A 144179-nucleotide genomic window follows, 5' to 3' on the forward strand; every position below is an offset into this window, starting at 1 on the left:
CAGAAGGGACAATGATTTGAATATTGAACGAGTAGTTTTGAGAATTTCAGTTCTGATAAATGTACCAAAGTGACTGAGGGAAGCTGTAATAACTTATCTTCCTCTAGCTGATGGGACTGAAATGAAAAGAACAACTAAAAGACAAAGTCCCAGTAATATTCTGTCTAATGAAAAATACAAAGCAATGAATCAACATGTGAAAGCATCCAGTTGTGTAGCATAAATATGCAGCTCACAAACACATTTTGTTATATTGGCATCTCACATAAGAGATAAATACGTTAAAAACGTCAATACAAAAATGTAAAAACTATGAGTTTGGTAGGTGCGTCCTGGGTTTGAAAGGTCTCTTAGTACGCTCTTGGATCATTTGTCCAGATGGACTGACGTTCTCTATCCTTGGCAATGGTGATCTAATGATTGCCTATTGTCAATTTTGTTTGACATCAAAATAGACTGAGAGGCTCCTGACTAAGGAAGAAGCTCCTACTTCTATACTGAAGTCTTCAAGCTCAGTTAGAGTTTAGATGGTCACATGGACAAGTCAAATGTCTGCAGAAGATATAGTTTTATGGTCAGGAAAAAGATTCAGCTGTATAATATTGCAAGTGTTGTTGGAAAGGCGGTGGAACAATGAAGATAAAGAATTACCTATGTAGTATTTATTCAATACCCCACCAAAAAATAAGACAACAAAACAGGCACATTATTTTATTTTATTTTTTTGCATGTTTTTAAATTGCTATATGACTGTGCATATTTTACAAATATCTGGATTACATAATGCCAGGTTACCCCCTGGAAGCAAATACAACTGAAGTAAACTATACCTGCTAAATAATAAAAAAGCATGACCAAATATCCATCATGACGTCATAGATAGATACAAAACGTTTGTGGTTCTTTTTGCAACGAACCAAAACACATTTCACCAAATATTAATTTAATATTAATATTAAATATTATATTATCAGTGTATAAATTTGAGCCTGTATCTAAAATGTTTTACTTGGCCAGCCACTCCTCCCCCTCAAAATGAATGATTTTAAGAGCCCCAAATCAATATGGACTTCATGTAAATGATGCATGTTTACATGGCTAAAATTGTAAATAAATAAATGAATAAATAAATATCTTTATTGCGTTCTGATTTATGATGCAATAGCAATTGTTATCCATAGTGTTGTCTCTGTATCTCATCCACTCAATGCGTTACTTTTTAAGTTACCAACAGGCAGAAGCGGATTTACCACATAGTAGGAAACTCCCCGGTGTCCCCAACCAGTAAGGGGCCCTGCTCATTGGAGGTCCCGAACATGGGCCCTCCGTTAATAATGTGTGTTTGAAATTAAGTAGGTATATTTAACAATGAAAACATTAACAAAAACGAAACACAACGCACAAGCCACTTTTAACTAAACCTAAAAAAAAAAAAAAGGCTTCACTTAGACATTTTGGTCTGTGGCTCCCTCTCGTGGCGGAAAGAAAAGGCGAGGAGCAATGAAGCGATGTTCATTGTTCTGCCTGCTGATTAACTTTGTCAGCTTCTGAATTTAGTAGTTTGTCATTTTAATTTTCTAATCTTTATTGATCAGGCTTCTGTACGTCAGTCGTGCAGAAAGATAAACTGAGGTTGTGATGCAAGTACAGAGGCGGTAGTGTGGGGTTTCAGCCGCTGGAAGTTTTTTTTAGAGAGGGGGGGGATGAAAAGTCAAAACGCGTTCAGAGCAGGGAGGGGGAGTACGGTCTGTACGTATCGGAGCAGACACCGGTTAGACAGACACAGACAGAGCTGCAGGGAGGACCGAACTCCGACCTCTTGACCGGACCGGAGCGTTTGTGGAAACCTGGGGCAGCTCCAGCAGGCAGCGGCGGAGACCCTGAAGGCACCATGGCTGTGTCGCTGCGGAGCTGGGTCGCCAACGAGGGAGGGAAGCACTTGGTCCTGGTGGGGGAACCTTTGGGACAAATTTTTAAACAAACCCCCCTTGGTTCATGTCTATGTCTGTTCTTCTGCTTGTCTTTTGATTTACATGGCTGATGTTCACTTTTAGATGCGTTTCATGTTTTTTTAAAGAATGCCCAGCTGGTGGACAAACCATAGAGATTGTTGTTAATCATGTGTCCTTAACTTGTCACATAAATGTAGAGCATCAATAAGGTAAAAAGGAAGGACGAGTCATTTTTAAGAACCTTTGCCATCACAATTTTCTTTCTGAAAGTGAATTTTAGATTACTGTAAATATAAACTCTATGTTAATTGTAATCTATACAGTATGTTTCTGTGTGTGCCCAGATGCTGTGGCTGGGAGCAAACACCTGGTTGTTCCTGAACACTTTCCTGCTGTTCTCAACAGGGCAGCAGTACCACTACCTCTACAAGATGCTGGGGGTGAGAAACGTACTGTTTTATGCTTCTGACATATTGTGGTAGTACATAAGATTTTAAAAGTGATCTTTTTAAAAGTTCATCAAATATTTTAAAAACTAATTCGGCAACTAAAATTATTTTCTTTTTCGCTACAGAAGTATGCATATTTGTGCTTGTGGTGGACCACTGCAACTACCAAGCAATGGAGAGAGCTTTTATTGAATAACAAGATTTTTGAAAGATTTTTGAAACGAGTCATTACAGTTATTTAAACTAAGCCCACCTAGCTGAATTATAGAAGTGTGGACTACAACGGAGAAGATGCAAGCATTTAGACAGAAAGATGTGAGTGTGATGATGTGGAGGCTGCATGAAATGCAAAGGCCTTTTGTGGTTGATTTCCTTTTGACAGACCGAAATGCTCAATGGTGAGGTGACTTCTGATCTCCATGCTTTCTCTGTGTGCCATTTCGGTTTAATATGATAGATGATCTTTGGTTTAGTTTTCATAATAGCAACAAAGAATATAGAAAAATAGACCCTTAAAAAGTTATTTTAAGAGATCCAGATATAAATTTATGTAAAAAAGTTGCTTTTGTCTCCTGGTTCAATTTTGCACATACAGTGACTTGCAAAGATGTTCATCTGCCTTTAACTTGTCCACATTTGGTTATTTTACAATCACAAACTGTAATACATTTTATTAGGACCTTATTTGATGGAAAGAAAATAAATGGTTTTCAGAATTATAAAGCACGATTACAAAATAAAAATATATCCCAAGGTTTCAACATCTTTTGTTGTAGAATGGCACAACTGCCAACCAGCCAAAAATGTGGCTTTCCACCTCAACTGACAAACTGACCAAGGTGAACATTATTCAGAGAAGCAGTCAGGACCTCCGTGATTACTCTGGAGGAGCTGCAGGGATTAAAGCTCTGGGGGGAAAAATCTGTTGACAGGACGACAGTTAGTGGTGCACTGTAAGTCTGTCCTTTGTAAACAACGAGAAACTAAAAAGTTATCAAATGGAGACACGGTAAACATCTGGAAGAAGTTGTTCTGGTCTGATGAGACCAAATTTGGTATACAGGCAAAACTTTACGTTTAGGGAAAAACCAGCACTGTGCATCTCAAAGTGTTGTTAAATCATGCTGTGTGGAAGGGTTTGGAACTACTTACAGATAAATCCTTTATGTACCTAGTGTGACTTTAGTTTGCATCCAATTATTTCTCATAAAATAAGAACTGAATTAACGATTTCATTTTTACATGTATTTTACATACAGTAATATTTGCACTAAGACTGGATCCTATGAAAGGGCAATGTTGCTAAAGAGAAACAGTAAATACACCGTATTTGTAAAAGTCAGTTTTCAAACCATCAGAAAGGCAGCAAAGTTGCAGAAAACCTACACAGGGTAAAATGCGTTTCCTCAGAGCAACAAGAGGCAATGAGAAATGGCAGCAGACAGCATGTGTGAACTATTGCACTGCCTGTACAGTGGGAGGCAAAAGGGGAGAAAAGGGGCAAGTGTGGGCACGCCACTTGTTCCACCGAATGCCTCACCGGAGGGCTTAAGTTTATGTCTATCTTTATGTGCACGAGTGCGAGTGCGATGTGTTTCCAGAGCAATAATACTTCAAATAGCCTCTTATCTTGTTCACCTGCTAGGCAGGACTGTATGGGGTGTCAGAAAGGAGGGTATCAGATCTCCATCTGGTGGTTTTTGACATCAGCTGCCTTTCTTTAAGAGGCTCTGCAGAGAGATCGTGGGTGTGCATCTGTTTGTGTGTGTGCGTATGAAGTTTTTAAGAATTAAAGGATCAAAATAGAGTTTGCTGAGGTTATCCTTAAGTTATATTTAGGTTCAAGCAATGCTCTGTTCTCCGCATCATTCTTACATTTCAACACTGACTTCAGTCAGCTGTGCAGACAATTCTGATTCCTCATGTCTGACATGTCCTTTTCTTTACCATCAAACTTTTTCTCGATAGACTGCAGATTAAAGCTCTGGTTGTGCCTGCTTTTTTTTTTAAGCAAATTTCCTTGACTTTGTTGAATGTCTTAGACCAGAACATCTTCACAGGATGGATTCCAGTCTCGCTTTCTTGTTTTCTTTGATCTTCACAGCTTCATCTTGTTCTCTACACACTCTTCAGTAAAGTCAGAGTTAACCAGAAGTGGCAGCACACGCAGAGCACAAAGCTCCCAACAAATGTGCTGAGTTTATGAGATGCTAGAGTGCGCTCAGCATTTCTGACTTTAATTTGATTATTGAGCTACAGACTGAGACGTATTTAGTTAGATTATCCGTCTTGCTCACACATTACTCCAGCTGTGTTTCCCTGCGTCACGTGTTGGTGTTCTGAGATGTTGCACCTCACTTAACCTCCAAAAAATAGATAAGTTACCGTAAAATCTTCATGCTTGGCCCTGCAAAATTATGTTTACCCCTTGTATTTTATTTGGATTTGTCTTGTGATGCCCAAACACAAAGTAGGGTGTAATTACAAGCTGGAAGAAAAATGTTTTTCTTTGTTCAACATCTTGGCGTGCATTTGCGTTGGCAGATGTATTGAAAATAAAATCAAGTTCACCAGTTGCCTTCAGAGCTCAACCTTCTCTTGTGTGTAGTTTCATATCGTTACAAATGCAGCTGTTCTGTGAAGGACAAACATCATCAGTACACCCAATGCTGTAGTTGTGATGTTTAGAGCAGTTGTACGTTAATAAAATGCCAACCCCGGAGCGTCTCTTAGAGCACTGCTCAATCTATCATCTAAAAATGGGAGGAGTATGGCACAATTGTAAATATACTAAGACGTGTCCTTCCACCTAAACTGACAGGCTGACCAAGGGGGCATTACTCAGAAACAAGTCTGAGTAATGTAATGGTAACTCTGGAGGAGCTGCAGAGATACACAGCTGTGGGAATCTGATGAAATGACAATTATTAGTTGCATACTCTCTAAAGCTGGCCTTCAGGAAAGAGTTGGAAAAAAAGCTTATGCGTCTGCAGGACAACAACCCTAAATGTACAGCTAGAGCAACAGTGGCGTGTCTATTAAGTCAAAGCCTAATTCAGAATATGTCATTGTTTGCCAAAATCTTCATAGAAGCTATTTTTGCAAAGAAAAATAGACAAACAAAACTGATCTTTGTAAAAGATGCTAAGTATTGACTCAGGGAAACCTAATACAAATGCACATTGAGTTTTATTTCTAAAAAAAAAAACGATGTATATTTGCATCACTACATTGTGTTGGTACACAACACACAGTAAAATGTCAGTTTGTGTTTACAATCTGATGGTGGAACAACAAAAAAAATCTAATTTCTGTAATTTCTGTCTTTATGAGACAATCTTGGACTTGCCACTAAACCTCCTGCCTTGTGTATTAGTCCTGGAGTTACTGATTTATACCAGCATGGTCTCAGCTGATTCACAACCTAATTATTAGTGGGCTCAGACCTCCACTTTGTGAAAGACAAAGGTGGTTTGCTGTAAACCTCTGTGTTGCCTCAGGCTCTCAGTTGCCCTTAATTACATAAGCCCTGTTTGTCTGACCGTGATCCCTTGTGTGTGTCTCCCTGAGGTCGGAGTGTGCATCAGTCGAGCATCTGCCTCTGTGCTCAACCTGAACTGCAGTTTGGTGCTGCTGACCATGTGCCGCTCTGTGCTCACCTTCATACGCGGAACGCACGTGGTAAGACTCACGCAGGAGATGAATGATTCCAGTCACAAGGGGATCAAATTCAAAACTAAAATTGCATTTGGTTTCTAAAGCACAACAAATTTCCTGGTAAATATTAGTTCTGGGCCTAATCCTTGCACAGTCCTGTTTTCTTTCCACAGTGATTTTTTGTCTGTATTGCATAATTATGCAGGTATCCAGCAGGAAAACGCGCCGGCTGCTGGACAAGAGCAAGACCTTTCATGTTGCGTGTGGCATCGCTGTCTGCCTCTTCTCAGGTAAAAAGCCCACTCTTTCTCACCCCAGTGAGCTTTCCTTCATTCCTTAATGCATCCCTGCTACACTCTGTGCGTATGTAAAGTGTGGATAAATTGATCCATACTGGTTTTGCATTCCTGGTAAACCATCTGGGAGATTATTTTGCCTGTTTCATCAGCCCATGTTGATATTTTTTCTCTGCACTTATGACATTGTGTGAGCCTCAGACAGCTGTGCATTTACCAGGACGCAGGTTTTTCAGACTTCTTCCTCTGACTCATCCATGTTTTGCTGCAGGGTTTTTCTTTTTTTTTTTTGAGAAGCTGGCTGGCATTAATTTATCTAGATCTTAGACATAAATAGCGACTAAATGGAGCATTCTGTATTTAAAGCTCCCTGCTGTGAGGGTTTTCTCTGCTGTCTTGATTTTGTTTAAACATCTGTTGACTGAAGACTCTTTGATTTTGGTAGATCATTGTTATCAAGGCAGCAGAATTCTTCCTCTGCAAAATATAATGTATATGGCACAACTCTTCATAACTGTAAGAGAATTTATAACTTAAGGATAATTGAGTTAATAAAGGCAAAATTTCTACTCTGGCATTGGATAATAGCTGCTTACATTATTAGATTAAAAACATAAACCTGGCATAAGGAACTAAAAACATGTCAAAAAACATTTTAATAGTGAAATGGACATAATTACTCAGAGGTGAACAAACTTCATTCTCGCCTCCAACATGATGTATTACACTTCCCTGAAAGCGGGTGATTCATGTGAGAAATATTTTAATCAGAATCAGACCTTATTCTCCAACATGTAGCCTCTAGAGTGTTTTGCATATGCACGTCCTTTGCAGATGCAGTCTGATGGGTAAAAAAGGCAGAACTTTTAAACCCATTCACCCACTTTATAGGCTTTATGTTGGAATTGTGAAGTCGAAAAGTTACGTGTGGCTTGTACATTCTTCATGCTTACTCAAGCTTAAATCGATTTCGGCAAGCGGCTGGGTGGAGTGACCCGCCGTCACCAAACTGGAAGTAAACATGGGGAGCTTGATTTATGAAGGAGAGCAGTTTATAGGGTTCAACCCAAAGCTGACACAGTTCTTTGGAGTCATAGTGAAAAGTACAGCAAATTTCTTAAACCTGACTAAATTTAGAAAGATGCTCTTCCTCAAAGATGCAGTATGCAACTGTTATAAAAAATATTTTTAACATATTTGTTAAAATTGTCATCATGTCATGACAGTATGAGACAGATAGTTTGTGAGAAAAAAAATGCTCCTCTGTCCTCTCCAAGTGCTTCCAGTGCTAACAACCAATCAGAGCCAGGAGGAGGGTCTTAGTTCTGTCAAACATTCTCATGTAGGTGCTGCTCCACCTCTCCCCCTCTTGTTCTCTGCTACGCTTTCTGACAGTAGAGCTTGCCATGAATACTCAGACTAGTTAGCATGATGGTAGATAAACAGTTTTGCTGTAATGGTGAGTTGTTTCTGCACCAGTTGCACATTTAGCAGCTGGTACACAAGTTTGATTGACAGCGCTAAGACCTAACTCATAGCTCTGATTGATTGTGATTGGGAGTGGTGCATTCCTTCAGATGGAAATAGTAGCACTTGGAGGAGGTGCAGGAGCTCGATCTTTTCAAAGATTATCTATCTCATAACACGTGATGTAGATGTAGGACACTGAATTGATGCAATCAGTAACTTTTATTTCTCAACATAAGAAAAATGAAAATGAATTTCTAGTTCAGGTGTATAAATTTGAGCAAAGTACCATTACAGGGTCTTTGAATGTTACGACTTATTCTTACGTCATAAGCATACTTGAAAAGGGGAATTTCACTTCAATCACAACATTTAAAAGTGATATTCATAGCAATTTATTTAATTATCAAAAATATTAATACCACAGTGAGAAGCAGAGCTGTACAATATATCAAGTTAACAAAATAGTATATTTAGTCTGTTGGTTGGAGTCCTATTTATTTTTTAGTGGTGGTTGATGCTAAAGCGCACAAAGAGTGGTGAGGACAAGAAAGTAAAGAAAGAAAAGAGCCACAGAAATACTGGTAATTAAGATTTGACGTCATCATGGAAATATTCAGCAAAAGGATCACAATTACATGTTCCCTGCTATCATGCAGCCCAAATTTGAAGTCAGTAAATGACTGACGCGAGTTGTGCAGTACTGAATGTTTCTGTCTGGATAATTGACCTTTGACCTCCAGCTAACAATTGATGCTTCAAAAAAGTTAATTTGTTTTCTCCTTTCTTTTTTTTGTTGCTGTTACATCATCTGTAAGCTTTTCCCTCAATCAAAACCATACACCTCTTCACTTATTATAATAACACACACATTCACATAAGCTCTGTATTCTCAGTTGACAAATGACACTGTGGACAGAGAGTCAGCAGGATGGAGGAGAGACGAACTGTGAGAACAGACAGAAAGAGGGGGTGGAAGGCAGTGGCAGTGGGAGAGGATATATGGGAGAGGAAAAGGGCCCTTGTGTGTCATGACTACAGTCTCTAATTCCATCAGCTGTTCAATGGCTGCGTACTTAGCCTGTGATGTCAGGAAGAAGTGTGTGTTTAAGCTGCTCTGCCTTTTTGCTGAATGGACCTCTAGCAGTTCTTTAATTGAGTTTTGAAGAGGGGAAAAAAATCCTACATGTGCAACTTGGTCCTATCACTAAAATGTGTTTTATTTTTTATACTTTCTCTTCATCTGCAGTTGTGCACGTTTCGGCCCACATGGTAAATGTGGTCAACTTCAGTTCGAGGTACTCAGATGACTTTCCTGCTCTCAACTTGGCTCGCTACAGAGGAGAGGTAGAGTTACTTAAATGTGTAGATGCTGCAATAGGACATTTGTTAAGCAATTAGCAAACACTATTTTTTACATGTTGATATCAATTCCTGGGTGATGTCAATTTCTCTTTTACGGGCTGTAGGTAAAATCAAAATGTATTTTATTCTATCTTCTAGATACTGTATATAGTCCTAACAATAAATCCATTTATCAAAATGTAGTGTGTGGTTTATATCAGAGCACATCAGAGTTTTTTCTACGTCATCATTTGAAAATAGATAACAGCTGTGTCCAACTCGGTCTTTCGGGAAAAAAAAAAATCTCTCTAATTTACTGTGATGTGAGATAGTTAAAGATTTTACTGCCAGTATTTTTCAGAACGACAAAAAAGAACTTCTGGTTCCTGAACATTTTTTCTCTGGAAACGTAACATTTCCAAACTTTTTTATCCACTTACGCTGTTTTTCTGTGTTTCCCTCATGAGGTGAGAAAACTGGGCCCAATCAGGTAGATTACGCTCCTGATACAGATTAGATTCTTTTTGTGCAGGAGTGCTGCTGCGATCTGAAGACACAAAATCTTCTAGCTGCAATTTTTGGGGTAGATTTTTAACCTCCTTTGACAGATTTGGCCCTAGTTCCAGCACTGGAAATATTAGAGGGAAAAAAAATACCCCCCAAAAATTGCTAGTCTAGTGTAAATCATGTGATTTACTCATCATGCATCTCCACTTACATGCGTTGCATCATTAAATCTGAAAACAGATGTGCCTCAGCATGACATTTACATATGTGATCAATGAATCAAGATAATGCTACACAACGTTTTACTCAATTTAAGGGTGGTAAATCTTATGAAAAAATAATATAAAAAATATTATTTCTATTAATTAGGTAATGAATATTTCCAAGTAAATTGAAATTGAAATTGGTGAATTAAAGCTTCACCCTCTATTTAAATCTAATTTACTTACTATATGTTTATCAAAGCCAATTTGATGTTGTCTTTATTGTTTTACTTGAAGTCTACCTAGTTTAACTTGCACACAGAGAAAGAAATTTAACTCTGACATTGATTTCTGGAATAAAGTCTGCAGACTGTTTTCTCCTCAAAGTGCTGATGTTGCTCTGTTGTAATTCAAGGTGGATAGCACAAGCATTAATGTAGATAACAGAATGATGAAGACTACAGACCTTTTTCTTTTTTGTTTTATTCCCAGGACCCCAAGTGGATCATTTTAACAACAAGTAAGAAGAACAACTCTTTCTTTTAAAGTTTACCATCCAGTGTCAAGGTGCTTTTGTCTCTCTCTTCTACTTTCTGTGTTTCTCTTTTATTCTTATGTAGTTTTATTATATGATTTTACCATGTTCTTGGGTAACTTTCTGTGCCCAAACATATCCAAACGACATCCTTGCGAGAAGAAATAAAATACTTCTTCTATAAAATGTCTTATACATTCCTCTTGCTCTGACTTTAGTTGCTCAATAATTGTTAGCTTTGCCAAAACAGACAGAATGGTTTCGTTCGTTCGCTGCCATTGCTAAATTACAACTAAAGGTCAATGTCAACATTACTTCTGGTTAAAATAAATGAGTCTGTAAAATTAAAAGATTAATTTAAGCCTAAAACTGTAAGGGGTATGAATAGTTTTGTACTTGAGAATTTTAATTAAAGAATTAAGGCTGTAGGAGAATCAATGCTAAAAACGTTAGGATTCAAATAAGACTTTGGCTAATAAAACTTAATGTTGTTGAGAGACTTAATGTAAAAGTCTGCGATAGAAATATCAACAGGATATCCTAAATGCAACTGAATAAAACTGTTACGCTACCATCACATTTAGATTCATGTTAGCAATCAGATAATTGTTTGCTTTAGCATATAAAGCTAGCCAAAGCAAACAAGACAATTCTTGTTACAGATGGCAGGATGTTAACGTTGTTTGTTTTGTCTCCTCTGTACAACATGATGGTTCCATTCAGTCCCAGGCGTCACTGGTGTCCTGCTGGTCCTTATCCTCCTTCTGATGCTCATATCCTCCTCCTACTGCGTTCGGTATGCTGAACTAAATAATAATTTCTGTAATTATCAGAGATGATTCTTGTGTTCCAAAAGAAGAGGAATGCAAGTGTTTTGAAAATTCAAAATGCAAACAAGCTATTTAATTATGTCTGGGTCAAATTATTAGGGATACAATGATCAGAGAGTTTTATGAAAGTTTCTGATTTAACTGTAGCCAACATCAGCAGATCAAACCAAGTTAAAGTAAAAATGTTCCTATCAGTCCGACAGAACACTGTGTTACCAACGATGAGGCCAGACAAAAACAAAATGATCTGATTCTGAAGATCTGATGATTTCTCGATGCACCTCTACAAGTGCAAATCAGTTTTATTTTGTCTGAAAGTTAATTATGTCTGCTGGACATGCTGACATGCTAATGGACTCCACTGCCCTGTCATTACTCTGGTCACTGTGGGTCATTCTGTTTGTGTGAGGAGGACACTGTGTGAATGTGTGTTTGTGGTGCTTCCTGCTCATTTCAGTAAGTGCATAGACAATAAGGGACTTTTCCAGACTATCCAAGGCTGTAGATAAGAGTTTGGCAAACTGGTTGGAGTGTTGGGTTGATGACTGCTGCACACTGAAGAGAGTGATGTGATAAGGATTTATTTTTGCATTTTGTAGTATTAAAAACCACATGTGTTTATAAATGGCTTTATATTAAGATGTTCTTCAGTATAAAATCTCAAGATTGTGGGTTAAAACCCCAAGATTTATATTTACCTTTTTAGTCAGATTCTTTTGAACATTTTTGCTTTATACTTTAGACTTTAGGGCAATCTCCTTTTGTGAGACAAAACGATCTGACAAAAAGCTCACTTGGGAAAACTTCTAACTTATTTACAGACATCTGTTTGATTTGAAGAATCTCTTCTTTTTCTTGTGGATAGCATCAAAGTTGATCTGAATCTTTGTAAATTGTTTCAGTAATAGTCAAATTCAACCAGTGTATTTCTTAAACCCTGGTAAAAAAAAGAAATATATAGAAGGATTCACTTATTTTATGTAAAATGTTAATATTTTATGTTAGAACTTGATAATGAGATATGAGATAATGAGGTATCTTTGATTCCTGTACAGGTTTAGTAAAATCTGTATTTTGTTAGTACAACACCGATAAATCAGAGAATGCTCAAGTAAAAATTTTGATTTTTGTTGTTACTTTGCTTTTTCAGGATGTCCAACTATGAGATCTTCTGGTACACACACAACCTCTTCATTATCTTCTACATCATTCTGATGATGCACATGGTCGGGTAAGCAGCACTGAAAGAATGAGAGTTTCCGTTTCTGTTCTCTTATTATTTGAGATTTTTTTCCACAATGTTGGAACAGTTTTATTTCTGCTCTAGAAGACAAAAATGCCAACAAATATTTTTAGACAGCCTGTAACAGCTTAAACCTAACTGACAGTCATGTTGTAGCTTTTGTCTTATTTTATTTGAATTCCGTTATTATTATTATTATTTTTTTTTTCTGAATAAAATACCTGGAGTTTTCATTTGAAGTCATTTTTTAAGGCTGTTTATTTAAAATTTCCATGATATCCAGACTATACCTTTTGAATTTTGTGCCTTGTCTTCTTCATTGTTTTGATAATTTTTTTAACACATTTGAGGAGTCAATATTTGTTCTTAATTTCTCATTCATTGTATCTTGCAAAAGTATTCATACCACTTTCACTTTTGAAATTATTCTATATTATCAACACAAACCTAAAGTATTTACTATAAATATTAATACATGGCATACAGTTGTATTCACTCCCACTTTACTCTGGTAGTCATAAATAAAAACATACACAGTCACAATGCAGAAAAGTTAACTTGTGCTTAATTTAATCTCATTATAAATCCAGCAGTTCTGTGAAGGCCTGTAGAGGATTGTTAGAGAACAAGAGTGAACAAACAACATCATAAAGTTCAAGGAACACAGCAAACAGGTCAGAAGTAATGTTTTGGAGAAATCTAAAGGAGAGATAAAACAATATCCCTTTGAATATTTCACAGAGCACCGTTCAATTCATCACTTGAACAGTGAAATTGCACAACTATAAGCCTACTAAGATACAGCTGTCCAACAGACAAGCTGGGGGAATATGTTGTGTCAGGGAAACACTTCAAATGTGTGAACCACTGATTTAGATAAAGAACATTTTCCAGTTTCAGAATGGCCCAGTTAAAGTTCAAATCTGTCTAGTAGAGACATATCCCATCACGCAACTTTAACTGAAATGGCTCTACAAATTATACAATAGGAGACTGAATATGTAGGCATATTACAATTTTCGTATCAAATATTATTTCTCCACTTCATATTTATGTGCTACTTTTTATTGGTCTCTCACAATTGTAGTTTATAGCAAATTGTGCAAAAGCTGAAGAGCTATGAATCCTTTAGGAGGACGCTGTCTGTGTTTTTTCCCTCTGTTATGTAGTGTCTTTTTTGTCTTAGTGAACCAAATATCATCTATGCTCTTCTCTGCCTGACACCAGCGGAGTACTGAAGTATCAGACCAACATCGAGGCCCACCCACCTGGCTGCCTCAGGCCCAATCAGAGCAGCACAGAGCAATATGTCGATGATCTGGAACAGCTAGAAGATGATGATAGCAGATGTAAAGCGGATGCTCATTTTGAACCTCATTACCCCCAGGTCTGTGCGTGTCTGTGTGTAAATACTTGGGAGCTCTGCATGCTTTCTGAGAGTTGGAGGGTGCTGGTCCCATTTATTAGAGGTGTGAGGGGGCCGGGGAGGAGCTCTGTACATCAACGCCTGTTTGTGTGTGTGATTATGTGTTTGCCTGTGGTTGCTAGGCAGCGTACTGGTGCCATAAAATCCCCTGTAAAGTTGAATGTACTCCCCTGGCTTTACTTAAGCTGTGAGCAATTACTATGTTAGGTAACTCAACAGAGAAGCACTTTGTATGGTACTTAGTTATTTCATGACCATTCACCTTGTTTGAAACTATAATGTCTACCTTTAACAAGGAGAAACTACGTAAAACAACAGGGACAGATATAAAGGAAACAAATAGTTGAAGTTCATTAAATAGGATGCAAACATAGTCGGGATGAAGGTTACGTATCGATATTTTATGCCTGCCATTTAGTTATTTAGTCACATTAGCAATATTTTGAAGTTTAATTTGAATTTTGTGGATAGTCTCAAAACTCTTCTCACTTGGCATTTTATGACCAAAATTCGGCTTAATACAACAACTGGAATCCACCTTTTTAAGTTTTTATAAGTTTGGTTTGGAAATAGCACTGACTGGCTCAACTTTTAGTGGTGAGCTAAAAGCGAGTGTGTAGAGTGCAGGGAAGATACTTATAGCTGCTAGCTACTCTGGAGAATCCTGTTATAGGGAATTCAAAATATCCATCCCCCATCTGTTATTGGGGTTATGTATCATAATAAGTATGTTGCAGACAGTGAGGTAGTAGAAAATCTAAATTTATATCATCGGTTGTAATACAGTGTTATTAAAATGAGAAAGAAAAATGTTTAATACAAGTTTAGTTTCATTTCTTAATAATGTTGTACTTGCCTGCAGTAAAGAGTCATTATATGTGTGTGTTTTTGTGTATAGACTTGGCTCTGGGTGTCTGGTCCCCTCTGTCTCTACTGCGTTGAACGTTTATACCGCTGCATCCGAAGTAGTGCCCCTGTTACTATAGTGACCGTAATCAGGCATCCTTGTGATGTGATAGAATTGCGCATGCTGAAGAAGGACTTCAAAGCTCGACCAGGACAGGTGAGACTAGACGTTTACTTTTATTGCTTCTCAGATATATTTCCATTTGTTTCATTCAATCATTTCTCTTAATTGTTACTGTGTAACAATCTTATGTATTATCTTTGCATCTCCCATCCTGATCTTACATTTCACCAGCTCCCTCTTTGTTATATCTTTATCCTACTCTTTTTTCCAGTACATTGTTCTTAACTGTCCAAGTGTATCTTCATTTGAGAACCACCCCTTCACACTGACAAAGGTAAGACCAACTAACCCTGATGCATTCCTCACTCGTGACAGCAGCCCACAGACATGTCTGCATAGATCTTGTTTTCACAGGTACCTAATCTTTCCGTTTCTTCACAAAGAACAGGCATTTTGGTCTCAGCCATAGTCCCGCCCGCCTTATTGAGCTGTGACTCTCGATTGGGAGCAGGGTTGCTCAGGAATATTATGTTTCACTCTGTTTGTTGATATTTAAGATTTGCTCTGCATTGCAAGAAAAACATAACATAAGTTCAGGATAAAGACATAGCTTCATGCATACGCACACACTGATACAAACTCACTGTTAGACTGATGGTTTCTGTGTTTACACTCAAAGTGCTTAACTTCATTCCCCTTGAACCTTTTCACACTGTGTCACTTTATAACCATAAACCTCCACGTATCTTATTGAGATTTTGATAAAATAGAGCAAATAGACCAGATGGAATACTGTTCAAACCACCATCTCATAATCAAAGTATGGTACAGCTGCAAACCTGCCAAAACAGAGCCAGACAAGGTGGTCAAGAGGTCCAGAGTTCACCTTTCAGTAAGAAACAATAGAGGAAGAGCTGCAACGAAATCAAAGTTTAGATCTAAATCAAATTAAGAATTGGTGACAAAGATTGAAAATGGCTGAGCTGGATCGATTTTGCTAAAAGATTTGACAAAGATTTTGATGTTTAGATGGAACATACCACATAAAATCCCACTAAAATACATAGTAGGTTTTGTAGGTTTTCTAAAATGACAAAATGTGAAAAGGCTCGGTGAATATGAATACCTGGATTGGTGCGGCAGGGTGTTTGGTGTTTGAGCAGGGGGTTAGAGACTCCCTCTGACAGAGAGCAGACAGACCCCTGAGGCTGGTAATGCTGTCTGCCAACAATAGGGCTGTGACTGTGCGCTCATGTGCATTGTTAAATCTAATGAAAAGAGTTGCAGCTCTGCACTGCATACCTTTTTCTGGACTGTGTGCAGATTTAAATCTCACATGGCAGCTGTATATTTTTTTAAGTGTGCTGTCTTGTACTTCACAGAATCTGACCGGGTGTGATTGTCACTGTAACTTCCTCTTTTACTCCTTACAGTGTCCCACAGTGAACAAGGAAACTTTCGGCATCCATCTGCGAGTCGTGGGAGACTGGACTGGTACTATCTAACAGTAACACACACACATACACACACACGCAGACAGGATGGAGCTTAGTTTGTGTTACCCCCACTGATTTCCACTTTTCTCTAGGGAGGATGCATTTCTGAGAAATGGCCTTTTATGTGCGTGCGTGTGCACATGTTGGAACCTTCGTTTGCCTCATCAATGTTTTCTAGCAGGTTTTATTGCCTTGCTAGAAAACTTGATTAGGGACATAGTCACAAAGCCTTACAATTAAATGTTACAGGGATGCTTGAGTTGAAATTTAAAAATGGGTCACTTGCTACTGTTCACACCCAGGCCTACATCCTTCCAGAAGACAGGAAGTGAAGCTGCTTTGTTTGTGTTGGCCCCTTAATATGCCATGACGACGTGCTGTAAAGACAGTGGAGAGCAATAAATCGGGATGTGTTGAAAACACAGCCTCTCCTTTCACCTCCTCAGAGCGCTTCACTCAGCAGCTACTGCCCCAGTCAAGGATGGACTTGGAGATTCTTCCCATGGTCCAACAAAGAACGTACCCCAAGTAGGTTTCTTTGAGTGTCAGTGGCTGTGAGAATGAAATGTGGGTGGCTAGTCATCCTACTGTTTCTAATCGTTTGTTGGGGTCTGGTTAAAGAGTTAGATGAGATCTCAGAAGTATGAGGGGGGGGGAACAGTGATACCCATTCAAAGCTAAGCAACAGCATACAAACTCCTAAATCTTCTCCCAGTATTAAATATAATGCACCACAGTGGCCTTTCAGGAAGAGCTGAATGAAGAGATTAACTCATTAACTTTAACATTTTTGTATTTCATTGCACTAAAATTAAAAAAAATAAGTGTTTTGCTTTGTGTGTTGAAAGTTTATATGTATATACAGTAGAAGTGTGTGTGTGGTGGTGGGGGGGGAGGGGCTTGTATGTGATACATTATGAAAATAATTTTCCTAATAATTTTTCAAAGAATATGCCAATATGTTAACTAGCTAGAAGAGCAACGAAAAGTGCAACCTATCCTGTTGCTGTAGTTGATCACATAAGGCAAAAATCAGCAAAATGTTATGTTTTGTTTTGAAATATAATTTGTGTCAGCATGGAATGATCCATTATTTGTTCCTCAGTCAGTCCAGTCATGACACTTATTGGTATGAACAGCAAATTGACAGACAAATAGAGACACATAGTGGCACACAATGAGATGATTGTATAAATGATTTAATTATACTTGCCTCTAGTGGTGTTTGTTGGTTAAGTTGGGATAGTATGTGCAAGATGTGCAGAGGTTGTAGTCCTTGTCTTTGGTTTGAGGTGTAGGCAATTTACTGGCCTGCCCACTCTGTTTGAATGATGTATTTCTATAAATAAGAGCAATCAACATTGATTACATTGAGTAGTTGCTGCAGTTCTCATTTTAAGCACACAAGACACAACACACTGTCTCTATGAGGTACAAGTGTTAAAAACATTTATGAAAATGTAGCAGAAGTCCAAAGAAACACTTTAAAGATTCTTTAAACATGACACCTTTCAACGATTATGAGAAAGTCTGGCTTCTTAGAAGGTAAATAAAAAAGATGTTAAAACATTTCCTTTGCCATATATTAGTGAATATTCTCGGCTGACTTTGTTTGTATTTCTGTCCATGTTTACGATTAGGCTTTACATTGACGGCCCATTTGGAAGTCCATCTGAGGAGGTCTTCAACTACGATGTCAGCCTTTGTGTTGCTGGTGGAATTGGTGTCACACCATTTGCGTGTGTACTGCATGCTCTGCTGTGAGTTGTTGGGATAAAAAAAAAATCTGATGCAAACATCAAATGTTCACAAGTGTTAATGTGTCCATCTTTGTTGCTCTGGTGGTCCACCCAGTGATGGCTGGAGGGGCTTCAGGTTACAGAGGCTGTACTTTGTGTGGGTCTGCAGGGAGCTTCAGTCATTCTACTGGTTTGCAGAGCTGCTATGTGCCCTTCATCAAAAGGTCAGGGCCATCTCTCTTTTCCTGTTTTTTTTAAATGCAGCTGGATCATAATTTAATTAATTTAACTTCAAGGGTTGTAGAAAGCAGAGGACGATCGGGATTAATATGATTAATAATAATAAAATGTTGTGGTGAGTGTGAATCCCAAGATCTTGTCACAATAAAACCACAATTAATACAACAATATTAAAGCACTGACTCTGATATTTTTCACGCAGCATGTAATAATGAAAATGTACAAGTGAGTATTATGTTTTATTCAGTGTTGTCCGTGTTTGTTTGTTAACCAGCTTTGGGAGGAGAACAGACCAGACTACTTTAATCTGAAACTGTATGTCAGTCAGGTGGACAACATTCAGGTAAGCATGACACACTGTTGCACACTTTATTTTTGAGATAATAACAGAATTTAAGAGTTTTTTTGTTGGACACTTTTATTTATTTTTCTTCTTAAAATTTGCATTTTTGAAATTTCCCACCAGAGGGCAGTGGAGCACAGAGAAACAAGTTGCAGCAAAACTCCAAACTTCTTTCTCTCAAACTATGAGTTTAACTTATTTTCTCTTAATGAAATATAAATGAATTACTGTCAGTTTTTTTATGACTGATAAATAATCAATTTTACTCTTGCTGTTAATGTTTCGGTTTTAAAAGATCACATGTTGTGTTAAATATCCCTGTCAATGAAATTACAAATTGTTAACTAAAGCTAAATTAGCTTTTTCATCAGCTAACTTGAACAGAGTCAACATCGTTCACACGAGTAAAGTTAATGAGTCAAACTGAGGAGACTTAAAATGAATACAAAATATTTAATATAATAATAATAAATTACTAAAATTATTTTCAAAAATTAAACTTATATTTATATTTTCGAAGTTTTACAGTTTTGGTGGAGTTGTAAAAGAATATTGATTGTGTCCACCAGTGCTTCTCATCACGTCTCTTTTTTTCTTCCTGCCACTCGAAATTCTCCGTATATAGAAGCGGGAGAAACAGCGCCCCCGAATTGCTGCTGGTGGCCAAACAGTGCATTACATCCTGTAGGGGATCGGGGTTCGATTCCCCGATGGGAACACTTCAATCATTTTCTTCTTTTCCCCCCACAATGGCCTGTTTCAAAGGTCGAGTGAGCTTAAAAGAAACCCTAACAGTACTTATCAGATACAAATAGTTACTAAATGAAAGGTTAAGTCCTGCTTAGTTTTACTGAATTATTTTCAACAAAAGCATTATTCTAGTCCTCCTGGCTTATATGTGTTGAAGCTTTGAGAAGCAACTTTATGTTTATTTTATTTAATTTTTTTTCTAAGAGATGCCCGTATGAAGACAGAAAATCAGATAATACTTTTGTTTGCAACATTACACCGTGTTGACACAGAGCTCTTGACCTGTAACAGGGGGTATATGTGACCCTTCTCGAGGTCGGGTTGCAAAGGGAAGAAAAAAGGCACTGCAGTGCTACGGACAAAGACATGTGGTCCAAAGCTTTACCTTGTGCAAATGAATCCAAGCTGAGTTACACAGCGGTGGGTTTCAGCTCCTCTAATTGGCCACAGACAATGTACATAACATACAAAGACTTAAGACATACATTGGCAAAGGTTAGGATTCATTCGTTAGTGTAATAGAAACCATCATTTTGACAGATTGGTCTTTTTAGAGCTTAACTTCAAAATGAAACTTTAAAGAATAATTTTTCAAAAAATGGTCCAGGTGTTCGTGCTTTTAAAGACTGTTTGTTCACTATAAATTATAGATTCACCAAATGTTAAAGGTTGAATGAAAATATAGATGTAACACACTTTTGTTAGTGACCACAAGAGGGTGCTGTGACCTTTGGATAACAGTTGTAAAAACTTTAATACAGTGGTGTCCAAACCAATTATGGATGCAATATTTTTCCCAAACAAAGTAGAAAAGAATAATAGGAAGTGTCACAAACGACAAAAACGGTCATATTACAGTTTTTGAACTGCAATTTGATCCTATACAAAATTGTTGGGGTTGCAAATTGGACACCCTTCTGTGATATCTTTACAATATCTTTAAAAGAATGGTACGCAAACAAAACATTTGTTGATACAATCAGGTCACAGGCAAATAAAAATGAGTTAGACCAGTTGGGGTGAAGTATATAAATCTGTGATGTGTGGACTACAAACTAAGAGCCAAAGTCTCTTACCAAAGAATTTAATCCCATTAACTGACCAGTTTCAATCTCAATGATGAAGCTTCTCAAAAGCATGATGTTGCCTTCATAATGTTTTACTGTGTGGGGAATATGTTTAAGGTTAGGAAGAGGGTGTTAGTTTTAGGCCATAAAATAAATGTTTTAAATGTAGATCATTAAGTTCTGGCCTGAGCACTGTCTTCCACATGTTTGTTCTTTGTTTTCTAAATGGATCATTTTAAACTGTAAGTTTAACTACTTGTAGCTTTCTTTCAGTAATATGAACATTTGTTAAGCACCTTGACAAGAAAAATCTGTTCTATTTGTCTTGCTTGACTTTTTTTCAGAGCATTTCTGAAGAACGATTTCGCCCGCTTTCTTCGAGGATGCTGGTTGGTCGACCCAGGTGGAAGCACCTTCTTGATGAAATTGGAAAAAGCAACAGACAGTGAGTATAGAAGCAACTTTAGCAGAAGAGTTGATTTGCTGTCCTAAAAAGTAACATAATTCAACCTTCGAGCCTTTTTCTTTGGCTTCAGCAAGCGAGTTGGGGTTTTCTGTTGTGGACCAAAAGGCATCTCCAGGACTCTCCACAGACTCTGCAACTCAGCCCGATCACGTGGGACAACATTTGAATTCAACAAGGAGTCATTCAGTTGATGGAACATCTTGACTGGTTGGAGAGAATGAATGGATTTTCATTCAATTTTGGACTTAAGCTTTTAATCTGAACTACATTTCTCAATACCTTTGGAATCTGTTCTTGTCAGGAGTCATTTGGCATTAAGGAAACATCTAAAACACTCCCAAGATAAAGATGAGCCTGACCTCCAGCTAAACACTTCATGTCTGCCTCAGCTTCAGCATGTGATCGGTCCAATATGAAGCAAAAGCCTCATTCTAAGATTGTCCGCTTTTAATCTGGTGTTTCTCTCAGCCTGTGACACAACGCTCTGTTGGAGTTCTGGTTTTAGCTGCAGCTAAAAAGTACATTTCTTTTGTAATGAGAATTTCTTTTAGTCTTTCAAAACATTTGCAATTCATGAAATATATGTAAAATATAAAATTAATTTCCACACTGATATAACTTCTATTTTCAAGAGTAATACAAAGTACGGAATGAGAGATTTTTTTTTATTTATTGTAGTTTTAATAAATGTATTAGATATTTTTATGTAACTTGAGACCACAGTTTGAGAAAGTTCCTTTTGCAATAACACCTACTGATGACTGTGAATCTGTCATCTTACATGCAAAACCAAATTAAAAGGAATTGATTATGAAACACATGTGTGTTTGTGAAACTGAGTGACATCAGTTGTAAGAAACTTTAAAAACTCTTAAGGCAGATAATTCTCCTACCAGTAAAGGACATAACAGTACTTAATGACATTACAGTCAGATTCCTACTTTAAAAAAAGTGAAAATCAGACCCTTTTTACTATTTCAAATAATCATCTCTAGAAACACTTTTTAAATCAACTTTGATGCATTTTCACCACATAAAATTAGAACGATCAAGTCTAATGTTACTACCACTCATTCAGACCCATATGTTTGGGTATTAATTTAACACTTTATTTGCTTTTTGCAGAATTATTAAAGCACCATTGTGAACTCACAAAACATGGGTTAATATTTATTCATGAGATGAGTGCAGAGCTGCATAATCACATGACTCGCTGTCTCTGGAAGGCAACAATTTTGACCAGGAGTAACTTGGAGACTCTGAGACTCTTCAAGTTCACGAGTTTAACAGCAGTGGAATTTTACAGTTTTTAAACTCTGCCTAATTCGGTGAACTTAAAGTTTAACACCCTACATGTTCCATGCATTTAGATTTACTCTAAAAGTGTAGTAAAAGGAGAGCTAAATAACAGTTCTGCTCAAGTTACTGGAAATCAAACAGTGCTCACATACTTCAGGTGATGTGAAAATCATGTTTTGTTCTCCTTGATGAGGCTTCACTGGTTGATCTGTAACTGCATTTATTGCCTGATTCATTGTAATTATTTGCTTTGTTTTGAATCCCATTGGCCTTTTGGAATGAAAGTATCCTCAACATAGTTTGAACATTCATCTGCAGCTGTTTCTGCACTGTCTGTTTTTGTTAAAGAGTGGTTTGGTACGACGATGATCCTTCCTCTGAGCTGCTTTGCAGTAGTGGCTGCCTCTCTCCATAACTCGATGCCCTCTTCCTTCTCTGGCTTCTCTTCCACCTCCTTCTTGCGAAGACTAGTAGAATGGCAAAAATCGAAGCAATCAAAGCCCCCAGGATCCCGGCCCCAAGCAGCCACTGCCAGATTTCTCTGGCCTGCTGCAGGTAGGGGGTCACAAACTCCTGCACAAACCTCTGGCCTGTGGAGATGTAGAGAGGACAAGATGTAACTAGAGGACAAATAGCTACAGGAAAACACATTTACTGGACATGTTTGAAATTATGTACTGACCTGGATCTAACAGATAAGCATACTCATATCCTAGCACCTTGTTGGACAGGAAGTAGTCTCCATTTCTGTAGAGTGGAAGCAAAGGTATCATATAGTATTCGTCGTTGTGTCCAATAGGGGCATTTGCTCGTGGGTAGCTGCTCCTGAGAGGCTGGTGGGTCCTGAGCCAGCGCTCAAAGATGCTGTGAAGGATGAAAAGTAAGACACTAAATACATAAAATGTGGTGGATTGTTTAATTAGGTTATTGTGAGCAATTTAACATCTGGTTTGTATGTAAACACCATGGATTACCTGTCAATGAAAGCATGGTGCAACAGGAATATGGGGTCATTGGCTGAACCCTGGACATTGGACATGGAGCCGTTCATAAAGACATGCAGGGAGTTGTGCATGGTGCTCTGGCCTGGTACTGCTTGGCCAGTCTCTGGGCTGGCAAATCCTGCAGGAGACAAACAGATTGGTGGAACACAGAGTCAAATATAGCAAAGGTAAATAATGAGAAAATACCAAGCAGTGTAGGCAAGATAGAGCATAACGGGCCACATTAATAGTATGGAGAGAAAAATTAGAAAACAAATGAGGAGAATTTAAATTATATTTGTACAATTTAGGAAAGTAGATAAATTGATTTTGCATGAAAAAGGTATGCAAAGACACACATTATAGTGACATAGAAGGTTATTCTCTACAGCAGGCAGTTAGCCTGAATACGGAGTGGGATGTCTGAGTTGCAATGGTGGGCTGGGCAAACGTTCGCTAATAGGGTCATTTTTAGCTTAGCGCTTTAGCACTTTTGCTATTTTTGATAATGTTCAGGTATTAGTTTCACCTAAATTATTGTTTCTGGTTGTTTTATAAACTTTCAGTTGAGTAAAGTTCAACATCTGCGTTGATGCTACTGGTTTGTTTTACATGAAATCGGAAGTAGCTCTTTCACTGTATGAAGATAAATATATTGTGGTTGAATCTTAGAAATATGGCTCTACTTTTTCATAATAAGTAATGTAGCAGGCGTTTAGAGTAGGTGTTTATCTCACAGGAGTGTACACGGAAATTTTTTTGTATGTTTACCCTCCAGGACGTTTCTAAAGCTCATGTTGGCAAAACGGTCCATGTTTCCCGTCTCGTACTCAGGTAGGCCTACAGCAAAGTCCACATCAGCTGTTGTAGGAAGTCTCGGCACGCGGTTTCTATCATGGTTGCCAGGATTACGCAACAGTGGACCCTCTCCATTAGCATTGCACAGGACTTCTCGGTTGTTGTACTCCTCTGGCTTCGAGCAGATTACCTTCACCACAAAATATACAAACACAAATGCTTCTTAAAACAATGTTGATGAGTCTTTGAATCCAAAATCAGAGTTGTCAGGTTAAGAATTGCAGGTATCTCTTAAGCAGCAAAGTGTTTAAGATTTTATTAATAACAAAGCAAGCAGAAAGCAAAATTCTTCAAGACAAGAAAAGAGTAATGCTTCGATCCAATGTCAGATGCAGCAACAAATGTTTTGAATTCAGCATTTCTAGGCTTCACTTATTAATTGAGCATAAAACTCCATAAACTATCATTTTAAGAAAATCTAGTTTGTAAAAAAAATATCTGTGTGATATAAAAATGAAAAAGACTTTAAATCTGTAGTTGTTTCAATAGAAATGGAGCCAGAGAAAGACAGATTTTCCTACCTTCCATGAGGAGAAGACAGAAGCAGGGCTGATGAGGTTGGGATTGAGGGAGTTGCGTCCGCCCATGAGAGCGTCAGTGCACACTTCACAAGTCTGGGCATTTCTCCAGTCCCAGTATGGGATGGTAAAGTTAAAATCCCCTGTAATTTTCCTTATCTCATTCTCCCAGTGAAGCAGGAAGACTCTGTGCCAGGGCAGAAACGCTGCAGATTCATGGGCAAAGTCAATGTCTCTCCAGACGTTCCCTGGCCCCCCCAGGAAGGTGTCTCTGGAGACATAGTAGTGTATCCAGACAAACAGATCGTAGGTGTTGATGTCAGAGAACATGGGGTTCTCACCATTTTCTCCCATCTCTGCTCTTGTTGCTGTGGAAATGACATAGTCAGGGTTGATGGTGTTTTTAGCCAGGTTGAGGTAAGAAATGAATTTCTGCTGCTCTGCAGTTGACATGGTCATGATGTTCCTGCGCACTGATTCCCTGTACTGAGCACAGTTTCCACCCCAGTACCCAAACCTGCATTCTCCACAGTTAAACCCTCCGTAGTTTCCTGCACAGCGACACGTACGGTTGAAGAAAGCCAAAGGCCAGCGCTCTCTGTCATCAATCCCAGTATGTGGGTACTGTGGCCCGTTGGGCTCATCTGAGACCAGCACTTCGGTGCAGAACCCACGGCCTGACAGAGCTCCGCAAGCCGAGCCGTCTCCTTCCCAAACTGGACAGCATTCTTTAGTTCGCAGCCCCTCGGAGTTGGCACAGGGGCGAGGAAACTGGGACGAACAAACCCCCATCAGGTGAAAAAGTACAACAGACCCAAAAAGGTTCTTCATGTTGAAAAGTTACTTTGGTCTCCAAACACTGTGGTGAAATTTCACAGAAACAGAACTTGTTACGTTCCAAACCTCTGCTGACAAACACAGAAAAGGAGAACTGTGTAGAAGATTGAGTGGCAAGAAGTCTCTTCTAAATATTGCAATTAAATAAATATTGCAATCTATAAGTCAATAGAATACCTCAGCATTAAGCAGCAAGTGTACAGATGCAGAATATTTTAGAATCATTATGTTAAATTTGGATCTTGTAACCTACCATCTAAGCAGCTTCTAAACCTCCGTCGACTTTCTCTTTCACACACCCAGGCAGCTCTTCCCTGGTCTCTGCCTACTCATTCAGCCGTTTTGGGGGCCGCCCTCAGAAAAAAGTGTGCAATTTCCTGCATTCACTCACACACACAGATTAATACGAGCATCACATGCTCAGGATAATACTCTTGATTCCTTTTTTCACTTTGTCTTGAGACCAGCTGACCTCACCCTTTCCTACCTCAGGCAGAAGAGGGAGGTTTTGTGGTTATGTATGCGCCATTTCAGGCCCCACCCCATCAGCCACCCTCCAAACTCCAACACTCCAAGGCAGAAGTTTACACATGACAAAATCAGTGTCTTGCTCTGAGAGTGAGAGGAAGAACTGAGTAAAGATACAAAAGTGGAAAATTGATGTTTTATACTAATCAGAATTAGAACCCGTGCTGATTTGACCCCAACATCTGCAGGGTTTTATTGGGTTTTGGCCCAAAGTCCAGACCTAAATCCAATTAAGAATGTGTGACAAGACTCAAAAATAATTATATTTCCAAGAACTGATGCAAATTGAATAATATTTGTAAAGGGGAAACAGCATTTCCCATTTGATCCAAATATTAACATTTTTGGGTTTTTTTTTAAACAGTTTTGATTGCAGGCTTTCTGGATAAAACAGTCAAAATGTCTTTTTTATCTCATGCTTTCTCTCCCAGACTCCTCAGAAAAAAAGCTCAGTTTTCATTAATCTTCATCAAAGGCAAATGAAGCAGCAAAATAAAAATGCAAGGCTAAATTTTAGTGTCATTCAAGTCAGCCTATCATCAACGATCCCTTTCTAAATCAAATCTGTTTAAGTACGACTCCATTTTCCTCTGGATGCTTCATCTTCTGTAGTGATTCGATGAACGAGCATTTCTTGCCAAATAAATGAAACAAACAGGTACCGAGGCTTGATATTCCTCTGCACTGTGACAAGTGGTCTTATTGAAAATGACAACAGTAATTCATACAGACATGTTACAGAGTATTAATGCCACTGGTATTTTACAGTGAGGGAAATAAAAACACAAGCTTTGACTGTGGAACAGAAAATGCACTGGAAAGACAAGAACACATTAAGTTTAATACATAAATAAATGCTGTGGCTCTTCAGCATTTCACTTAAGTAAAATAAACATTTCCTGATTTAGGAAAGTAAATTATTGTTTAATGCAGCCACTAATGTTATTCACAACCGTCTTGTTATTTCCATACAATAGTAAAAGCTAAACCAACACTTGCTAAATTTAGTTGTAGTTTCTGAATACATGTTCTTTGTTGCACAGAAATGCAACCTTTATATTGTTCTGCTCTTACAACAGTAATAAGTCCTACAAGTTGATATTAGCTGGCTATCAGCCTTGTAGCCATCCTGCTGCTAGAGGCTTACAAATATTTTATCTGTGGATTTCCAACTGAACAACTACCTTAACAACATATATATATATATATATATATATATATATATATATATATATATATATATATATATATATATATATATATATATATATATATATATATATATATATATATATATATATATATGTGAGGGGGGGGGGGTGTATTTGTAACAGGAAATAGTTCCAAATATTGGGGAATTTGCTCTCTCTATAAGCAAAGGAAACATGTTATAGCCTTGTTTCAGCCATCTGGCAGGCAGTGTGCATTATGATGGCGAGGCAAGGCATGTAAACCCTGAGGAAATTCCACACACTTTTTCTGATATTTAAATTTAAACCACAGCATTTGTCTGATTTTTATTTGTTCTCTACCTTCACACCTTTTTATGTTTTAAAGACTCCACAATATGCTGCCATGGTCAGGTACAAGGACTTGTAAGGAAATGTGTAGAGAAAAACTCTGAAAAATCTGGACAACTATTGATCAAATATTGCTGTATAAAGGCAATAAGTATAGTTATTGCATTTTGTTCTTGTCATGTCAGGATCTTTGGTTGTTTAAGTTGTTTTAGGATTGATTTATTTCTGTTTTCCTTAGTTTCTTATTTTCATTAGATCAGCTTTGTTTCGGTTTTTACTTTAGTTCAGTCCTTTCTTAGTGATTCCAGTTTTTGTTTATTTGTTGTGTCTAGTTATTAATTGTTGCGCTAGTTTAGTTATGTTTGTTAGGTCTAGTTATTCTTTAGTGTTAGATTTATTTTCTCACTCGCTGTACCACTTTCTCTCTCTCTTTTTCTCTCTCTCTCTCTTCCTCCTCACACCTGCAACCTATTTCTAATCAGCCATCTGTTTCTTGTTCAGTAATCATCAGCCTCCCCAGTATATATACAACTCATTCTCAGTTCTTCTGGTTGTCTCCCCGTTACTTCCCTGTAGAGTCCCAGCTGTTCTTTTATGTTGGATTCCTGTTTTTGTTTGGCTCTGGCTCCCTGTGACATTTGTAAGTGTTGGTAATTTTTTTCTTTAAAACATTCATAACCAATCACTGCTTCAGCCGCTTCTGCAATTGGGTCCAACTTTAATCAACAAATTTTGACAAATAGAGGATTTTTTTTTTAAAGTAAAAATTTTCTCTTTAACGTATGTATTAAAATATCAGGGCAATTTTCCAGCGTTACATAAGAAACAGAGTAAGTTGTGTAATTAAAAACTCAGAGACCCTCTCTGCATCTCTTCCACCATATGGTACGTGACGAATCTACACACCATAGGTAGAAACTTCTAGGAGGAGAGAGTCTGAGATATTTCCTCCCCACATGCTCCAACTCCTCAGGTCCCACAGCCCACTACAGACCCCAGAATTATCTGTGCAAACTCCAGTATCACAAGCCGCTCACATGCTGCTGTGGTCAGGCACGGGATGCAGCTTAACTGGCTGCAGGAACGCAGTAGAGCGCACAGGAATGACCGTCACAGGATAAACACCCGCCCTCAGGGAGAGAGACGAGTACAGATACGCTGTGTATTTCTTTGAACGTGCAAGGAATTTCACCTTATGTAAGCCTGTGGAGTTTTACTGCAATCTAGACCAGCGACTCCCGAATATTCCAGACGCCAGATGATGCCAGTAAAGTTAATATTTCTATTCTTCAACCAGACACAAGAGGGCAGTATGAGCTGTTAGTATGGAGGGAATCCTGCGTGAATTATTTGCACTTCTGTGCACGTTGCACTTCTGGTGTAACGTAAGAAATGACAAAAAAAAAAAACTGGACCAAACTATTGATAAAAAGAACAGCACAAGATTCCTTTTGCATATCCCCTTTACCTGCATATGTAGAGTCGACACTGACCAATGTTTGTTCTGCAAGAAGAAAAATGTTGACTATTTGTTCTAGCTGGAAAGCAATAAAATCTCTGAGAAAATACTTTAAAGGGGTGGGATTATGAATTTTACAGGCCATATTATAGCACAAAAATCAAGCGTTATCTTCAGTTATGAAAATGCTGTATATGGAGAAATAACTTGCATTTTTCTTTTACTTTGCTTTTTAATGCCTTGAAAATGGCATCTACAACATTATATTTAAAGTACTGAACTAGTTCCTTACTGTTAACATAAAACACATTCTACAGTCAATAGTGAGGCATATGTTGCTGTTTCATCCACCTTTCATGTATGTGTCGGTTTACTTTTATCAAATGCATAGTTACATTAATGACCTAAGCACTTCGACCACTGAATGGGTTGACGCAGGTTGGGTAAGCGTTTGTGTCCATACACTCTTAAAAGGATTTAAGGGTCATAACCTGCTCACTTTTATGTGCCTCATTTGTATTTAGAAAAATATCCAGTGGTGATTTTTAATCTTTTAACAAACAAAATTTCAAATTAACTCCACACACCACATATTTCTTGATAAGAAATAAAACGATAGCCAATCCTGACAAAAAAAAAAACAAAAACTTTTCCCCAGGTTATCACTTTCTTCCTGCAGGGGAGAATTAATACAAAGCTGCAGCGTCCCCAGTCTGTGTGCTGAGCGTGTTATCGGAGCGTTCAGGTAGTCAGAGACACTGTGACAGCTTGTCAGCCTGTGCTGACAGTTAACACCAAGGCTGCTTTTTGTTTGGATGCACCCAGACTTCACAGCAGCCTGCAGTGATTTTGAGGACAAGCTCTTTTAAACTCTTTAAAAGTTGCCAAAAATGCCAATAGTAATAACAGTCTACATGATATTCTGAATATGTAGCCTGCAGGGAAAAACCTGTCAGTAATTTTATGATAAATTAATTTCCATAAGTTATCTTATTTTTAGCTGTGGTGTGTAAGAAGGCAATCAGATTCTTGTAAAAATGTAACGTTGGATGCGTTTGTTTGACTTCTACCTTAATCTAATCCTATTGGAAACAGGAAATCAATGTGATAGTCTTTATCACAATATCACAAACTTGTCTAGTTACCATGAAACAAATGGGCATCATTAAAACCCAATCTTCATGTGGTCTGTGAGGCAGGAAGCGTTTAAACTAGAGTGAGTCTTTTATAATTGACGTCCTCATTTCTCTGCTGGCGTTAAGCTGATGTTTTTAATTCTCTATTTGTCCCACTTAGAGGGAAAATATCACAGAAAAGTGTCAAACCTGTAGATCAGCTGTGTGTCTATGGCAACCATGGGCATCCACTGTTATTCAGAAATGCCATTGAATAATTGATTTGCTGAATGACACGGAGTCTCTTGTTCTGCGATTTGTGGAGGAGAGTGGGAATAAGAATATTTTATCCGATGGATGTTAGACGTCTGCTGAGTACACTCTGATGTACACACTGATTATGATTTTACAAGCATAAGGAGTGCAGGTGTTGGATTATTTCTTGTAGCGTTTATTCTGTCACTGTAATCTCATTTACCTCCAACCAGGGGGAACTGTTGCTATTTTCTCCTTTCCCACATGCCCCACAAACTCTGCCCAACAGTGTCAGTGTCAGATTACACTCATATTCTGTTATAATAGGATGATTTCCATCAGCTCTATCATTAAATCCAATCCCCACATCATTTGACGTGCTACACTCTATTACATGAGATTGAATTGTCTCAGTTTGATCAATTGTAATTCAATTATTTATACTAATTTGCACTACTGAAGTCTCAAGAGTCCCTTTTTGGGTACTCTGTTTACCATTTTGTTTGTGTGTGTGTGGGCGTGTGTGTGTGTGTGTGTATGTCTGCTTATGAGCACGAGGCAACTTGATTGCTGATTATTTTGCTTTACTAAAACAACAAATGTTTACCATGAAATGTGATCCTAAGGTCATTTGCAATATCAGTGGGATGATGTAATACGGCGGGAGAGTTCTTTAAGGTTTGCATGAACTGTGATGCAAGTGAAAAATATGAGTGAGAATGTTAGTTTTTTTTATTTTTGTTTTGTGAAGGCCTGGTCTTAAAGACCGATATTACTTTATGGTAAAAGGCATAAAAATATACAGCGGGATTAAGTTGCATCCTAAAATTAGAGGATGGAGCCTCCAGAAGCTCACATTTTAAGTCCAAATGTGTTTTAGGAGCAGCTTAGTCTGCAGCTCATATCTGGTATGCAGTGATTTATGATTTGTAGTGATCCTGTAAGCCATTACTGGCAGTCAATTCCTTTTTAAATGGTGCATTCAAGTGATCACTAACCCTGTTGTGGTCTTTTGGTCATCAATTCACCTCTTAATGCATGACATAATTTGGATCAATGGATGAAGGGGGCCGCTGCAAGATGTATCTGCTTGGAGTCAGTGTTTTCCCTTACAACAGGCTTATGATGATAAAATGATAAAAACATAAAAAAGGAAAATCCTGCAATGGACTGGCACCCTGTTCAAGGTATACCCTGCCTCTGGAGGTAGGCATCAGCCCTAAATGTGATCCTACATAGACAAGCGGCTATAGACGATGGATGAAAGGATGGATGGTAACATAACAAGTAGTCTTTTGTTATTACTTAGGACTAAATCATTTAAAAATAGTTATTCAACCATTTTAAAACAAATCCTGATCAAAAGGAGCAAAGCTAAATGATTCATAAACTAAATACTTGACCAGTTATGGGTCCTTTTCTGGGTTGTGAGCCAGGAAAGGACTGGCTCACAACCCATCACGGCGCAGATGATAGAAGCAGCACAAGCACTTAAACATAAAACAGTTTGAATTACAGAAACGGATAAAAATAAATCTTATGTCTGGAGAAGACCTGGAGAAGATTAATGTGTCTCCCGAGACATTTGGTGGTGGTGCTTTAGGTTGCCAGGGAAGCTTTTAAGGTTTATCCAGTCATTGTTTAACCTCATCAAGAGCTGTATTGTCATTATTTTCACAATTCTGAGATTGTCTTTTTGCATTTCCATTTTCTTTTTGAATGGACCTTGCCAAGTGAGGTAGTGACAGTCCTACATCACTGGACTCTTACAGGGGCAAGTTAGCTTCACCGGATGAAGGAGTGATGATTGGTTTGTGTGACCAGCCAGCTGCAGGGTTTAAAAGCACAAAGAAGACTTGGAAATAATTTCTAATTATGAGAATAAGTTAGGTATCGAACTTAAATGTGTTCTTGGTTAACAAGAAACCACTGCCTTGCATGTTTTAAATGTGTCTGTTCCAGAACACCCTGATTCAAAAGAAACCATGACGTCCTCGGCATGCCATCAAATGCTGCAGAAGGCCATTAATCACCCACTTATACAAGTCAGGTGTGTGGCAGAAGGGAAGCACCTAAAACATGCAGGTCAGGGGTCCCTGAGGACCAGAAATGAGAGAATATGCATGTAAAGGACATTCACTACTCTCAATTGTCCTTAGTTCTCAGTGATATGTACCTGGTTGTATGTCTTTGTGTTTATTTTTGACAACCTGTTCAGGTTGTGCCCAAGCTTTCACCCAATGACCGCTGGAGATGAGCACCACCCCTTTATAATCCTGCAAGGATTAAACAGGTGTGGAAATTGATGGCTGATTCTGTTGAGCAAAATCCCTTAACAGTCACTCAGTATGCTTGTATATTGCTTTTCTTCATCTGATCCAAGTTCTGGTATACATTTTACTTAAATTCCAAAAATAATCCGGACAATTTTCACTGGACCTGAACGTCGTTATAGACACTGTCACTCAAAATCATTTAGATCTGTGCTTAGATCTCTGTATCTCCATTGAGATTATGTTTAAATTCATGTATCATAGAAACCTCCTTGAATCCAAAGTTAATTTTCTGATCCTGTTGATGTCAATTTCTATTGAACTATTGATAGTTTGATGACTTTCCTGTTTTAAAACGAGACCATGATTGTAAGAAAACATAGAACAGAGATCAGGTTAAGGTTACCACTACATCCAACCTTCATGTGTTTGCACGACAAGGCAGTGTCTAAAAATGCACAGCTGTGTATGTGTACGCATATATGTCATGCTCTTTTAATGGTTCACTAATCCCAAGTGCATTTGGCAGACAAATTAATCCAAGCCTCGTCATAGCCAAGCTCTAAACCTGCCCCACACATGCATCCCGTAGACCCATCTCCATCTCTCTTTGGATCTCTCCCCAGGCTTTACTGTACCAGTATGCATCTCCAGATGGTATCGTGGAGGTAGGTGTGATGTGAGATAGAGAAAGAGAGACAGACAGCAAACAGAGAGATGGTGGGAGACCTGTGACGGACAAACCTTTCTCATTGGAGCAGAGAGGAAGTGAGACAGAAAGGATAGAGCCTGACAGAGAGAGTTATAGAGAGAGAGAGGAGGGGTGTTCATTTGTTGCCATAGTGAAAAAGTAGATTAACCACAGTGAGCATGATGCCGTGATGCACTAGTGAGGGATGCTGTGTTTCTGTGGGAGTATTCACCCCTGCAAGCTGAGGTATGTGACTCTTAACTTCTTTTATTTGGTACGCACAGTTGAAAACAACATTTTACACATTTAGGTGACCTAGTCCAAGCAACCTGTCATGCATTTCAGAGATAAGTATTTAAAGATAACTCTCTGTTTCTTGGACATCTTTGGGAATATTCCTTTGCAAAAGAAAAACAAACATCTAAGAAAAGAAAAAAACCAACAATTTGAAAATGTTGTTTAGAACCAATACCTGATCCATAATTTTCTGAGCTACATTAAGCTGCAGTTTGTAATTGTATTTTCAGACAAAATTGTTTCTGAAATCTTATTGCCTGCTTATTTAGCCACAGTGGAGGTCAAGCCACACTTCTGGCTTTCTTTCGCACAAAAAGCAAGAAAATATTAAAAAATATTGCAGTAACAGTCATATTTTGCATTCATAGGATCTGCAAAGAATATATTTGAAATAGTAATTTTCTTAGAGTCTTAAGAAGCTTGTTGTGTCTGGCAGCCTCTGTGTTTTCATTGCATAATGGAGACCATAGTGAGATGCTTCCATTAGATTTACATTGACTTCTTATCATTAATGATTTAATCTCTGTGGCTCTGTAGCAGGATACCAAACAAATCCGTATAGGTTAATGGCTCTTTTACTCTGATGCGACCGCATTGAAACTTCAAATGTTAATCGATCTCCTCCTCTGCGTCATCATCTCAGCCCATGGAGTCATCTCTGGTGCCTGTCTGATCTGTGAGGAGAAAGAGATACACTCAGTCAATCTAAACCAAAACATCTGATTAAACGCACATAAACGGGCAATTACAGTATAATAACCTGACATCCACCTTTTTATAGAAGGCATTAAAAAACTGAGAAATCAAGAAATTATAAGCAAAAGAAAAAGAACAATGAAGACTTTGATTTTTGTTCTGCTTGCTGGCATCCTAACATTGACTGATATCTTGTATAACTAAATTTGACACAGCCTATTAAAGAAATCAAATTAGCTGCTCTGATTGGCACAATTAGGCACGTAAATGTGCCATAACTGCAACCAGTTGGCAAGCCAACAGTCTAAACTCCAGATAAATACTGTGATCCAGGTACAAAGATGAGTCCCTGTGTAATCTGCCTCTGGCCCTTGACAAATCACCAACAGAGGAGGCTCAGGCTGAGAGTTTTTGAAAACGAAGAGGAAACGGCAGAACCATAAGTGGCATAGTACAGAGTAACAAGGAGCTCTGTGCATGAAATCAGTGTCTAACATCTCACCTGTATCATTATTTTTTTTTGAACAATACAAAAATTAACTTGACGTAGTGTCCTCATTTTGGAAAACCAAATCTGTTGATATGTGCAGTGGATTCTTCAAAACAACTCGTATGTCGTCACCACATCACACCATCCAGCTCTGAAGATGACTTGCCTTTTGAAACACTCACTATTGCAATGCTGTTGACTGTGCAATGTTGTAGTACAACAATGTTGTAGTGAGCATTGACTTGGTCCTTGCCTAGCACACACATACAAACCTAGTAGATATCCCAGCTCTGAGTGTTCAGTGAAAAGGTCTTACTATTTCAATATTGTTGTTGAATATTGTTGCAAACAAAATTTTCCTCACTAGTCTCTTTTCTAACATCACAGAATCCCCTCCACTTTGTCTGATCTTGACTGCTATGAAAATATATCAGTTGTGGTTATAATGGATGGTGAAAGCTTATTCATTGTGCTATATTCATTAATAGAAAGCAGATTTTTATGCCATAGCTGTTGAAATATTATAGCCTACCAAATATTCAATTGAAGTGATCCATTGGACATATTGATAATGACATGACCATTGCAAATCAATATGTACTCAGGTGTAATTGTAACACTTGAAGAACATATTCACTTTTAAATATGCAGTAGGAAGTCTGTGACTGATTTAACATAATAAAAGCAATCTGAAGTGCTAATAAGCAGTTTATTGTTTAGGCTACTGGCAGGTGTCATATTAGATTGTGTAGTTTGGTTAGATGAGAAAGCTCCAACTGCATCAGAATATTTAGGTAAGTTCAGGTTTTTCCAAATACACCATGACTATTTCCTTACCTTACAATCAGTACCAAATAAGGTACAAAGAGATCAGTACACACTCTAAAATCTGCTTAGCTAAAAAACAACACATTTAGGATTATATTGGTAACCAGACATGCTAAATATATCCAGGTGTAGGCGTATTTAATGCAACAGGACTGAGACAAATGGGACAATGTAAGGCAAAAACATAGAGCCACTCTCACCTGAAGACAGTTTGGGGTAACTAAAACATGTTTTTGGGCTGTGAAGCTATAGAATACCCAGAGATAACCCACACATTCACATGGAAAACATTTATCAGCAATTGTTTAGAAACCTTGTTACCCTGTAGACTGAAAAATTGACCCAATGTTTGATTAAAAGTGCCCAGACTGTACTCCAACTAAAAGCCTCAGGTACACCTGCACACCCAACCAAAACATTGAATACTCACACCTCATTGGGTCTGTATGGGACAGTTAAGTGGTGCAAGCTAAAAGCTGACTGTTTGTAGCTGAGCTGTAAAAATTGGAGAAGAATGCTTCAGACAAGTAGCTCTGCTGAATGAATATGAGCAGCAGCAGAGGGGGTCGAGGAGAGGGAGAGGGGTAAAGAGAGGGGGGAAGTGCGGAGGATAATATGAGGGGAGATGTGCTGAAAAGAGGAGGAGCAGAGGGGTGTGTTGAAGAAGAGAGGTGTTTGGAGAAGAGGCTCAGGTGTGCGTGACTGGAAAACGGAGGAAGCTTCGGAAGCTGCACAGCGATCTGCTGCTGCTGCTGCTGCTGCTGCTGCTTTCGGGCTGTTTGACATTGGGGTATCGGCAGTCTCTTTCGTCTGTGGTGCCAGCATGCATCTTACTTGTGAAGCGGGACCGTGAGGGTGATTTCAGAGAGACATGAAGGACCCTATCAGGTAAAGATCTGAGTTAAAATTTGAGAGAAATATGCCTGCAATGAAAGGTAAATGTAATTTATTCACTAAGGATATACTCAGTGTTCTGTTTTCTGACTGGAAAATATTTGTCGCACTTTTCTTGCATTAACTTGCGGTAACATCTGGGTTTGCCATGGCTCACTTAGAAGGTAACCTAGTTTAAGAAAAAACATCCCGTTCCTCTGGTGTTAGTGGGGGACACACACAGTCGTATCAGTAAGACTGAGGGGGGGACTGAACCCCGCTTTTCGTCTGTGCATGCTGCAGCAGTGTTCATTTCAGGCGGTGTCTCTGTCATGTTTTTGCGTCCTTCGGTCATTATAAATCACGTTTCGTTAGATTGGGTGCAAATGTTGGGCTCTTATCGCATTTTGCGGTAGGGCTGTTGCAGCGCTGCGCCAGTCCTTCTCCTTGGAGAGCCAGGCACTTTGACCAGACGCTGCTCGTCAGTGATTAATTAAGGGCTTGCAAAATGTCAGATCAGTCTGGTAATTAAACTCAGAATATATGCATGCAAAAAAAAAAAAAAAAAAAAAAAAAAAATTAAAACAGGTATCTGCATAGAGGTTATCACAGGAAAGTCTAAACGGATTGCAGGAGATTCGGCAAAAGGTCAATGCTTTTTCGGTGAGTTATGCATTCTGTTCTTGCACACCTTTTGTGATGTTTCAGGTAGCGGTGCTACCTTGCTATTGACACATGTTACTCATATTACTGAGGTTGTGTAACAACCATTTAAGCCTGCAAAACTGAACAGCAGCCTTACAGGTGCATGCTCTCAGCCATTAATGAATGCCTGAAAATAACTAATTTGTAACAGACATTCTCTATTTAGAAGAAAGTGCACACCTGAAAACAAGCACAAAAAAGAGCCTATCTTCTGTTGGCAGTACTTTTAATCTGAGCTTTGGAAATTGCTCCTAAAATGTTACAGAGGTAATCCCAGAAATTAAGTGATAATCTTTATTGATAACCCCTTAAATAAAAAAAACCCAAACTGCTAAAATATTGCTTTCCCTGGATCTCTGGAGAAGATAGCCCCCTCACTCAGGAATAAGCACACTGAGACACTGCCAAACGCCCACTCAGCAAAAGAGCAAAAGGCTTCCTTGAATGGGGGAACAACAAAAAAAAAGCAGAGTGACCTATTTATGTTTTAGAGATTAATTCCAGAAACAACATGATTCAATGTTGGTGCTACCTATTTTTTTTTAGGGTTCCTGTGAAATGTATGCAGCCACATAGCAGTGCACACATTTGCCCTTAGAGAATGATTCTGTGCAGCAGGAGAGGGAAGTGCTCACTCCAACAGGGTGATAACAGAATGGACCTCTTTTAAATTCATGTGGGTGGACATGCATCCATTTATGAATGGTATATTGGGTGCTTTTCCATCCTGTGTTTGTTTCCCAGTTCGGTTAGGTGAATAATTGCATGCAGCTTATTGATGTATATTTGCCTTTTGATGATCCCCTTACCTCTGATCTGCTGATAGGAAAGAGCACAATGGGATTTGCATTGAAATTCTGCATATGATGAAAAGAACTACTCCAGTTTAGTTAAATTCTCCAGACACTGTCCACTGTTGCACTTGTTTTAATTACAAACACAACTACCTTAACCATGCAGAACAGAGAGGGAAAAAACTTCATTTCTTCATATCCTGTGGAAGGTAATATCTTTTCCTTGCTACATAAAATAAAGGTTTTCCCAACACAGAGAACATCATATCAGGACTAATAAGATGCACTGTATTAAAGTAAGGCTGCAAAATAGAGGAAGTTTTTTTTTTGCATCCCTCTTTATGTTGGTGTAGAAGTTATTTCATTTTGGTTTATTGTACACTTGTGAGTAATTTAGATAGAACTAAAGGTATAACTGCTTAATGGTTTGCAAGAAATGTTCCTTTAGGGAATGAGTCCCCCATTAAGCCTTAACAACAAGACAGCAGCATGGAAGAGAATGATACGGGAACCCAGTAAGTGACTCAGATAAAAACGGGGATTCTTGTAGGGAGAGATTGCTATAATCCACTTCATTTCACAACAAACCTTTAATGCTGGCATGGAGGTGATGCATTTGATTTTACCCTGAAATCTCAGAGGGAAGCCCAGTGGACAGGGGGCGCAGATCATTTCAAATAATAAAAAAAAATCCTTGCCATTATGTTTCAGTCATCCTAGTTTAAACTCGGTAAAAAATTCAGAATTTTCTGTAGCTGCTGTGAACAAAAATCTGAAGTTATAGCTGAAGAAGACTGTCAGGTTGTAATCCTGACTTGTGCTGCTGTTAAGTGCTTGGAAAGATGGTAAAGCAGAGTTGGAGTCAAAGGCCAGATTATAGAGGTTTAATGGAAAGCAAGAGGAAACTTGAAGCTGAAGTCAAAGAGACGATGGAGATGAAGCGTCGTAGCAGACGAAGGTTTGGGAGCTGGCCGAGCTGGAGCTGAGGACAGAGAATTCAACAATTAGAATCACCTCAAAAAGCCTGAAGTTATTCAGAGGCCAGGACCAGTACTGTCACTTAATCTGAAGATCTGGTGATGAGTGGATGTAGAAAAGAATATTTAAGGAAGGTGGTGATTGGAAACAGTTTTGCCAAAGTCCTAAGAAGAAGACCTAGCCAGTTGGCCTCATCATGACTCTGTTTGTATCTCCTTTATATTTAAAACCAAGTTTAATCTAACTGGATGGAGTTTGGAGAAAATTGTAATATGTATGAGTAAACATGATGGACTACAGTTTTATTTCTATTAGATCACAAATTTTGATTTCTATGAGGGAGGCCTGTATGCCATCTTCACGGTTGAAATGCAACCAACAACCAGCATTGAAATTGAAATGGAAAAGTACTTTAAGGAAAATTAAATGTTGTAACTCATATTATTCAAGGTTCTCCAAATAGTTGTTGCAGATGGTGATGGCAGTGAGTAGGAGCCGTGTGTATAACAGTGAATTTGAAGTAGCCTCTGACTGAAGACTCTGTTTTTCTGTAACAGTTTCATGAAGAGAATGCTCAGGGTTCTCCACAGTTTTCTTGATTTTCTGAAGAATCCTTCTTTACATTATCCTCTTCAGAGGTGTCACAGTAATCCCCAGAACAGAGCTAGCCTTCTTTATGAAGTGGTTTAGCCTATTGAAGTCCCTGGTTCTGATGGTTCTGCCCCCACAGATAATGGCAGAGGAGATCAAACTCTCAACAACAGACTCATAGAGATATGCAACATCTTGCTGCAAACGTGGAAGGATCTAAGCTTCCTCAAGACTGCTTTAAACTGAAATAATTACAAATTCTTGTATACATGAAAATATTTTCTGCTTTTCTGATATAAAGATGTGATGATGGTACATCATTACTCGTGTATTCAGATTAAAACTACGCCTCTGACATCCCACACATAATCAACAATCAACATGCCGAAACTCTAGATCTGTTATGGCTCTGGGATGGCTCGAGCCGCTGCTGAGACACGAGTGACACACAGCAGGCCTGTGTGGTTTAATCTGTTGATATTAGAGCCAAAATGAAAATCTGAATGTTATGAACAAGCAACATGCTGCCACTATGAAACCACACCGAGACCTGAGGCGGCTTTTTAAACCTCAGCACTGGCTTGCTCATGTGTTTCATCAGCAGATAGGGCGAATGGGAAGCAGAGGGAGCGAGAAGCAGAGACTGACCTGCAATTGCATCATAATTAACTGGGAGTACGTGCACAGCTTAGTTTGGCTTTTTTCATTCATTATTGGAGCAGCAGTGAGCCGTCCCGCCAGCTTGACACGCCCATTTTGATTCAGACTCTACATCTGGTGATATCTATTAGTTACAGCTCATGCTTTTTTATTTCTTTTGTCTCAGTCTGACTTTTATCTACAGTTATCAGCAAACATTATCTCTGTCTGCTCATTCCGACTCATACTACCTTGGTCCGTAACTCAGCGTTTCTTTCTACCTTTCTAGTTTGGTTGATTGTATTGAAATAAAGCATTGGTGACGTAGTGATGTCAAACCGAATGCTGGAGACATGCAGGCAGATGGCTAATTAAAGGTTCGCTGAATGAGTGTCACTTCTGTTCCCACAATTTAACAGACTGTTATTTCCCACTCAGATTTTTAGGGCAAGTTAAAAAATTTCTATTGTATGCATGTTGCAATTCATTTATCACGAATAGGTACTACTGTAGCAAAATTGATGTAACTGTTAACTGTTACAGCAATGACCTGATTAGCCGTTCTGTCTGCGTTAACATCGATTTACTCTCCTCAGGTATTTGCTTCTTCTGATTAATTCAGATCCACTTAGGTATTGTCTGTCTATCAAAACTAAAAGAGCATGATATCTCAGCTTTTTTAAAGTGGGTTACTATGTAAAATTGACTTATTTTAGCTTTACTTCATGTTATAATGTTATTCCCTCTTCAAAAACATACATGGAGTTCTGCTTTAATTATTTCATGGATGTTTGAGAAATCCTTTAATCTCCTTTGGAAGCCGTTTGGCGGCTTGCTCTTACCAAGCGCCGCCTTTTCTCCACCTCAGAGCAGCAGTCTCCAGCTGAGCCCCATCAGACTAGCGGCAGCAATTAGCAGGAGCGTCTTAAAGAGACAGAAGCCCAATTTAGATGCAAAGTCAAGTTTCTTTTAAGTCATGTTTGATATGCACAGCATTTTTTAAACAACCGATTGTGCTATGAAATGGCACTATATGCCTGGAAGTTACATAATAATGCTTCTTTAAAAGATACAAATCGGAGGCTGTATGACCTCTAATTTACAGTGGAAGTGCACAAGTAAGAGTCTTGGCAAAGTTTTGGCCTAAGGATTTATATTAGCTCAACATTTATTTGGAGCAAGCAGGAACAATCTAAACTCATGAGTTTAAGAAATATTTTGGTTCTTAATTTTTGTGTCTAGTCACAAAGGGGCAAAGCCTAAAGAAATTAGCGAGACAAATTAGAGGTGCAGAGTGTACATGCGTCAGACCCCGTTAATGTCATTAGAATGTTGCAGAAATTTTTTCAGAAAAGCAGCAGTTCTTCACAGCTGCTTCAGGCGTGAAATGCTGTGGTGTTTGAGATATTGATATCATGTTGACACAGTGGAGACTCTGCTCATTCACAGTGATGTAGAACTATTCCCCAGGAAGCACAGTACACGAGCTGGGCCAGTGTTTGTGAGGCATCAATACCTTAGGCATGTAGAGAGCTGGTCTACAGCCAATGCTCTAGTCATCACATTAAGCTGCAAAAATAAATGGCTGCACAGGGTGCCTCTGTAACTATGTGACCATGTGCAAAATCTGAAGGTTTTACTATCACAGATTTTCTCTGAGACAATCCCCCTTGCTTTGTGTTATTTCTATATGCTTCTAACTCCTCTTCCCATGCAAATATATCTTCACGTTGTCAAAAAAGAACTCAGACACACTGATGCTAAATATTATTTTCAAATTAGATATAATTCATGAGTGTATGATTTATAGCTGACCTATCCAGGGTGTACCACAGAACATGCTCTGATATAATATTGCTATGGATATTATCTTATCGTGTAATATTTACATAATAATTTCTCCTTGTCTTTGGCTCAAGGAAACTTTATGCTAAGTGATAAAAATATCTTCGAACCTTAATCAGCAACCAACCAAGATTTGGCATACTAAGGTTTCCTGACTAAATGCTATGACTTTTCCACTCGTTTAATATGCCAAACACAGCAATTCCCAAGTGTCTCAGCTGTTCAGCAAACATCTCGCCTTTTCCTGTGCCTTAAAAGCAGGAATTAGAGGAAAAATGTGCATTTACAACTTTGCTTGTCAAGTCAAAAGAGTAAACATGTCAAAAATGCATTAGAACCAAAAGTTTCTGACCTATTTCCACAGATGCTGCAACTCCAGAATCAGATATTTAATATCTTTTCACTGACACTGTTTAGAAATTCTTGGAGTAAATGTTGTGATAAACCGACAGGACCTGGATTCAGCACAACTTAAATATCTGATTTAAACATTCTAGCTGATTGTAAGTCACAAGTCACTTACTGTACAGCAGTCCCAGACTGAGCTAGGCAGAACAGGGTTCAAACCATCAACCACCGGTTACAGGATAAACTTCTACCTTCACTGCCACAGTCCACCCTATGCAAAACCAAATGAGATTCTGTTTGATTATCTCAACTTCTATTAAGTGATTCAGTATGTTTTTCTTAAAATGGTAAATTAGTTGATTATGTATTTAACAAGACTTTGTAGTTACTATATTGAATTGCTTTAAGACTAATTGAGTTCTTTCTTCCCACAGCTTTCTGGGAACATGTCGTTCATTGACCTGTTCCAGTGGAAACCGTCTCAGCCTGGTAACTGGGGGATTGTGGAGTTGTTTCAACCATCAGTAAAATCTTTGTCAGACTCTCTCCTGAATCTTCCAGGTTGCATTGAAGCAACTGTCTCAGCTGTCCCACTAATGCTGCCCCCTTGACATACAAAAATACCCTGAAAAGCAAGTTGGAAATGGATAATACCGAGATGAGTTTTATTTCAAGCCTTCCACTGTGCCATCAGCTCTTGAGATGGTCACCCAAGCTGTTCAACGAACACTAGTACCTTGTGACACTTGTGGACATACAATCTGAGAGCTGCCTGTGCTTCATTACCTCGCTGGACCATGATGATGCTGTCGCTTCTGCTGTTTTTGTCAGTTTGGGTGTGGTGTGAAGGAGCTGACTCCAGTGAACGCAGAGTCGTGGCACACATGCCTGGAGACATCATCATTGGAGCTTTGTTCTCTGTCCATCACCAGCCTCCTGCTGATAAGGTGAATTGTTGTTTTTGTGTATATCTGCAACATGGTCTCAGTGCTATAAAGTTGTAGGCCCGCAGTTTTGTCCTTGCCTGAATTTTACTACAATTCCCAAAGCAATGCAAATTTGATTTTAAAGGCCTAATTCAAGATTTTTGAAAGATTTTAGAAGGAAATGAGCAGGTAATATCTGATATGAACTAACTAACTAACTTTCTGCATCTTCAATTAGTATAAATCTAGGTCAGTTGGTTCCAGAGGCAAAAGCTAACAGTTGATTCCAGAAGAACCAAGCCTAAAGGAAACTTATACCATTTGAAAACAACTGAAATCTTAATGACATTATTTATGCAAATGCTGTACCATTGACATCTGAAATGGATGCATTAGGTGGTGTGCCACCAATCATCTTCCTATATACATCTATATATATTTAATGTGAATAACTGTCTAAAAGTAAGTCAAAGTATAGACCAATGAAAGATATTTCACTTAAACAATTAAAAGTACATTTACTGAATTTATTTATTGAAGGGAAATGCTTTAAACGTTTCATCTTTATCCTGTCAGGTTGCTTAGTGGTGGTGCAACAACTACCAACTCCATTTTCTGTGTCAATAATCATAAGTTTAGTGGTAAATTATAACCCAGTGCAAAAGTTATGATTGTTTAACAGTTTAGAAAAGGATCTTTGGATAAACCTCAATTGTGTTTTTGTGGTTAGCGTAGTTTTAAAACAGTGTTGGCCTCTACTTTGACCTCAGATTAGCCATTAGCATTAACTTTCAGAAACAACTAATCTAGATTTACACTAAAGGAAAACATAAGAAGGTTACCCACTGGAGAGACAATAACTACTCACAATATTTTAATAAAACCTTATTTTAAAATTTCTAGACTGTCCCTTTAATAAAGAGAAAAACATTAAATTATTGTCAGTCCATTTACCAGTTTTTTTTGTGGCCAAATATTTAGATATTACTTTAGAGAGAATCCTAACATTGCTGTCCGACTTACCGAAAAAATGAAAATGGAAACCTTTTTGTCTTCTGCAGCACTATGAGCATTTCATTTCCATTAGTTGCTTCAGTAACCAATACTCACCCATTGAAATTTTGGCTTTCTTCATCCTATTATAAATAATTGGACAAAAAGAAGAAAACAAAAATAAACCTCATAAACAACAGCCCATTAAGCAACGCAGTCAAGTTAGAGTACCTGGACCTGGATTCAGCACAACTTAAATATCTGATTTAAGTATTCTAGCTTGGTGAAGCACTAATTGTTATCTTTTCTTAATCTGGTAATTTTTTCTGACAAAAATAAAGCATAGTGCTATGATTCTGAATTTGTTTTTGTATTCTGTCTGCTCAGGTTCATGAGCGCAAGTGTGGCGCGGTTCGTGAGCAGTATGGCATCCAGAGGGTGGAGGCCATGATGCATACATTGGACCGGATCAACGCCGACCAAAACATCCTTCCCAACATCACTCTGGGCTGCGAGATCCGGGACTCGTGTTGGCACTCGGCTGTGGCTCTGGAGCAGAGCATCGAGTTCATACGAGATTCTCTTGTGGCCTCCGATGAGGCAGAGGAGTGGGGCGGTGTGACCTCGTGGGGAGGAGGAGGCGGTGGAGGAGGAGCGACAATGAAGTGTGCAGACCCATCTGCTACTCCGATGCGGGGAAAGAAACCCATTGTGGGTTTAATTGGACCAGGGTCGAGCTCTGTAGCCATCCAGGTGCAGAACCTGCTGCAGCTTTTCAACATACCGCAGATCGCCTACTCTGCCACCAGTATGGACCTCAGTGACAAGGTGAGCCAGTCTGTCTCAGAAGAAATTGGTTAATAAATTGAAATGTGGATTAGTTAATAAAATTTCACCTCAGTTAATTGCTAATTTATTCACTATTCACACATTCTTTGCTTTATTTCAGAGCCTTTATAAATATTTTATGCGAGTAGTCCCTTCAGATGCTCAGCAAGCACGAGCCATGGTGGACATTGTCAAAAGATACAACTGGAGCTATGTGTCTGCTATCCACACTGAAGGTAAAACTAAACCCTTAAAAGAATCTTAAAGTATGATAATGCTACAGTTGCATGATACCAAGGTGTTTACATAAGATGTTAAATGTTCTTTATTTAAAACAGAAAAGCAACAATTAATCCTATGGCTTCAAAAGCCTTCTAACACATTTGTTATTGAAGTTATTTTTATCATAATATTTGTTTATTATTATTACTGTATTTCTAGAACACAAAGAAAAAAATCATATATGAAACTACAGCTGTATTTAGTGATTTCTAGACTTGTGGTTTTGTAGCTGGGCCTTTTTCCACTTTGATACTACAATCCTACCCATGGCTACTATTCACATTTCTTTGCTCCAGTATATGCACAATGTCCAAGGAGTAATGTGAACTATATAATATCATATTAGAAGCTTCTTACTTAACCAAAGAGAAAAGCAAAGTAAAAAAAGCTTAAAAAATAAAATAGGGTTATTTTGCCAGCTGAAAGAAAAGGGTAAGGTAAATAGTTTGCAGCACTGCCACTGCAGCAGAGTTGTTTAAGGCTGACGTTTTCACCTTACGAAGGTGAGGATGGTAGAAATTTAATTGCATTGGCTGGGTTGAAGCCTGCCAGAAAGCTGATAAAGCAGTTGTGTCCAAAACTAGGGAAGTAGATTAGTAGGTGATGCCTGCAGGACAGTCTGAACAAAAAGGTCAGGGGAAGCAGAGCAGCAGCTATGCCAGAGTAGATAGAGTGCTTGGTGATTTTGATTGAGAAAGAATCACCATGAATAAATATCCAAAACTCTAGAGAAAGGCTTTGGAGAAACATGTAGAGACCTATGGGAAGATTTTATGCTATGAATATTTTTTTTGAAGAAAAAGAAATAATCCTTCAGTTGCCCTTCTTCATTGATTGACATGCTGGGATGTTGAGTTACTCAGTCACCCAGTTTACTGCTGGGAAATGGTGGAGATAGTGCGGCTACTAGCTGAGGTGGAGGACAAAGCAATCCAATCTCTGCAGATGTCCACAAACAGGGTTTGCTGTTCCTGAAAAGCGATAAGCACAGACATTCACAGAGAGATACACCTTTTCACTTAGAAGACTTTGTCATCAGGCTTTTCAGATATCTGTTTTGCTGGAGTTGCCATGTGTGTGTAAGGGCGGTATGTCTCTATGAAGGCACAGTGTGTCCAATCAACATATGGTGTGGCAGCTTTATGAAAGCATTCAGATAATGGGGGGGATGGAAGCAGAGTGGATCATTTATAATATAAATGAGGAAAAATAGCTGATGCTGTACTTTATTAAATTTATTTAACAAGCATGATTGGCTTTGCATGTAAAACTGCAGCTCACACATCTAAAATGCTTTGATTTATGTATGATTTACGAAGACTCTTAAATTTCAAAGATTGTTCATTTCATTCTGAGCCCTTGATAAATTTTTCTGTATAAAGACAAAACTGTTTTAGTTCAGTTGTCATCCAATAGAAGTTTGTAAAAGGAAAAATAGAAATAAAAGATGTCACAAAATTTGTTGAGGACTTACAATCCTGAGTAATTGCCTGCTTGGTGTTCATGAGGAGATGAGAAGAGATAAAAGTGAAACACTCCTCAAATACTCAGCAAACTGATTAAGCAGTAGGATGTTTGGAATCAGCTAATTAAACATCTAATCCATCACAACCATTTCAAATATACTGTGTAAAAGTATTTACTCTGGTTTTTTTTCCGTTTTTTTATTTTTATTTTTGTCTTACCTAAATGTTCAGATCCTGAGACTAATTTTAACATCAGACAAAGATAACCAGAATAAGCACAAAATCTAGTTTGCAAATAGTGATTTCATTCATCAAAGGAAAAACATCTTTCCAAACCAAACCTATGTAGCAACAGTATTGGTGGGATTGCTTTTTTCTCTTAATATATGTCACAATCATTTCAAAACATAATGCTGTATTTACCTTGGTTAGTTTTGTCTAAATTTCAAATTTGCTTTTTGAGCTGAATCGTTTTAAGTGAAACAAAAAAAAGAAGCAAAAACTGAAAAAATCTGTAATGGTGTGAATATTTTCCCCTTGCTATAGGTCTCTGTTTTGTTCTTGACATATTATGCAAGACGTTTTAATGGGAGGATGTCTTTGAAACAGACATATATTGTGTCCATTTAAACAGACATAATAGATGTCTATCTATTGTGTAACAAAGACTGTCTTTGTTGCACTAAGACATTCTTTAGTGTGGGGATGAAAGACTAAAGAATGTCTCACTATTGTGTCTTCTGTGCTCAATTTTGTTGTTATACATAAATTTGATTGCCACAGAGACAGAGTAACTTATTTCTTTACTAATGGCTGCTATGTTCGCAAATTTGTATGTTATCCGATGTGTGGGAGAAATACCAAATGCAGGCAGACAGAAGCTGTGTCTGAGTGACTGCTCTGATCAGGGAGGATTTTAGTGAATTCAGACTCATCCTGAACGAATCGCACCATTTCCAAGTTTCAGACTGATTAGGTGGTGATTTGAGTCTCTATTGGGAAAGAGGCCCACAAGACAAATAAAACAACTTTATTGAGCCAATTGTTTCCATGGCTTCACTCAGACTTCATGTGATTTCCAGTGACCGGAGTGTTGTCAAAAAAAGAAGAAATATTATTTCATTTCAGGACTTACGGGAAGCAAGGTTGACCTTGTTATGCACGTCTGCTGTCATGTTAACTTTGTCCACTGAGAAAATAGTGTTTTCATATTGAAGTTAGTAGAGACAAGCTGTGCAGGGATTATTAGTGCTATTACAAATGGGAAGCACTATAATATTTTAAGCCCTTTTGGGCAAAACACACATCCACACTCCTAAATTAAAAAGACCCATTTCAAAGTCACCAGTCTGCACCAACCCTACCCTAACCCTAAAACAAAAAAAGAAAAAAAAAGCTGGTCATGACTGACAGCCTTTATATGACAACTTCTGATATGGAGCTGAATTAGTCACGTGTGTTTTCATCTGAATGTGACTGAGATGTCATAAATATTGAGCTAAACAACACACTATAGTCATTCAAGTTTTATCTCAGTTTCTCGTATGGATTTAGTCAAAACTTTGACTAAATCCATTTTAACACATTAATAGACTTTAATCTGAGCCATTGCAAGATGGTTTTCTGTGTCTTCCAAGAATGCCCATCCATTGTGTTTTGCATGTATATCAAAAAAATTTTAATTTCTGTCTCTTCCACATGTTTATGTTTCCCCCCACTTCTAGTTGATGTCTGTACTTTTTTTTGCTGCTTGCTTTTAACAGTAAGGTTCTTATTGCCATTCATCAACAATAAAAGCAAACAAGGGTAGCGCTATGTGAGGTCTTCAAAGTTTGAGAGGTTGTCTCATAACCCATCCCAACTCATCAGTATTTATGCACGGCTGTGTATATTCTCTTAAACAGTCTTACCTGAAAACCAACTTGCATTTAAAAGATGTGGTATATTTATCCCCCTGCATAAGGAGTCAGGAATAACATTTGTCTCGTGTGTGGCGTTACCACTTTTCCTTCACTGTGACTAATCTCCATACAAACGCGTTTCTGGGAGCTTGCCTTTTAATTTTAGCAACAAGACGAGATGCATGTGGTGTTGCTGTGTGGGGATTTCAGGAGTGCTTGTTGCACTGTGTACAAATGTGTATGTTTGCCAGAAAAGTGTTGGATTTTGTACTCACACAGACAAGCTGGTATAACCTTGGTGTGACATTCAATGTCAGGCATTGCCTTTGTTTAAAAAAAAAAAGGAAAAAATACACAAGCTATCCCAGGCACCCAAAAGAGAGAAAGGATTAGGAAGGAAAGAGAGGAGGAAAGCTTAGGCTAGGAGAGCAATCAGCATTCAGAAGATACCAAATGAGAGAAAGATTGGTATGTGCGTGTGTGTGTGCGCGCGTGTGAGAGATTCATTAATTTCTATTACCATCTGGGAGCCAAAGACAGGGGACACTGATGTACCTGAAGCTGAATAATACATGTAATATCAGCACAATGATTACACTGAAGTAATGAAACACTACTGGACAAGGATGGACTATTTGAGAGAATAACTTGGTGATCCTGAAAATTTTGTGTAGTACATGCATACAAAAGTGTGAGTGCATTCTGTTTGTTTCACTTTTCCATTTAAAGTCTGCAAAACAAAACAGTGTTCATGGCTGTTCTAGCAATCTCCGGAGACTCAAAACTTTTTTTTTTTACTTTCACACCTTTACTAAGAAAGTTGGGTTGAGTATGATTTTCAGGGGCGGGGGTGTTATTGATGCGTCATTCGTTCAATTTGTCGCCATTTAAGATGCTTTATAAAATTTTCTGCGGCTTGTAGAAGTTGTTTTCTGATTTTCTGTTTTCTCTTTTTAATGCTTTCCCACATATCAGAAAAATGTCAGAAAAATGACCAATAAGACACATTAAGCATTTAATATGAACCAAGTAGAAGTTGCTAAAGCATAGTTCTTAGATGAATTGCAAAGCACAAGTAAAATGTAATAAAAAACAACTAAGGCCTTTTAACCCTTTCATGCATGGTGGTCACTACAGTGGACAGCTATCTAAAAGCCATTTTCTTGTGCTTCCTGTGGATTTTTATGTTATAAATGCACACAGACCACTGAAGTGGACACTAATGCATCATAAAATATACCATCAACTACTGGCCATCAGCTGCAAATGCAAGAAATTATTTTTGTTAAATACAATATGGCCGACAGACAAAAAAGCATGAGAACCGACCCGGTCCCTCCTTCTACTGTAGACAATAAAATATTGTGACATCAGATAACCCCTAAGGAACAATACTACTGATGTATTTTTCAAATAACAACTTTGTATTTGGACAAAATTACAATTGATCACATAAAAAAAAATAAATAAATAAAAATTATTTTTACAAAAAAATTTTCCTACCTTTTTTATGCCTTAAGAAAAGAATTTTAAAAAATGGAAAAAAATTTCTGACACAAAGGATCATAATTCATGCATGAGAGGGTTAAGTTCTACTGGATATGAAATGACTTAAAACACATTACTGCATAAATAGATTTCCACTGAGCTCTGTGGGGCATCATTAGTCAGACGAGTAGAATCGGAAAATCATATTTCTTTGCTTTCTTTCTTTATCTTTATTTAAGGACTGAAGTCTGTTAGTTCTCCATATGTGGTCACCTGAAGTAGCGCCTCCTACTGATTTAGATTCTATTTTATTTGTAACAGTATGTGCAATGAAAGAGATGCAGAGTTTTACTATTTCAAATTTCAGTGTATTAATAGTTATTGACAACAGAATGTCAGAAACATTTGAACAAATAAGTGAAACAAATTCCCTATTTAGATACATGCAATTTGCAAAAGTGTCAATTTGGTTTTGCCACCAGAGAATTCAGAAATTAGCAACAGGGAAACTTGCTCTGACAGTCAAGTTTTTACAACTCTGATTTCTAAATTGTGAAGTGCTTAAAGTGTGATGAGCTTTAGTAAAAATGTGTCTGGTTCATAGTATTTACACAAACATTCAAAACAAACATCTGTCATAGATGTTACAAAATATAGAGTAAGGCTTTTGTTTCAAACAGATTAGTAATTTTTCTTGCAGTTGTTTTGATACACAGCAGTATTTAGATATTAACTGTGGAAAACATTTAACGTTTTGCAAAGGGACCTTATCTGTTTAACAGACTTGCTGCTTGCAGAATTACCTTTATAAGAGTGGAGAGTGTTCCTTTGGTTTCCAATAAATAAATATATTTTATTGGGTGTATGAAATTACCTTAACCTGCCTCAAATAGTTGTTAGTTTAATGATAAAGCACTAATAATTACTTGCAGGATGAGTCACAATCATCCCCTCCCACAATGAGGTCAGCATGTTGTCTTTTTTCCTTGTCTTTGCAGAGATTCAACTTTCTCTGCTCGGCTCTGTTGAGTTCTGCTCAATTGAGCTCATTGACCTGAAATTTCATGTGTCACCCACCTCACTCTAAGCACAATTGATCAATCTCTCAATTAATCAAGATGCCAGGCTTCTCTCCACCTCTGCCTCTGTTCAAGTGTGCTCTTTTAGTCTTTTTCACTTTTTCTCATTTCTGTCTCTTGTTTCTGAATCTTTTGGTTCGGGTCCTGTTGATCCCGTCTATGCCTCTCTTCTCCTGGCTTTATCTCTCTTTCTGTTTCCATTGTCTGTAAATCATTTTTGTTTTCCTGTCACTTTACCTTGCAGCACATCATGGTCTGTAAGTGAAGGTAAAGTTGGTATGGGAGGACAGTATAGAGAAGGACATAATGCATGGAGAAGAAGAAAGCTTTCTGCCAAATAATTTGTCATGCTGGTAGTAAAACATCCTGAGATGTGAGGATTCAAAGAGGCTCGTAAGAAAGATTCAGGCAGGTTCTGAGATAGAGAACTGGAATAGAGAACCACGTGAAAATCCCTTGTTTAGAAATTATCTTTTTGTAGTTTCCAACTGTCAAGTTAGCAGTCTTGCCCATGATAGTGTAGGCCATTCGATGGCTATAACAAAACAATTGTCTATTAAAAATCTATCTTGTTATTAGTTTTATTTAGTATTCAAATTTCCTGCAAAACTCTGTTTGTATTTTCAGTATGTAAACCATAATACTGAAATAAAAGATTAAAATGTATCACTTGGTGTCTAATGAATTTATAGAATTAATTTTTTAATTCAGATAATGAAATTAATTACCTATTTTGTTGATTTTTTTTTTTAAATGCACATGTATATAAATAGTTTTATATACGTCTGAAGAAACTTTAATGCTTTTTCAAACACCTCGACTGATGTGATGAACCATTTGAGGAAGTCTGGGAGAAGATGGGGGAAGGAGAAAGATCAAGAAGAATGTGAAACGGCTGGGGCCTTTAATGCAGTAAAAAAAAGGGAGAAAAGAATCACTACATGTTTTTCTCAGAGTCAAGCTTTGACAAGAAGGAGAGGGGAAGCAGAAAATGAGGATGGATTTCAGGGTGGGCTGCAGGCAGCGGGGGAACTGAAGGCCTAAAAGACTCATGTCTTTGTATATAAGTTATATTGCTTTTATTTTTGCTTCCGTGATAATAGAAAGCACTACTTGTTTGAAGGAGATAAAAATATATACTCAGTGTGATTAATAAGGTATTTTGGTAACACTTTAGTTGACGGGTTGTGAATAAGACTGTCATGACACCGTCATAAACATGACATAACACCTGTCATGAACATGAGTAAGTCTTCATGAATATTTATGACTGTTGTCATAAAGTGTCATTTCGTAAATCATGACACTTTTAATACAAAGTTGACATTATTCAAAATGTCTTTGTTATAACAACTTGTCATTAACCAAGAAATCATGATCTGACATAAATTTGTTATAAAAGTATTACTGATTAAACTTTAACAATTAAGTAGCTTTATGTTGTTAAAGCTAAAGTTTAATAATACTTGTATAACAAATTTGTCGGATCATAATTTCTTGGACACCTGATATGGTCTTTCTGTTTCCAGAACAAGTTTTGGAAACATGTTCTGTACAGATAGGACTGTACATTCTTTGTTTGTAATAATAATAATAACAATAATAATAATGATAATAATAATATGCTACTGCCCCCTTTCTACTGCCCAAAGCTGGATGCAACACTTGGGATCCAATTTGAACATCCACATCATGAAAAATGTGGATTTTGTAGAAATAATCCCACAAATGGAAGACATTTTCAATGCAGTAGTCATGGGACTGCCTGGCCCACGCTGTCTTCTTTGTGGTTCTGACCTGTTTCAGATTGATGAATGGATATCCGTGTGTGTTCAGTGTATTTGTGGGCGGTGTGCTAGCAGTATTTAGTAGTACCCAGGCATATGTATCTGAAGGACAGAAACAGAAGAATGGAGAGAGTCTGAAAAGAGAAGGTCTTCCACATAAATCCTGACTCCAGAATGAAGTAGGTTACAAGCTCTATAGATTGGGATAATTGTGCCACAGTGAAGGGGTGAGCGAGAATGTGTGTGTACGTCTCAAAGTACACATGGGAAGGATGGTCTCTGCCATCTGTCTCCCACTCCTCTCACTGAGACACTAATTACAGGACTTTACACTTCACTCCACCACCCTCATCATTGGTCTAACTACACACACTGTGAGCGGTACGGTGGTTTGGGATCAGGAGCCTTTGTCTGTTTCATTTCCCACGGTTCCCTTGTCTTTTCTCTCTGTTCTCTTTTTTTCACATAATGATCCAGCTCTTCCTTTTTTCATCTATATCATTTCATATTTCTCCTTTTGTTTTTTTAAATATCAATTTATGTTGAAAACAGATCAGTAATGCCCAGTTAGAAAGTAGTTGGTGTTTGAACATATTAGAGGCTTAAAAGCAGAGATGGATTGGAGAGCTTTGATATTTCCTTCAATCAAGTGGGGAGAGTTAGAATTAGAAACCAGAGAGGGGAATCCTATCACATTTGTTGCCAGTGTGCACAACCCTTCATTAGCATAAATTTCAGGTCACCCACTTTCTCTGGCAAAGAAAGGGGAGCAACGATGGGGATATGCTTTCATTGGCATGAAGTCAAACTGCTAAGGGTGGTTCAGAAGACATCAAGTTGCTGCTGTCAGTATACACGGCATGTGCAAAAGTATTCTTACCTCTTAAATGTTTTCACATTTTTCAAATTAAAACCACAAATTCCAAGATATATATATTTTTTTATTTTATGTAGTTGAACAACACAAAGTATTTTTCTTATATTTTTGAAAATACAATAAGACAAATGTGGCATGCATACCCCTCAATGACCTCCTTTAAAGATGCTTGATTCAGAAGTTACGTAATTAGTAACACAGAGTCATGTGTTGCTTAATCTCAGGATAAATAGAAATGTGAAGGCCTCAGAGGTTTGTTAGAGAATAAAGAGCATCATGAAGACCAAGGAATACAGTAGACAGATCGGGGAGGAAAATATGGAAATGTTTTTAAGCAGCCTTAGGTTACAATAATGCATGAAAACATTTAAACATCTCACTGAGCACTGTCCACTACATTATCTTAAAATGGAAAGAGTGTGGCACACATTAGCCTGGTCTTTACTTTCCTACGCAATTCTGCTTGATTCTCCTCTCCCGTCAGTGCTCTTCTGGGATTTCTCCCAGTAAGATGGATTTCTCAGGATATATACTGCTCAAAAAATAAAGGGAACACTTTAAGTGTTAAACACCTGTTTAAGTGTTCCCTTTATTTTTTTGAGCAGTGTATTTCATCCGGGCCATTCAGCTAATTCAAGGAGTTGTGAACAATGATGTGGATTTTATGTGAAGTTTTAGAATTGCAGTCTGCCTATGATTGTAGTTACCAATGGCAACAGGGGAAGCGAATGAAGCTGTTCAATCTGTGTTGTCCACGCTTCCAAATATTGAGGAATTAAAGTCAGAGCAAGAGGAATGTTTAGGACTTTTTATTGCTGACAAAGATGTCGTTCGGCTCGGCACTCCGAGGGTCGAAGCACTTTGCCTCTGTACGAAGCAAAGTGTAGAACAAGGAACTGGTTTTTACCACGTTTCTATCAAAACAATAACTATAAACATCCAGACAGAGCAACAATGATATCATTTAGATCAGAGCATATTAGAATGATCCAGTCAAAATTCAAATCTAAATCTAAGAAGGAATATTTGGTAAGACTTGGCTAAGGAGGTTCTTAGATGCTTTTTATCCAATCTGTCTGCGCTTGAGCTGTTCTGCAAAAAAGATTTCAAGAAAAAGGTTTATCTCTGGATCTGCGAAGCTGTAAATTGAAACTAAAGTTGGTTCTACAAGCAATGTTTACTCAAGATAGCTCAACTTGCATTCACACCACACTTGTTATACTCTTATTTTAAAAGAATTTGAAAAAGCAGGTATCTTTTTTCTTTTTCTTCAGAATTATGACCTGTTGTTTTGGCATATCATATAGAATAAAAAAATGGTTGTCATTGTATCATGAAAATGTTGAAAAGTTTTAATGATGAACTATGGATACGCTTGCAAGACACTGCATACATCTGAATAGTTGGATTTTCTCTGCTGTTGTGAAAGTAATTTTATCCCAACACTAAAGCTGCTTTGGCTGTCCTTTTCTTATTTGTCCAGGGAACTATGGTGAGAGTGGCATGGAAGCATTCAAAGACATGGCGGCCAAGGAGGGCATCTGTATAGCCCACTCAGGTAAAGATGACAGAGGTCAAAATAACCACAGATTATGTAACCAGACAGAACCTATCATTAAATATATTAACTTAATGTTTGAATTGGGATTAATTTAATCATTTTAATGTTATCTTAATTTAATGTTTGTTCAGACACAAAAATAATGAAGGAAAATACATCTACAAGAGATTGAATTCCCACTAAGTGCTGTTTATGCATGTGGAAGAGCACTTCTGTCAGTTATTGGTTTTGTTTATTTGCTACCTCTTATGGTTAATATTGACAACACTAATAAGCTAGCACATTACTTCCTAACACCCACGGTAGACATCCAATAAAAAAGGAAGGTGCTCCGTATTTGAATCATATATAATTAAAAAAAACCTTATTCACTAAATATTTCCACTTTTTATTTGCGAAGGAAAGACATTTTGCCACAACAAATTCCCAGGATCTTCTTTTCAGGTGAGGGAATAAAAACAAGCACATCATAAGGGTCAGAGACTTATTGCTTTTTCACGCATTTTCCTCTAGGTAAAATCTGGAGCAACGCTGGAGAGCAGAGCTTTGATCGTCTGCTGTTGAGACTGAAGGCACACCTGCCCAAGGCCAGAGTAGTGGCATGTTTTTGTGAAGGCATGACCGTTCGCAACATTCTCATGGCGATGAAACGCAAGAAAGTGGTGGGAGAGTTTCTTCTCGTCGGCAGGTCAGTTTGACTTTAAAGCGACTTTCCGTTGTGTTGATTAATGTTTGATTTCTTGTAGGTCCCCAAGGAAAAAGGCTCTCCTTCTCAACCCACACTGAGTCCATTGAAAATGAATGCATAAAACCCAGGCAAAAATAATAAAATAAAACATGTCACTGAAGCAAATACAGACATAAGAAAACTGGCCAAAAATGATATGAGAGGAATTCAAGAAGCAATGCAATTTGCTTCATATTTTGTATTCACTACAGTATATCCCTTACTTCTGCATCAGATTTACAATGAAAGTTGCACTAAACTAATGAATACATGCCTATCAGGCAATCTCACTTGCAAAGAATGGCCATTTGGAGATTTTGAATCCCAGCCCAGTACTTTCATAAAAACAATGTCATTCATCAAAACTCAGTAGGTGTCACAGCAAAGTAACACGATTAGCTTAATCTGTTTTATATCCAGCTCAACTCACTCCCTAAAGATGTTTTAGATTGTGCAGTATCAATTTTTCTTCACAGCAACAGATATGTCACCAAATACAGATTCAGTTTTCAATAAACTCACATTTTACTCCTGTTGACGTCCTTTCTTTGAATCAGACAGCAGTGCAAGAGTAAAATTGAATTTTTTTTCTCTGTTTTGAGAAGCAATTTGCTCAGTGACTCGATCTTCTTTTGCTTTTAGCATCAGAATTTGACAGATGTGTAAACGATGGTTTGTGGGACATAAACACGTAGTTTCATCAGTATACACTCATATGCCAAAGATACACTCTTGTTGATTTTGCTAATTAATTGGACATAATGCTTTTGTGTCACTCAGAAATGTTCCCTGGTCTTAGTAAAAGGAACATTGAAAAGGACATTCATTACATGGTAATCTGTGCATTTGTATTTCTGAAAGCTCCGCTATAGCAGCCTCGGCGTTAGTTGTCATGCCAACTGTTAATTAACATAGGATGAATAATTATTTCAACACCTTTTGTTACCCAATTTGTAGTCAGCAAAACAGGTCTATGATAGAATGGAAACAGTATTTTGTGATTTGCATTGAAATACCAAAAACATAATTCTTTTCAATTCTACTTCTCCCCCAGATATCAGTGCTGTGTGTTTCAATCATCGTAGCCCGCATCATTTGTGTTGTCATCGCCAGCATGATGCTCATTATCATCTCACTCATCCCACACTCATCACTCTCCTCATCTCCAGCATCCTCATCATCGTCTTTCTCTGGCAGCTGAGGTAAAGCCATTGACCGCAATGAATCTGCTGTTTGTCTAGGAGATGAAAGACAGAGACTTTAAAATAGAGATAAGCGTTCTGTTCTCAAAAAGTTAAAGAAGAGGTTTATGTGCAGCTTTGATAAACAAAAGCTTTTAAGTTGACTGTATTTTAAAAAAAATGCAATTAGAAAAATGATCAAATGATCTGCCAAGGCACTCGTATAAAGTTGTTTCCTAAAACTTCACTTGCAAAATGATTTACTACATAGAATAAGCATTCTGTGCAGAATAGCAACCAATTTATTTATTTTTCAAAATTGCCTTTTGCGGCAAAATCAGTAATTTAAGGCTACAACAATCTCAAATAAAGCATCGCAGCATCTTGGACGGACTGAACTTTGCTCAACAGACATCTAAAACTCACCCAAAGCTTTGTGTTTACACTTACAAGGGGATAATGTAGTGTCAGAATCAGATTAATTTGTTGAGCAACATTTTAACCACACAGATTCCCTCTCAAAGTTTTGACACACTTGCTAAACTTTAGAACTTTAATTCAGTCTCACAGAAGCTTTTCAAAATTTGGCATCTCTTCTCCTGAAAGTAAACATTAATGTTTCCTTGAAATAGAGAGTTTTTACTCCATGTCTGTTAGTCCTCTCTGTCTGGCCAGTTAGAATTGATTCAGTCAAACCTACTGAATCAGTCCAGTTAATTGAATATTAGCCTCCATTAGCATCTATATCACAAACGGACTGCACTTACAAATTAGACACGGTCATGGGTGGGTACCCCACTCATAGTGGTCTGCCGAGTGAAGTTCTGATTAAGCCATTTGAGCAGACATTCATTTAGCATCGGATAATTACATTACCAAAAGAATACACATGAGGATGATGCAGCTTATTCCTTTTCCTTGGACAGTTTGAAAATACTTGATGATGTGTTTTTTGTAAGGGTTTAAAATGTCTTAAAATTGTCTGGCCAGTCAGTTCTGTGGCCTGTCTCTTTTTCTACTATTACGAACAAAAGATATTTAATTCTGCATGTCTGGATTTTCTATTGATTTTTGGATTTAATATTGAACCTAATAATGCAGTAATGGAGTAGGAAGTGTGTTGTTTAGTATTCGTGATGTTATATTTAAAACAATCATCAGTTCTATTCAGCATTAAAATCTGTACTGATCGAGTGATCATGTTTTTCTTGTGGCTTTAAATACCAAAGTAACATTTAATTTCTAAATTTTTTCTTGATTTGGTGAAAGTGTAAGTTTCACAGTGTTAAATTATAACATTGTGGATTTATTTCTCCCATACAATTGGCTAAATAAATAACAAATACTGAATTAAAGAACCCAGCTAACACATCACCAACAGACTTACAGTACATGCACTCTTAGCAGTGCAGACGCACAGGCACACCTACAGTATCTGCTCCAGTCTATTGATTGTTTTAGCCCTATAATTCCTTGTGGTGCCACAGGGCTGCATCCTCATTAATGAGTGGCTGGGTTGAGATATATGACCGTTGGCATACATGACTCACAGCCTGGTCTTTACACACACATTAACATGCATGGTGTTTGAGAGCACAAACTGGCATTCGATCATGTCAAGTTAAGAAATGATCTGCTATTTTCCTTTATGTGAAATGTTCTCCTCTCACTGAACAGTGAAGTCTTACCAATGGTAGGCACAGATCACTCTCAGTGTCTCTTCCACCCATATCTTTTAGCTGGTTTGCAGTTTGTTATAATATCTATGACTTATGTGGTGACATAACAGGGACATTCTTTTCTTTTATGGTCTGGACTGTTATTACAGTGTGATATATGTGTTGCTTCCAAGCCCAGCCTGCACCCCCTGACCTCTTGGTGTATGTCATCTCCATTTCTGCAATTTATGATCTGTTGTTTTTTATGATTTGCAGCAGCTCTGCATCACATGTCCTCCTGATGTAATCTATACTGTATATAATATTAGCGTTGACAAAAAAGGAGACAAATCTCAGCACTGGTTTGTCAAAAATGATTAGAGAATGACTTAAAAATCATAGCTCACATGTTTTGCAGCATGCCCTGCAGCTTTTGCTGTGTGGGTGAATTGCCATGGCATCCAGAATGTAACCAAGGCCAAGTTATTGCATTTAGGAACTCTACTGAAAGAACGGCTGCCTTGGTGAATGAATCGAATACAACAGTAGTTTGAATCAGAAGTCAAGCAGACTCTCTCTGGAGATCATCCCACATAAGTCTGCACCCCTTCTGTCTGCTGTTGCCATGGAAATACCCTCAACCATATTTGGATGAATCCAGCATAGCAGCAGGGAGATACTACATGCGGCGCATGCGCATGTGTTTATGTGAATGGGTTTGTGCATGCGTGGGTGATCTGTGTGTATAAGTCTGCAGGACTGGATCCATAAACGTGTTTTGTTTGAAACTGTTTACTTATACTAAATAGATAAGCGACTGAAAACACACTTATTAATAATATGATTATGATTAGTTTTTTGACCTTCATGAGCAGCTTTTTTTTCCTGTGTTTTCTTTTTTCTCCACTTTCTCAGGGCTTTATCGTTACGTCACCATTTCTCTGTGTCCCTCATTGAATCCACCTGCCTGGTTTCTGTCAGACTGGAATCGTGTCTAGTGCAGTATGATTGTTTACTCAAGGTCACAGCCTTCCACCTTCCCAAGTGACTCAGTTTTGTCATTCTTGAGGTTTTCAGTTAGGGAAAAATTAGGAGGAGAGATTAGAGTGTCTCGAATCAGAAAGTTTGTGAAACAGATTTTGGTGTTACACACATGTTGTCCAAAAGAAATTAAACATTTAGAGCAGGCAAACCAGTGGATAAGGAACAGTTCAGAAAGAAGAGGATGATTGCCACTGAGGGATTATTGTTTTCCTAAAAATTACCTGTCTAAACATGAAAAACTGGACTGTGAAATGTGATCATCAGAGTTCTACAATACACCTACTGTGTGTACCTAGAGAGTCTGTTTCTGGTTGTGAGTGGATTTGAGTCTTTGTTATTTTTACTGGTGCTATGGTAATTTGCCCGTGTCATTCAATAGGGGAAATGATGGAAATTAATCCTGCTCCATTTTTCATATGTTTGTGAAAAAGCATCACTAATTAAACACTGACGAATTTGCTGTAATGAATGATGGATGCTTAAGAGAGGAGGGTGTAGTTAAAGAGAATGTTCTTATATTACAGGAGTGATTCTGTAGTCTCTTCTACAAATATTTCAAGTTGGGTTTGTTTGAGTTATGTGAAAGTGCTGCATACAGTATGTGTTTTAAAATTTAGAATTTGACATGTCTGACACCTTCTGCACTATTCTGGCTTTGATTCTTGTTCCTACTTATATTGTAGAAAGCTACCATGTTTACAGCTGGACGTTTTTGTTCCACTACTCTGTCCTCCCTTATAAATGTGGGTATTTATTATGCAGATTAGCAAAATTAAGCATAATTGAGCATAATTTTGACTGCATGATGGTTTCAAAGTGCTTCCAATTCAGTCCTTTGCATTTATGGAATATGCATTAACCTGCTTTAGGGGGATAAATACAGCATCTTGACAACATTAGGACCAGATGTGGTCAGAGACTAATTCACAGCAAAATACAAAGGGACAACTCTACACTTTCCCACAATAATCACGGATGTCTGGTGAACCTTGTTGTTCCGAGGGTCAGGTTGGAACACAGAGGAGACTAAACCTTTTTTTCCCATTTTTTTCATTGTTTTTTATGAGTTGCATAGTACTTTTCTTTATTTAAATATGCATTATAATTAATTCTGACATGACTTGAAATACAAGTCAGCTGTTGACAATTTCAGCATTTTGCCTTTACTTTCTTGCCAATGCCAACTTATTTTAAAGCACATCTTAAAGCTGCTGTGCTACTTTTGTAAAAATATGTTTTTTACATATTGGTTAAAATTATCATTGTGTTGTGACAGTATAAGACAGATAATCTGTGAACAAAATCAAGCTCCTCTGTCTTCTCTCAGTATGCCCACAAGCTGCAGAAATACACCACTCAGTCAGAAACAACCAATCAGAGCCAGGAGGATGGTCTTAGTGCTGTCAGTCATTCTCATGCTTACGCTCTTCCCCTTGCTTTCTCCTGTGCTACAGCTGGTTCACCACAACATAACCTGCCAGGAGTCCTCAGACTATTTAGCATATAGGCACCAATGACTGCAGAAAAATGCTTTTCCTGGAATGGAAAGTCATTTCTCCATCATTAGCACGTTGTACACGAGCATGATTGACAGCACTAAGAGACTCCTCCTGGCTCTCAATGGTTGATTTTGACCAAGAGTGGTGCATTTTTGCAGACGACAGTAGTAGCATTGGAAGGAGGTGGACGGTGGCTCAGGAGACAGAGGTTTGTCCTGTAATCAGTGAGTTGCCAATTTTCTATCTGTATTGGTAAATTGTTCCACAAAATGGCTCCAGGCACACCTGCCTTAATAATTCAAACAATGACGTTTTAATCTTGATCATATTGAATTTCAGGTTTTAGGAAAATGGATTTCTAAAATATAATAGATCCCGTAGCGCTCAGTTGGATGATTTTGCTAGACAAAGAGCCTTCAGCTTTCATTGTCTGGTACATTGCTCTGGCATTGACTGTATTGAAATTTGTTTTATTGTTTTACATGATGCCCTTTTTTCTATGAGTTTGATAAAATAAATATTTTATGAAAGTATCTGGGATCTCTTTGATCCCTTGTGTCAAATGTGTCAAAAGCATATCAAAGAACTCTCACAGGAAGTGTATGTCTCCACATTTTAAACCTCAATAAAAGTCTAGGTTGACTTCAAAAAGCTGTTGAACTGAAACTCCCCTATATATCAAAGATTTTTTTTATTCGGCTCACCAGTACTTCCCTGCTATTTCCTGTCAGTACCTGTCTTTGTCTTTTGGCCTCTGTTTCGTTTCTCTTTTTGCACACTCTTGACTTTTTGACACTTCGCTTTTCTCTCTTCATGTTTTTGCTTTATTCCACTCCCTAGTTCCTTCATACAGGGACAAAAGAGTCTGTGAATAAGGTGCAATGCTTTTGCTATTAAACAAGCATGCAGTTTGCTAGTCTTTTTAAATTTCAACATTAGAAAGCATTAAACAGTTTTGTACGGGAGTCCAGTGTGCCTTGATGGCATCTGTTCTGTTGCATTCAAGTTTTGGGGAAGGGGTGGTGTCATGCAGAGCTGTTGCCTTGCTGTTGCAGTGTGCTCTGTTCATCAGCATTTTGGGCAGAGCTCCCCCTGTGGGTGGTAGATTTGTGTGTTCAGATGGAATGTTGGGGCTGTTTTGTCATGAGCCTGCTCTGGATGGCTGGTTCGTTTGAGCACATGGACTTTTTTTGGCCCCATCACTGGATGGTGTTGGGGTTCAGGGTCTGGGCTGGGGTCATTCGGATGGCGACCAGCCCTCATCTGGCATGATGAGGCCACTGCTCCACTGCTGTGGAGGTTTGTGCTGTCTGCTTTTCTTCATGCTGGAATGAAGGGAAGCACCTCTTGCAACCCGCGATGGTTTGCTCCTCTGGGGAAATGCTGCTGGGACCTGAGAGTGTAAAGTACACACTTTACACTCTCTATGGGTTGTGTGCAGGTGTGTGCATCCAATTTTGTATGTTTGTATTGGGTTAGTAGGTAGGGGTGTCTGTGTGTGAGCATGAGAGTGGGAACTTGTGATTGTGACAGTGTTTGCCTGTTTCTCTGTCGATTTGGGCCTTGGGCTGCATCCTTATCTACATCATCTTGGGTCCAAAAATAAATGTGGGTCCCATTTCCTCATCACACTCCCTGTAGATGGCAGGTACCTCTGCCCACCAGTGCAGGGTGTCTTGGTGACTGTTTGGCTGATCTCTGCGAAGGGTGATGAGCCTTTGGCACTCAGATCAGGTTTTGCCTACAGAAACTAAAAACTTTCTATCTCATCCAGACTGAGATTCGTTTATGTCCCTTACGATCCTTTTCTTCGTACATTATGGTAAGTAAAATTTGAATCTTCATCCAGCCTTGTTTTACATAGTTTCAGATGCCTTAAGCTCTTACTTGCTTTGACCGCAGACTTAGACAAAGTTAGGTGAGTAGCTCTTTTCTTGCAGACATCCCTGTGTTTTGAGATCAAGGGAAAATGGGCCTAGGCATAACCCAGAAAAGGGCACCTCTACAGAAGACAAGTAGTACTAAGTAATACTAAAAAATATTGCAGGGTGTCTTGAGGTGTGTCATGGGATGTACAATATTTGTACAGTCGTGTAGCATTTTGGTTTAGTCTTTGTTTAATAAAAACTGTGAGTTGTAGGGGTTTTTAAACCTGATATTAGATTTAAATAGTTGTAGGTTTTAGTGGAGCTCAGATAATTTTATTGTTCACTGATAAACTTAGAATCTCTTCAAGGTGAATTTTCATTTTAGCACGACTATGTGGGATTTCATATGTTCTATCTATGAAATTATGAGTCTGTATGACACTAAAGAGACTATAGAAGTATAATATTGTAGTGTACATGAGTTATTACAGCAGGTTGTGTAAAAAGTGTGCTTTTGAGCCTTCGGAAATAAGATTAGCCTGTGACATCTAAGGCCTGAGTTGGGTTTAAGGCTGCACATTATTAGTTTCATATAACAATTTGAGTTTGTGTGACTTTTAGCTGCACAAAAATTAGGCAATATGCTGTTTTAATTATAAATGCATATTCAATGCATAAAGAAGTTGGAAAGAAACTGTCATCAATTAAAAATTGATCAATGTACCAGCTTATTTTCCTTTCAGTTTCAAAGGAAGACACAATGCTGCAGGAATATAGTATTGCAACTTTTTTGTTATTTTTTTGTCTTATTCATGTTACCCAAACGAGTTCACCAGGCTCTTCTACTTTTGTACACTTTACCTTTATTGTGCCTTTGCACAAATCTCATGCTTGCAACAAAAAAGTCACAGAAAAATTCTGGAAAAATGAAACGCAGAACAATGAGTCTCTTGACAGGGAATTAGTTGGTTTTTTAGTATGTAGGGCAGAGCCAGAGGCAAGTGGACCTGCTAACGAACCTCCACACAACACTTAACCCAAATAACGTAGAATTGTCAATGGTCTCTAACATGCAGAGACAGAGCTACACATTTCTACTAAAAACACTGTTGCATTCAAACTGACCAGCATTTGCATCACCTGGATAAGTGCAGGCATTTGTACATATAGGCAGGCTTTGATATGGGGAGACACACAAATACACACATGATTTATCCTCTTATTGCTCTCCCAGGGAATGGTCTTATCCTCTTACAGCACTCCAATGGGAAAAGTGCTTGGAATTAGAGAATATAGGCAGGGAACGAGATACAGACAGTGATAGTAGGGATGAGGAGCAAAGAGACGGTAGTGCCAAGTAAATATGTATATTTCACTTTGAGACGTTGCATTTATTTGATTGCTTTGATCAGTTGAACAGATTGTTTGCACTGTTTTTCTGTGTTAAAATTCTTCTTTTGCACGCTGTTGCTCATTTTCGAGAGGGATTAATCTGACGGTTACATCAGTGGTTCTGCGTGCTCAAACACATTAATACATTCACACACATCCTTACACACATCATAATCCTTTTAATGGTTGTTGTCACAGTAATCCACACCATAATACATTTTCCTGTCTCATGTTTGATAGTTGAATGTTCTTGTGCACGCAAACCTTATAAGTAGGAAATAACCTTTGCATTTTGTGCTCATTGCCCCTGCTTCACTCCCATTCCATGTCAACACTTGACTTTTTTCGTCTTACTACTTTATTTCATAACCTTTACAGATGCTTTGTCTCCTCTGCACAATACACTTCATCCATCACACATTTGAAAGGCTATCTGTAAGCTGCTTGGCTATCTCCTGAAGTGCCTGGACAGGAAATAAATGGCTCCTTAATTTAGCTCTGCCTTGGAGTTAATTAAAAGAAATGTGAACTTTTATTCTTTTGAGGAATGACCGCAGGACTCCATAGTCCAAGGAAAACATTGAGAAAGTGGAACAGCAGAGTTTTATGTCTGATATCATATGACAAGACCAGTCTATTGATTCAGTGTGAGGTGCATTAAAAGTAACTGAGGAAAATCTTCACCACATATTTTTATTAGAACTGTTTGCATTTATCTAAGACATCCACATATTAGTTTATGCAATGAGTAGGTGCATTTAGGTTTGCTGTAGACAAATGGAAAGTATTAATAACCTCTTGAATCATCTTTAGTCATGTTACAACCACTAATTAATTTGAACTTTATTGGTATGTCATGTGATGAATCAACTTAGAGAAGCTGGTCATTGTGTTCCTATGGGAGACCAATAAAATTATGTTATTATCTTATCTTAGAATGAAACAATACAAAGTTTGTTCGGTTTCATAAGGCACATTTTATGTTGTTGTTGAAACTTCACATGGCATGCTGCATGTAGTTTTCAAAGTTCAAGGTTCAGCTCAGGTGTTTGCTGAACCCCCTGCATCCTCTGTGGTAAACTGTAAACAGGATTTATGGCTTTCTCCAAACAATGGCTTCCACCTTAACACTCTTCTAAAAGCGCCAGAGCTGGAAGCTCAGAGGTAATAGTTGTCCTGCCAACAGATTATCCCGAATGAGCTGTGATGTGTAATTTTTATGTTTACGGGGGAAACAATGGCCCTTTGATTTTTTGCAGTTATGCTAAACTTTCCATTTAGTTTCATTTTTTATTTCTGTGAACAAACACAATTAAAAAGTAGTATATACAAATACAGACAGTGAGAAAATAAATCCATTGCAAGTTGTTCAAAGGGAATAGGATGAAGTAAAACATGTATATATTCCTGTCCCCTCATACAATTTAAAGTTATGCACAGTACACTAAATTTCACTATACACTTTTTATTCTATTGAATTATATCGTTTTGATTGAAACGTACATAATTTTCAACTGAATATTTTTTAAATATATTGAATGTTAAGTTTATTTTAAATTGTACTGGCTTTCCTTCCTTACCAAGGTTATTCCATAAGTCAACTCCATACCTTGTAATGTGCCTTTTGTTTCATGATTGTGACAGCACCTTGTTGTTTTATATGAAATTGTCCTCTGAAATCATATGCTCTTTTTTCCCTTAACAGTTTCTGAACATTTTTGGGTAAGGAGTTTTAGTAATTTTAGTATTTAAGATTTTTAAAACAATACTGTTCTTCCCAGGGTTACCTTTAGTGATTTAACACTTGCTGTTTGACTTGGAAAGAAGGACTTGTGAAGTTCACTTCTTAACAGTGTAGCTCACTTTGTTTAGGTAGATATTACATAAGAGCTGCCAGTGTGGAATTTACAAGCATTTGGTGAAATCCTGAAAGTGTCACGTCGCATTAGTAGCTTTGAAGGCGCAGACAGACTGCAGTCTGCAGGTGTCGGCCAGGTGCAGCATCTACCGAACGAGGTGTAAGACTAAAATTCACTTCGCAGTTGTTAACTATTCAATCAAATAATCTAACTTTGCATTGCTACTTAAATGTGGAGAAGATTTCTTTCCACCTGGGGATCAAGTGACATTTATTCTCTTCAAAATCCATCAAATGTATGCCAGAGACCTATTATCCATTTGTCTCCCATGCTCTCCCTGTCTTGCAGGGAATTTGGAGACATGGGTATGATGTGTGCTGCATCGCAGCCCCCGCATAGCTTGTTACCATAGCAACGACTGAGACGGCGGGCGATAAAAAAATGATGGAAAGACAGAGGCAGAGTGTGTAAAAGAGAGGAAGTTTTAAAAAAAGGGATCGAGAGGTTTACTTGTGTGCTATAAATGTTCTTCCATCTGTGTCCTTGTGCAATAATGGGAGATCCTTCAGCCGACAGCTCTCAGGCAGAATTATGCTGCTTAAGCAGATCAGCACAAGTCAATGAAGCCCTTTCAACTTTTCTGCTGTGACCCATAAAAATGTACGGTATTCAAAAACTGTGACATTATTTTCAGTTGTTTTCCATTTTCAATGTACTCAAACTATAGATTTTAAAATTAATGAAATAAATGAATCCTATTAATACCAGCAGTGCAGTGAAATCTGCCTTTTCACTGGTGCCAGACAGAAAGTTTGTCCTAGACAGAGTGGTGGAAGAGGTGATGTTAAAGCAAAAACCCTCTCAGTGGTGAAAAGACATTTTTTGCTGGTAGTTATTAAAGTAATTCACTCTTTTATTAAATAATTGTAATGCTTTAACTTGGGAATTTAATTTAAATTTAAACAATTGGATAACAACCATGAAAGCATCAAGTTTGGTCTTTATCCAAAATGTTGACATCTTTCACTTAGCTTTTCAATTTACTGACATTTATTTATAAAAATAAATGTCTGCTAAACATTTTCTTGCACTTGATTCATAATCATGAAAAAGCTAGAAATTTTGATTTTGATTCACTGAATGATTTCAGTGCATATACTTTGTAATCAACATTGACAATAATCTCTTTGACTGGATGATCATCATTTTATATCTTTACCGTTCCATGCTTTTGAAATTAATTTCATGTCTAACTATTTGTGGATTCAAAGAAACGTCTGAGTCACAGCCATGTTGGTCTCAAAACATCTTTAACAATCAAAGCTTTGTGATAATATTAGCTTGGGCTAAAATTAATCAAGAATAATTGTGATGACTTTAATAATCTTTATACTAGAAGTAAATGAAGTCCTTTAGTTAAGTTAATAGTAAAAAAAACAAACAAACAAAAAAAAACACTGAGGCATGATTTGCAAATCAGAAGTGGGGAATTCATTAAAGCTCCTAATGAAACAGTTAATTTACTGCAGACCTGTCTGTTCCTCAATTTCTTCTTTTTTTGATAAACACTCCCAGATGCACACATGATTCTGTGGGCGATAAGCTGGATGCTCATTATCAGGCATTAGCTGCACTGCTCACTAATCCCTGCTGTCAAACAGACTGACTAGCAGTATGTGTGTGCGTCCTTGTGTGAAGGCCCAACCAGTATAATTATTGCAAAGCAGGAAATAGTTCTGACTCCTGTTTCTAAGCCACAGGCGTATCATTATGTTACATAAAATTGTTCACTGATGGATGTGCATTTCCATATGTCAGGAAACGTGTTCCAGGATATGATGTTTTACGTGTACCTTAATCTAGACATTTCCATCAAATACGTTGCCACTAGCATGAAGTCCAGCAGAAAATCGCTTGATCGCTTGGCTTAGAAGAAGTTAGATCAGTGCTTTTAACAAAATATTTTCTGGGTGTTCAGGGTAAATGATGATTTAAAAAATTTACAATGCTCTGAAAATGTATTACACATTTCTTTTGGTTTTTTTATTTTTTTATTTTTACACAAATTATAAAGCAAATTATAGTATCAGTGTTTTGTTTTTAACTTTCAAGGTCTGGACTTTGGCTAGGCTACTAAAAAAACTTCATTTAGTTTCTTTTGAGAAGTTTAAGAAGTAATCTTGCTGGTATGCTTTGGGTGATTGTTTTGTTGAATAAGTAGAAAATACCCAGTCCACCGCACAACCACCACCATGTTTGACTTTAGGCATGAGTGTTCTTTTACTGAAATGCTGTGTCAGCTTTACGCCAAATTTAACAGGACACTCTTTTCCAAAAGTTTCCACTTTTGTCACAAGTGTTGGATGCTTTGTTTCTGGTCAAACTGTCTCGGCATGTCATGTATCATTTGAAATGCCACCCAAATATCACCTAAATAATGCAAATTTGCCATCAATGTTGTCTGGCTCCAAGCTTACTAAGGTTTATGTTTGGCACAGAGATATTCAAATAGAAATCTCAGAGCGTGATGGGAAGCAGAGAGGAAAAAGAAAATGATAGCACAGGGGTTCAAAAGGCTCAGATTGAGAAAAGGATCAGGGAAGAAAAAGACCAGAAGGCCACCATGGTGATAAAGATGAGGCCAACATAAAAAAGACTCGGGGAGGAAGAGTAATGGTACACTGGAGGTATATTACCCCAGCAGGTGATATTACAATGTCTGCTGTGTCGAATATGAGAGGCCACACTTTTATGTGTGAAGCAATAAAAAGTAATGAGGCTGGACCTGAAGGAAAAGATGAAATATAAAGTCTGTATTTCTCTCCAACTCTTTCATTCTAACATCAGATTTTCAACATTTGTCCCACTGTGAGTTGGGGGGTGTAGGGGTGTGTGTGTGTGTGTGTGTGTGCGTGCGTGTGTGTGTGTGTGTGTGTGTGTGCTGTGCAATGGCTCAACTCAAATCTTCTCCTCAAACATATTGGTCTTTGTTCCTCAACATTGCAAACATACTCCAAACTGTGTAAAAAGCTGAGATCCCTTTTTGATCTTCTTTTCTCTCAGCCCGTAATTCGATCTCTTCCCTGGAGATGTTATCTGTGTCACTTTATACCTTCTCTGCCTTGACATATCCCAGAGAATATTTGTCCTTAACCTCTTTGCCTCCCTTAGTCTTTCATTCATAAGTCTAATTGTCTCTTCTGTGACCCGATTGCTCTTTCAGCTATTTCCTTCATCCTCCACTCTCCTCAGTTTGCCTTTCTGCGTTGACCTGTATTTTATTGCTACTCTTCAATATTGCCGTCTTGTTTTCTCTTCATCATCAGCAGACAGTAAGTTTTGCCTGGTTATCCGTGGCTTAAAATTGATGAGCAAGTAAAAAATGCTTTGTGACTCATAACTGGATGACATGAAAAGGTCTTAGGGTATACTGTAGACTCTGAGTGTTTTTTATTTAAATTAAAGTCACACTTTCATATAGCCCATTTTTTTGAACTAGTGTCTTCAGTTTGTGTGTAAAACTCTCACACCTGGCTGCATCCAGACAAAGACCCCAGCTGGAAGGGAAATAATGTCTGTTATCTGCACTGATTCATTTGCTTCTCTTCTTACATCTATTTATTTTATTGCACCTCCTGCTTCCTTCTATTTAGTTATTTTTCTTCAGCGTGTCTTTTTGGTAGAGTGAAGATGGGTAATTCTGCTGCACTTCTAATAATAAAAAAACGATGGACACCTGTTTGCTCATTCCTATACTTTCTGAATCTAATGTATATTTAAATAAAGTTTATTTTATTAATTTTATAAAGCCCAGCCATTATTATGGTAAAAAGTTATTAATATTTTGTCACATTGCAGCCAAACTGCAGTCTTGAATAAGATTTTATGAAGTATAATAACTGTGCAATGGAAGGAAGAAAATGCTAATATAAATCCATAAGAAAGACCACATATTTGTCTTTAGTCCCTTTACCTATAAACCCACCAAATAAGGTGCAGTGCAGCAGAATTTGGTCAAACCTCTAATAGTTCTTATAGTCTAAGGTTGTGTAATTTGGCAAGGTGAGCATTAGCTGTAAAGTTTCTCAGGAGGAGCTACAGAAGTCACAAGCTCATGTAGGAGAATTTGATTTCACTCAATTTTGGACATAAAGCTGTTCGTACTGATATGAGTTTAGATCATTTACTCCCATATAATCTTCTTGCTTTTCTTCACATATGCAAGAAGGCTTACTAATTGAAATGGAAGAAGAAATTTATTCCATTTCTATTAGTAAACAATGGGACAGTAGTATCATTTTCTGCTCTTCAGTAGTGTTTTAGGCACAGGACACAAGTGCCTGGGCACACTGAACCCAGGACAGTAGTGGACGGTACCTCCACCACCCAAAATCACCCCACTCTGACTTTTAACAAAAATGCTAAAAACAATTTATTTAAGTTTTAGGTCAAACAAATAAATGGGTCCCTTAATTTTACTACTCCACTAAATGTTTTTCTCTAAAACTGATTCCGGTGTTATTGCTTTAGGAATTAAAACCTAAATTATGACCTAAATGAAGAGAGAAATATAGAGAATAATGCTCTTAGTCCTTTTTTGAAGAACAAGTTTTTCTTTTCTTTAGACAAGTGGCAAAGATGGAAAATATCAGCTCAAGGTTAAAGTACAGTAGACACTGTGTTTTGACAAGAGATTTTGTGAAAATATTTTCTAATCAGTCAACTTGAATAAGGTCTAACAGACACGTCTCTGAACCCTTAGTGTAGAGTAGACCACTCATATTCATCAAAAAACTCTTCATTTAATATCAGTCTTGATAAATTCAGAGAATTGGCAGAAATTGCACTTGTTGGGTTTTAAAGTGATTACTTTTATTATCTGTTTACATGAAGCATTGATCTTGGCAGAGGACACATTTTCTCAGTACAGTTCTTTTTTTCCCCTTAGATTTGGTAAATAGTTTTTTCTTTCCTGATAACTCGCATCAACTATTCATTATCAAAATTATATTTCATTATTAGGGCCTGCCATAGCAGTGCACAGGAAAGCAGTGAAATGCCTTACTAATGCCTTGAGTCTGACTGACACAAAACAGTGTCAGACTCAAAATACCTTACAGATCCTGAACCGGAAGCAGTTGTTTGGACTGCTTCTTTCAGCAAAACTGACTGGCTTAAAGAGATAGATTTCTGTCTCCCCCTGCGTGTTTCACTCACATGACAGTTGGCAGAGAGCAGAGCTGCCCTTTAGAACTACAGTGATGGCAGATTGTCAGATCTACAGACATGGTGAAACACTCAGTTCCTACAGAGGAGGGCTACACAAACATAACACTTTGGCAAGGGGAAATGTCTTGATTTGTAAACAGTAAATATGTGTGGTCTTCAAGTAAACAACAAGCATAGCAATCTGCCACTTAAAAAAAACAAAAAAACAATCTGGTTGGCAGAATTGATTCCAGGTGAAGACATGTAGAAGTACTGTAGGCATCAGGCAAGCAAGTAATATGTCACAATATTTTTGGAGCTTTTTCTGGGCCTCCGACAGAAAACATGCATTGTCCCAAGGATAGCACCAGCCTGTACCTGTGCCTGTCTGATTCTGTACCAGCAAATATTGTTCCTTGTTTAACCTAAATAGACTTGGAATTGTGTTCAATTTCAATGTAATAATGTTCACTATAAACACAGACAACCTATTTGCATTTCCACTGTGAGAAAAAGCTGTAGCAATACGTCATTCCTACCACAAAGTGGAAACATCCACCGTTTGTTTCTCCTAACGGAAAAAACTGTTTTTTTAAGTGTTAAGCACAAACAAATTTACTTTAATGTATGATAATAAGCAAAGAGTTAATCACATCTTATTATAAAATAGCTAAATTTTCAAGAAATTGTTGTCATAGAAACAAACGTCCTGCTGATTAAACGCCAGCAGGAAGCACTCAGCATCGCCTTGCCACCACTTTCATGATCTTTATTTAAATCTACACACACCTTTCTTCTTCAAGATTTCTTTGAATAAAAACACAATTTGCACAAAAGTAGCTACATAATGTAGTTGTTGGTGGTTTGAAAGAAAAAAGAAGGCAATCAGCATGACTGAGACAGGTGGAGGAAATGTGGAAAGAAAAAAAACCCCCAAAAAGCAGAGAGTGGATCCAGATGTGGGAAGAAAAGACAAACAGGAAACGGAGCTGGGCTGAGAGCAGCCAGAAACAGAGCCAGAGGGTAATGAGGTGTGACATTGATAGATAGGTAAAAATGAACCTGCCGCCAAGGTAAGCAGGCTCAGGCTGTTCTACTCTCTGTGTCTGTGCATTATTGAGTGATAGGCGTGTAAAGTGGTCCGATCACTCACTGAATTACACCCTTGAATACACACATACACAAGTCTTGTATCTCTGCCTCCATAGCACACACACACGCACGCCCACACACACACACACCCTTACTCCACAGTGTCCGTGTGTGATGCAGTTCCGACATTTGGCTAAATGAGTTTTGCTGTTGTCACAGTGACCCCTGACCTCTGTTTGGCTGGGGTCCGTGATAGATGAGCTGTCATCGCTCAGTAGTAGTCAGTTCATCGCCACGGTTACTGTTTGCAGCTAGACCTCAGATCAGTCTTGCTTCAACATCTCTTCATCAATCTGCATATCAAAAGGCTTTTTATCCTTTCTTATGTAGCTGATGTTATCTGTCCAACCATCCAATAATGAAGTTGTTACTGTCAGAAGTCAGTGTTTGCTAATATAAGTGTGATTTACATTTTTTTTTTTTGCTAAGGTGAAAGTTGCACTTAAAAGCAAGATTTTTTTTTAAAGGAGTATATTGTTATGTGTTTATAATTATTCTTGTATAATTATAAGAATATCTGGAAGACCACATGTCTGGAGGCTGCAACAGACTCCAGATTGTGGCAGAGGTTCACCTTCATGCAGGAAATTACCAAACATGCAGCCAGATTTTTTTTTAATTTAACAACAGTTTAAAGGGCATGTGTCTGTATGCTACAAGTTTCAGTTCCATTGAAGTCAGCTACTTACAAAAACTAAGGAACCACAAAAAGTCTATTCAAGTGACAGAGTCATGGTAAAGACAAAAAAACTGAGACACAATAAGACAATGTTTTGAAAAACAAACTTAATTTTCCAGCAGGTTATAATGCAGAAAATTGTCTAAAGGCAGAAGTACATCAGAGAATCCATTACTTGATAGAAAACATTTGTGATGAGTCAATTTGAATCAGACTCAACTGAAGATACATTTTTAATCTACGTTGTAGAGCAACTGCTGCTATTCATTATGAAAAACTCATTTTAGTTCTCTTTGCATGATAGATGAACAGCAACATCTTATATTGTTATTATTGATGTCTCTTTTTCCTCCAAGAATTAACTACTACAAAGATAGACTGGACTGGCTTTTTCTAAGATGATTACAGATTTCTGAAAACACAACTTTGTTATAAAAACCTTTTGTGGAAGCGAGAAAAGCAGAGAAATGTGAATTCTTGTATTTTTGTCACATTTCATCCCCCTGAATTATTATCGTGATTGAGTACACTAGCCACATGAAAGTGGTGGCAACCCATTTGTGTTATTAGTTACTAACGCCCAAAAATACAGTTTGATCGATCTTTCTTCCAACTTCCTCCTCTCTGCCCATCATCACGTCTCTTTAGTTCATGCACTGATGAACTGAAAAGGATTAGACACAACGCTGCAGCATTTATTATGGAGGAAATAAAATTTAGTGATAATGTTGGCGTCTTTGTTTCATAAATTCCTAGCCTAAATGCCGTCTGACATGTAAAGTTCATTTGTTGGACGACTCACACTCATGTTTACATGTTACTTTGTGCACATAGTGTTTACGTGTCCTTTATGTCCAGCTAATCAACAGTTTAAGGTTTTTTTTTACTGTGCTGTTTGTAATGTGTAGACTATTGTGTGTGTCTGTGTGTGTGTAGTGTTTTCGGTTATAAGCAGCAGATGCTGATGTGGAATCTGTGCCAGGTTACCATGGCAGCGACGGAGCGAGTGTGTTGGGATCTAGTGGCATGTTATTATTGAACATGGGCATTAATTACTAAAGTGACCTATTGGCAGCACAGCTTCAGATCCAAGTCAAATATTTTTACAGATGATGACCTCTTTTTACTCAACTGGTGAGTTTTGCTACAGTAATTAGAGAACAATGCAAACATGTGATTTAAGGGAACTGATTAGTTTCCTTTTTCTTTAAGTGAAAATTTTCTCAACATGAGCAACCTCTTCTTCACCATAGGACTTGGATATGCAACAGAAAATTTCTCTTTCTAGTTTATGCTGTTTTGCTCTTTTGTGCTTTAAGTAAAAATCTGAAAAAAATGCCTAAAAATTTGATAATTCCTACAGCAGAAAAAGAATAACTAGAAATGGGTCAGTTGCCGGAATAAAGATAAATCGTTATTCTAAATGTTATGGTTTCAAAAGTCAGAGAAAATTAAAAAAAAAAAACCGTTTCCACGGATTAAATTCTTATTGAGTTGAGAAAGTGCTGTGTAGTCTTTGGCTATAAGGAGCATAGGTTAACTCACCATATCCTCTCTCTAAACTAAAAGCTATGTGTACTTTCAGTGACTTACTGAAGGTTTGTTACAAGAGCAGACCAGCTAATAAAAGCTTGAGCTTGGTCTACCTGTGTAACTCTAAGGCACAGAAGGTTAAAGGTTAAAAAATTAAAAACTACTAAATAATTGATGAGGGCTTAATCTGGACTTTTGCTTAAAGTCTTTGTTCTCAGTCAAAATTACAATAAATGGATGATATAGTAATATTATTAGACCTACTAATCAATGTTATATCATTGTAGCAGATGTTGGAATAATTGTTACTTTTCTGTTTTAAATTAAAGAAATTAATTTAAAACAATTGCTTTAATTGTTAATTGTGGAATTTGTGACATTTATTTTGAGTTAAGGTTACTAGATTGAAAACCTCAAACTGTTTCTTGCCCATGAGTCGCATATTTGGTCTATTTAAGGTACATAGAAATCTATGTAACCCATTTTACATGTGGATCTTCCTCTGTAAGGATCAGTGGTGCAGTTGTCTTCTCCATGGAGTTTGCTTGTTGTCCCTGTTCTCTTGTTACGTTTCTTTCACCCCATTGTCAAAAGTATAAAGTTTAGATTAATTTGCGTCTGTCTCTACCTCTTTAGCATTATGGTTGTTTACCTTTTGTGTGTCTTATGTTGTCTTGTGATAAACTGGTGGCCTGTTGAAGGTGTTAACTGATAATTGTTATCAGTTATTATTTTTTGTTATTATTTAAATTATGAATAATTTAAAATATAAATTTGTCTGGCTGTTTGATATTGAAGACATGCACAGTTCTTTTCAGGTTGCTACAACCGTGAGCAGAATAAATCATTTTAAAGTATAAGGATCAAATGTGTTTTATTGAATTTAGAGCAATCAAAATTGCTGTAATCTACTTATTTTTTAGCATCTACATTTAGTGAGGCAAATTCTTCTATACAAAGTAACTGTATGTAATATTGTGTAATACTGACATATAAAGTAAGAAAACCAAGGCTTTATTAAGCCTTTTTCTGGAATCCAGACAGTCAGAAACTTCAGTCTTGTGATAGACTTTATAACCAAGAAACAGCCAGCTAAAAATTAATAACCATTTGCAAATGAGTTCTAGTTTCTATTTATACCCTGAATGAACAGAAAGGAAAGGCAGGTGCCTCGGGCCCAGCTTTTTAGAATTGATTTGCTTAAGTTACGCTTAAGGTATTTTGGTGGCCTACAACATTGGAATATTGTACGGTTACTCAAATAGCATTTGTGACATTGGTGCAGGGCATCAGATGTTAATTGAATAGTGAATTGAAAAGTAAGAGTGGAAGTGTGTGTGTGACAGGGGGTGGGGAGGGGGTGTGTGGGTGTATGTATGTGCATACACTTACGATCCAGTGTGCCTCTAATGAGACACAAAGTACAGACAGCAGATTGAGCGTGGGCTGGAAAACCATGACAACGGCCTTGGGTTTCCAGACATGTGGAAGGAGACTGAAAGAGAGAAATAGACAGAATGTCATTTATAACACTTATTTTGATCCAGAATAGAAAGCGATTGATCTGTCTACTCTGATGAAATAATAGGTAAACAACTGCAGTCTTTTTTTCGTTCGCACATTCAGCTTATCCTCATATACAGTACTTCTGTAAGCGCATCCCGAAGGCCTACGTTAAAACCCTCCTCTTTTTGCATCATCACCCACACAGCTGCATATCTGAAGTGTTAATCTTTAATCTGTAAGAACCCATTTGTCTGTGTGTTTGGCTTAAAATTCACCATTGTTGATTTGTCCCATAAAAACAGGTTTTAGTTTTATGTGTTTTCTTCCCAGTACTTGCACCCATTTGCTAACTGTTTAGCACATCTTTCCATCCCATTTTATCCCAGGATGGTTTAATTACCATGTCAAGGGATGAAATGAAATCAATTTGCAAAACCTTTGCTCAACTAACTACTTTGGGTGTGGGGAATAGCCTCAGGTGTTTAGCATTTAGTCACAACTGTTGAAATTGACACCAATACACGGGGGCCAGCTTTGGTAAGATAATCATTGTCAATAAAGTGGATGGGCTGAGTTTTTTGGCAGAAAAGCATGAGCAGACCATTGGGAGGCACTTTATCCCTACACCTGATTCCTCCTCATACTGAAGCACAAAACTCAGCTACTATATTCAGGGTAGTTCTGATTGGCTTCTACTAACCCAGTCTTTTAGTTTTTGTCATGCTCTCACTGTACAGTACTAGTAAAGTTCAAATATTGACAAAGAAATGCTGATGGGAGAAAATTTGAGATGTATGAAACATGACACTAACTTCAGTTTTCTTCCTCTAGTACCTCTACATTACCAGTCCAATGTGCATATTGCATTACTTGTAAGATTCACTACAGCTGAAAGCCAGGGCCTTATGTCTTAACATTCAAAAAACCTACCAGCATTCCGCATAGAAATACAGAAAATGGTAACACATTTTTTATTTTTTCCTTTAAAAAGCCAGCATTATGTATTTTCCATGCACATAGTGCCATTTTATAGCAAAATCAAGAAAATATGTTTCCTTTAGTTGTTTTAAATATGCTGGACACATCAAACATGATGTGTCCCTTCTTAAGCTGCTACCCACCCGACCCAACCCCCGGATAAGCGGAAGAAAATGCATGAGAGATTCAAGGATTTCTCAAACATGCATGGGAAGAGCAGCACAGGTATGTTTTGGATGGGGGAATAATCAAAAAAGTCAATTCAACACAATATTGCCCCCATTAATTGGATTAAAAGAACAAATTTTCACAGAAACTTTAAAAAAGGCTAAATGAGTTTCAGTGACAAGATTGTAGTCTCTTATTATTTGCATTGACCTTTTGCACCGTACAAATAGGAGGCTAAACATTTACTCATGTTAGATAGATTTATGGTAATTGAAAAATTATTTCACTATGATTAGTCACCACAGCTCAGTGACAGAAGGTGACAGTAACTGTGACAAAAAGAAGGGACAAATCGACAGAGGTGAACTTTGTGGTAGGCAGAGTAGGGGAAGCAGTTCACTTTCACACTGGATCTCCAACTTGACTGAGGGTGCAGGGACTGCTGTAGGAGAAAATTAGTTCTGTACTCTGGAGACAGAGAGAGAAGAGAGAGAAAAGAAACGCTGGTAGAAAAGGCTAACATAAAAAATAATGCTGAAAGAAACTAATTTTCACTGTAAGAACTGAGGATCATTGTTTTGGTTGTGACAGGCTGGCAAGAATTGTGGAAGGAGAAGATATTTGTCATTCAATTCACTTCCCTCCCTTTATCTCTGCCTTTCACATGCAGACACATCCACGTTGCCATCTGTTCGTCGTAAAGGAGTGGCAAACCTGGGTGTCTTACTAAAGATGTAAATTACAGTGTCTAAATGTGTTGTGGAGGTGAATTGTGAGGTGCTTACATGCATATAGCTGCCATTTTATCAGCAGCATCAGACAAACTCAGTTTGACCTAGATCATCTCAAGAGTCTGGCGGTGCATGTGTGTGGGAGTGTATGTGCCTAGTGGTTTTTACCCTTTTGTAAATGATCCATTGAATTTTGGACATGGCCCGTCATGATGTAATCTCTTCCTCCTACATGTCTTCTGACTCTAGTGATGGCTCTATTTTTGTTTCCTTTCACTCTATGTCTGGGTATGTTTCCTAGTCTTTGTGATGCTGTTTGTTCACTACTTAGCTCTAACAAACCTCCATGATGTGCACAGAACAGGTAGATTTTGTTGAGATGAAAGATTAAATCATACGCAGGTGGGCTCTCTTTACTTAAATAATCTCTGAAGACAATTGGTTTCTGCAAAGGATTTTATGTGGGGGTAATAGAATAAAGGCAGATGAATACAAATGCATGCCATACTTTCAAAATTTTTATTTGTGAATAATTTGGAAATAATCAATCCTATTATTCCCTGTTCCCAAGTATGTGCTACATTGTGTTGGTCTGTATCATAACATAAAACTAAAATACATTCAAATATATAGATGTAGCATTAAAAAATATGAAGTTCAAATAACTTGAATACCTTTGTAAGGCATTGTATGTTTGTATCCTCATTGGCATACTGATTGCACTCATTTCAATGCTTAAACTTGCTAAACATTGCCACTTTTCTCTCCTTTCCTTTTGTTGCAGCGATGGATGGGCAGACAGGTACGATGTGACAGAAGGCTATGCCGAGGAAGCAGCCGGGGGTATTACCATCAAGCTGCAGTCAGCGGACGTGAAATGGTTTGATGATTACTACCTTAAGCTCCGTCCTGAAAACAACCCCAGGAATCCTTGGTTTCCGGAGTTCTGGCAGCATCGGTTTCACTGCAGACTTAAAGGTCATCCACAGGAGAGCAACAAGTACAACCGCACCTGTGAGAGTAAGTGGAGACGCAAATAAAATACCAAAACAGAAGGCACTTGAGTGTTTCAGGCCAGCAAAAAAAATTCTGATATTCAGAATATTGCTCGGTGTATAGGCCAAACTAATGCTTTAAGCCATTGATGTGATACACCAAGGTAGTTTTGACATGCTGATTGCTACCTTGTCAGATGAATTAAAGTCAGAGCCACCCCTTGATCATTGTGAAGGTCATCTATTTATTCTTTACATCTCCTCAATGTCCACCTGTACGCCAGGTGGATCATATATTCATTTATCATCTGCTCCTACACTAGGTAAACACAAAAGATTGTAATTTTGATTCTATGTTAATAAAACATTCCAAACCACATCTTTTGCTTTGTGAAACAGTAATTGGTCCCTAAACTAAAACACTGATACTATCCTTGGCATCAGCAGCTGCCATCAAGTGCTTATGATAACTGGCTATGAGCCTTTTATATTTCTGTGGAGATTTTTGACCCACTCTTCTCTGCAGACTAGTTTTAATTTCACTGGTGTTGGAGGTTTTTTGGAACAGCTTGCTTAAGGCTGTGCCGCCATGATCTAAGTGCAGTGGAGTGTAAAGTCACCCTCTGAAGGTCAGACCTTCCCCTTTTTTTGTATAGAGCAGAATTCATTCAATAATGCTAAACCATGTAAATGTCCTTAAGTGTAATAATCACGGTTGATGCCAGATATGAAATAATTTGAGGAAATGTCAAGATATGTTTTGGCAAATGTGTGAGCATCCAGTAGCTTTCATCTGGTGGAGCAGGTCCACCCCTGTTCCACAGTTTCTCCAATGGTTCATATTGATTTACTGTGGAGTCTCAAAGCCTTGGATATGGTTTTGTAACTATTTCTAGTCTATTTCTAATAGATGTCTGCTTCTCTTCAGTTTTTTGGCGAATGATGTGTGCTGCTTGTTAAGATCTTTTTTCCTACTTTATGTTGTCAGAAATGTTCTATTTAAGTGATTTCTTGATTCTACAGGTTGGATAGTACTCAGGAATAGATGTGGCAAGAGAAATGAAACTTTATTAAGTACTGTTAACATGAGTCAATTTCACCCAAGGGGAATAATTACTTTCATGCAGATTGGGCTGGATAACTTTTATCCATAAAAAAATGAATTGATGAAAACTCAGGTTACCTTTGTCCTGCATTTAAATTAGCTGTGAGGGGCAACTTTTTGACAGGCTGAACAAACACCTACAAACAGACCACATGGACGCACACAACCTTTAGGTTCATCTTGAGAATGAACCCTCCATTGATTTTCATATTTTGATTCAATGCCATCCCTTTCTCTGTCTGTTTCATTCACTACATTCATAGGCTAGACAGTACTTGAGAGCTGCATCAAAGGGAGTCAGTTCTTATTTATTCTAATGAAATGGGACGGGAATTACAAAAGAACAGGACACAGACAGACGCAGAAATGCAATGTGGAGGTGGGGAGTGACTGATGAGGAAGAGGAGAAAGGGCCCTTTGATGTTAGAATAAAATTATTTCGTTTTTTTCCCCAACCATACTCATCAATACGATTGTCAGTCCTCCTCCGCTTTATTTATCTATTTATCTGTCCACCTTTACAGGAAAGGATTCCCTGCAGACTCATTACGCACAGGACACCAAGATGGGATTTGTCATTAATGCTATTTACTCAATGGCATTCGGCCTGCATAACATGCAACGTTCTCTATGCCCAGGCTATCAGGTAGGTCCAGTCGAAAAAAAATACACCAGGGACTAGGGCAGCAGTACAGAAAAAGCTGAGTGGGTAGATAATTGTGTTTCATTGTCTAAGCTCTTTCTCAAATTCCAATTTGGCTGTGTGACTACATTTAGTTCATGCAGAGAGTCCAGCAGTGTCTCCTTTGCCTCTCTACCTTGCATTGTTGCGCAACGTGGACTCATCAGTCATGACTTGTACAGACCGTGCAAAAGTCTCTCTGGAGACTGCTCCTATGTTTCAGCAGACTTTACTCCCATGTTTGACTTTTTTGTCATGCTGCATGTATGACAAAAAGTCAGAAAGTATCCCAATGCAATGAGGAAGAGCTTTTCAGATTGTAAACCATGTCTGTGAAGAGTGAAGTGCAACCAGATTAAGCTCCATAAGTGAGTGTTCTTCCTGCCAATTTGTGTTTGGCTTTCATTCACTGTACTAATATCATCAATCTTTTTACATACACAGGCTAAAAATCCCCAATTGCATCTAATTAAACTGGATCTTTTCTGTAATCATTCTAAAAGTGGTCTTTTCTTTGTGCACCACCAGAGTTTGGTCCACTTTCCTACTTAGGAGAAGCTTAGAAGTGATGATTGACAAAGGTTGTTTCTGTTTTCTTTTTCTTGTGATTTAGGTTAGTAGAGCTGCACTTTGTGTTTCCTGTTCTTCATTTAGTAAATTGCTGTCGACATAGGTTACTTCTTCTGCTCACCTCACTACAATAATGTTTATTAAACAGCTGAAAGTGCTACTCTCCCCTTTATGGTTACGGGAGCTGTTGTCACACTTTCTTATATCGCTACTAATTGCATTTCCTAAAAATATTGATTCCTGTAGCCTCTATAACCTGCACTTCTTATGCTCAAAATTTAATGGCAGTGTTGTTATAAAATTAAACATGTTACAGTATTAGATGTATAGAATAGCTATGGTGGAATGTTGTTTACATTAACTTAATACATCATTTAAACATAAAGCAGAAAAGCAATAGGGTAGAAGGAAGCATGTTTACCAGACTCATAATGTCTTTTTATAAATAATTATTTTGCTGGGAAGATGTGCAGGCGGATTTTTAACAAGTGACCACTCACTGGCTGTTGATTTAATTTCAACAAACCTCCAGTAAGTCACAGGAAATCTGGTTGAGTGTCACAGATAAAATGTTTATTTCCCTCAACACAAAGCCATAGCAATGCATAAGGAGGGCAGTGACAGACTTGCAAAGCAGTCTGCCACTGTCCTAAGTGGACAGTTTAACAGGTCCCCTTAGTTAAACTGTTCAACTACAAACAGCATTGTCGATAATTTTACAATGCTGCCTTTATAACTTTAAACAAGTTATAATATGCTTCAATTTTATGGACAAATAGGTGAAGATGCATAATCAAACCAACTACAATGAGACATCTATCTGAATGTTGTCCTTTGAATGTTTACGAAAAAGGTAATTGATCTTGGAGATCATTGACCTCTGGTAAGATCAATGATCTCATCTCTGATTTTGTTTTTAACTAATCAGTTAATAATGCTCTATTATTTGACTTAGGCTAACATAGCATTTTTCCTCGTTTTGTAGGCATTATGTTTGTGCCAGCCTCGTTGTAATTTGACCTGAAAAGTCTAAATAAAAATTGTAGGAACCTATGTTGCCATGATTTCTGTATTCCTGTCAGTTGTATTTGTAATTTTTTGCATTTGTTCTTTGCTGGGTGTAAAACAAGTTACCTCTTGGGGACAATAAAGTTGATCTTTTTCACATTTATTAAACAGTATATTAGAATATGTTTATGTTTATTTGGAAATTGTTCCATAAAGTTGAATAATTACATACTACCATGGTTATTTTGTGCAATACTTTGAATTCATTTGAATACTTAAGACTAATGGCTAACATTTCTATAGGGCCTTTGTGATGCTATGCGACCTATAGATGGTGCTACTCTGCTGGACTTCCTGATGAAAACCAACTTCACTGGTGTGTCTGGAGAGGGAATTTTATTTGATGAAAATGGAGACTCACCTGGCAGGTAGGCAAAGTTGCTGGGTGATTTATATCCAGCATAATTTCTATGACCTACAGCATGTAGGTTATAGAAACCTACATGCCGGCATTTCCCACTAAGAGATCTTTGATCTTTGATCTCTCAGTGGGAACTTTGTGTCTTATGTTGACTGCACATTTTTATTGTTATAAATAGGTATGAAATAATGAATTTCAAGAAGATGGGGAGGGACTACTATGACTACATCAATGTTGGTAGTTGGGACAACAGCGGATTGAAGATAGCTGATGATGAAATTTGGTCCAGGAAAGATGCCATCATTAAATCGGTCTGCAGTGAACCCTGTGACAAAGGGCAAATTAAGGTAAGACGGGAGATATGCATTGAATGTTTTTTTTTAAGATTTAAATGGGACAAACAATTTTTGTAAATGAAGTGTTCATTTTGCATGGTGTGCAGTGGTTGCTATACCCTGGCAATATTAAAAGGCAGGCACAAGTAATTTTCAATGTGCATCACAAAATCTTACATCTTAGGTCATAAAATTGATTTTAAAACTGTCTCATGGAATCATGTGCAAATTTCTGTATCTATGATCAACTAAGCAAATGGTTTATAATTCTCTGCAAGCCTATGGTTTAAGTCACTTTTGCCCTAAGCCTATGCTTGCATGCTCTACCTATTCCTATGTGTGATTTTTATTCCCAGATTCCCCCATTCAAAGGAAAATGATATTTTCTGCTTGACTTGACAACAAGCTCATTTTTACATAAATATACTGAGGCCCCTGCATACGAGCTGCAATGTCAGCAAATACAAACAACTTTCCTGCCAACTCAATCCCTGTATTTAAACGGGGACTTGTTCAATAGTAAAAAAAAATAAAATGCTTCTGGTCTCTGTTTCAGGTGATCCGCAAGGGTGAGGTGAGCTGCTGCTGGACGTGCACCCTGTGCAAAGAAAACGAGTTTGTGTTTGATGAATACACCTGTCAAGCCTGTAATCTAGGCTCCTGGCCTAATGATGGCCTCACAGGTCAGCATCTGTATGTTTGTGCTTCTGCATTTGCTCAGTTCTTGAAGATACTAAGATGTTGTAACACAGAAGTCCTTGTTCAATGGGGGTGACTGCATGTGGGGGTGCAGAAAAGATTAAGCAATTTAAATTAGAATTGCGCTGAGATGAGAGTTCTCTCATCTAGTGTGTTGTTACAGTAAATTAAAAAGTCCTGCACCAACTACACAATAGACAACCCTTCTTTTTTGACTCACCTCTGCCTCTCGCATCCGCTTTCCTTGTCACAGACATTGTCATGAGTGTTTTGATTATTTTGTATTAAGAGAGGCTTTCAATTTTTAATTCAAAAACACTACAGTCCCAGCGAATTTTACTCCACCTTTATTGCATTGGAAGCACTGGGATTGTCTTGTTGTGCTCTCAGCTGCTCATTATAATGTTCCTCACTGAGCTTGATGATTAAAACATGAATCAAGCCCTGCTGAAAATTCAAATGAAGTATCACTGTCACAAAAAGAAGCATCCTAAAACTCAAATCCTGAACCAATGCTGAGCTGAAAATTGAGAGTAGGAAAGAGAAATATGGCACTTGCCAATTTATTTTATGTCACATTTCCTCCACTGTTTTGGGGGGATGTTGACAAGGTTGGTAGGAGTTCATCCTGTAGACGATGGGTAGTCTTTTATTATTGTCCTCCCTTGACCTTTAATATTCAACATGGTAGCTGAAGCCTGTAGGATCTGAAAAGAAATATTTCAGATCCTACAGGCTATTATATGTTTTATTATGTGAGTATGGTTTCTCAATATGGAATCATTTACTTTGATAGGTTGAAAGTAGCCTTATAACCCTATACAGATTGCTAGGAGGGTTTATGGAGCTATGTGCTTCATATCACCAAAAGGTCAAAATGCCTGCTTTTACAGTTAATTGCTCTTACATCCTGGAAGCAACAAGGATGGACTTTTTCAAATAAATGGCTTGACAGTGGTGGAAATGTTATTTTTCCCATGACTGTAAACAGAGGCACTTCAATCAAACCAACACACGGTTTTCTAGTTTCGACTCCTCACATTTTGATCCTTCAGACTCAGACCAATGGAAAATAAATCTAAAAGACTCAGAAATCAAAAGGCAGAGCAAAGAGACAAGGTAGAGGATGAACCGCGTGCGAGAGAGAGAGAGGTCAGATGCATTTGAAACCACAGAGAGGTGGACAATAGGTTTTGATACAACAGTTGAGGGAGAGAAATAACAATTTAGAAAGATGAAGTGAGACTTGTCCTCTCCAATCAAAGCTAAGCCTTGTAGACTGCTTTTGGTAAAATACAGCAGTTCACAATTTCCTGCAACTCAGGAAATTAAATAAGAAGGTGGCCAAAGGGGGTGTGAGGGCATGTCGTAGGACTTTCAGCCTTGGATTCAGAGCTATATATTTTTTGTCACATATAAAATGTTGTCTTCTTCTTCTACAAAACTTAGATACATTAATTTTTATTTGTGTGCTTGAGCTGTATTCTCATATGTTAAAATAAAATTGAAACTTATGCTTATTTACAGCTTTGCAGAAGACTGTTACTTGATTTTTTTTTTTTTTGTTATCACTCCCTTGCTTGCAAAACTTCTAATATTCATTACCTGGGTCCAAATTTCCTTATTGATTTTATGAACATTGTTGACCATGTTGAAAACACTGAACCTAAAACAAAAATTATCTGCCTCTGTAGAAATTGGGTTGTATTTCTAGAAAGAAGAAGCAAGACTAGCTTGAAAGTCAAAGAAAAGAAAATTGGTTTTCTGCTCGTGGCCAAGAAGTACCCAGATAAAGTCCACCAGCATAAAGATGGAATATAATTAGAGCTGTCTCTTTAATTAATGCACCTTTATCTCATCACAAATGGAGAAGACAGCGATAGAGAGGAAAAGAATTAGGTAACAAGGTGGGATGGAAGAGGAAGTGGAGAGATAAGGGAGACATTAGGGGATATTTAAAGGCCAGAATAATTTATGGAGGAATAAGGAAATAAATGGAGGAAGAAAAATGCATGATAAGTTTTCAGGAGTAAGGAGAAGATTAAGGTTCTATTACTAAGATATATTTGTATGTCACAAAGAGCAGCACCATTCAGTTATGTTGTTTACCACTCTTTTTATACTAATTCAAACTTATATAAATGTCATATTTATGACACAGTTGTAGTTGTAGAAATATTTGTTAGACTTTGGCAACATCTAACATTTTTTTTCCAGCATTGCAAAATCACCATCAGTTTAATTATGTTCAGGGTAATGTAAAGTGGTGGTTTTGCTTCATTATATTTTTTGCCTGTAAGTCAAGCAATAGTTGATCTACATGACGAGAAATATTAAGCCAAATGTTAAAACAGAAAAACCTTTGAAATTCTGTCATATTCATACAACAATTTAAAGTTTGCTTTTATATTCCATCTTCACACCCTTTCTTTCCAGGCTGCGACCCGATCCCTGTGGAGTACCTGCGATGGGGGGATCCAGAACCCATAGCTGCTGTGGTATTTGCTTGCCTCGGACTAATGGCTACCTTCTTTGTCACTGCAGTTTTTATCTAGTAAGAATTTTTTAAATGAAGAAATATTTCAAACCTAAAGTTGAAAATGTGCCCGAATTTTTTTTTTCACTTTGTTATTGTCCATCTTTGTATATTTTAATTGTTTTAGGGTTTTTTTTAATGGCTCCATCATCATATCTAATGTTTGTTTGACTGTATCTAAGTTTTCGGGACACCCCTGTTGTGAAGTCCTCCAGCCGGGAGCTGTGCTACATTATACTAGCAGGGATTTGTCTCGGATATCTGTGCACCTTCACCCTCATTGCAAAGCCCCACGTGATCCACTGCTACCTCCAGCGACTAGGAATCGGTCTGTCACCTGCCATGAGTTACTCTGCACTTGTTACCAAGGTGAGAAATAGGACAGAGCCACCACTCCTCCCATTGAAACTGAGGCAGTTGTGTAGAAATACTGAAAGCAGATAGTTTAAAAATAGCTCCTGTACAGTAAGTGATGTATGTATTAATGATGTTTGGGATCCGACTGCAGACGAACCGCATCGCTCGGATCCTGGCAGGGAGCAAAAAGAAGATCTGTACGAAGAAACCTCGCTTCATGTCAGCCTGCGCCCAGCTCATCATTGCCTTCCTCCTCATACTGCTGCAGTTGGGCATCATTGTGGCTCTTTTCCTCATGGAGCCACCGAATGTAAGTTTTCAGGTTGCAGATGTGTGAACTAAGAGCACGGCAACATGATTAAATAAACAGACCTAGGGATCTTACGATTTAATGAACGTGTGTATGATACAACCCAGATTTAGCTTAGTCCCGTCTCTGTCCTCTCACTATCTCCAGGTGATCAACGACTACCCTAGCATCCGCCAGGTCAACCTTATTTGCAACACCACTAACCTCGGAGTGGTGGCCCCCCTGGGATACAATGGCCTGCTGATCCTCAGCTGTACCTTTTATGCCTTTAAGGTATGCCTTTGATGTTTCCTGTCTGTTTATTTTATTAACAAAAATATCATTGGTACCTATTCTGTTGTGACTATTCATTTGAAGGTATTCAGATGCTTTATTATGTTTGTTTCAAAACATAAACACAGAGGCGAATAATAAGTTGCACGTCGGCAACACTTGTACATCAGCAGACTTTGCTCTCACAGAACTATTTGTTGACCCAAAATATTGAGAATAAAAGAATATTTTGGTCTATAGATTGAATGCATTGACAAGTTACAACAGCCAACAGTCTGAACTAGTGTTGCTAGTGGATACTATCATATGATCTCATGCTCTTGTAGAAAATAGGACACTTCTTATTGAAAGTCTGTGTTATTTGCACCAAACTGTGTTGTGAAGAAACCATATAAACAATATATAAATCACAGATGGACACATTTTTAATTATAATTGCATTCTTTCCAGATACATTCTCTCTTTGAGACCAGTAAGCATATGCAGTAGAATATGCAGCATGGTTCTGGAATAAATTAACTCCCATTTTGAGGCGTAAGCTGACAAAACGTTTTGAGTTTTTAGTGTCACCTGAAAAACAAAATCCCTTTTAAAGGATAATTTTGTAATGTTTTTTTTTTTTTTTGTCTGTCTTCTGTTTGCATTTAAGTTTACTTTGATCTTGACTCATATTTCTGAAATGTAGAAAAATTATGGAATGTGTTATCTGAATATTAATCCTACCAGATGAAAAAAACCCAAACATGAAAACTAAAACATACCCAAAAAGTTGATCATAAAGACTGATAAGTTTGAAGTTCTGTAGTACGTAACTCGACCATGTTGTTTCCTTTACAGCTTCAATAGCTTTCCTCCAAACCAGAGCATGGTGCAAGTGACATATTTTTCTGCATAAGTCTGTGAATTTGAATTGGCTTTACAGTAAGACTTACGTTCACATATATTAAGTTTATCCCCTTAACTGTCATGAGAACACCAGTGTCCTCATGGACCCATTGACTTGCATGTAAGTGACAGTCCAGAGCAGCATGTAAATGGTGGGTGGCTGTCAAGGAGACTCTCCACTATTTGCCAAATCTTCAGTAAAAGACTTTAATCAAAGATTCCCTTCCCAGTCGCCTGTGTTATGATGTTATGTCAGACATAAAAAGTGAACAGAAAGTGAAGCACTCTGAAAGTTTGGTGTGTAAAACTTTATCAACAGCAGTGAATACACTTATTTTTACTATGCTGTTTATGTGGGCATAGTTTGATTTTTTTCTGTAAGAAAATAGACACGGGCAGAACAACTGAATACATTACTGTGACAAGTATTTTAGGTTTATTGCCACTTGATTAACTTCTCTCTCCTATAAAGAGTTTTCTAGATGTTCATTAAGTCTTAAAGCCCATTGTCTTTAGTACCAAGATATTGGGCAAACAGCTTGCATCAATATTCATTCCAGCTCTAAGGCTTGTTGACAAAAGCTATAAGTGGCTATTACACTTCTGCATTAAAGAATGCAAAAAAAACGGATCATAAACAGTTACAACATTTTTACTGATTCTTGATTTTTTTTTTTTCTCCTTTTCAAAGACCCGCAATGTCCCAGCAAATTTCAACGAGGCCAAGTACATTGCTTTTACCATGTACACCACCTGCATCATCTGGTTGGCGTTTGTTCCCATCTACTTTGGCTCCAACTATAAAATCATCACCATGTGCTTCAGTGTCAGCCTCAGTGCCACTGTGGCTCTGTGCTGCATGTTTGTACCCAAGGTAAGGTTAAAATGAAAATAACGTTTTACCATTTTAATGGATACATTTTTGGTTTAATTGTGCCACCCACAGTTACTGTTGCCACTGGTAAACATGCATATAAAAGCTTTGCAGTTGCATAATAGAGAGGGAGCTCTGTTATAGATTTCCTGCTTAATCTCTCCAAGTTGTTCAGTCATGGATTCCTCGGTAAACGGTTTTTGTGTTAACTTGACCACCATCATTTTCACATCACAAGACCCAATTATGACCCATTTCAGTTTTCTGGAAGATATTAGATATTTATTAAAAACCTTCCTGGTGTTTCAGTAACTGTACTGAAATACCAGAGTATAATGTTGGCAGAGTAAAATCCCATACTCTGCCAACAACATCACAGGTCTAACCTCAAGTTGCTTACCCATCTGCTTATTGATGTGTAAATGTGTCTGTAGTTTTGAATGGTCACTGTGACAGGAAAGACTTAACAGGTTAGCATTACTTTAGCTAAGTATTACTAACCTTAACAAAATGAAAAGAAAATTTGTTCATTTAACCTTCTAATTTGTTTTTGCTTCTGGAAAGTAAGACTTGAGACTCTTCAATATTTACGTGAAAATGACAACAAAAAAACAGCTTCAATTCGAGAAACGGCATTAAACTGACATAGAGAGTTATGAATGCATTTCTCTGTTCCATTTTAGGTGTACATCATTCTGGCCAAGCCAGAGCGTAATGTGCGCAGTGCCTTTACCACCAGCACCGTGGTCCGGATGCATGTGGGAGATGGGAAGTCATCCTCAGCTGCTAGCCGCTCTTCCAGTCTGGTTAACCTGTTTAAGCGTAGAGGCTCTACTGGAGAGACCCTCAGGTATATCTATGTGTGAGAGTCTGTTTTCCACCCAGAGCCTTTCTGCCCAGGTTAATGCCGTGGTACTCATGAGTTACAGTCCAAGGTGCCATCTCTATAATAGACCCACTTAAGAAAGCATTCCTGCTGTGTGAGAGATTGATTACCTGTATTCACCTGAATCTGCTTGCCTTTTCTTCTGACCCCATTGTGAACTTTGGAAAATTGCCTCATGGAGGCACGACAAAGAAGGAGAGACAGCATACTGAGAGGGAGAGGAGTGAAAAGAGAATATAAACAGTGAAAAAGATGGATGGTGAAGAAAATGAAGAGCTGAGGTGATGGGAAGAAAAAGAGGACATTATTCCTCTTACTTCACGCTCTTCAGGCCATCCACAGTGACAGGGAACCGATCAAAGGACTCAAAAAGGAGTGATGCATAACCCCCTGTCTTAGAGAAAAGACTGGAACACGTTTTCATTTGTCAGCAGGTTGCTCCAGCTCACCCTGCTTGGCAAGCAAGATCTCAATCACACCCCTGTAAAAAAATGTCTATGTTCCTCTCTTTCCTCTTCCCCTGCACGTCTCCTTTGGTCCTATCGTCCTCTGTGGGTGGTGGTAATTGGCAGGGCTGTCTGTCTTCTCAGAAAAGGGCTGGAAACTGTTGTGTTTGAGATGCTGTCATTGTCAGAGCAGGCAGAACAGACATAGACAGAAAATAATTTAGCAGACTGGAGGAAAAAGACATGCTTGATCAATGTTTATACCAAATGTTTGAACAGCTGAAAAAAAAACTTGCTTTACCTTCACCAGACGTTGAAGTCCAACTTTGAGCTAAACGCTGCAGATGCCACAGCAAATCGACTAATGTCTAGATCAGTATGCAGCCTGCGTCTCTATAAGCCCCGTCCTGAATGTTCATTCAAAGGGGATTTGAGTTCTCCCATCTCTACTCCAGTCATGATGGTTTAATCAGGAGTTTCTTTTTAGATTAATCACACTAATTAACCTGACAAAAAGACAGAGGAGCATCGAAGGACAGATCTCTTGAACTCAGGTAAAACAGGGAGGACCCATAGGGTCTGGCAAATAAACGTAAAAAGAAAATTTAGAAAGGCAGGAAATTAAAATTGATATAACTATGTGTATTATGTCTATGTATAATACATAGATACGTTTTTTTATTCAAAGTTGCAAAGAAAATTATTATTTCTAAAATCCAAACAAGTTGCAAGCTATCTTCTCATTCCAATTACTCAAACGCATCAGTAAAAGTCCAAAATTAACATGAAATCCATGCCAATGAGGAGTGTGTGTATACCCTTTGACCGACATGTAAATCTCTGTAAATGAGGCGAAGCAAAGGCGATTTAAAAGCAAAACAAAACATGAGATCTTGTAAATAAAAAAATGAAGGCAGAGAAAAGTAATAAAATTTATCAGCATATAGAGTGAAACTGATTTATGTGGTTGACACAAAGCTCCCGCTGAATGTTTTATTTATTATCTGCAATTACTTTGCACAATTATTAAATAGGCTTGGAAAGCTAATGAACAGAATATTGAATTTGCTCATCTAGATCCAAGCGCTAAACACTTTTTCCTCTTCCTTTTCTTGGTTTTTGTAATTTTCCACAGCTCAAATGGTAAATCGGTGTCTTGGGCGCAGACAGAGCGCAGCGGTTCTCGAGGCAACCACCTGTGGCAGCGGCTATCCTTCCACATCAAGAAGAAAGAGAACAATCAGACAGCGGTCATTAAGCCCTTCTCCAAAACCTCTGAGGAGCGGTACTCTGGGGGATCCGACTTGCCTCCACATGTACCTCTGCCCTCCCTCCCTTCCATGTCCTCCTTGCCCACTCATCCTGACTGCGTCACAGACAAGACTCTCTATGAGCTCTCAGAAGCAGAAGAGCACTACTCAATCACCTATCGCCCGCAGACGCCGTCGCCGATCAGTACAGTCAGCCAGAGGATAGGAGCCAGTTTGGGGGAGGAGTCCCAGGTGGCCTGCATTTCTAAGTACTCTAGCAGCGTCTGCAGTGGCGGCAGCAGCAGCAGCTGCGGGCCTCCGAGCAGCGGCTCCGTTGCGGCTGGGAGCGATGGGCGTCTGGTGGCCATTGACAACCGTCCACCGCCACGCCAGAATTCGCTGATGGATCAGATCAGCTGTGTGGTGAACCGCTTCACCGCCAACATTACTGAGCTCAACAGCATGATGCTCTACCCCTCGCCGACGCACACGCACAAACACACTCCCCCCGCCACTCATCCCCCTGATCCTTACCTGCTACCCCGGGAGATCCCGATGCCCCCGACCCTCACCACCTATGCTGACGTCCAGCCCCTTCCCCACATTGAGCCCAGTCTGGGCAACCGGGGCGGCTGTCCAGTTCACTCCATCCCTCGCTCGCCTTACCCCCTTCAGCCTCCGCCTCATCCCCACACATCCCCGTCGCTCTCCCCCATAAGAGGAAGCCTAGTCGCCTGCATCCCCGACTCCCCACTCAGGAGGGTTGAGCTGGAAGAGGAGCTCATCGCTCTTACTCCTCCTTCGCCCTTCCGTGACTCTTTGGGATCCAGCAGTGGCTCCCAGATCTCAGAGACTGGTTTGTTTGTCCCTCCTGTCCCCAACCACCCACCCCCTTCTCCTCCCTCACCTAGGTACACAAGACTGACTCTCAGAAACTACAGTCAGAGTTCCTCCTCACTGTGAGGGAGAGGTGATGATCTGGAAAAAGTAGATCAAACAGGACCGTTTGATCACCGTTTGGAGTCAAAACCCGAGGAGACGTCGTCATGGAGGGCTGGTTGGTGAAAATACCAAGCTGTGTTTGTGTTTACATGTTTACAGTGAGATGCGTGTACTAGAGACCGGCAGGATGTCGTATCTTCTCGCCGTCTTTATTGGTTGAGAATTGAAAACGGCCGCTCTGACTCGGAGGTGTTTCAGTAACAGCAGAAATTCTTCCTGGAGGTTCTCTGTCATTTAGATTGGGCTAGTGGCCTTAAGGTAACTTGGCTGACAACTAATTACAGATTCTGTGTGTGCGCTTCAGTGGGCCTGAGTGTGTTTTTGCTGTATCTTAGAGAAGGAGAGGTGACAGGAATATGGCAGCAGAGTGCCTGTAAGAACTACAAAGGGACAAGCTACAAAGGGCACATACCGAAATATATTTGCTAACACAAATCACAAAAGTGTGAGCACATGATTATAAATAAAGTGTGTGAGGAATAGCAGTGGATTTATAGGACACATAAATTTTGTCTTCAGTGATAAAATCCAATTAGTGTCTAATTAAAGTGCATTGTGTGAACAGTGTTGACATTCTAAAACAGTGTTAATCTAGAACATTTTGTTCCAAAAGCTTAGTTTATTTTGTTCAGCTTTCATCACATCAGTGTGTTTTCATATTTTCTACTCTTCCAGTAAGTCTGAATGTATATTTTCTACATTATTCCTGAGGCAGTTGGGACCAAATCTTTTGTAGCTCTACGCCTATAACTTGAGACAGGGAGAACGAAGGGGGTGTGGCGAGACCAGGCCTCGTTTTTACTGTGAACATTTCCAGTATTTAGCTCTCACTCTGGTGGATCATTGGGAAGGATCTCTCCTTAAAGCTTTTCTGCTAATATGTGGCATTCAGAAATGCATTCTGAAAGGCTTAGCTGGATTCCAGTCATGACATTTTCCAGATACAATATGTCAGTAGGTGGCGGTAACCTGTTTCATCTAAAACAGTGCTTTAAATGGAATTAGAATGAAAGTCATTAACATTTACAGTGGAGTACAAATTGACAGTTGAGCTGGCGGTTTCAGTCTTATAAAAGGTAATTTGTTGAACAACCTTTTTAATTTTAAAAGACAAATTAAAGTTATGCATTTTTTCCATTTATCCATTGAAATGATATCTTTTATCACAAGTTCCATAAAAAGCAGTAAGAAATGACTGACACCTAGCATAGGCAAATGTTCACAATCAAGAGTAAAACACTGACATGAATATCGTCTAAAATCATGATATATATTTCCTTATTTGGGGGGAGAAACTGCTATCTTGCTGAGAGTGAGGGAGAGTCAAGGCTAGGTTGGTACATACTGTAGTTGCAATTTGGAAATGTTCTGGGATTTGCTCATTGGTTAGGCTCTGTTATTAATTATACTAGTTGCTAGTTTATTTGTTAACGTTTTATTTGCTCTAACACAAAAAGCTGTGTTCACAGATGGGTATTTGACAACACAATGTCAGATTTTTCTTCTTTGGGAAAATGCTTTTTGTTTTTTTCCAACTGGGAGCTGAAAACAAACAAACAAAAACATCTGACTACAAGTAGTTAACACATTGAGAGTTTTCAAAGCCAAGTTTAGTCTGTGATTCTGACCCCTCCAATATGGGTAACAATTGCAACACCATGCAACCCTGGGTAAATACTTATGTAATGCATGAGTCCATCAAAAATGTCATCAGTTGTAAAAGAAATGTATTGTTCAGTAGTTTGTATTAATCAATAGCATAACAATATGTGATATTACCGTGAAATCACTTGAATAAATCAGAACTAAAAGAATAATTAGACAACCCTAACCCTAACTTTCACATTACCACTTTAAACCATAGTTTTTTTGTTCCAGCTTTTCATCATACCAGCCCATTCCTTATCATATACCAATATGAAATTTGGACGTTTTGTTTTCAGTCTTGTGACGACCCCTCCAGTCATCACATCTGTGTGTATCAGCTGCTGTTCTCTCTCTTGCTTTGTCGGGTGACCTCTTCAGATGTTGAGTGGAACATAAATTAATAGGTTGTAGTTGTAATCCCTTTGACTTACAGCTTAAATTGTGTTATTGTTGGTTGTGTCTAAAGAATGTGTGGGTTTCTTTGTGGGTTAATTGAATTTACCGACAAAGATAACGTTGAAAAAAATTGACCCAGTTTGCTTATGAAGATTTTCAAAATAAAAGTTATCTTCTTTTAGCATTTTTCAGCGGACAGTAAGTACCTCTTGAATTTCTGTCTGGTAAATACATCAGGACATTTTCAGGATGCTTCTATTGAGGGAACGTAAATCAGAGTTGTGTAATTATTATCAGCTCACTCTCAGCGAAAAAGCAAATCTCTTCTCTTACATTCAGATTTTATGTCAGTTGCTTCCTACTCAGGCCTGGTCCTGTGTCATGCATCCTGAAGATTTAACTGTCTCATAATCGGACACGTTTTTGTAGATGTCTGAGCAAACTGGCTTTGTGGAGAACTGGGGATGCCTTTAAAGCGAATGTATTTACATGTGCCAACGCTTGCTTTCTGGGTTGCAGCAGGAGAGATGTGCAGATGAATGCATTCCACACAACCCCTCCGAGAGACGAGGCCTTTGCTTGTGTCAGCGTCAACAAAAACCGCCCACAGTATTGGTTCATTGGTTCAGATGCACAATACATGCATTTTTACTTTAGTTTGGTTAACTGCAGTATGTATGACTCAATTTAAAAGAAATTTCAAAAAGTGCTTCAAAGTGTTTCCTGTGACATATTGTCCACTACCGTCTCCATGTATTTTCTGCACCATGTGCATTTGTCTGCTGTGAGGGAAGAAGCTGTCTGATGTTTGCTTAACATTTGCGCTCCACTGTAGCCGGCAAGAACAAACTCAGACAAAGTGATCTTGTAAATAACAAGGGCATGCAAAGACAGACCTGTTTTGTTTAAATTAATTGAATCAAGATGAAAGACAGTTTATTTACATATCAACCAATGTTAAAAAAAGAGAAAAAAAATCTGATGTTTTTAAGCTGTTATAACATACAGTACAAATACGTGTTACGACTAGAGAAACTGTGTTCCTACGCTGAATGTGTGAGTGACAAATCCTATTCAAATGTCTCGTAATTGAACAATATTATGATACTTGCTATTAATATGATTATTGTGCCAAAGGGGTAAGAGGTGTCTAGTTTACTAGATTGTGGGTTAAAATATGTGGTTTCATATAAAAAAGAAAAAAAAATAATGTAAATTGTTTCTATTGTTTTGGATACATTTTAGATAAATATTTCATATTTTTCAGTGTAGAAGCAATATTATCTATATGTATACAAGGTCCACATCTGAGGTTTTATAAATCATCCAAAATTGCCACTCTTATTACAAGCCCTCTCTGGATAACTCTGTAAGGATGGTGGGTTGATAGCTTGAAACTTTGCTTTGCTTTGTATTTAATCTGTATTTGTTGAAATTCATTGTTATTTTCCTACTCTTGGTTTATACTTTAATCACATTTTTACTGTTTATCCCTGGCTGTAATCATATATAATTGATTGAATAGTATGTAAAATGATGTCATACTGTTAATTAGGACAAAGTAATGAAACTAATTGGTCCAAAGAGGGGGGGAAGGCTGATAAACACAAGGTTATATGATTTTGAACACATAAAACAAGGAATTACATCTGACCTGTTGTCAAAAACCATCATGTAGGGTTCCTAAGGATTTTTGAAAAGTATGGATATTTTAGAAAAGTATTTGTTTTTCCATTAATTTTCTCATGTTCTGTTTTCTAAGAAAAAACATGTTGTTTTTTTATTTTTCGTTTAAATCAGTGAGCACATATTCAAAGTCCATTCCACCTAAAGTGGCAGGTTGTATACTGCCTTAGGTGGAATTGCCGCAAAGTCAACTGGTACTTTTAATGGCACCGTCTGGTTGTAAAACATAAAAACCTAATAATACTTGTCAATGGAAAACATTTTTAAAATTAAGTTTTGTAAAGTGCAATTAAATTGCTGACTATTTCTTATCGTGACATATTTTGCATAAAGGTGACAGAGGTTAGCTTAGCCCTTATTCATAAGTTGAGTTTGATTTTAACGTAATTACAAATTCGCAAAATCAATTCCTTTTTTTCTTGAAGAGGACTTTAACCTTGTAATATGTTTGTTTGTTGTGTGTGTGTGTTTTTTTTTTTTACATTTTATATTATTTTTAAAGCATGCAGGAATAATGCAAGCATATTGCTATCCAACCAACAGCTGTAAATTTGAAGTGAAGCTTTTTACTCAGATGTGAAAAATTGTTCTTAAGAAATTTGAAAATACAAGTCTGGAGAAGAATTAACCTTTCAGATAGAAATTGTGTAGGAATCCTGCACCTGTATTAATGCTGAACTGATCTGGAGAAAATGGTTTGTTTGCTGCCGTCACTGACGGTGCTCAGATTGGGTTCAGAGACAAACAAAAAGCTTACTGCAGCACTTCAGCTGTGTGTTGGAGCCTCCTGGGTGAAACGCTGAAGCCTCCGCAGAAAGCTAAGATTTATCTCACTCTCTGACAACTTGGTTTAATTTATTGTCTCTTTAATACAGATCGCTTAAAATGGTAATTATCGAACAAATAGCAAAACTAAGTAGAACAGAATGTATAACACAGTGGTGTTAAAAGCATATAAACATATTTAATAATGTGCTTATGATAAAGTCATAAGCACAGAATTAATGTAGCATTTCAACTAAATTACTTTGTTTGGGAAAGAAAAGCATTTATTTCTTTAGCAAAATGAGATTTGGCCACAAGTCTAAACTGTTTTTTAATTTTTGTTTTTCCTTTCAAAAGGCTGTTGGCTAACTCACTTTCATAAACACACTCTAATAAATTGAACGCATAATCCCTGTGCTTTAACATTTCTTTAATCCGGACATGCTCATCTGTTTAGTTGGTGAAAAAATATAGATTCCGATATTTTAAACCCCTTGACTGAACGTTTAAAACCATTTCTGTGCTTATCAAAACGTCCTTCCTGTCTCGCGTTAAAAAGTCAGCTGATCCTGATGTCATGCCCTTTGCCTCCCCCAGCATTATTTCAACAAGCTTTAGGCTTTTAGGTTTATTTGATGATATGGTGATGACAGAGGCTTTTGTTTGTCACAAAGAGAGAATCTTGTTGAATTGCTGTTGCATAAAACATAAAACGTTTTGTAAGGTCCGACACTAATGCACTTAAAGACCATGACTTCTCTACACAGGAGAAGCATATGATAGACCAAATTTCACAAAGATCAATGATGGGATTCATAGTTTTAAAGTGTTTTTGTTTGGCAATCTGCAAGTCATCAGTTGTTCATCATGCGTATCAAGTCTGCTTTCTTTTCTCGTTATTAATCATTTTAAAACATGACCTTTGAAAAGCCAGCAAAACATTATGGCAATAGTTGCATTGGAAGTATTGAGCTTGTATTTATACATATGTTTTCAATGTAGGAATCCAAAGTTTATGTCAAGGTTAAAGTTAGATGATTGCATTTTAAATATAGTCACGATTCTTTTGAATAAAAATATTTTCTAAAGTAAATTGTTGACTGCTTAGAAAAGAAAAATGACTTTTTTTCGTTTATTTGTTTCAGCTATATCCAGTGTCAGCTCTCACTTCAACAGAGCCCACAGTGAATGCTTTCCTTTAGAGCACCAGCAACATTCTCAAATGTCCCTATGCCAAAAAGCACTGAAAGCATTGAATAAAAGTTTCATACATTTCAAACTGTGCTTCGGAGACTCAATGTGAAGTGTAAAATAGTCCAGTTCAGGTTTGACCCCGACACGCCGGGATTTGAGGACTCCTTCTTTAGAACAAAAATGCCCTGCTTGCTTATTATTTTTCGGAATAAACAGATTTGTATTTATTGTGCAGACACCACTTAGACATCTGATTGTGCACTTTGTCAGAACACACCTGGAGAGACGCGTTTTGGATGTTCCATTAAACACTGTCATGTAATTATGATAATGAACATTCTTATGAGGGTAATTCGGTCATTATATTGTTATTGTTTGGGTTAGACTGTTATTGTTGATTAATGCAGTACAACCCAATGATATTCTCATTTTCTCAAATTTACATGGGTTTGTTTATGTTCTCTACACACAAAACATAAACACAAAAAAAGTCCTATTTTTAAAGCAATATACATTACAAATTGCACAAACGTTTGGAAAAAAAGTCACAGGACTACAGGTGCATCAAATAAATTGGAATGTTATTGAAACGCTATTCAAAAAATAACACTCATGCATTAGATAGATTATTCACATACACAGTTTTAACACTTAATTGTGTTCCACATATTAATCCAAAATAACCTTTCAATAATATTCAAATTTTCCAAACCTGCAAATCAACAAATCAGATTTTAATATCACCATAAGAAAAATGCTGGTTTTAAGGCACTTTGACTCTAAACTGTGCTCATTATGAGATATACGTAAACGTCCAGAATGTTCCTTTGTTTGTAGACTGTGGATGAAATTGCTGCATTTAGTAAGAATAAAGAAACTCAAAGTCTTGAGTAAGTAAAAAAAAAGTATTTTTATAAATGTGTCTAACGCTGCTAATTTATTTAAGTGCTGATTTTGTTACAGCAAAGCAAACGTTTATTATGATGTGTAATGGATCCCCTAGAAAATGATAATGTGCATAAAGAAAGGAACAAGCAGTTTAGCCTGTGTGGTCTATTAGGAATAAGAAAGGAAGCTGTATTTATTAATTTATCTTCAACATATGTAAGAAAGTGAGATAAGTTATTTAATGAGCTTGTGTTGAGTTATTTTGTTAGATTATATAACAGATGGTTGCAGAATTATGTCAAAATGGTGTGTGTATGGCTTATGAAATTTACTTTTTATTTTTATTTTTTCCTTTTAAATGCAAAAGTAAACCTTTCATTGAAGAAACACCAGTTTGGCTGTTGTACATTCCTCACACACAGATGCTCTGCTGTAGATTAATGCCATGGAAAAGATATGAATGAAAAATCCTCATTAATATCCCTGATCAGAGTCTTTTAAATAGCATAGTATTAGCTAAATAAATAAAATAATGTTGCCTGTAAAAGGAATGTTTATCTTCTCACTGCTGCTTGGAGATAATCAAAACTGTCCACTTTAATTACCGATTTCAGCTACAGCGAGATTGTACACACTTATGAGCAAATGTGCTTGTTTACTGCTTTTTTTTTCAGTGCAGATGACCTGAGCAGAAAAACAAATTCCAGTCACATCAGCAGCTCATCAACATATAAATTACCACTGAATGCTGTGTTCCAATCTGTTTGCAGCTTAGATTTATCTTCAAAACCCTAATTGAACCAACGCTCGTCGGAGTGGCAGTACTCAGGCTTTAATTTGATCAAAGGAAAGTGATGATGAGTTATCATAAACTTATTGAGAGAGAATTGGAATGAGGTAAATTCTCTCTACAGAGTGGGCTGGAATTATTAGTCTGTGTTACTAAAGATTTTATTTGGAGGTATTCACTCCAGGCAGAAAATGGTTGCTGCAGAATTTTTTTTTACAGTAAATGTCTTTCATTTAAGGCTTTCCTCTGACTCTGCTGGTGTCCCATTAGTGCAGTTTTATCATCAGTGCCTCTCTTCAGTGAACGCTTTAAAGTGCTATGTTTTTATGAGGTGGATGAACAGTAAGCAGAGAATTAATTAAACTCCAAATACATCTAAAGAGGATGGTGCGAAAATAGAAAAATCTTGTGTAAATTGCATTACAATTTCAAAATCCTTAAAATGTTACAAGTTAGCTCATATTACTATTTTTTTCTAGGGACATGAGAGATTATTTAATAATTTATATTATCTTTCATTTTATTTTATTTTCGCCTTAAGAGCTGTGCAATATAATTTGGTCTTATACAAACTTATTTGTTAAAAAAATTTACTTACCTTTGAACATTTTCAAATCTTGTAAGTTCTTATAATTAAATTACACACAGGTATTCTCTGCTTACTAGTTAAGGAACTTTTTAAGGCAGTTGGGCTGGATTTTATTCAGTGATATCAGATTAAGACTCTAAATACAAATGTCTGTCACACCTTTCAGGTTGTTTTTTTTATTTTGAAAATTATGTACTTTCCCTTCGACAACACAATTATGCTGTCCTTTCTGCTGTTCTATCTCATAAGATTCTAAGAACATACATAGAATGTTTAAGACATAACAAAATGTGAAAAAATAAATAAATGGGTGTGAACACCCATGCAAGACACTAAATGTTGCTTCCTCTCTGCTCTGCTTCAGCCATCATCTAATCTGCTCTTTTCTCACTAGTAACTCCGAGCTAAAAATATAGAGTTAGAATTTATGAAGTTCAGAAGCCTGTGCAAAATTAGACTTGGTGAACCAGAAGAAGCATTAAAATGTTGTAGTGGAAGGACAAGTAAATTCAGTCTTTTGTGGGGCACTTTTTGCTCACAGTGTGCTGCCTTTGTAGTGTGGCACTAACAAAAGTCTCCACAGTTTGACTCCCCACAGTCCGACACCCCCCTGCTAGGCAGTAAAAGACAGCCAACTTGAAATAGAAGAAAGCTCAAAGAAACCTCTTTATTTTTAACAAACATCTGTGGAAGCTATGGTTATTTTATTTTACCTCTTCTTGGTTGTGCGACCACCATAGAGTGATGTTTGGGAAAAGAACTGGGATGTGGCTTTTTGTGGTGGGGAGACTAAAATTAATGTCCGGCCTTTTAAATTTATTTTTGTTGCCACTGATAGTCATTGTGTAAGTGAACAACAAAGTACATTTGAATTAATATTATTATTGTTATTAAAAAAATCTATGTTTGACTCACTGTTTTGTCAGATTTTTGATTGTTTATGGTGCCGAGCGAAAGCATATATAACATTCATCTTCAACACAGATAAAAGAGGATTTTAAGATGCACTTGCAAATGTGATGAACGCATTTTAAATATCTTCAAAGTCCCACATTCAGATGACATGGATCATCACTAATGCTCCGCTCATCCGTTATTTATTAATGGTTAAAAAAGACAAAAAAACTCTCCTTTTTATTGCTGACAGTACTTGGAGAGAGTTGTCTGTCAGTTTCTGGCCAATTTGCTGGACATAGTCAGTGAAGGCTGCTTGACAGCACCTCAACACCCTCTGTGATATTTACTTCACCCTCCATTTCCTTCCATGTCATATAGAAATCATTATGACATGGTAAAAGGCCTTCAATATGAGTATATCCTGAAAACAGCCACCTCTCCTTACCCCTCAAAAACCATTGCATTCATCTATCTTCAGGTGTACAGGTCAAGACAGCAAAATTATCCTGCTACAGTTTATTCACTCTCCTCATCATCTCCTGATCTATCCACTTCACCCTCTTTTATGCCCTTCTGTCACTCAGTTCCGCACTTACCTTTTTCCATCTCTTTGTGCCTCTTGCAAAGAAATTGCTCTGAAACCACAGAATTGTTGCAAATGAGCAAATGACTCAAGTAGATGGAAAGCCTGACATGCAACTAAGCAAACAAGAACAGAAATTGAGGCTATTTTTTACTTTTGAAGTTATCTGGGCGTGACGTGCTTTACGTGTAATATGGTAACAGGCTCATTTGCAGGATCTGTGTCAATAACAGATTATTTGAGGGACTATCCATTTTTCAATATGAGCCTTATGAATCTCTGGCAAGTTCCCTCTATATATCATGGTCTATCATGGATACAGTTTTATCTTTTCAACCTGAAAACAAAACTGAACTGAACAAGTTACCATCTATGAGTAACATGTTTAACTCAAAGATGAACATTTTGACAGAATGCTATGTTAAAACTCAGAGCAAGCCTGAGGCAAACCATGACTTAGCCACTGCTTAGGTACCTATCCTGGGTGGGGCCCCTGAAGAGCCCTTAGCTTCAAATATGGAAACAGTTGTGTAATTGTTATAAGCCAACTTCTACCTTTGTTCCTGTTTTTCAAAAGTGCAGTTTTAGAGAAGTTCAAATTTCTTAAGTAATGTTAACACAGTATATAAAATATTGTAAACTTCTGATTGAAATTAAAAGTGTACATGTGCAAACAAATTAAATTTTGTGTGTAGTTATATTAGAAGCATACAATAGAAAATGTTACTTTTGTAGTTCATTTATTGACTTGTGTCTGAGCTGTGGTCACATTTCATGCAAGCTGCAAATGTAAAAGAAACTTTTACTTTTTTTTTATTTCCTTTATCTGCTCAGCACAACCAGTTAATCTTGACTCCTTCTTTACCATATGGAGTCAATATTGAAGCTCTGGAATTACTGCAAAAGCAATTGAGTAAGTCAGAGAAACAAGCCAATATTTACACAGTTTATTTACAGCGGCCACTTTCAAAAACATACTTTCAACAGTCTTGAATGGGATATATAAACAATTCCAGATACCTGCCTTCATCAATGGCTCAATTATTAATATTAAAATATGTTATCTTAAATTTACAGTGTGCACCAAATGAAGCGGGGGTGTCCCGGTGGGCTGCAAGAGGGGTAGCAAGTAAAATTTTGAAATGGACCCCATTTAGCTTTAGGCTGGCCCTGGTGAAACTATTTTATTGACATTGAAAACTTGAAATTATAGATTTTTTTTTTTTGAGTCATAAAAGAACTTCACGGTATCGGTTTATTAATTTTGGTTGACTCAAGTCATTCATCAAACAGCCTGTAGAAAATTGGAAGAAGTTACTTGGATTTTAAATTTAATAATCCGCTCTCTTTCAGCAAAATGTTATTCAGTTATTGTTGTTGTTATTGTTATTAATTTATTAGTTATTTATTCGTAAATAAGAAATCCAGTTGAAATGTGAAACATTTTGAAGAAAAATCTTCTTTATATGCCTATAACAAAAATGTAAACCTTACATTAAGTGCATCCTAGAGTGAATATGTCTGGTTTTAATTACCGACTTGAAAATAAAATCAAGAGAAGTTCAGCCTGGCATTCAATGCAATCTGACCGGGTCCTTGACCCAGCCTGACAATGAATCAACACAACTAAAAAAAAGAGATATTTGTGGCTTTAAAAAAGGTTGAAGAAATTGGATTTTCTTCTTCTGTAAAGATTTATGGAGGATTGAAAATACTAGAGAGCATGTCTAAATCAGCCTTTGTCCTCATGTTACACTGTGTAGCAGGTTTGAGATGTTTCTGCATCCTGTTTCAAACGGACAAATTACCTGCAGATTGCATTCTCATTCAGCAGAGACCTGCTCAAGAGCCATCATTTATTTTTAGGATTTATACACAATAATGTAGAAGTAAAAATTATGTGTGTTCTGAGAATCAGGTCCAGGAACCACTGATGTAAACAAAATAAGTCAAGTCGCATCTTGCATTGGGAAACTTGGATTACATTTGTACAAAAAGGGTGAAAATGTTTTCTGTCATGCTATTGAATACGTGGTCAGCAAGTTATTATTACTGGGGACTATGGGAGGATTCCCAGCTTGAGCAACATCATGACACTGGAAAGTGTATCAGTTTTCAGGCCAACATTTCTTTCATTTTCTATTTTGTGACTTCCCTGTCGAGCTGATATATCAATTTAATGGAGGTCTATGTTACTTGCAAGGGCACAGGGTGTGCAGGTGGAGGCAAACTCCCGTAGAAGTCATTTTTGCCCATCTATAACACTTCTTCCTCGGACTGTCAGACACTTAATTACCAGTCTGACCCTTTTTGTTGACCCTGCTAGTAGTTTCAGAACCTTTTAATTAACACTTCATCTCCCTTTGTTCCTTATTTTACTCTAAAAGTGCAAAAAATGAATTTCACAAAATCGGGACTCCCATTGTAAGTTTTGTGACTGACATAATAGTGCATAGGTCCAGTTAATTTTTAATGATCCCACTATGCAGATGTATGAGTCAGGGTGATGTGATGCCATCCTTCCTTTAACATTTGCCATTGTAACAACAAATTCTCTGTAATTCGCACATTAGTGTTTTTTAGATTATTAGATCTGGTAACACAATATCAGTGATACTGAAAAGTTTTTGAACTTTAATTTGCCCATAAAACAATTCTTCTACTTTGTTGTATCCCTCTTTCTGGTTGGAAAAACCCTGTGATGCAGTGAGTAATCCTCACACAGTGTCTGACAGCCTCCATTTACTGCTGCCAGTTGTATGTAAATAGAATGAGACTGGTTTAGTGCAATCGGGTGGGGTCTATATATAAAATCTGAGTGGGCAAAGGGGTGTCATGACAGTATGTGGTTAACAGTGAGTGTCAGGCTGTGTTTTTGTTTTTCTATTCCTGTGAGGATTCTTAGGTGACTGCACACCAACTGATGGAGACCTCCCATCACCATGGTGATGAACCTGAGATCAAATAAAATCACGTATTTTCCTGTTTTTAATAAATGAGGGCTTGGTTTAGTGCTAAAATAAGGCTAAGGTTAAGATTTTTTTTTTTTTTTTGTATAAAGACATTTATGCAGTATTTCCAAAGTATAAGGGAAGCATCATGTTCATGGGGCAAGAACATAAATTTTATCAAGGTGAAAACCTTTTGTTGCACTTTGCTCAGGTATGGATGTATTGCATGGATAACCAGCCATGATGTTCCACCAGATGAGTCCACTTAAGTGCAAACAGTGTAAGATTAAAGTGATTAACTTGAGTTTCTCACTTTGTCATGAGAGACTCCACATAAAACGCAAACTTGTTTTTGATTTTCTTCATTCTGATCAATCTGTATGGACGACAAACAATAGAGGGAGGCAGTGTTGCTGCTGAGAGATAACATCAGACACGCTTCGGACAATTAAAAACCCTTAAGTACTAAAATGATCATAAAACTCCCATTAAGGCATGCTAAAACAACACTAAAATGAGCAGAATCAGTAGGCTGATTCCTTTCAGACATCATGTAAAAGTATAGTCAGTCAAATCTCATCAAGTATGTAACAGCGCTGATGATGACTCAACCACTTTGAACTGTTGACTGCTTCATAAATTACTTATTCTTGCATAAATGCAATAATAAATTAAATTAAATGCAGACAGGGCCAGACCCCATTTCATAAAATGAACCAAGAAGGCATCATGGCAATTTCTTCCCAACTCTCATCACTAAAACTAAATTGAATGCACTTACTGGGCATTTAATGTTATCAACCAACACAAATTAGTACATAATTGTGAAATGGAAAGGAAATTATGCAGCAGAGACACTTTTTGCATATAGTGTTTGTTTGTAGAACAAACACTATATGTTCTATAGTGTTTGTTCACTAGAGAGCAAACACTATAGAACACATCTAATGTGTTGAGATGTGTCTCAAATACACATTAAATGTGAGGTTGAGACACTGCCTTTCCCCTCAACCTGTATTAACATCTTAACTTAATTTAGATGAAAGCATGTTCTTGTGTTTGGTCCAGTCAAATTTCAGACAAAAATTCAATTGAGAAACTGTGACAGGACTTGAAAACAGATGTCTATAAAAACTCTCCACCCGATCTCAATAATTCTAAATTAACTTTTCAGGAAAATAAAAATGAAAAATCTTAGTTTATGTCATAAAACCGTACATTTGTGGTTGCATTGTATCAAAAAATCAGATATGAATGCTTTTACAAATCAGTACAAATGCATAAATAATACTACTATTTAGGTGAAAATACAATTTATTTATGAAGCATATTTTAAAACAGCATGCATGTTCACCCAGTGTTGTACAACATTATGGTAATGGGGCAAATGGTATTGAAAAAAATTTGTTTTTAAGAGACTTAAAAGCAGGAAGTGAACATGCCTGTCTAATATTCAAAGACCATGTATTCCAAAGTTTGGGAGCCACAACAGAAAAAACTTAATCTTCTCTAATTTTCTGCCTAGGTTTTGGAACAATTAAAATCAGCAGGTTGGCTGATTCAAGGACCTGTGATGGAAGATGAGGCTGAAGTAAACCAGAGAGGAATGAAGGAGCAAGACCATTTCAGCATTTATAAGTCAACATTAGCATTTTGAAATTAATTATGTGATTCACAGGGAGATAATCAAGGAAGGACGTGACTGGTAAGATGGGCTCATATCTCAGTGAACCAGTTAAAAGACGGGGGCAGCAGCAATTTTAATAAGCTGCAGATATAAAACAGTATGCTTGACTGACACCATTATTACATGCATTGTAATAGTTGAGACAAATTAAGATAAAAGCATAAATTATCTTCAAGTCATACCTTAGTTATTCCCTTTACCTTAAAGGGAATAATTTTTTTGCAAAACAAAGCTGATCTGTTTATTACATTTAAAATCTGAGTCCATAGTTTGTTACATGCTTTTTGATGAATGACTCGAGGGAACAAAAATGAATAAGCAGGGTCTTTGATAAAATATCTATATTTCTTTCCTTGAAGCCCAAAAGATGTAGAGTTATCCAAGCTTTGACACCATCAAGGCAGTTTATTAGGGGTTGGAAACATGGATTATTAGGTGCAAGAAGTAGGTAAATCAGGAAGTTGCAGTGGAAGGAAATGCCATGTTTGTTATAAATAGACTCCAAAGGAACCAGGTACAAATAAAAAAGAAGAGGATCAAGAATTGAGCTCTGAGGAACCCTTCAAGAAAGAAGAACCGAATGGGGCAAACATTGTTTGATATTTACACGAAGCATTTGATCACTTAAATAGGAAAGTGATCAATACAATACAGTTCAACACCTTTAATCCCAACCCAGTATTTCAAACGTGAAAAAACAATCCGGTCCTCATTAAAATGCTGCAATAAGATCTCAAAGTACGAGAATCACAGAACTCTCAGAGTTGATTACTAAAAGGATGAAAAATCCTGAACTGTGCTGTTTTAGTACAATGTTAATCTTGCACTGAAAACCAGGATAGAAAACATCCACAATGTGATTAATGTCCATAAAAGCATTCCGTTGAGGATGGGTAGAAATAATTTATTTAATATTCAAAAAATTATTCTTTGTGTTTGTTTAAGCTGTAAATGAAGTAACTCTTACATACATGAGGAAATAACTAACAAAGAAGAAGACTTCAGTGAACGGAAATTGAGGAATAAAAAAAAAGGCTTGAATGAAGAAGAAAACATGTAAAAGTGGCAGAGAGGAATCAGAGCAGGCAGAGAACAAATCTCTGGCTGCCAATAAAGCTGAACCCAGAGTTGTTAGAGTTTTAATTTCCTGCCTGTGAAAGCGAGAACTATATCAAGATTGAAACACGACTTTCAATGAGTCACTCACCGAGGCTTAGTGGGTTCAGCCTGTTAACATTCGAAACATCACCCATCTAGCTTCCCACTCTTCTCTTAGCTTTATTGCACGCATGTATGTGCTCGCCTGCAGGCATAAAATCCCATAAATGCAATAACCTACACATGGTCCCAAAAGCAATGCAATCACATGCATTCGCACCTCAACACAGCGTAATGGCACTAATGAGACTGCGTGACTAATTCCTCTTCAGTCCCTTCTTCAGATGAGTGCTTATTATGGTCTGTCAAGGAGATGAGTCAGTCCATGTCATGGTTACCATGGTGATAAAAGCCTCCAGCACTTCCCTTAAGTGCCCGCCAGCTAAAATAAGCTCTTTAACCCCTTTAATAACAGAGCCATCAGCAGGCATTGACACCCACACACAAACATGACAACAGGCAGGCTGACTCTCTGACCTCTTTCAGCGAACAAGTGAGGAGAAAATTCTCCCACAGAGATTGTTAGAACACACAATTTTGGATGTGACGGACAAAGACAGCAAACATGGTCTGAACAGCATCTCAAAATCTCAGTTGACATCTGACTTTCTCTTGCTGCGAGATCTAATGTTCATTGTCATGTTGCCTTGTATTCTGATTGCATAAGGCATTATGGTCCTTTTAACATAACAGCAGCACATAAAGCGCAGACTTGAACTTAAATTCATTTTTGAAAACATACTTTTTACAGGATTAAAAATGTCTGTATAGAAAATTAAAACCTTTAGTTGTTGACACTCGTCGTTCTGCATAACTGTGAAGTTAACACATTACAGCACAGTTAAATACAATGTAATTTATTGGTGACCTATAAGCATTTTTTGTATGCAATGCATACATGTGGACATGTTGGGGTGAAGTTATACACCCCAAAAATCAGCCGTGACAGTCAACTACTTTGTTGGAGATAATATTTGATATCCTGTGACACTTCAAGGCCTGTTTCTGATAAATAATGCTAAGATGATTAGCTGTTATCTAATATTGATATAATACGCTCAATATTACATTTCACTGCTTATTATTGCATATATGTCAGCAATAACAAGCGATGAAATACATCAGAATTAGGCTTCCTGATATTTGAAAAGATTAAATCCAGGACCTTCAAAAACACAAGGGAATAATGCTCGCAATTATGTAATTGTGCAGCTCGATTAATTTCAGTTCAATTAGATTTAACCCTCTGATGCATAAGTGGGTCCTTTTTGACCCGGTGAGGTCATCTTTTTGCAATATCTTTGTAATGAAAAGTTTTCATCACTTCTTATTCCAGGTATTCCTCAAAAAATATGTTACTGATATCATGCAATTCAAAATTTTAATTGACCTTTTATACATTTTAAAAAATAGCATGTTTTATATTACTATCCCATTCTCCTGTGAGTGAGTCCAAAATGACCCGCATTCATTTCCTATGAAATTTAATGGGAATCTTTGTTCCTTACCAACTGTCACTGTCAGGAAGCCATTTTTTTGTTAACCATACACACTGAGTCCTAAGTGTCACCTCTGAGTAATAATATTTTACATAGCAAGAACTCTTACATAAGTATTATCTTTATTTTTTACCTCACAAATATGTGTGTGTATGTGTCAATCATTAATATTGTGACAGTGTTATTGTCACAAATCAACATATTAGCCTTCTTCAAAGTTAGCTAACACTACTTATCTAACCAACTAGCTAACATTACAGCCTATACTTTATTGTACGTGTGTATTATTTGTGTGTGCGTGCCCGTGTGTGTCTCTGTGTGTCTGAATAAGAAAACCAAGAGAGAGTGTGTGTTGAATGACATGCAAAACCTGTTGATCAGTGTGTTCAAGGTTCTTTCTTTTATCATCTTAATAAATAAAATAAAAATTCATAGCTATATAAATAAATGCATAAATAAATGAGCTGGAAAATAATAGAGTGGCTTCTCCGGATTGGGGAGAGGGGTGTCCAGCCCCAAGTGGAGGAATTCAAGTATCTCAGGATCTTGTTCACCAATGAGGGAAAAATGGAGCGGGAGATCGACAGGCGGATTGGTGCAGCGTCTGCAGTGAAGCGGAAGCTGTACAGGTCTGTCATGGTGAAGAGAGAGCTGAGTCAAAAAGCGAAGCTCTCGATTTACCGGTCGATCTACGTTCCTACCCTCATATGGTCATGAGCTTTGGGTCATGTCCTAAAGATCGAGGTCACGGATACAAGCGGCCGAAATTAGTTTTCCCCGTAGGGTATCTGGGCTCTCCCTTAGGGATAGGATGAGAAGCTCAGATGTCCAGGAGGGACTCAGAGTAGAGCTGCTGCTCCTTCACGTCGAGAGGAGCATCTGGTTAGGATGCCTCCCAGACGCCTCTCTGGTGAGGTGGTGTGGGCACATCCCACTAGGAGGAGACCCAGAGGAAGATCCAGGACACGCTGGAGGGACTATGTTTCTTGGCTGGCCTGGGAATGCCTTGGGATTCCCCTAGAGAAGCTGGAACAAGTTCCTGGGGAGAGGGAAATCTGGGCCCCCTTACTTAGGCTGCTACCCCCGCAACCTGACCCTGGATAAACAGAAGAAGATTGATGGTTGGATGGATAAATAAATACACACACATACATACACTAACTGTACATGCATGATACACATATCATAATAGAATTCAGACAGTAATGTTAGCTAGCTTGCTTAGCCACCTAGTCTCAAGAAACGTGCTGTTTCACACCCCTCTCCCCCATGCCCAAACTCACACACATAATGGATGTTGACATCGTCCATTATTGACATTTCATCATTTTGTTTTAAAAATGTTCTACAAATTGTCACAAATATAGTACAAATTGTTCTAAAAATGATTAAAAAAGTGAAAAATGAAAATATTTCAAACATTAAATAATTCTTGTGTGAAATAAAACACAGAACGTATTATACAAAACATTATTTTGAATCAAAATGACAAAAGTAGCAAAAAAACAAACAAACATTGATTGTACCCGGGTCAAAAAAAAAAACACTCACGGAAAACTGTATAGTCAGTCACTCACGCATCAGAGGGTTAATTCAATCAACGTATACTCTGAACAACATTCATTTGGGTGTAAGATAATCAATATTAATCTATCTAGGCAGTGTTCATATTTCCTTCCTTGCATTGGAATAAAAAATAATAGACAATAGAAAATATTATGAAAAGTCTTTTAGAAAAGAGGCTTTTCGTTAAAATGTAGACCTTGAACAATCTAAATAATAGTGTTATATAACTGAAATGATTAAGTGCATAATTTAAAGGCTGTTGCTGAATCTCTGTTATTCTTGGCGATACAGAACAAGAGTGTGTTCAGCGCTAATTCACTGCTTGTAAATGATTGATCAATTTGTGTCTGTAATTGAGGTCACACATTGATTACCTTTGATTTTACTTCACAATACCTTTTCTGTTTAATTCCTCATCAGTGGTCATGTGACTACATAAAACCACTCTGGACAAAGCGAAACTAAAAAGGGGAAGAAGAAACAAAGAACACACTGCAACAAGAGGATTGCCGCCGTGCACGTCAATTTTTGTAGAAAATGTGATTTATTGCGTTTTATTGCTTCTTGTTTGCCATAAGTGTGTGATGTCTTGCACTCACGAGGTTATTATTGAGTTTACACAGATTTTACTTAGGCTCTTTATCAATGAATTGTCTATAAAATACTAAATAAAAGTCATCATTTTGGGTTTCACATAGCATCTGGGATACACAGGAAGCCGTTTGCCGCGCATGCGTATTGTGTCGCAAGCTGTGGCGAACCATCTTGACGGAACAAGTTAAATTGAGGGTAAACTTTGAGTTTCCGCCACTTACTGCCCGTTAAAAGGGCAGAATAGCAGGACAGGTGCCTGACAGTCAGGGTGAACGCTGTTGTCTTTACACCGGGGTGGGTTCCCCAGTGTTTGTCTGTGCAGGTAAAGCTAGCAGTGAGTGAATATGAGGTTCAGCGCTGTTCTCGTGTGTGTGTTCCTGCTTTGGGTTGAGGGGTCATTGGGGGACACACCAGCTAACTGCACCTATGAAGACCTGCTGGGGACATGGGTGTTCCAGGTGTCCAAAGGGGGACACGACAAGACCGTCAACTGCTCTGTTGAAGGTAAGAAGCTAAGAAGGAAATAGCAGCTAATTCATTTTGACATCATGTGACACATTGAGGCCTTTTTCAGATAAAGAAAGCTGACAGCTTACATCATTATAAGTTTCACTCAGTGTTACATTTCTTTGCTTATAATTGTTATGTCTCAGAAATAACATAGGAAATGAAATATAAAAACTACATTAGGCGTTCTGATAGTTGAGAGGTTACATAGACTGTTATGAAGTCATGTGATTTCATGTTAGTTTTCTCTTCAGCCACAGGTGGGAGCACAGTGACTGTGACCCTGGAGAAACTGTCTGTAGCCACAGATGAGCTGGGAACCACAGGCTTCTTCACCCTCATCTACAACCAGGGCTTTGAGGTGGTGCTCGGTGGCTACAAATGGTTTGCCTTTTTCAAGGTAACAGTAAAACAAATTCAGGTTTTTTTTAGCTCTAATTATACTCCAAAACACATCTAATATTGCATGTGTTGCTCTGCTGATTCACTCATAGTCAAATCTGTCATTTGACTATGAGTTAAGTGGAAATGTGGTGGGTTTGCTGTTGAATTTTTTTTTTAACTGTGCTTTCACCCTTTCTCATTTCCTCTGATTGTATGTAAAGATTGGTGGACGAAGTTCAAAGCAGCAAAGTTAAAGTTAAGCACCTGGTCATGTGCTATTTTCTTGTCACTCACATGACAATGAGCTGAGGGAAGTTTCCCAGCCATTTTATTTTCCCTCCTCTGATTTAACTTCCTCATTATCTGTTAAGATGTATGACTTGCAAGGTTTTATTGTATCATACTGTCTTCTGGAACCTGTGATTCAATAAACACCTGATTTGGTTTTTTTATTGAAATCGCCAAAAGTGCCAGTAACAAGTGTACAGTACATACATGCATTCTTGTCATAGACATGATTGTGGGTTTTTAATTAATTGAGTCATTCTTTTTGGGTCAAATGCATATGCAACAAACGACTTCAATGACTATTTAAATCCATGTTTAAATGCACAACATTTACTGTGCAATTTATCTTATCCAGATAGGGTCACAATTTTTATACATTCTCAAACATGTACATGCAATACTTTCACAAATATTTGTCACTATCATCATGGTGGATTTGGAGACACAACAGAGCTCTTTTAAATTTAGTGGGTCCAGTCATGTACTTGACTTTTAGCGTAGTCCAGAAAGTTTCTGAAGACTTGAGGTCGGTAGCTACCCTAAAGGTTTAATGTTATCCTGCTTTATGAGTTCTTAACCTAGTTTGATGTGTTTTCTTCTTATTTAGTGTTCTTATAAATTTTATGGTACACTACCGTTGGCAACTAACTGTAGCCGCAGCATGATGCTGCTTCTACCATTCCAGAGAGTTTTAATGTTCCTTGCTTTCTTATCATTGTGGCCAAGTAGCTTAATCTTTGGCTTTTCTGACCATAAAATCGTTTTGAATGTCGTATCTAATTTCCTTTCATCTGAGGTAAATGTTTTTGACAGATGAGAAAAGCATTGAAACTGTCCTAAAGGCAGGTTGATCCCAAACACATGAACTGGTTTTGAAGTAGACAAATCAAGCTAATCATCAAGTCGCCGGTCCCGACGACCTTTGCCTCATGTCCTCCTTCAAAAATGGCGCCGGCTCAGCTGGCTGCCTGCAGACGCAGCTCCCGTCGTGTGTGTGTTAATCTGTGTATAAAAAATTCTTGCTGTAACTGCGAAATAATTTCCCTGCTGGGATGAATAAAGTAATTCTTTTTCTTCTTCTTCTTCTTCTTCTTCTAATAAAGCTGCAAGAATTACCCTAGAAAATGAAAATATATAGATCTTGTTTAAAAGTAGGGTTTGTAGCAGCAAACCATCCAATTTAAGTAAAGTCAGACAATTATAAGAAGGGTGGCCAAATATTGAGACATAATGTTTGGACCTTGCTGATGACAAAAATACTTTTTTTGTGAACAACTTTCTAAGGAACACTTGTCTAAAGATTAGTTGGGGAGTATATATATTTGTATGCTAAGCTGCATGATTTAACGATTATACAAAATCTTTAATAAAGTCAAAGTTTTCCACCGTGTTATCTATAAAATTATTTTAAGAAGTTTGCTGTGTCAAACCATCTGAAGAACACTTCAAATGTTTCACAGAAAGCCCAATTTTTGAGTATATGTGAAGTTGTTACTGGCACTGAGTTTGCATATAAAGAACACCATTTAAAAAAATTACTGTAAATAATTTACCTTTTAAAAGTTTTATTTTTGCAGAGAAGTACAGTGTGTGTTTGTGTGTATAAGACTAGAAGTCATAATTTGTTTGTCTGCTGACTCTTGCAGTACACCCAGGAAGGCTCCAAGGTGACCAGCTACTGTGACCAAACCCTGCCAGGATGGGTCCACGATGTGCTGGGGCGCAACTGGGCCTGTTTTGTGGGCAAGAGGGTGAAGCCTGTGCCACCCAGAGCAGATTCTAAGCCGGTCTTCAGCAGCGGGTACCTAAATTATGACCAGTTGGGAGTATTTTGGCAAAGTAAAAATGCTAGGAATTTGAACTGGTAATCATAACTTGCGAGGGATCCAGAGGAATACAAGAAGAGCTAATGTGCAATTCTTACATTTCTGCGTCATATTAGATTTTTTTCTTCCTCAATAGTTCCCCTCATGTGTGTGAGGAAACCTTATCTAACTATCTGACTTTTGCTATGAAAGCCTGAGCATACAGTTTCTGGTCACATGAAACTGCTTTCTGTGATAACATGATTCAAGGCAAGAGTTTTGTTTGCAGAAAGTTTAGTAAATGTCTCCACTGTTTTGTACCTCTAACTGAAATTTTTCTTTCTATCTTTTTCTCACATGCATTCTCAATTGCACACAGAATGACGCTTGAAATTCTTTATTTCTGGTAATTTAGACGATTGTCAGCTTATAGCTAGTAAAGAAACAATGTGGTAGGGATTAGAGTATTACAAGATATCAATAAAAACACTTACTACAGAAATGTGGGCTTAATGAAAATGATGTTGGATATCTGCTTGTATTTTAATATGAGAGACAAGCCTAATTGGATCCTATATGTTGTATTTTTTAATTTAATTGTAGATTTTATGTTAGCACTGTACACAAACCTGAAATGTCCAGTATGTCCTTAAAGTGGATGCTTTTTCTTAGTTTGTTTCCTTGGATAAAATCTGAATCAGCTCTTTCATTACTCTTTCCCCAGACTGCTCCCGAAGCCGTATAAAAACAACTGGGACTTCATTGATTTAATCAACACCGTTCAGAGCTCCTGGAAGGCTGTGGCGTATCCTGAGCATGAGATGTACACTTTGCAAGAACTGCATTACAGAGCAGGTGGCCCTGCCTCTCGTATCCCTGTGTGAGTGCTTCATTTCATCCTTTTTGCGTGATAGGCAGTGTATAAATCTGATTTCCTGCTAAATAACATCAATTTATGATGATCTTTATTGATTGAATTGCCATTTGCTTGCCACAGATGTGTGGCGCAGGTTTTCCCCTTTAAAACTGCCTCTTGATGTATTCTTCAGACGTGTTCGGCCTGCTCCTGTGGAAGCTGGTTTAGCCAAGATGGCGGCAGCCCTCCCCGAACATTGGGACTGGAGAAACGTTGATGGCGTCAGCTTTGTTAGCCCTGTGAGAAATCAAGGTGACCTTTCATTACAATCGTATAATAATTTTGACAAGGTGTTCTTTTGATCAATTCATTTCCTTTTTAAAATTTGATTTTTTTTTTTTTTTTTATCTTTTTGACTTTTTGAAGCTAGTCTAAGTGAGAAACTCAAGTGTTATTGTTTTAATTCAAAGGAACTGAAAATTTCAAGCACTATTATTGGAATGGCCTGAAGGATCGGATGCAGGTTTACGTTTGACAGCTGCCAGTAATAATTTCCACTCGGAAACTATTTCACCACTCGCTTTGCCTCCTTTCCTCTTTGCCCTTCTGGGTCTGCTTGCTGCTCTCTTCCTGTTTTCTGCACACTGTTGTGAGTGAGTGGAGAGATTACAGTAGCGGAGTGCTTCGAGTATCTGAGAGAGCCTCTATAGGGTGGGGTTTAAGCATCTAGAGAAATCCAAAGTGCTTCAATGCAATAGCCCTTCAATGTACTGTGGAGGGCTACGGAGCTTATTTTATTTTTATTGCATGGGTCGAGTCCAGTTTTTCACAAAACGTTTGACATATCTACGTACCAAATGTGATCTACATTTCTTGCATTTCAGTTATTTGAACAAATTACATGAAACATTTATTTCCTGCTTTGCTGTGTCTTTTAAATGAGCAGATACTTCTGCTAAGTGTTTCCAGCTGGAGAAGAGAAATTACTTGTGGCAGCAGGGTTGCTAAAAAGAGGCTTCTGCAATGTCCTCCTGAGGACTTTACACTGCCCAGTGATAACTCGCTTAGTGAAAACAGTTGCTCATGCTGATCAAAGTATTGACTAAATTCTCTTTCCTTCTGTTCCCCCTATCGTTTAAGTAAGATAGGGGGATTTCAGATATGAGGCATTTACATCAACATGAAAACATTGCACATTAACAGTTGGAGAAGAAGCGTTTTACCTTGTAAATGTATCTATAATGAGATGGATGAGAAATGTCCCTGCATAATCGAGCTTGAAATCTGTTGTCTCCCTGCTGTTCTGTTTTGGTAGAGCATTCTTCTTCTTCTTTTTCTTGTTAGCTATTGTGAGCTGTGCTTGAAAATCTAAGGTCTGGAAATCCCTCCCTTTACTCAACTCCTGACAGCTCTTCACCTCGGGGTTAACTTGCTTTGTAAATAATTTATCTTTACAATGATCTGGATTTGAAGGGCAACTGTTTAGAACTTTGCAGGAATTTCATCACTTGCAGAATCTCTTTGTTCTACAAAGCATCATAAAAAAACAGCCACACAGATGTCGAAGTGTGTGATCTATAGGCTGTGCCTGTGTGCATCACTGGAAGATAGCTCTCTTTGAAAATCTCCTCTGCCTGAGGAAATAAAATTCTGAATGTGACACTTGTCAAAGAGGTAAAAGAACACAGAGGAATCTGTGACCAACTCCGAATCAATCACATCAGTTTGAGCAGCAATCAGGAGGAATATAAAACAGTCTTATGATGAGCACGTGCTGCTGATAACAGATTAGAGACACATGGATGTGTTTCCTGTAATGTGACGGCTCTGGACTAAAAGACACTATTGACATATTGAAAGAAACAAACATATTTGTGATTTTTATCTAACCAAAATTGTATCATGTTCTATGAACCCTCTGTAACGCTCTGTCTTATGGGTTAAATGGATTTTATTTTGTTCTTGCTACGAGTCTTCTCATAAACTGCAGAACTTTGTGAAACTATGGATCAAAACGAAAGTCTGTTTTACCTTATTGCTACTAATAAGCTGAAGACTTTAGTCCCAAATATACTCTCCACTGTCTCACCCTGAATCATTACTGCAATTAAATCGCCCTGCACATCCCTGTGGCCTCTGCTCCTTAGCTAATTTGTTCCTTTAGATCGTTTTATTAGCAACCTAATGCCTGACTCATGTATACAAACTTTGTTTAATCTGTCCTCTGTGACTGCCTCATTCTATTGGTATGCATACATTGTCACGGTCAGATAAGTGTGCTGTGGCAAGAGTATCGAAAAACATTTAGCGCTGAATTTAGTCCAAAAAATACTTTATTATTGTAGCTGCCCCAACGAGACCATTCTGTTATATGGAAATATCCAGCTTAAAGTCACTTTGCACTGACCTGCTAGGCACAGGTCAGAGGCAGCTGGGGACAGAATATTATATATATTATATGTTGTTAACTTTTGCATGTAGTGGGGAGAAAGCATCTTTTAAAAAGCTGTCTTTTCACTGTGCCATGTTGTTATTTCTCATAGCAGTGTTTTCTCTCCATCTTTGTTGTGTTTTAGCATCCTGCGGCAGCTGCTACTCCTTTGCCACCATGGGAATGCTGGAAGCTCGAGTTCGGATCCTCACCAACAACAGCGATAGCCCTGTCCTCAGTCCTCAACAAGTGGTCTCCTGCTCTGAATACTCTCAAGGTAAACTAATGCTCTAAAACAGTAGTCTCCTACCTTTTTATTACCGCGGACCAGTCAAGACTTGGCAATTTTGCTGCGGGATGTGAGGGGGGACGTCAGATAATGCTTCTGCATGTTGGTGTTCCCGCTAAAGCGTTTTGGTTTTTTTTTCCCCAATTTTCCCTTTACGACAATCTTACAAAGTCCTGCAGTGTGTGGTGTGTTGAATATGCACGATCTAAAATCGTGAAGAAACTCTCCAAAGACATCTGATCTGTTTCTTACACTTTTTGCTGCTTGTGGGCTCAATATTGGCGTGCAAGACGTAACTGAGAGAATCCGGTTAAAGGATTTTCAAAATAAAAGATTATCCAAACTCAAATACATACCAATTGGTCCACGGACCGGTACCAGTCCACGGACCGGTACCAGTCCGTGGCCCGGGGGCCCACTGCTCTAAAAGATATTATTTCTAATACAAATTAAAACATTTTCTGCTAAAGCCGATGTAGTTTATTTTCTGTTTGTAGAATAATATTTGCAGTCTATTGTGAGATAAACAAACATATAAAAAATGTTTTATTTACGGTACTTAAAGATTTCTACTTTTTTTTACCTTTGTAAGGTTGCGATGGGGGCTTCCCTTACCTGATTGGGAAATACGTACAGGATTTTGGCATTGTGGATGAGTCTTGCTTTCCGTACACTGCAAAGGACACGCCATGTGGCGTGCCTGCAAACTGTGGCAAAATGTACACCGCAGAGTATGGCTATGTAGGCGGATTCTACGGTGGCTGCAGTGAGACGGCCATGATGTTGGAACTGGTCAACAACGGACCGATGGCTGTTGCTTTGGAGGTACATTAGCTGCTTAATGTCTCTCTGATGTTCATATGCAAATCTTATCTCTGCTAAAAAATGTATTAGATGTGTCTTTGCAAGATGGAGATCTTCTTATAAATAAACTCTTGAAAGGTCATATATGCCAAAAGTTTTATTTTAAAATATGTATTACTGTGGATTGTGGTATAAATCTAAACGAAAAGATAACATTAATTTGTTCAACATACAACAAAACAAATGGTAGAAAAAGGTGAACTATTATTAATTAGTGTTTGTCTACAGGTGTACCCTGACTTCATGGCCTATAAAGGAGGCATCTACCACCACACAGGCCTTGCAGACTCCATCAATCCCTTCGAGCTGACCAACCACGCAGTGCTGCTGGTGGGCTATGGCCGCTGCCATAAGACCGGACAGAAGTACTGGATTGTCAAGAACAGCTGGGGTGCCCAATGGGGCGAGGAAGGCTACTTCCGAATTCGCCGGGGAAGCGACGAGTGTGCTATTGAGAGCATCGCAGTCGCAGCCAAACCCATCCCCAAAATATAGATGCTTTTAAGTCAAAATCAGAACAAATGAGTGTCTTGATTACATTTCTGAATCCTTTAAATTGAATGAATTTCGTTTCAATCTTGGTTTAAAAATATGGAACTGCAATTGATCACATGGAACGCTGCGGTCCGGCTTCCTCTCGTTGTACTAAAAAGGTTGACCCAGCACATGCATAAAGGCATAAAAACTTACTGATTGAATTTTTAATGGAAACATTTCTTTGCTACTTCCTTTTAGTGTTTTAAATATACTGAAAAGGGTTGGATTGTTCACCAGTTTTCAAAATCTGAAATGTTTACAGAAGTCTAAAATGATAAGATTGGTACCTATGAATAAGGTAAGCTGATGTTGAAACACTCCTGTATAAAAAGATGAAAAATACAACCACTGTATTTGATAACTAATTTGTATCATTTTTAAAAGTTTCTCCACACACTTACTTTATATCTTTATTCTAAATTTTAATGACATAGATACAGCTGATTTGCAACTTGATGTTGAATGTGTTTTTTTGTTTTGTTTTGTTTTTTATCCAGTGTTCCTTCTTTTCTCCAATTATGTTTGCTGATTTTTATGCTCTTAGTAATTAGCCACCTCCTAAATCCATGCTGTTACTGCCAACACAAACCAGAATGGATTGATCGTGCTGTAACGGGTTGTAAATTCTACATTGAACATTTAAAAGGGAAATGATTTATCAGTGTGTTTTTTTTTTTTTGTCAAGTTGTCCGGTCCAGGGCTTTTTTCTCTGTCTCAGGGAAGCACTGCAGAGAATTGATGTCTTTAGTCCCTGCTTCCAATTTCACATTATTGCTGCCATGTTTCACGATGGATTGCTCCCTCTGGAGCATTCAAAGATAATTTCTCTCAATAAAGGGATGCATCACTTTGCAAAAAAACTAAATGTGTTTATTTTGTCATTTTTTGTATTATGTCTTTTTGTTTTGTTTGTTTGGTTAAAGTAAAATGCTTGACTTTGTTTAGAAATCCTTTTAAGTGATTTGCCACTCGCTTTTTTGCAAGGGCTTTATGTTAATCAGTTTAAGCACAAATTTGGTAAAAGGAAACAAGTAAATAATATTCTGTGATCAGTGCAGTATTTTTTCCTTTTAACACCTTTTCTTTTAGTCGTGCGTGCAAGTAAAATAGAGCTTTGAAGTTCCGATGTGTTTTTTTTTTTTTTTTTTTTTTTTTAAAGGATAAGACAAAGAAAAAAACCCTATTGCCTATGCATTTTTCACATGCTTTAGTAATCAGTGCAGACACTTTCAAGAAGCTAATTTTCATTGAAATGGTGTGGGAGAGTGCATTTAACAGCAAGACGTTCAAACTGGGTTGAGTTCACTAATGTTCAGGGATTTTAAGAGATTTTTTAAGAGATATTTCATCGTATATAAACCTGTGCTTGACTGATCATTATAAACTTGACGTGTTACTTTTTTTTTCTGTGGGGTTTGGTGATCTCTGTTTTCCTAATGGCCTTGTTTTTGATGCCGTTTCATTGCCAGAATCCTGAAGGGAACTTAATCAGGTGAAATTACAGTTTCATGCTAATGTACTGTAATTAATAAATTATATAGTATGCTTTTGGGTTTTGACTTGTAAAAGGTGATAAAGAAATGCAGTTTACATACTAACTCCTTGTTTATTTTTTGTTTGTTTTTACATTTTGTCACATTGCAGCCATGAAGTTTTGCATAATCTGTTACAAACCAACACAGAGTGGTGCAAACTGGAATAAGAATGATCCTAGTTTTTTATAATTTTGTACAAATTGAAATTTTTGCATCAATGTTCAGATCAAAGCATTTTATGTGTTAGCCCCAAATGCTACAAATTCACATCACACTTTTAAGATTCATTTATTTTTTGAGTATAAAGAAATTTAAACTTTTTATCCCTTTCTTCACATATTATGCACTACCTGTGTTCATATTGGGTGGAGGGGATTCTAGACTTTTCCAAGATTGGGGAGGTCCAGACCCCCGATCCCTCCCCGGGATGTCCGCCTATGATGCATTTTCTGGAATAGATTGTACTTCTAACTAAAACCATCACTATTTTTAAATTTATGGACAAGAAATCTTAAAACCAAGGAAAATATAAAACCAGAATCCTAAAGGTCATGACATCTCAACTGTTTACTTTTGAATTCAATTGCGCTCGCTATTTTAACTTGTGTAAAGGCTCTTGGTACTTTTTCCACCCTTGTTGGTGTAGAGATAATCGTTTTTATACACGTTCCTCTAGGAGGATTTGCGTAAATCCCGGTTTTGCGTGTTTCTACTGTAGTAGAAACGGTCACTCCCAGGCAGCAGCAGCAGCGGCCCGTCCTCAGTCACAAGGTCCAGACGTCTGCGCTCCACTTCTCTCCGAGGGGCCAGGGCGTTAACTACCTTACCTCCTCTTCTGATTCTCCACGTTTCTCTCTGTATTCTACCCTGAGTGTTTTATTTAATTTTTTTTTTCCATATTCCGAGTCCTCTCCATTACGGTGGATTCATGCTGAGCTCTCGCCCTCCTCGGTCGCCATGCAAAACAACCACCATAAGGAGCACCTCTACAAGATTCTCGTTATAGGAGACCTCGGGGTCGGGAAAACCAGCATCATCAAGCGGTATGTTCATCACAACTTCAGCCCCAACTACCGTGCCACCATCGGAGTGGACTTCGCCCTCAAAGTCCTTACCTGGGACCAGGAGACGGTGCGACTGCAGCTGTGGGACATTGCAGGTACGGTGGCAACTTTTACGCACATAGTATATGGAATGGGAGAAACACACAGTGGAGACAAACAGAAGTCAAACTTATTTTAACGTCTCCTTCGTTTGTCTTAACTTGGCTTATAATAAACTAACTATTGCAATGTGCGGAAGTTGTGGTGGAGGAGAAGCCGCATATTTAGGTCATATTTTTATCTCCGGAAAAGAAAAGTTGTTAGACAAAATTACGACTAATAACGTTTAAAGCGCGACTTTAATTTTGTCTGTATCTCCACCAGCAATTCAGCGAATCTGCTTTATGGGCACAAAATGAAAAAAATATATGTTTGAAAATAAAAATGTTTCAGCGGTTAGTTTTAAACTAAGATTCGACTTTTGGATTGTCTTTTTCTTTGGCAAAGGCCCCACATAAAACCAAATGACTCTTAAGTCAATTTCTAAGCATTCATTTGATAAGAAACATTTCATGTCATAAAAAACATTTTAAGTGATTTTAATGAAGGAGGCTCTTTATTTCAGGATCATCACAAGCCATATCTTCAGGACAGTGACAGTTGTTAATATGAATGATGTGGCTCATCACTCAGGGCGGCATTCTAATGGAGTTAGATACACGCAGCCAGGAAAATAATAAAAGAAGAGAATTATCAGTCAGCTGCGTTCCAGACGAGTTTTCCATTTTTTATTCAGTTTTTATACATGCTTAGTAAGAAAATATGATATAAAAAAAAATAGAAAATAAATTTTTAAAAATATTTTGGGAATCGGAACAACCTTAGTTTAAAACAGACATGAAAACTGAAATGTAGAAACTGATCTGACTAAATCATTCTACCAGCAGATTCTTTAAAACGCAAAGTTGTGATTCATGAAGTCTACATATATATGTAGGCAGTGGAAAAACATAATAATTCTTCATCTAAGATCAGCTAGTGCATTGCTACATGTTCATTTATGCCAAAAAGTATATATATATATATATATATATATATATATATATATATATATATATATATATATATATATATATATATATATATATATATATATATATATATATATATATATATACTGTATATACAGTATATACAGTATATACAATATATATATATATATATATATATATATATATATATATAAGCCATAGTTACATTGCTTGCTCACCTTTCTATTGTCTGTGATACTGTGATGTTTTTATTCTTCACCTCTGAGAAATTGTTTCCTTCTTTTTGCCATCACATTTCTTAGTTGCTTCACCGTGAAATGGATGCATGTTGATATTTAGACGGCGTTGACTGGTGATGACTATTCTTACAGCAATGCTGTTCATACATCCTGAAAGAGTTTAGAATATCATCACAGATTTGTTGCCCGCAGAAATGAGTAATAATTCAGCTTTTTTTCATTTGTGATTGAACGCCAGTGGGCATGATGACAAACCTGAAGGCTACAACGGTTTCAGTGTCACATGAGTGTCGGCTGAGGTTTAGAAGAATCCTCTGACCTGCTGCTCTCTCCCCTCCTGTGTGCTCTCTCCAGTAAGCGCAAGCAGTCATGTGGCTCAGACTCGTGAGGGAGATTTGAGGCTCAAGATTTCGTGTACAGAGAGCTTTTATTATGAACTGAAAACCTTCTCCTTTAGAGGAAGTAGTAAAGTAGTGTGAAGGTTTCCAGAAGTGGGAAAACCTCAATTGTTGTGCATTGTTTCCCCATTCAGTTTTACCATAAAGCATTTCATAATATGCACTGTTCATAAATCTGTTCTTAAAATCATAATTTAAAACTGAAAATTTAGTTGCCACATCAGAAGGCTTTGACTTTGTGGGAAAATATTTTGTGGTTGATGATAGACTTAAGTTTCTCCAGTCAGTGGCATAATGAATCACTTGCTGTTTCTGTGTATTTTCCCAGGATAAATAACTTTGACTGTTCTACTTTGGTCGGCCATCTTTCAAAATATTGGGGCTCACCGGATGGCAGAGCTGGTTTCTCCGGCATGTAAAATAAAATCAGATAAGTTTATGTCTTTCAAGGTGATGTAAATGCAATAAGAATTTGGAGCTTAGCTTTAAAACACAAAGTACAAGTTTTGTTTATCCCACCTAAAATATGTTTTTTTTTTAAAAGTTCATTAATATTCTCCAAAAAACCTCTAAAATGTTGGCCGTTTTCTTCTTTATAACCCTTTAGAAATAAACCTCCAGATTCTATGCTCAGATGATTATTTTGTCCACAAGACATGTTTTGATTTATACTTTAATTACATAATACTCATATGGAGCACATAGTTTTCAAAACTGCTTCAGTGAAGTACAACATTTTTAAACTTTAATGTCATTGTTAAACTGTGATTTGTATTTTTCTCATTTTGCATCTCACCTTATCCTTTTATAAATATCACAATAATAACAACTATTATAGCAATTGTATAATATATCTTCCTGAGTCAATTTTTTTGTGGTTCCTAAAAAAGACAATATATTCTCTCTGTATTTGGACAGACACTTGAACTCTTAAGAGAATAATAATATATTAAATTCCTCACTCATTTAAAAAGTGGTTATCACCAGAAAGTGACACCAAGGTCCCCTGTAATTTAAGGTGCAACTTTCTGCTTTGTATCAGCACTACTAAACTTAGGAGTATAGGGAAGTGGTTTGAAGACAACCTGCTTGTCCGATTTGTCCTTGAGCTAAGCTGACATGCTGCCAGCTGTTCTCCAGCTGACATTGTGCTTTTATCCACCTGTTCATGTCAGAAACACCACAGGAGGACTGATCAAAAGAACTACCAATCTTCTTCACCCATTTGAAGCAAGACACCATACTGAGTTAGAAAAGAGCTATGCATGAATTATTGCATGAATTTACCCAACTATTGTATGAAAACACTTAGAAGTTTTGTTTACTCTGAAGTTAACTTTTGCCGCGCGTGTACTAGCCACAGGTACACAGAAGACACAAGATCCCATTTGTCTCCCAGTTATGATGTTTTAAAACTCTGATCTCATCACTCTTCCCTCTTTTTCTGTGTCTGTGTGTGTATTTTTTCAGGTCAGGAGAGGTTTGGTAACATGACCCGTGTGTATTACCGTGAAGCTATGGGCGCCTTCATCGTCTTTGATGTAACTCGGCCGGCCTCCTTCGAGGCCGTCACCAAATGGAAGGAGGACTTGGATTCCAAGCTCACACTAGCCAATGGGAAAAATGTAGCCACTGTGCTTCTGGCTAACAAATGTGACCAGGGTCAGGAAGTACTGACCAATAATGGAATAAAGATGGACCAGTTCTGCCAGGAAAATGGCTTCGTTGGATGGTTTGAGACCTCTGCTAAGGTGAGAGAAACAGAGACATGTGTACATGCAGAAACATTAAAGGCGGTCTCAGTGGTTACAGCCCCTGTTTCAAGGCCTGTTTTATGAAAATGTCCTTAAGAGGCAGTTGACATCCTTGACTCTGTCTGACCCAGCAACCAATTATCTTGTGAGGACATCACTAAAACGACACATTCAAAATGGGATGAGCTGAACTTCACAGGCTTAGTCTTCTATTTGTATTTGAATAAATCCTCAGTAATGGTGCAATGCTCCTTTTCCACAGAGACTCCCAGCACACACTACGTCTGTGTTTTTCCAGGTCAGCTGCACTTACATCAGCTGCTTTGTCTTCCAGAAAGGGTTGTCCACGAATGCAGTTGGAATACATTAGCTCTATTCTCTAGCGGCTACACAAACTGTAAAGCAGTAGATTCACATTTTGTGAGTCAGTCATGCAGAAATTAAGTTTGATTAATGCCATACGAGTACTTTCTACTTTCTGACTGTCCAAAATTTGTCTCATGCAAATACATTTTTAATGCTAAATTATAAGTGACCAAACCTGATATGGAACCTTCGAAATATATGTAATATGCTAAAAATGAAAGGCCAATAATCTGATATATAACTTGGAAAAAGGAAAATATTACCTTAGCATGGAAAATAAAGTCCAAGCAAACATTGACAGAAAGTCAGTATAAATATTACCAGTCTATGACCAGTCTGTATGTCTGCAAGTCAATGGTTCTGAAAGAAAAATCTGAACATGTACCGCTGGATGTTATCTGTTTTTATTGGACCTTGTATTCATGGACCATTAATTCATGGACCAAGAATTAATGGTCCATGAATGTAAAGTCTGAGTGAGATCAGAGATGGTCCGTCTCTGAGTGGACCACAGAGATGTTGAACATGGATTGCAGACATGCAATCAGCTGCCCACTGCTCATGATGATCCAAGCAGTGGTGTGTTCAGGGTCAAAATCATGTTCACAGTTCAATGGTCAAATTTTTCTAAGAGAATTCTTACTAATATTCCCATCTCTGGTTTGAATTTTTGCCAACTTCGGACTTTAGTATTTTCATTACAAAAGTATTTACTAGGTTTTAAAGGAGCTTGAAATCTAAGCCACTCATTACAGTAACAATGTTTAATTATTACATCGCCATGACAGCACATTTAAATTTGATGATGTGTTCAAGATTACTGTGTTCAAGTCACATTTGCTGTTAGCTACAAGAAGGAGGATCATGGTGGCTCTGGAGGAGCAGCAGGGAACCACAGCTCAGGTGAAATAATCTGCGGTCAACAATATGTGCTAGTTGTGAACTTTATAGGAACATGGCAACAATAGAGTGGCTGTGTTAGCAGAGTCGTGTGGGGGCATAGCAAATATCTGTTAAAGTGCTCTTGTCAGATAAGAGCAAAAGGTTGTGGGGAATGTATGTTTGGACTGAACTGGAGCTATTTTGCAATTGCACAGGCATTTTTATATATTATACTTGTAAACCTTTTAAAATTATGAATAGTTTTCCATCACAATTAACAATTGTTCAGCATTTGTGCTGATGTATCACATAAAACCCCATTAAATATATTGAGATGTTGGGTTGTCACATAAAAATTGGCCAAAAAAGTGAATTGATTTATGTCAAATTGTACAACCAGTACAAATAAAAACATTAAAACTTCTTATCAAACAAATTCGTCTTTAACCTAAATCGGGATAACACTACAGTTAGGAGTAATAGCAAGGAGTAGGAGTTCAGTCAAGAGTTTTTTAGCTTCCTTGTTTATTTTGGAAACATTTGTAGCTGAAAGACATAGGCAAAATATGATTCAAATTAAAGGCGAGCAGTTGCTGACTGTAAGGTGATATACACATTAACACTCTGTTCACACTCTCACTACGACAGTCTGGAATGTCACAACTGGATGGGAGAGATCAGACTCTCCCTCGTTTTCCTCCCTCTTCCCCCCCACACACACAGAGTCAAACACCTGCACTGCTATCCAAGAAGCCTCAGCTCTCCTTATGTCAGGGCAAGTTCTGCTCCGAGTCAACACTATCTCTATTTACCTCAAACAATTACTTTTTTAGACGAACTGCATGAAGCACAGCAGATAAAAACATGAGTAAACTTTATGTGAATAAAGTGTGGTGTGTAAGCAGGAAGCTTGATGCCTCACAAGACTTGCAACAGGCCAAAATACTGCAAACCTCTGACTCTTTCCCAGAACAAATCTTGGCTTTGTTTTTGTTGCAAAAAGAAGAATGACTGTGATGTTGTTGGTTTCCCCCCCCCCAAATTTAAACTCTGACATGTTGCAACCTGATATATTGTATGTGCAGCTGTTACTTAAGTAATAACAGGCCATGGATATTTGGCATTTTAAGCTACAAATGACATTTGATAAAGAACACAATCTCCCACAATGCTTTGCTTTATCTGAATGATTATAATAGCTTACACATGCTTAATTCACTGCTTAAATTACCTTCAAATTTATTAATCAAACATTTTATATTGAAGTGCTAAAATTAATCATTCGGATGGTTTTAAAATAGGTAATATTACATATTAATTACAGTAAATATTTCAGTAATGTAGCACACAAGCATGCAGGAGAGCAAATAAACTAAATTTGGCCTTTTACTTCACTTGTTCTACTTCAGTGGTATTGTTGGGATATTTTAGAGTACAGTGCTGTACACCATGTCCCAAATTATTATGTAAGTGATATTTTCTCAGATTTTCTTAAATGTTCAATGCAAATGATGGTCAGTATAATTTTCAAGTCATGAACTATTACAGTATAAATCTAATTTTACTGAACACAGCTCTGGTTAGGGGTGGCCCAATAGTAGGTTCATGCACCGCAAACCTCTGGAGGATCCTCCACCTTGAGGTTCCAGAGGCTCCAGCAGCTTCAAATAACTGTTTGCTGCTTTTAAGGGCATTTTAACAGCTGCTCTCTTAATCCAATGAATTTGTCTAACAGAAACCTTCCTCATTATGCCTTTATCTATACAAACCCATCTTTGTTCTGAATCAGCCACAAATCTCTTCACAGTACGATAACGCTTCAGTTTTCATTAAATGTCTAATGTTTTCATACCTTGTCATACGGCACTCACTGTCTGATGATTTTCTTCAGCAGAGATCCTTTCTCTTTCCCATATTGCTTAAAACCTGTGGCCTGCTTAATAATGTGGAACATCCTTCTTAAGTAGATTTCCTTTAATTGAGCTCACCAGACAAACTAATCAACCCAGCTCTCTGAAATTAATTATAGTGATTCAAAGAGCCCTGACACACAATACCATCTATAAATTTAATAGCACAACAAAAACTGTAATCTTTATGACACTTAAATCTAATTTGCATAATAATTTGGAACACGGTGTATGGAGTAGGGTAGCATTATCTAACATTGTGTAGGAAATCTCTCTGTATAATGTAGCAGTGTGTTGTACAGCATAGGATAATATAGCATAGCATAGAACAAATGAGTGCATTCCAATGTGACAAAAGAGGGGCAAATAATTTTTCAGGGTAATGTAACCTTAAGGAAGCCAGTGTAAACGCACAATTCGGGAAACGTAAAATAACCTTTTCCTTCACATACCTGTTACATCTTATTATTATTTTTGCTTCACTTGTTTATTTTTACGGTCACGTGTAAATGGATGAGTTTGCAAACAGATCACTTGCAGCGTATGTGAATGAAAAGGTCAGACACAGATTGTATGTGTATTATTGCTGCTAACTGGCTCTCTGTCAGCCCTCTCATTTAGTCCTGGTCCATTTCATTAGCTCACTTTCTGTAAAGATTTACAATCTGTGAATTGTTCATAGCCTCATGATAACAATTTGTTGTCTCTCTGTAGCCATCACTTTGTAAATCAAGTTGTTGTTTTCCCTTACATCGCTGTCTCTTTTTCATGTTGTTCTCAGGAGAATATCAACATCGATGAGGCAGCAAACTGCTTGGTGAAACACATCATCGCAAATGAAAATGACATGCTGCAATCAGAAGTTCCCGACACAGTCACCCCTCAGTTAGAGAAGGATAAAGGCGGGACTTGCTCCTCCTGCTTTCGATCTCAGTAATAATAACGTCCAGCTGTGGGATGTCCCTGTTTTCAGAGTAGTTTCACACAAAGCTATATGCATGTGGACTGTCTTTGCAGGTGGAGGATACTGGTGCCAAATCTTTTCTTGTCTGGATTCCTGTGGGAGTGTGGCGGGGTGACAGAGCCAGTTCTCTCATGAACTGGATCGACTGAAAAAGACAGATAGCTGCAGCTGTGTCCACTTGTCAGAGGCAGGGTCACCCCCTGAGTGTCTTCAAGCGTTGGCACGAACTCTTTGGTTATCATAGTGACACATTTAACAAGCAGGTGCCCAGTGAGGTTTCAGCAAATCACAGGATATTTGTTCTAAAGATCTGTGGAGCCAATCATTTCATACAGACCGTGGTGACTCTCTTCTGTTCTCCCTCCCTCCACCCACGTTTTCTCTTCATCTATTTTTCCTATCCATTAAAATGGGGGACAATAATACAATTTTCACCATCTAGCAAAAGCGAAAATACTTCAAAGTACACAAAAGCCAGCGTCCTTACACAGTAATCTTTTCATTTAGTTTATATCTTTTTTTATGTTCCAGCAGAAATGGTGGCACCAGGAATGCCTTGTATAGCATATTAAATGAATGTAACTAAAATGTATTTTCTAACACATCTATTTAATGTTTTCAACAGATAGTCTGCACTTTATTTATAAGTGCACTGATGTTGCACTTTTGTTTGTTTTTCTCACTGAGATATACTTTCAAGCATTATTATAAGGAAATATGTAAAGTTCTGTGTAATAAAGAGATCTGTGGTACATCAAAAACTATTATCTGTATTTAATTTGATGGTTTTACATAAAATGCCTTTCCCATTGTGAAATGGTTGTAACTTTCTGATGTAAATACTTATGTATATAGTATATACAACAAGCTAAGACAGATGGTAGAATTGAAGATGTATTTGTAGTTGTCAAAGTGTTCACACGAAATAAAAGCTTTGCTGGATTTAACTTTTTAATTTGTAATTTCTAATTTATCTCCCAACAGAAACAGAAATCATGCAAATATCATTTGCTTTATCACAAAACAGTGTTGCTATAATAATGTTGCCTACATTTTATTTTAGCTTAACTGTTGTGAAAACCTCTGTTTGTAAAGAAAACAAAGCCTTTTAAAAATTGCTATAAACAGAAATCCAAAAGGAGTTTGTATTCAACCCCTTTACTGTTTGCTCTCAATAAAGTTTTTTGTTTAGTAATGTGTGGCACTAGAAAAGAGAACAAGGCATGAAAATAGCAGTCCCCCTTAGCCCCCCATTTTATTTTTTATGTTAAAGGTTACTTCCAGCGAGAAACTACTTAGACTCTATTACAATGTGTGAATTTCGCCATCAGAGGGCGCTCAGCACCATATGCAACAGCTGTTGACACTGGCAACCTGAAGAAGTCCGCCATTGCTGAGAAAACAGCTTACAGCAGATATTAGGAGCAGCTACTATAATCGCTGTGCTTTGTGTTCACAGGTAAGCTGAGCCATAAATAATATATATTGATTGTAACGCTAGTAGCCTCTCGTAAGTACCGTCTGGCAGAAAAAAGGTGCTTCAATAGAACCGACCTGCCGAGCAGAGTGTGACGCCGGAGTTAGCAGAAGGCTAAAGTAATGATTCCAGTGGTTAGCGCTGGTGTGGGCTCGGTTTGTCAGCTGTAATAGGGCCGCAAAATATTTTCTACATATGTATTTGAGTTCAGTTAATGAAAGTTATGTTGGAGTAGATTTACAGTGACGTCAGTAGTGAGTACTGTATATCTGTTTATTGTTGTGCCGCTCTTTGCTTATTGTGTTTAGCGGTTGACGCTCTGGCAGGCTGAAGAAGTCCGCCATTGCTGAGAAAACAGCGTACCGCAGATATTAGGAGCAGCTACTATAGCCACTGTGCTTTCTGTTCACAGTTCATACTAAGTAAATATGCTACACCAGAAGTGACCCGGCCCATCATTTCCTGCTGTGTAACAAATGCATTGACAGTCTTTATGCACGTCACTTTTAAAAGCTTATCCCTGGCAAAACTATGGAAGCCCGTTTCTGCCACTCTGTTAAAAAAAAAAAATCCCATTATAATGAGATAGTATCTCAAAAATAATGAGATACTGTCATAATTTTGAGATAGTATCTCAAAAATAATGAGATTTTTTTTTTTTTTTTTTAAACAGAGTGCCGGAAACTGGCTTCCATAAAAAGCTGTGGTACGTCTCTCAGCTGCTCCTCTGTGAGGGCAGCCAGCAAATGCAGGAAACCGCTTTAGTGTTGCCAAACAAGTCGTCCAGTAGCTTTGCAGAAGAATCCTCGGCTATTTTGAGAGAACGCTACGTGTCTAAAACTTTTACCGTGATGTTTACAAACCGAAAACTATAGCAGGCTGTGTTAATGTTAAATATTATCATTTCTTATCACTAATTTCTGTATGTGACAAGACTGAAGTGGAAGCTTAGAAGTTGTGCTTAGCATAGCATTGGAACAATTTACACAACAAAAACACAAAAATATCACTTCCTTCTTCAGAATATCTGACTCGTTTAAAATGAAAATCTGTCGCAGATGTTTGCACTAATCCTTTTATGTGAACTTTATATTCAAGAAAGAATTTGATGTAAATTGTATGTTTTGTGATTCATATCCTTAAACTGTTGTCCACTTGTTTTGACACTGTCCCTTTGTTGATGCTTTTGGGCAGAATCGGTGTGACTTTATCCACAACAGCATAGAAGCACAATTTATGCTGTTATGGGAAGATGTCTTACTTGGCCCCACTAAAAGCTCAACAGTTCAGAGTTTCTCATAAATCCTTTATTGTCACTAGCTAAATATCATATTCATTGTTCCAGGTAGGGGAAGCCATGCCTTGCTGCATTTTACAATAAAGTTAAGTTTTATATCCCGACTATCAAAGACAAAAAATAGCTATTAAAACAATTGAAAGCTGTACTGCACTGCAAATGAACAGTTGGGAACTGAAGCCCCTTAGCTTTTTCTTTATCTCGAATATACATATCTGCATTTGTTTTTTCTTGAGGCAGAACAAATGTTTCACTCTGTCGTTATACCGTGTGTCTGTGAATAAAGTAAAAAAAAAAACGTCTCCCCCACATCCAACAGATTTCTTGTGGCTTGGATGTCAAACAGTGATGTTACTCATCCTGTCTATGATATCATTGGTGACTGTCTTTGTATTCACAGATTCCACAGAGAAATTAATTTGCAGTTTAAAGTTTGAACCAGAGTGTAAGGATGGCAGAAAAGGATTTCTTGTGGACCAAAATTGACGTTTTGCAGAAGAACCATCGGAAGCTGCAAAAAGAGAACGAGCAGCTTCAAAAGACCGTGGAAAGCCTCAAGATTAAACTTGAGCGCCTTAACGGAACTGACAACGCAGAGAGCTATCAAGTGGAGAATAACATCCTTGTAAATTCAAATGAGTACTACACTTAATTTGGAACTGGATGAAACAAGATCAACAATACAGCAACTTAAATGCGATTATGGTGCCATGGTAAGACTAAATGTGACACTGGAACAGAAACAGGTAACATTGAGAAAAAATGTAGCGGACTCTTTGAGAGAAAAGACAAAAGAACTGGACTGGCTTGAAAGGGAAAATGAAGAGCTCAATAAAGAAATTGTTGCTATGAAGTTAAAGCATGAAAGGATAAAATCACGGCTGGCACAAAAAAACCAATGATGTCCCACAAAGAGGAGAAACCGTTGAGGAAAATTAAGAAAACGTCCCGGAAGAGAAGCCAAAGCCAACGATGATTCGGAGAGTCGGGCGTATTTTTGTTAATATGTGTCAGTCGGGAACGCTAAGGTATTGGGTGCCACCCTGGATTTTTTTATTACAGAACAGGATCTTTGGGGGTTCCTGGCAACAGGATGCTTGGGGGACAGCAGCAGCAGAAGGGGAACTTTGGGGGTTGCTGGCATCAGGATGCCTGGGGGATAGCAGCAGCAGAAGGGTATCTTTGGGGGTTGCTGGCATCAGGATGCCTGGGGGATAGCAGCAGCAGAAGGGTATCTTTGGGGGTTGCTGGCATCAGGATGCCTGGGGGATAGCAGCAGCAGAAGGGTATCTTTGGGGGTCGCTGGCAACAGGATGCTTGGAGAATAGCGACAGCAGAAGGAAATCTATCATTGTTTTTTTCAAGCAATGCTTTGCAAATGTCATGTCAGATTTTTAAGACATGCATATTAAATGTGCAGCTATTCACATAAAGCATTTAAAATAAGTGAGATAGTACTGTATCTCATAATGAGATATCTCATTATAATAATGAGATAGTATAATGAGATACTATCTCATTATTTTGAGATAGTATCTTATTATAATGAGATAGTATCTTGTTATTTTGAGATAGTATCTTATTATAACGAGATAGTATCTCATGATGAGATACTATCTCATTTTTTTGAGATATTATCATTATAATGAGATTATTTATTTATTTTTTTAACTGAGTGGCAGAAACGGGCTACCATACAAAACTCATAGCTGATTACCACATAATATTGTGGTTATTCAGCTTTTGGTCTGAGTGTGCCACCAAAGATTATTTGTAGCTCCCATTTAGGTGCCCCTGAATTCAAACCATGCTTACGTCTTTGTAATATTCTGAAGAAATGTTAAAAAAAAATCGAAACAAAACTGATGACTCCTTTTCTTTATTGACCTGCCCTTAGCTTAGGACATGACTGCATTCAGGAAAACACACTTACTTAAATCTGACTCTTCTTTCATTTTATCCCTGCCAAAAACTTTAAGTAAACTTTATTAACACTGATAGCTAATTAGAAAAGCGCTATCAGGCTTCAAGATTGAAATAGCCACTAACACTAACTACCAGATCTCCCTCCGCATTTTGTGCTTGATTTAACTTTGTGGTTTGATTCCCTTCTTGTTAGGTAAAAGATTCTGTTCCGAGGCAGCGTGTCAAGTAGACATGGCTGTACAGTTTGCCATGCCGGTTGATTATTAGTCATTAGTAATGACTGGATGAGACTTTTTGACATTGATGTCCCCATTTTTGATCAATCACAGTGTGAATGTAATTGGACAGCAAGGTTAGGCAAAGGCTAGAGTTGTGTGGGGATTTTCCTCTGCTGTCATCTGAGCCAAAACCCTCTTCTGAACACCCACACAGACAAAAAGAAAAAGAACATACACTGATCATCAGAGCAGTTTACAGATTCATATCTCACTCTCTTTTGGTCTCTAAGGCAACCCACTACCAGCAGAGAGACAGTTACTCTTTGTACATACTCTGTCCTTTTTCCTTGATTTTTTTTTTTGTTGACATGTAAAAGGGAAAACATGAGTGATGGAGCAACAGCAACAAGGGACTATGATCACAAGACTTCTCAGTAACAGAATAAGAAGTGAATATACTGCATGTGATTTCAGGATGACATTTTTACCCCGTTTCTTTACCTCTTCCAGCACTAAGTAAAGAGATATAAACATTCTTTTACATTCACCCAGTTTTTATTTCCACTGCTAATAAAATGGGGATGTATATAGGTTCAGATTTTTTTTTATTATTCATAAAGGGTGAAAATAAAAAAAAAAGCATGAATACTTTCCTCAACAGTTTCACCCTGGAGATAAAAATCAACTATAGTTTAAATACATGCATCTGAATAACAACATATGACCATTTCAATAAACCAGCTGGAGTAAAAATCCAGAGACTGAGGCTGGAACGAGACTTGCTACACAGCCGATAAATTTGGAGAGAAGTGTTGAAAGGGGAGGCAGTGGCAGGTTTTCTCTCCCTCTGAAGTGAATACACAGTAGAAGAGAATCAATAGCAAGAGCCTGGAGACACTTAGGAGGATGAATGAAAATAGCGTCTGCGTCTTGAGCTTTGATCGATAAATGTGTGCGTATAAATGCTGCAGTGTGCCCACTTGTTTTTCTTTGTATCTCTTGGAAAATACAGAAAGCGTAAGTGCGAACACTTGCAGTGCCAAGATTTGCCATTAGAGGAATATTAAGAATAAGTTTAACGTAGCCCTCAGGCTGAGACTGTGGTTAAGCATTTACGGTGCATTTAGCCTTCAAGGGACTACAGAATCCTTAATCTCGATACAGAATCATCAAATATGCAGTGCATGTGTTTCATACGGAGCCCCTTAGGGGACATGGGAAATTTTTTTCTTTTGCGTTCCCTCGCAAAACTGTACTTATCAGTTATGCAGCATAATTGAATACTGTAAGCCTTTCTTACGGTGGTCACCGTACTTTCTGCTTTAATATAAGGTTATGTGAGGTTTTTCCATGAATGTTAATATCTTATTGTGAAATATCTGAAGTTTTATATCTTTCTTTAGGATAGAAAGGCACCACAAACCTATGATATAAACGGAAACCTTCCGTAAGTAGGAAAGAAATAAAAATGCATCCAAACTATATTTCTGAGTAGGTCTGTCACGATAACAAATTTTGCTGAGCGATTAATTGTCTCAAAAATTATTGCGATAAACGATAATATTGTTTGAAGACCTTTTTACACTGATTTAATGGAAATGACATAATAATGCATGCGATTTTCTGCCAAAGATAGATACATATTATTTTCAAAAGACCACTTAACACTGCAACTGATAAACAAAACAACCAAACACAAAAATAAAATGGATTCTCAGTCTCCATTAATAAAAAATGTACTATAATAAAAACTAAACAACATAAAGCCAAAGTGTAAATAAATACTGCATTCAACCAAAAGAGTGCAGACTATGAAGTCTGTATACTATGTTGCCCTATAGTAATAATTAGATTTAAATAGAGAAGATGGGCATATCCAACTACTTGATGCAATAGTTTACACTGCACAATTTTTTTGCCCAGATTTTCCCCTTCAGACAATCTTAGAACAATGGTCTTTCTAAGATTGTCGCTTTCATAACCCATCATCCTGTAGTGTGTGGTGTGTTACTGTAGATCGTCGTGGCCGCTCCGATCTAAATCAGGGGTTTTCCCCGACTGGGAGCTTTAACGCAGCCTGTTGAATGTGACAGGTAGCCAGTCAGAAAGCGCGGATTCTCCTCGGCTTTCTGAGGGGAAATTACAGAGGGGAATCCCGAACAGCTGATACTGCGCAACCCAAAGTCCAGCGGACATTGGAGATGATACGTGGAAACAACATTAATGTTTATTCAACATTTAGTGCAAAGAATATAGAAATGACAAGGGGAGGAGTTGGAGTGAAATTCCTACCGCAGTTGATAAACCGGTAACTTTTCGCTGTTCTTCGTTAACGTGACGTAAATAGGTTATAATAATTTTCATTCAGTCAGGACTTTACGCTGACACTAGCCACATGGATTGCAGGTAGATTGTAGTAAAGCATTGATTAATGCCTGGTTTTAAAATTAGTTAACTGGACTTGTAGCCATTATTTTGTGCCCATTGTTGGACACCACATGGCACAATCGAACCGATCGTACCGTTATACCTAGGATAATATAATTTGTTCTCTTAACTCTACAATAGAAACTGAAGGATTTTTCTTCAAAACTGATAGGACAAGAGAAATTGATCCTTAATGTAGGGGTCAAAGTCTCAGGTGTTGTGCCATTTTCTACTTTTCTCTAATCACTGCACCTCTAAGTACTGCCAAAATACCTTGCATGCTGCTCCCTCTGCATTTACTGCTTGGAGGCTGTGTACCATTGCTCAGTCTGTTTTAAAACTGATTGCAGAGTGCTTATTCCTACATACTTTATAATCTGTAACCCTCATTAAGCCTAATGAGACTACAGCAGTAGTGAATATTTTCATCTACAAAGTTTGGGCAAACTTGCCTGTTTTTCAGGAACTGTCTTAGCACCTTCAAACACTTCCTATGAATTGCAGTTCTCAGTTAGACTTCTCTTTAAAATTGTTTATGAAACAGTCTTCAGAGTACATGAAGACCTAGTGTCTTTGTCTCAGGGAGCGTTTTAAAGCTCTTTTGAAGACTTCTGTAAGTGAAGAGTCTTACTGTTGTTCTTAAACTGGACCTTTTGCCTGTATTTTGTTCAATGTCACTTATGTTTACCTTGTTTTTTAAAGTTAATGTTATACTTCTAAGTTGGCATCAGCCCTGCAATCGGCTATAGAATTGGGTATAGAAGTGGATATTCTACCTGTTAATTTGAGAAACATAAATTGTTGATGTATCTTCATTTTACATGTCCTGTCTTGCTGAGATAAACATTATAAATAGGTATGGTTGCCTTTGTAATTTCAGGGTATATTTGTTATACCTGTTATCTCCTGTTATATTTGTATATAACAGGAGAGTAGAGGAAAGTTTCCCCTGTTGGATAACTGACTGCTCGTTTTAGGAAATGATAAACTACACTTGGTTGGGGCAGCAAAGTGAGGAGATTGTCACAGTCATGAAGAGAAAAAATGAGACGCACATACAAAATAAAAATGAAAAAATGACCCTGAAGCTTTTCCATATTGAAAACCATAAACTGAATTTTGAGTTGGTTCGTGATTAAGGATAAACTCATCATCAGTTATTCTCCCTCATACATACACACACAAACCAACGTCTACACACACACCTGACACTGATGACACTTTAAGATTTGTTTTTAGATGAGCTCCCTCTGAATGGCGTCTGGGCTCGTCTTTGAGGACAGGATCAGCATGTCAGACCTTTGAGAGAGTCCCAGAGGAGAGCTGTGGAGTCCTCCACATTGAAAGGGAGCCTGTTCAAATGGATTAGGCATCTGCTATCTTCTTGATGACACCCAGATGATCAGGTTTGGATTTGTCCCTGTGACACTTGCTGGAGAGTATTTACTTCTCACATGGCTTAGAATATTTGTGTCTGGCTGAAAAGGCAAGGGGTTGGTTGGAAGAGGACGGTCTGAGTTTTGCAGATCGGACAGTTGTGACAGCAATCCGATTACAGGAAAGTTGTAAATTTCTGTTTGTTGTGTTGTTAATGATGATGATGATAAATGATTATGGATGTGATGAACTTTCAAATTTTTGTGGGATGGAATTATTGGAGCATTTTTTGAAACAACGACTATCACAGTGTGTTGTGAACACAATTATTTGTGTAGTGGTTGGTGTCAAGTTTGATCTGCTTTCAGTAAATAAATTATTTTTTAAAAAGTTAAAGGAAGAGGCTTGCATAAGCCTGCGTGTGTGAGTTTTTAGTGTGTTGTTCCTTTTGCTTGATGGACTTGCAGTGTCACTCACCTGCTTGTGAAACTCAGGAGTAGTCCACATCAGTATGTAAAGACAAAATTGCTGATCTTTTAATCGAAGGAAAAACTTATTTTCAACTTATCTTTTCTCTGACATCAGTAAAAAGTCATAGAAAGTAACTTAAGTAAAATGACATTCTATATTCTGTTCTCAATAGGATGTTTTTGTTAATGAAATAAAGTAAGGTTATTGAAGATGCATGAGCCATGGTGAACTAGTGGGGTTATACACGCACCAGTTACTTTCTGCCTGTTTTTTGTGGAAAGATCTAAGTTCTTGCCTCTAAGAAAAGACTACTAGATCCCTGTCACAAACAAACTGACCCTTTTACATTCATATTTATGCGACTTTTGAATTACTTCAAATTTTGTTATATATGAATCAGTATATCTGTCTCATGAAAGATCTACAGTAGTTCTTTCAAGAGAAAGAACTAAATCGTTCTTACTTAAACAACTGATAGTTGCTTAAAACAACAGTAGTCGCTGCTCTTATTAGCTGGTCTTGGTTAACTTTGTCTAAATTGTGGAGAAGGTAAAAACAAAGCGGTAAATAGTGTGATTTGAGTAATCAAATATAGCATTACCCTTCCTTGTGACTCTTGATATGAAGAGCTGGGGAAACTCTCTAAGATTGTGCTTCAAAAGCTCTGCAAGTTTCTTATATTACTGATGTTATTGGGCTGCATATTACGAAAATGACCAGTGGAAAAGGCAGTCATTACCACTGAACTAAAGATTTCAACACTTTTCTTTGTGCATCAATTAAAACCATGTCTTCTGATGGTCAAGTCAATTTTTTAGATGATGGTGGAGGCTGCCAGGCAGAGCCAGAGGTGATTAAACCTTTCTTCAGGACAAACTTATTGATTTAATGACACAGCAAGCAAACAATTCAAATTTTAATATTTATCATGGAAAAAAATCTACATATCAGGTCTTGATCCTGCTAAGCTGATCTTTAATCTTGATTCATAAAGAATATTGACTTCAAAGAATCTTAGCTGTCAGACTAACCAGATGAGATTGAAAAAAGCTGGATTGTATGTTATCTCCTCAACAGAGTGATAGCAAGACTTTGTCTTTAGTTGATCTGAAAAGAGTGCCATTAATTAAAATAATGTTGTCCAAAGTCAGAATTTTTAACTGGTACATAAACCAGTTAAAAAAAAGTGTAAATCCTCAGAGCGTCACGTTCATTTTCTTCCAAGAAGGTCTACATTTTCTGATAATTTTCCAATAACTTTTCAATTTACAAACACTGTAAATTCAGTCATTCAATATCAACATTGCAAAGTTAGAGGGGACAAGAACCTTGGGTTTATGCTGATTCCCAAGGCTTCCTCACAACCCTTCCCTTGCTCTACTTTCACCTAAGGCTCTTCCAAGATCAAAGTCAGGTAGAAACGATGCTTATGTTGTCCCACAGATTTGTGTGCACATGTAACCACTGAGGATTACTGACATCTTAGGGCTATCTCTGGCTTTCTCACAGTACTTGCTGGGAAAACATTGACCTTGCAACCTGCAAGCACTAGAGCTAGAAAGAAAAACATTCAAGGACATTGGTGAGTGAATTTAGAAGATATGCATAATGGATCTTATCCTGTCATCCAAATACCTGCTGTGCATTATTCTCTGGAGGACAAAAGACACCTAGTACAAATTCATCCTCAAACTGAGGGCAGTGCGGAGTCAAATACATTTTAAGATAGGCTCATATCTTGCTTATGCAGTTTTTTTTTCTTCTTTCGATTACACAACTCACATTGAAATTCACACCTCTGTTGTCTGCCACCATCTTCTGCTGGTTGCTTGGCCTTTTTCGAAGAAGTGATTTTATTCTGTATGTTTGATGCTGCACTGCCATCTGTAGAAACCACCGGGATGTTTTCCTGTCGCATCATCACACAATTACACCTTATGTGTACATTCAATCCTCTTTCCATTCCAGAAAACCGAGGGAGGACTTGTCGGAGTAATTCAGTAAAAATCTAATTGCTCTGTCTTTATGTCAAGTGTCTCTCTGCTTGGAAAGTTAATTGCCTCTTCAGTGTGTTTGTCCCTGGGACAGATCTTATCGTAAAAGCAACAGCATGTGTCATTGTGAGTTTGTGAGAGTGTGTTTGCTGGCACACTTTGCCTTGGCAGGGAAAAGGCAACACGAGATATTGGTCAGCGGTGCGCTCAGCCTCCTGCAGATGTATAGAAAACCTAGTCCACACAGGATCTCTGCAGTGATGTGACCTTGTTCTATGTGTCTGTGTATTTCTGCATGTGTGTATCAATACTGTATCGTCCCAGGCATTTGCAGCAACATTTAGCTGGTCATCTTTTCTGTTATTCACTTGAAATGCAAAGTGTGAATTTGTACTTTTGGAATAAGTGACTGCGGACTAGGCTGAGCAGCTGTGACTGTGCCTAGCAGCACTATCTGGTAATACATATCTGGCACTGCAGACACTGCATACCAACAAGTCCCTTCTTGTTTCTCACTGCACCTCCCGTCACATTAAAAAATAAAGAAACAACTGCGACAATATGTCTTTGTGTTAACACATAAAATGGGAAAACCTCAGCGTATCATGTGACAAGCATAACTTTTGACTGGAACCACAAGGACGCACAGGGCTGATGTGTTGGAGGCAGACTCCATGGATGGACGGCTGCAGAGCGAGAGTGGGAAGATGAGGAGGCGGGCGGTGGGCGGATGGGCAAGTTTCCAGCCAGTGTGGGAGTTTTGGGGCATGTTTACGGGTTGTGCTGATGAGTGAAGGCTTGTGTGTGTGTTTGTGTGATTCTCCTCTATGTGGGCGAACAAGCATGGGACCGAGTGATGGCTCACAAGGAGGCAGTTGTCATGGCAACAGAGGATGTCGTCTCATTCCACCGGTTCTTAGCTGTCCCACAATCCTACAGACCTTTCTCTTCCCTACTGTCTCTATTTATCTCTTGCTGGGATTCTTTTTAATAAAAATAAAACATGTGCTCACTTGTTTTTACTCCTCCTTTTTTCTTTCTTTCATTCAGTCATTTATTCTTTCACTCATCCTTTACATCTTGCTCTTCAGTTTTGCTCACATTCTCCCACTTCCTTTCATGTGTTGCACATCTGGGGGAAATAAATTGAAATCAAGCTGCCAGGATGTATATTTCTGTCTGTGTATGTGCGCTTAGATGTTTCTGCTTTAATGGATTTTACTTTCCAAGGCAACGATACATGGGGAAGCTTTAAAACCCCATCTTTAATGTTACACACACACAACCCATTAATTCCTAGTTCAACTGCTGAAAATATTGCAGCAAGTTAATTCGGTCTAAGCATTCCTCGTATCCCACTGACACTAAAAGCTGGATGAAGGCAAACCAGAGGAGGTGATAGGATCCTGAAAGATTGGGGGATTTGCTTCAGTCTGAAAATAGTTCACTAACAGCAATAATACTATGTAGGAAGTTGGATTTTATTAACATGGGAAAGGTTTTACCCATTTTCTGTTTAGTTCTTATGCTGTTTAAGTGTTACATTTCTCTGATTTCCAGTTCCTTCTTTCCTCAGTAATAAAAAGCATACAAAACAAAACTTGAAAAAAAAAATAAAAAAAATCCTATTTTAAGTATCATATTTTTTGGACTATAAGGCGCACATAAAATCCCTATATTTGCGGTGCGTCTTATATATGAAAATAGATCCGTTCACTGATACTGCGGTTTATAATCCGGTGCGCCTTAATAGTCCAAAAAATACGGTAATTTTTTTAAGCCTTGATCGAATTATTAAACCCTTAGAATCCACATATTGTTTCATAATTTGTTTATTTTGTCCCTAGTTAGACTTTAAGAGTTACGATCTCAGGACCATCCATCCATCTGTCCGTTGTTGGTTTGCATGGCGGTATGGTGCAGGGATTTGATAGAGAAGCTGAGTGAAGAAGGAAAATGCTGGAAGCTCGGAGTGTAGAATCGGGAGATGAAGCTGGAGACTCAAGCCTCAAATTTTTCCTTTTATTAAGAAAATGAGCAAGTCCAATTTTTATTATCAATAAGTAAAGATGTTTCACCAGTAGTGCCTCCCTCCAAAGCTAACATCATAGCAAGCTAAACTGCACTACCATGTCAGGAAGAAGATGAATGGTCTCTGCAGGGTCTGAGATTTGCAGTGTTCTCCCAGTTACCCTGTATGAATTGTGAGTTGGATGAGAAAATGGTGAGACCGTTGGGGTTCGTCATTGTAGAAGCAGTTTTACCTGCATGAGTTGGTCGCCAGAAAATGTGAAGGTCTCTTGAAGAGCCTAAAACCTACCATGCCTGTATTTCTGGCGAAGTAGGTTAATTTAATCTAACACTTTTTGTACCATGACTGGTATTCACATGGGGTCCTGTCAGTCAACTGGCTGTAACAAAAAGCCACCAATCTCATCAAGCAGCTGAAACAAATGATTCATGATTCCCACTTAACCTAAAAATAGAAATGATTAAAGAAAAAAATCACCATGGATTGGGATCCCAGCTGGGGAGGAGAACACACTGATTAACTGATTATATTAGGATTTTTTATTTATTATTATTTCTGCAT

The 144179-nt window shown here is 37.8% G+C and overlaps 5 protein-coding genes across 8 annotated transcripts; 4 read left to right on the plus strand and 1 right to left on the minus strand.

Moving 5' to 3' along the window:
• The first annotated feature begins 1649 nt into the window (after positions 1-1649).
• Positions 1650-21796, plus strand: nox4 (NADPH oxidase 4). The gene is made up of 18 exons (XM_005803408.2): positions 1650-1948; positions 2297-2392; positions 5972-6082; positions 6264-6348; positions 9071-9168; positions 10368-10395; positions 11134-11206; positions 12391-12471; positions 13711-13870; positions 14808-14972; positions 15151-15213; positions 16313-16373; positions 16822-16903; positions 18016-18135; positions 18230-18338; positions 18629-18697; positions 20859-20959; positions 21051-21796. The coding sequence occupies exons 1-18, from the start codon at positions 1892-1894 to the stop codon at positions 21169-21171; spliced, it is 1680 nt and encodes a 559-aa protein (XP_005803465.1). The 5' UTR covers positions 1650-1891; the 3' UTR covers positions 21172-21796.
• A 98-nt stretch (positions 21797-21894) lies between these two features.
• tyr (tyrosinase) lies at positions 21895-25838 on the minus strand. Of its 3 annotated transcripts, none has more exons than XM_005803380.2 (6): positions 25729-25838; positions 24642-25497; positions 24034-24250; positions 23254-23401; positions 22962-23143; positions 21895-22869 (listed from the first exon to the last, which is right to left on the minus strand). In XM_005803380.2, the coding sequence occupies exons 2-6, from the start codon at positions 25467-25469 to the stop codon at positions 22622-22624; spliced, it is 1623 nt and encodes a 540-aa protein (XP_005803437.1). In that variant the 5' UTR covers positions 25470-25497; positions 25729-25838; the 3' UTR covers positions 21895-22621. The 3 variants fall into 3 exon arrangements, with proteins under 3 accessions (XP_005803437.1, XP_023207865.1, XP_023207866.1); XM_023352097.1 differs by having other exon boundaries at positions 24642-25543; positions 25729-25837; XM_023352098.1 differs by having other exon boundaries at positions 24642-25546; positions 25729-25837.
• Positions 25839-33424: 7586 nt separating this feature from the next.
• Positions 33425-102274, plus strand: grm5 (glutamate metabotropic receptor 5). 2 transcript variants are annotated; one of them, XM_023351520.1, is made up of 18 exons: positions 33425-33562; positions 42835-43347; positions 44707-45147; positions 45269-45383; positions 55511-55585; positions 56102-56276; positions 79556-79791; positions 81396-81517; positions 83435-83559; positions 83731-83899; positions 84444-84570; positions 87023-87140; positions 87305-87491; positions 87631-87789; positions 87937-88062; positions 89639-89821; positions 90505-90671; positions 92289-102274. In XM_023351520.1, the coding sequence occupies exons 2-18, from the start codon at positions 43198-43200 to the stop codon at positions 93364-93366; spliced, it is 3753 nt and encodes a 1250-aa protein (XP_023207288.1). In that variant the 5' UTR covers positions 33425-33562; positions 42835-43197; the 3' UTR covers positions 93367-102274. The 2 variants fall into 2 exon arrangements, with proteins under 2 accessions (XP_023207288.1, XP_014325844.1); XM_014470358.2 differs by lacking the exon at positions 33425-33562 and adding an exon at positions 36244-36515.
• A 10180-nt stretch (positions 102275-112454) lies between these two features.
• Positions 112455-121121, plus strand: ctsc (cathepsin C). The gene is made up of 8 exons (XM_014470362.2): positions 112455-112799; positions 113057-113202; positions 115121-115275; positions 116004-116159; positions 116329-116447; positions 118712-118843; positions 119448-119680; positions 119948-121121. The coding sequence occupies exons 1-8, from the start codon at positions 112640-112642 to the stop codon at positions 120212-120214; spliced, it is 1368 nt and encodes a 455-aa protein (XP_014325848.1). The 5' UTR covers positions 112455-112639; the 3' UTR covers positions 120215-121121.
• Positions 121122-122286: 1165 nt separating this feature from the next.
• On the plus strand, positions 122287-131334 carry rab38 (RAB38, member RAS oncogene family). Its single transcript, XM_014470365.2, has 3 exons — positions 122287-122950; positions 125994-126274; positions 130217-131334. Exons 1-3 carry the CDS (start codon positions 122749-122751, stop codon positions 130370-130372), a joined length of 639 nt encoding a protein of 212 aa, XP_014325851.1. The 5' UTR covers positions 122287-122748; the 3' UTR covers positions 130373-131334.
• Positions 131335-144179: the final 12845 nt, after the last annotated feature.

This window comes from Xiphophorus maculatus, chromosome 18 (assembly GCF_002775205.1).
Source record: "Xiphophorus maculatus strain JP 163 A chromosome 18, X_maculatus-5.0-male, whole genome shotgun sequence".
Lineage (NCBI taxonomy): Eukaryota > Metazoa > Chordata > Actinopteri > Cyprinodontiformes > Poeciliidae > Xiphophorus > Xiphophorus maculatus.

Coding starts and splice junctions, on each gene's coding strand:
- grm5 (XM_023351520.1), top strand. CDS start 43,198: ATGATGATGCTGTCGCTTCTGCTGTTTTTGTCAGTTTGGGTGTGGTGT. Junction 88,063..89,638: donor GTACCTTTTATGCCTTTAAG/GTATGCCTTTGA, acceptor TCCTTTTCAAAG/ACCCGCAATGTCCCAGCAAA. Junction 89,822..90,504: donor GCTGCATGTTTGTACCCAAG/GTAAGGTTAAAA, acceptor GTTCCATTTTAG/GTGTACATCATTCTGGCCAA.
- nox4 (XM_005803408.2), top strand. CDS start 1,892: ATGGCTGTGTCGCTGCGGAGCTGGGTCGCCAACGAGGGAGGGAAGCAC. Junction 15,214..16,312: donor ACCCCTTCACACTGACAAAG/GTAAGACCAACT, acceptor TACTCCTTACAG/TGTCCCACAGTGAACAAGGA. Junction 18,136..18,229: donor TGTGTACTGCATGCTCTGCT/GTGAGTTGTTGG, acceptor TGGTCCACCCAG/TGATGGCTGGAGGGGCTTCA.
- ctsc (XM_014470362.2), top strand. CDS start 112,640: ATGAGGTTCAGCGCTGTTCTCGTGTGTGTGTTCCTGCTTTGGGTTGAG. Junction 112,800..113,056: donor CGTCAACTGCTCTGTTGAAG/GTAAGAAGCTAA, acceptor TTTTCTCTTCAG/CCACAGGTGGGAGCACAGTG. Junction 115,276..116,003: donor AAGCCGGTCTTCAGCAGCGG/GTACCTAAATTA, acceptor CTCTTTCCCCAG/ACTGCTCCCGAAGCCGTATA.
- rab38 (XM_014470365.2), top strand. CDS start 122,749: ATGCAAAACAACCACCATAAGGAGCACCTCTACAAGATTCTCGTTATA. Junction 122,951..125,993: donor GCAGCTGTGGGACATTGCAG/GTACGGTGGCAA, acceptor GTATTTTTTCAG/GTCAGGAGAGGTTTGGTAAC. Junction 126,275..130,216: donor GGTTTGAGACCTCTGCTAAG/GTGAGAGAAACA, acceptor TGTTGTTCTCAG/GAGAATATCAACATCGATGA.
- tyr (XM_005803380.2), bottom strand. CDS start 25,469: ATGAAGAACCTTTTTGGGTCTGTTGTACTTTTTCACCTGATGGGGGTT. Junction 24,251..24,641: donor CTGTCTTCTCCTCATGGAAG/GTAGGAAAATCT, acceptor TTTGTGGTGAAG/GTAATCTGCTCGAAGCCAGA. Junction 23,144..23,253: donor CACCATGCTTTCATTGACAG/GTAATCCATGGT, acceptor CATCCTTCACAG/CATCTTTGAGCGCTGGCTCA.